This window comes from Rhyacophila brunnea, unplaced genomic scaffold (genome assembly GCF_057557595.1).
Source record: "Rhyacophila brunnea isolate RB1 unplaced genomic scaffold, BYU_Rbru_1.0 scaffold_19, whole genome shotgun sequence".
NCBI lineage: Eukaryota > Metazoa > Arthropoda > Insecta > Trichoptera > Rhyacophilidae > Rhyacophila > Rhyacophila brunnea.
The window spans coordinates 16,412,158-16,556,336 of record NW_028232848.1 but is presented as its reverse complement, the minus strand read 5'-3'; the positions used below and the strand labels follow the sequence as shown (position 1 = coordinate 16,556,336).

At 33.8% G+C, this 144,179-nt stretch overlaps 4 protein-coding genes and 1 pseudogene across 5 annotated transcripts in view; 4 read left to right on the top strand and 1 right to left on the bottom strand.

Moving 5' to 3' along the window:
* Positions 1–23,362, top strand: part of LOC147072782 (alpha-galactosidase MYORG-like) — a 26,416-nt gene extending 3,054 nt beyond the window's left edge. Inside the window, exons 2-9 of one of the 2 annotated variants that reach the window (XM_085945819.1) lie at positions 6,608–6,730; positions 7,695–7,901; positions 10,134–10,794; positions 11,837–12,029; positions 13,599–13,708; positions 21,557–21,812; positions 22,699–22,855; positions 22,935–23,362. In XM_085945819.1, coding sequence (XP_085801945.1) covers positions 6,608–6,730; positions 7,695–7,901; positions 10,134–10,794; positions 11,837–12,029; positions 13,599–13,708; positions 21,557–21,812; positions 22,699–22,855; positions 22,935–23,149 — 1,922 coding nt within the window. In that variant the 3' untranslated portion in view covers positions 23,150–23,362. The remainder of the gene's footprint in view (positions 1–6,607; positions 6,731–7,694; positions 7,902–10,133; positions 10,795–11,836; positions 12,030–13,598; positions 13,709–21,556; positions 21,813–22,698; positions 22,856–22,934) is intronic. The other variant, XM_085945820.1, reaches the window with a different exon arrangement.
* Positions 23,363–30,868: 7,506 nt separating this feature from the next.
* On the top strand, positions 30,869–41,446 carry LOC147072781 (alpha-galactosidase MYORG-like). Its single transcript, XM_085945772.1, has 9 exons — positions 30,869–30,900; positions 31,354–31,476; positions 32,305–32,511; positions 33,545–34,205; positions 34,989–35,181; positions 37,286–37,395; positions 38,643–38,898; positions 40,632–40,788; positions 40,881–41,446. The coding sequence occupies exons 1-9, from the start codon at positions 30,873–30,875 to the stop codon at positions 41,087–41,089; spliced, it is 1,944 nt and encodes a 647-aa protein (XP_085801898.1). The 5' UTR covers positions 30,869–30,872; the 3' UTR covers positions 41,090–41,446.
* A 3,475-nt stretch (positions 41,447–44,921) lies between these two features.
* On the top strand, positions 44,922–48,966 carry LOC147072780 (odorant receptor Or1-like). The gene is made up of 5 exons (XM_085945709.1): positions 44,922–45,835; positions 46,634–46,733; positions 47,070–47,174; positions 47,648–47,812; positions 48,910–48,966. The coding sequence occupies exons 1-5, from the start codon at positions 44,925–44,927 to the stop codon at positions 48,964–48,966; spliced, it is 1,338 nt and encodes a 445-aa protein (XP_085801835.1). The 5' UTR covers positions 44,922–44,924.
* A 10,261-nt stretch (positions 48,967–59,227) lies between these two features.
* LOC147072778 (uncharacterized) lies at positions 59,228–128,480 on the bottom strand. Its single transcript, XM_085945818.1, has 15 exons — positions 128,186–128,480; positions 87,525–88,251; positions 84,910–85,109; positions 81,750–81,867; positions 75,860–76,142; positions 75,299–75,425; positions 74,965–75,068; positions 69,729–69,922; positions 66,804–67,921; positions 66,352–66,573; positions 65,030–65,175; positions 64,743–64,869; positions 63,035–63,740; positions 61,659–62,390; positions 59,228–59,349 (listed from the first exon to the last, which is right to left on the bottom strand). The coding sequence occupies exons 1-14, from the start codon at positions 128,209–128,211 to the stop codon at positions 61,701–61,703; spliced, it is 4,788 nt and encodes a 1,595-aa protein (XP_085801944.1). The 5' UTR covers positions 128,212–128,480; the 3' UTR covers positions 59,228–59,349; positions 61,659–61,700.
* LOC147072779 (uncharacterized) lies at positions 110,456–111,941 on the top strand (annotated as a pseudogene).
* Positions 128,481–144,179: the final 15,699 nt, after the last annotated feature.

Sequence of the window (144,179 nt, the reverse complement as noted above, 5' to 3'; positions counted from 1 at the left end):
CTATCGATTTCTTCAGGGCGTATTTTGTCGACTAACCAAATCAAAATGTGTGCATGAGGTAATCCTCGCTTTTGCCATTCTACCGAATACATCCAGCAACGTGTGGGACCGAATACGTGTAATTTTGTAATGAAGCTCATTAAAGACTTCAATTTTTGTTTGAACACACGTGCTGTAATATCATGACGATGTATTGCATTTTGGCCTGGCAATAGCAAAGATGTAATCTCCTGCCACTTTGGATTACATGTAAACGTTATAAATAAACACGGTTGTCCGTACTCACGCACGAAAGTCATAGCATCCTGTATGTGTTCTTGGATATGACGTGGACTGCCTACGTAGGATGATGGTAGAATGATAGCCAATTTCGGTGGTGTCGGCGTCGCTCATGATAGCGTCTCGCAAGTGAATGTATTCTTCCGCAAGCAACTTCTGTTGATTGTGTCGTAGGAATTGCAGTCGTTCGCTCTCTACCTTCGCGTACATGTTGACCATGAATTGTTGGCACAGCTCACGACATCGCAGAATGACGTTGTCCTGACCACGTCGAATCATCATACGATACGCATAAAAATCCATCGAGCTCACTTTCTTGTTTGTTTCGGCTCCTGTAACAACATATTCAAAAATATTAATTCATTCATAAATATTAATTCAAAATGAATAATGATGTTTATAATGAATGAATTGCCTGTGGCGGGATCTCGTTGTTTAATGTTTATCGCATTCGCTGCTAACTATATAATGAGATTTTAATTGCCCCCTTTAAAATGCACGTTAATTACATCGATCGGCCGCCTGGCAATTACGCGCATGCGCGTCTTCAGCGTCCAAAGTATTATGCAATATCCATCTTGTCCCTTCCAGAAAATTAGCGGATATTGGAGAGCGTCGTATGAACGGTGTGTGTCAGCGATGAACTCCAGATTATTGTTTCTTCTTCGAATCACGATTTCTCGCGGCGATGTGCGGTCGCCAACCATGATTCCAGCAACGTCGTCAACAACAGGCGCATTGAATCGACGCACGTGCTCTCCAGCTGGTGTTTTATCAGAATTGATGACAATAGCGTGGTTGTCACTTTGCAATTCGTGCATATATGATTTGAAGAATTTCAATAATTCGTTGTGCTCATTCAATAGGGTGTCCAGTTCGCCGACGATGCGCCTAGCATTAGGCGAATTGAGGTTATTGTAGCCGCAACGTGCATCCACGCGATTGATGTCCTCACCACCCATGAAGTAAATTTGTAAAAAATTATGTGGTTCGTTTGGCATTGGCAGCAATGAGCCTACTTTGTGGTACACTTGGCCTTTGATTTTGAACGTTGAATGGAATTGTTTACCATTTGCCGCAGTATTGTGAACTATTGCTGTAGCTCCGAACGAAGTCATTTGAAAGCATGAATTGAATGTGCGAATGGATTTTAGGAACAGATTTGAATCTGGATCCGTGCCGATGAGCAAGCCGTTCAATGGTTCTGGTGGTGTCTCAATTTCTGGTAGTTGCACTTTTCCTGATGCGCAACACATCCCGACTGACTCATGTTTGAATTTTAGCGCATGACAATGGGGACATTCTTTGTCTATAGCACCAATCAGCACTTTCGGATGAGCGGAATATTCAATATCTGGCTCGTATTCGAATGCAAGACGAAGGAACGAAGCGGATAATGCTCGATGTACTTGTTGGCGTTGTCGGTCATTTGCTCTGCGTGTGTTAACTGCAAACCGGCGCGCTTGTCTCCGTTCCAATTGTTGTTGTTGATTTCGTTCAGCTCGTGCCTCTTGTGATTGAGATTTACGCAATCGCGACATGCTCACACGCACATTTTCGTTATCTTGTTGGATTTGTTCGTCTGTGATTTCTGCTCAAATGTTTCGCATGTTTGTTGCTTTATTCGTTTGACGGCTCAAATAGGCCCCCTTGCGTCTTGCTGGCATTGTACACTGTAACACAACACACACACACAAATAGATAAATTAAAATAAATCGTACAACATTTTGCCCACACTGCCTTGTGATATGCCGAATGAAATCTCAAAATAACGCGACGCTTCTCGTGAATTCTTCTCGGACGTAGCGCCATCTGTCATTCAAGAACATAAATAATTTCGTTCTGTTTGAAATACGAACGACGGTTCATTTGTTCATACAAAAATACTAAAATCGCGATTAAAAAATGGGAGAGTAATAGTAGGAGGGTGAAAATTTTGGGTTATAGGTATTTTTTGATGCCAAATAAAAAAAAAATACTAAAAAAAAATTGTCAAAAAAATAAAAGAAATTTTTTTCTGGATAGTGATACCCAAATCACCTAGCGGTATGAAATATACTTGTTCACCTATTCTCATACCTAACAAATATACATACAAAAAATCATAAAAATCGGTCGAGTTTTAAAGAATTTTTTTTCTGGATAGAGATACCCGAATCACCTAGCGGTATGAAATATACTTGTTGACCTATTCTCATACCTAACAATTATACATAAAAAAATTCATAAAAATTGGTCTAGCGGTTTCGGAGGAGTTCGACCACAAACATCGTGACACGAGATTTTTATATATATAGAGAAGATTATACCTAATACCGATTTTTACCCTTACATTTAAATTATTCCTGATTCCAATTTTAAATAATCTTTTGTGTTATTCGATACGTATAGTTTGGTCATAACAATTATATTATAGTATTCTGATTAGGTAGGTAATACCATCAGTCCTCTTAAAATTTTAAATAAATAACCGATAATAGACGGTTTAGGCCTTAGGGTGTTAGACATAAAAATGCTTATATTTCTGCAAATATATACACAAAGAAATACATCATATAGTTTTATTATTTAAAATAAATGTAAAAAGTGAAATATCTCGAAAGACTAAATAAAAATACGCTTTTTACAGCATTATTTGATTGATGTACTGTTATAGGCCCGCAATTACAGCCTATCTTTATATTAGTCTTATCAATTATTAATACACGGCATAATGATTGTCTGGAAATGCGTTTGATAAAGATTTGATTTATCGCACCATTGTTATATCCATATAAAACTTCCGGAATACAATGCATCTTTATCGCTCATTGCTTCAAACTTCGTCCTAACGCAACGACAATGTCATTGTCCTAACGGATATTGTTAAGTACATATATCCACTTTCATTATCAAACTAAATGTCAGAGAATGCCATGCGTAATATGTAGTTGTTTTTTATATAGAATCAAAATAGTTTTTAAATTCAGTTTCAATGCAACCTTAGAGAAAGACGCATCGACTGCATTCACTGTGTCAAACCATCATGGCCCCCACATCTTCAAGTGCCCCCCCCCCTACCTATCGCTATGCTTAAAGGGAGTCTGACGCTCTACAGTGTTGTTTTTCAAATGGTGTTCGAGGTCAAATACAACTCAGTGTATTTTTAGCGATTGGTAATAACCCCGAAGTATAATAGCGCCGCAGGTGACTTTTTTTACTCTTAGAGAAAATTTAAGTGTGTTTATCTCAATTATCTGGTCGACCGATCACGCCGGCCCCCCCTGAGCCCAGGCCTCTAGGCTAGAGCCCTGTCAGCCCCCCCCCCCTTGTGCAAACCATACTGTAACAAGTTATTGTCTAATAATCTGCTATATACATTATTTTAATTAGCTTTTAATAAAATCAGTTTAAATATAAAAGGTGTTTATATGAAAATGATTCCGCTGTTCCATAACAGTATTGAAATTGCAGAATCGACGAATATCTTTCTTATTGTAGGCCATAGATTTAATATAACTTTGTCGATGAACCATGTGTTGCGTTCCCACGTGTCGATTTTTGTTGCTCAACTTTATGCTGAATGTCAAAAAGGTTGAACAAGAAATTTAAGGTATATTATCACATATTAATTTTAATTCAATCGACAGTCGTAAACAAGATGGCTTCGAGTGAAATTGTCAGTTCGTTAATCTTACAAGAAAACGTCATACTTTATTCAGCAACTAAACCAAAGGCACTCTTATGATTCACAGAAACCAACTAATCGCATAAGAATAAGTGTATTATTTGACTAAATCTAGATTCTAGAAAGTATCTAATCTTCCTTCAATTCAATTTACGAGTTGATCAACTTTTTTAAATTGCGATTCCCATTTATCAATTTTGTTTCATCTGTTATTCAACAGACAGTTGAACGTAAAAACCCACCCGTCAAAATGCGGCATACACACTATTTGTTATGAACAAAACCACGTATGCATCTTTTTCGCCTAGTAACAAAAAAAAAACAAGTTTTGTTGTCTCTCCTGAACAGTTTTAAAAATGATTCATTTGCAGTGTAGTATGTAGGTACTTAATTCGTGACTATTCTAATATTAATATTTGTGATAAGCGGAAAGTAGGTACTTCCTCAACCATTTACTTCGTTGTCACAAAAATGTGAGTCATGTTCGTTTACGATGGGCAGAACGTTACAATGTTTTTGTCAGTGCTCGAAATGGAAAATTTCACGAACAGGAACGCTCGACAATTTTCCAAAAATGTGTGATATTAGATATAATAATATCTGTAATATAAAAATATCTTTTACTTTTACATGATGTACTTTTTTTATCATCATCTTCGCCCAATACACTATCGGCTATAACAATTAGTGGTAACATACAAATATAGAGTCATTTTAGTTTACGAAATCGTTTTCTAAAAAATACATTAATAATTATACAAATATAAATAACTAAACGTATATGAATCTAATTGGAGTGGGAAACATTATTAAAATACACGAAACAATAGACAAACTAATTACAATTTCCCATTGGTTTCGTTAGTAGTTTGAATAAAAATATGCAACTAAGAGTGGAATATGAGTGAAGATACTTCGGTTTAAACAAAATACATGCCGCTTTTTTCAAAGCTCTGATTTTTCGTAAATTCGAAATATTTTGATTATGGTAAACTATTTTTTAATCAAATCAAAATCCATCGTATACGAAAAAGCAAGGGTATGGTTTTTAATAAATTAATTAAAAAAGTATGTAATACGCAAGATTTACAAATGTAGCATTATTTATTAAATATGAATCATTTTAAACAACCTCAGAAGTGTAGGTACATATTGTTAGAAAAAATATTTACATCATGTGGACATGTAGGATAATTTATTCTAATAGGTTTCTAATGTTATAGAAATTGTTATATACAGGGAAATTTTTCATATATTTATCCTATTGGATTCTGATTGATTTGTTTAAATATTTTTATTTCGTATTGTACCTTAAACAATACAATTTTTTTTAACATGCATACGATGTTCACGAATATGTATCTATATTAATTATGGAATTATTTGATTTAAGTTATTAAATCTATTATAATATTAGTTTAACCATCAAAAACACAGTTCATTCAACCCGAAAAATATCCATATAAAATTAAAACAATAAAAATATATGATAGAAGATAAAAAACACAACTTAAAATTATTAAATTTGGAAAAATAAGGAGTCTAATTTTGTCGCTTCCTCTGATGAAAACGCTTATCATTGGCTGCATACAACTTAATATTGATAAACGACCAATGAACGACCTCGATTGCATTATGCAATACAAAAACTATGAACGCGTCAAACCCATGTAAATTTCGCTAACATAATAATATGATAAATGGACAATTCGGCCAATTATGGTTGTCTCGATACAAAATTTAAAGTTTCATTACAAAAAACAATTGCCTACCACTGCAGTAAAGATAATATATGTATTGAATGTGTTTCATTTAAAAATTTAAAAGTTCCAGTGTGCATTATAATTATTACGTTATTAACTCACTATATTTAGGCATGTATACCTGTATGTTTATGTGTACCTTAACTGTATTAAAATAATATGTTTGAATTTGCAAAAAAGTAAGTGTCTCGTTTTATAAATTAATAATACAGTAAATCTACATTCCAATGTAAAATAGCTTCCAACATTTCCTTACAATCATAAAAACCTTTTTTTTCAAAATACATTATTGTCCCATACGACAATGCAATAAATCTTACTCACCCCAGTGCATTTCTTTGTATACAATTTTATTGTTTTATCACCATTGAGGCAAAAGAGTAATAATATGTCTATTGGTGCATTCAAGGCCAAATTCGTTGAAAAAAGTATTGTCTTGAAAAAAGGTTATTTCTCAAATACGCTGTCTTACACTTACTCTATCACTATTTCAAAAAAACTTAAGTAAATTATGTACGGGTCATAGAAAATCCAGTGGTTCTAAACCAGTAAAATTATTTTTTAATAAAAAAAATATTTATGTTTTTGTACCTTTGTACATATCAATTCATTTTCGTAAATTTTAAATCTAACCCGGAACGTAATAATATTAAGTATGACGCTTGAGGATTTTACTAGACGACTCGCTGTCCGTCGGATATTTAACGAACCGGTACGCCATTTTCGAGGTTTTAACGAACAGGAACGCCATCCTTAAGAATCCCACGAACAGGAACGGCGCTCCGGGGCGTTCCGCTCCATTCCGAGCGCTGGTTTTTGTAGAAAATAATATAATCGATGCAAGTGAGTTATACAATATATATATGTACCTATTCTTCTTGTATATTCTTCTTCCAGGTACATTGCTATTGTTGGTAAATGCAGTATGCTCTGCGAATACCGTGTCTTTAGTTGTAGACAAACACTTTGCTGTACATCTAAATGAAGGTGTCCATGGATTGGAACTACTAATAACAAAAGGTAATAAACAACATTTGTTGGGGTAGGGTCCATTGCGAAAAAATGTACTTAATCCCACCTTCTATTTATTTACCGCACTTCTTCACTTCCACTGCAGACTTTATCACATTCTCACGTAAATTCCCCATGACACTCAACGTTTTGAGTACTACCTACATAGTTGCAAATCTAAAATGCACATGAGTTGGTATGGGGGCGGCGCAAATTAATTTAGACAATATACCCTAACTGTGTAAGGAATATAATATTATTTACTACACAATTACTTCACTAAAGCAGATGTTTCATATTTAACGCATTATTTTATAGCAGATATTCTTAATTTTTGTTCTCCTGGAAAGATGAATGTCAGCTGCCATTAACAGTTTAGTGTAAGGTTTTTGCCGCCCTCTAACTTTGACCGCCTTCATGCAATGCACATTTCGCACATATGGAAGCGATGGACCTGATTAAATATGTAGATGTTTTATATATTAGTAAGTAGTTGATATCGATGTCATAATACCTACAAGATATGTGTCTTAGATTGTTTTAATATTACATACGTGATAAATTAAAAAATATTTATTTTAGAAGTGACCTTTCTTTGTTTCTTGTTGGTTATAAAACATTCAACATGTTATAGAACATTGTTATTCCGTGGACATGACTGTTGTAGTATAATAATGTAAATACATTTTATAGTATTTATTTATTCTATCATTTAGATACTTTGCAGTTTGGCCTATATATATCTTGCTACAGTTATTGTATGAGAGTTGCTAAATTAGCATGTAACTGTTTTAGAAATAAAGAATGGGATGGAAAAGTCAAGTAGGTACCTACAATAATGTCATTTCGAATTATACACATTACAACCACATCAAACCAAACCAATCGTAATTTTAAAAGATGACTGGAAACCTTTTGTCAATATTCTTTTCTGTATCTGTTTGATGTTTCATGTTGGATAATATCTTTTTAGATGGAGTGCGAGAGAGTTTGGGGATAGTTGGCTCAAAATTGAACTGGAGTAATGATTACACGAAGGAAGTAAAAAATGGAGCAATCCATTTGAAATCTGACAATGTCGAGGGAACTTTTACTCCAAGAAAGGATGGTTCTGTTTATGAAGTCGATGTTGAGTGGCGGACCGAGCCATCTCGCAGACTGGAAGACTGCTTTAACCTTGGTAACGAGTTATCAATATAATTTTATTACAGCGCAAGGGCACTTATACGCAGTCATCTTTATGTACCTAAATATACGTCCAATGTGTTATGCATTACTTGGAATAATGAATCATTATGAAACGTTACTTCTCAAGATAATTAATTAGATCATTCGTCATGGTAATGGTCATGGACATGCATCATGGTAATAAATTATCTAAACTAAATAATTGAAAGATAACAAATGGAAAATTCGCTAAATGAAACTTTCCAGAGTGGAAGTTATTGGATGGAAAAGAATGAAACTTGAGATTTTATAACATATTAAATCAGCGATTAATAAACTGGGAGGCGCGGAGTGTTGCAAAGGGAGGCGCGAAAAGTTTAACACAAATGTAGCCACAGGTTTGCAGTTTACAAATGCATAGAAAATGCATACAAATGCATTATAAAGAGCCTGGGGGCCCGGGCATTACAGACATCACAAATTTACTCTAATAGTTAAAAAAAAAATGCGGCGCTACTTTCTTTCAACCCTATTAAATATTTTAAATATGTGGTTACTGGTGGCAAATTTGTAATTTGATGTGATACCTATATGATGTTTGCTATATAGTAGGTACTTAAATGATAAATCCCGTATATAATTTAGGAAACACTACTTTAGAGCACCACACTGCCCTTAACCTCACCGATAGGTAGATGGGCCCGCCAAAGATCCTAGCCTGGGGGCCCGCTTCAGGATGTGAGGCCCATGCTCGAATCTATTTTTCAATGAACGATGATGAATTTGGATTGACTACTATTGAAAAGGGAAAAAAAGATAGAATTATCATGCGATAATAAATTCATTGAAACAAAAACTTTGATTGAATCAAAGTGAAGAATAATATAATACTTTGTCAAGAAAACCAACTTAAGTAAAGTAGGTACTGCTACCATTCGTAACATGATATTTATGCGAAACGGGATTTTCTGCATTAGCTGCAATGAAATCCAAATATCGACCCCGTTTAGTAGAAAAATAGCTCTTACTGCTAATAAACAAGCACATCCATCGCATGAAATCAAATTAATTTAAAAATGAATAAGTATAATAAAAGTAGTAAAATCTTGTTTATTTTTATAAATAAGTTTTTTTTTCATTGTTGCGTATTTAAAAAGGTGTCTGTATTATTTAATGTAATACAGGGGGGGGATGCGCCAAGATTAGATATTTTTAAAAGGGAGGCGTAGTAACATAAAGTTTGGAAACCACTGTATTAAATCATAACAAATACATAAATATATATTATATCATACCAAATACAGAACGTAAAATCTTGCATTTCCCAAAAATTACGAGTCAATTGCAAACTGCAATATAAAATTTACCATATTTGACTAGGGCAGGGCCTAGGTGTATAATTTATTAAAAAAATACATATTATAATAAATAAATATAATGTATGCATGCAATATCCAACCCAATTTTAAAATTACGACGCTTTCAATAGTACTAACATACTCATCTACGGTTTTAATACAGTTTATCTGAAATGTTGATTTCTAGATTGAGAAAATAAATGGTATCATCGATATCCCTCCTACGAAGCTTACTTTTTATTCAGATTTAGGTCCTAAAGATACTAGCTATTTACTCAATCCATTGAGTCATTGTTATGGATCCAAACAAATAATATAATATATTGTGTGACGTACTGGCACCAGTAGGTACGTCACTGTGGGCACTAATTGATAAGCATAAGTGGTTAAATACAAAGTTAACGCTGAACCAATTGAAAAGGTTATTTTAATATTTATAATAATGTACATATTTTGAAGGCACCTCAAGAACATACATACAAGAAAAAAATACGACGATGGGTGGAACTCAAACCTGCATCCATCGAATTACGACCAATGTGCGTAATTACGACGAAATGAAACAGTAGTCATACAACCTAAGCGGTTCCATTAATAATATTGGCAATTGGCTTTTGTGGTTTGAATCAAAGTTATTATAATATGTACAAGTACCTTGATTCCTATATCAGGGTTTTTCAAAATTTTAGTCTTAACGTACTTGCACTTGCTAATGCCGTATCACACTCTCGCTGAAATTACCCGAGCGCGAGAATATAGTAGGCACGCTCGGCTCCCCTCGTATACGGAATAGTACCAGGGAATGTCTCGGCGGGAGTGTGTCTGGCATAATAATTTTATTCATTGAATGAAAAAATACTTATAATAATAATTTGCTTGCTTTCTAGGAATCTATCAGTGGTATGGAGGGCCACAACAAAAACATCAGTATTGGCCGATACAAAAATTAAATCTAACAGAATATTCTTACGTGACCAAGGAAGCCGATAATGCTGCCATCGCTGAACCATACTGGCTGAGTTCGAGTGGCTTATACATCTTCGTCAACAGTTCTAGTCCACTGTTCGTAGACCAGAACCATTTGAAAAACAACTCAGTGTGCTTCATTGCTGAAATAAAGCCACCATATTCCAACAAGAGACCGTTAAATCAATTAAGCTACTCGTTTGGAGTGTCGACGAATGCGCGTACTTCTCATTTACATGTCATAAAGAGGTTTTTCAAGAAGCTGACCGGAGTACCCGACAAGCTGATGGTACAGTATCCCATTTGGTCCACGTGGGCTGAATATAAGAGACCCATCAACGAAACCACAGTCATGCATTTTGCGAATAAAATATTGCAAAACGGATTCAACAATAGTCAGTTCGAAATAGACGATCTCTGGGAGACTTGCTACGGCTCCTTCAACGTTGACGTAGAGAAGTTTCCTGATCTCAAAAACCTGACAGATACACTCAAGAGAAACGGATTCAGGGTCACCATGTGGATACATCCGTTTATTAATAAAGGATGTGAACCATGGTACACTGAGGCTCTCCAAAAAGGGTGAGATTTTCTAGATTTATTTTTATACTTATAAGTCATCACTATTTTGCAGTAACTTCAATATTAATCCATATGTTTAGTAATATTGTCCTATGTGGTCACAATACTTTTTAGATATAATGTTCGGTAAAACACCGAATGAAAATCATATTATTAGAAAGTGAAACGTGCTGCATATGTAGAACTAGGTAACAAGTTCTCACATCCAAGTAACCATAATGTCTGCTAAAAATTTTGTTGTTTCAATAAATATTAAAATACTTCGCTGTGTTCAGTAACCTCTGTAGAATGAATTTGTGTACATAGATACAACGTTATACTGAAAATAGTATGGGGTGTCGTTTTGAACCTATTTAAGTGTAGCCAATTAAGAATGTATGTTCATTATCTACTGTTTTATAGATATACTTTTTATTTGTTTTCGGTACCTGGTGCCTTAATATGACGTGTCAGTCAGTTAGGGGTTCACCGAGAAATTAAAAGAAATACTTTATTTTAATGGTTCCACCAATGAAACAAATGTTGGGAATCATTGTAGGATAATACCGGTTGTATTAAAACACCTATACAGTTCAGTACCCATTATTTGGGGCATAGGGCAAGTACAACGTCGCACCACTTCCCTCGATCTATCATCAAATCTCGCGCTTCCCTTGAGGTTGTCCCATAAGGGTACGGAGCGTCGCATTCTCTGGCGGCATCCGGAACACATGTCCCAGCCATGTGAAGCGTCTCTTTGTGATTATTTCAATCACCGAGGGCTGCCGTATCCGCTCACGAACTCTAGTGTCTGTAATACGGTTGTACCAATGTACCCCTAAGATTTGGTGGGGACATCGATTCTCAAAGCTCAAAAGCCGAAACCTTAGAAGCTTACCTTACATATTACAATGATTTCAATAATGATAATGTAGCAAAAGTAATAAGACTACTATATTATGTAGGAATAACATTGTATGAAACAACAAATTAATAACTCGTTCTGCTTTTATTTATAATATTATGACAGTGGTAAGTAGTACTATATGGAAAATTATTGTAGATACTTTGTAAAGAGCGAGACCGGCAAAGTTGACACGTCATGGTGGAACAGCGAAACAGATACCGCGGCTTACATTGACTTCACTAACGCAGAAGCGAGGACTTGGTGGTACCAAAGAATTGCTGCATTGCAGACGAACTATGGAATTGACAGCTTTAAATTTGACGCCGGCGAAACCAGCTGGTCACCCCAGGTAATAAACTCATTAATACAAACTTGAAATGCTAATGCATAACTCGGTCTATAAAATTGCTTTGGTTCTGTCTCCTGTCATTCATGCCTTTCCATTTCAGTAGCAGTATAGCTGACGATGGTGGTTATATGTAGTGGCGTACCTAGTAAGTTGTGGGCGAGCTGGGCTGCCTCCTAGTTCATAATATTAGCCAGTCACTGAGTAGGTTACACATCGACTCGGTACGCGACAAATTTCAAATCATTCATAGGGAATCTAACTCCGCAGAGCTGATCACTACAATCTTGCAGCATCCTTAGCTCGCTTAGGTATAATAAGTGATCCTAAATCTCAACGGGGAAGCAACAATAAATACAAAAATCACGTTGTTTTGGCTATGTCCGCTTTATGATGAAGTCTCCTTGAAAATTTAAAAAGTCAAAATTACCAATGACCATTTACAAATATAGGGATATTTATAACTCAACCAAGCCAAACAACAAAGCGTTTTTCTGTATCCAAATGTTTCTGATACAATGTTACCTGCGAGTATAAATAATTATAGTACCATGTGGTTGAAGCTAACATGTAATATTATGTACCTACCAATTATGGAAAATATGTATTTTTGTTTTTATTTTATAGCCATTAGTCTAATATAAATTTAATTTAACCCCAGCTGAGACTTCGTAGCTAATTTATTTTTATTTTTATTTTTATTTATTTAAAAATGACACGTTGAGTACATAACAAATTATTAATTCAGGACGTTCACAACATGACATTTAGAATAAAAATTACAAGTAATCAATTAGAGAAAAAACAAGGTAGAGAAAAAAACAAAGCAAAAAATAGTTTTATACAAAAGAAATAAAATTAAACAAACAACAATAATTTAAAAAAATACAAATTAAACAATAACATAGAATTTAAAAAAACAGAATATATAATGAATCGCCAAAAATATCTACATCTCTAGGAAGTACATTGACCAGCCGCACAGCCCTCGCTATTGGTGCCTGGTGAGCATAACATGAGGAAACAGCTTTCACCCAAAATAGGTCATAATAATAAAATAATTAAATATTGTTTGTGTCAGATTCGAATCCTGGGTCTAGAAAGTACACATATTGTTTTTCAATTTGTGTGTGAGTCAGGATATGGACCTAATAGGTTGAGCAAGTGGCTGACATACAATTCTCGTAAAAAAAATCTTTCAATACAAAACTCTACTCTGTGGAGGCCCATATGATCCTATTAGGATCGGACATGGTTGAAAGAAAGTTTGTGTCATACTTCCACGTGGTAATTAATAATCCCATGGGCCTTTTTTACCTTCATAAAATGGTTTATAATTAATAATTATTATTATTTGCATGTCGCAAAATGGCATTTTTGTGCAGTTTCGGAGTTTGTATAAGTTCTGTGTCTGAATTGACTGACTGATGGTAAATGACAGAGAATCCTACAAGAAGTGTAAATACTGGCATAGCTACCTACTTAAGATTGTGCTGTGTACCGTGATTGGTGTTCAGTTATGAATATTTAATGTATATTCAATTATTACTTTATAATATGAATGTGTTCCAGGTTCCCGTTCAAAATGGAAGCGTTTACCAACACCCTCATCAGATAACGACGGAATATGTCAAACTATGCGCGAGGTTTGGACCTATGGTGGAAGTACGGGCTGGTTATAGGTAAGTACAGTGTTGAAAACCTCCCTTTATCTATAGAGATAGAGCCTAACTAAATGTATGCCATTGAAACACGAAAGGGCCACTGGTCCACAAATATGAAAATAAGCTACAATTTGACTTCGCATTGCAAGTTAATTTGAGGAGAACTTCGCACACTTCAACTATGACATTTATTTGCCAATTTCCAGGGCGTGTAAAAAGACAATCCATTACGATGAATAGATAAGTAACTAATAATACTACAAGACGGCATTATTGTTTAGTTGAAAAATCCCGTAAAATGCGAAAAATTGTTTAAATAACCGAGTAATAGTCGACAAAGTAATTACAATGAACATAAAAAATGGCAACGATTGCGTGTGTCAGGAAATCGGAATGACAATATTTCTGGAGATTACCAACTTAATCATGCTTCATGCGCTTAGTAAATTATTTCAAATGTCACAACAGAAACAATGTATAAGGCTTCTTTTGTTTTTAGTCCAACTTCTTTGGTTGCAATTTTTTGCAAAGTTTCATCACCACCGCCTTGCTCTAAAAAGAATTTTCCAGGGTTTTTGCAAGGCGGTTTCATAGGCCCTGGCCGATTTCAAATTAGCAATACCCGATGCGGGTAGAAGAATTGTTTTCAATAAGGCATATTTCTCAGCCGGCACAATCTTCATTTGACGATAGTAAATGCGAGGTATCCAAAAAGGCATCTAGAAAAAAAATGCTTTTTATATTTACATCTGATATCGTTGTTCACAGGTTTATAGCGGACAGAAAAGTGATAATGCAGTAGGGTATTTTTTTAATACTACAACAGGCCTTGAGGGCCAATGATAGTAGTGTAGTAGAAATACAAGAGTAATCTAGCTTGCTGTGAAATAATTTATACCCACGGAGGCCGCGCGGCTTAAGCGTTGGACTATAAAGCAATGGGTCCCAGGATCGAACCCTGGGTATGGCAAGTACACATATTGTTTTTCAATTTGTGTGTCAGGGTATTGACCTAATTGGTTGAGCAAGTGGCTGAAGTCCATTTCTCGTAAAAAACAAAATCTGTCAATACAAACCTCTACTCTGTGGAGGCCCATATGATCCTATTAGGATCGGACATTGTCGAAAGAAGCTGTGAAATAATCACATAAATACCCAGTTTTCATAAAATCACTTAAGATGGATTCTGATCTCATCGCTAATGGAACTTGGAACACCTGGATGTGAAGTTAGTGTCTTATGCCTTAGATTACCGAGGACCGAGATTTCACAGGGGTGTTGCCGTTATTCCAATAATTCGTGTAGCATGCCACAAACGTCTTGAGGAAATTAGTATAATACTGAATACCGAGAACGGATACTTGCAGTAGAATTATGGTCGTTTGATCTCGTCAATAACGAGGATATGAGAGATAGGACCATGGAGCCTATATTATGAATTGATTGGTAGGCCAGTAAATATGATCTAGTATGTTAAGCCTTGTAATTAAAGAGATGACTGGCTAATTACAGCAATTCCTGGTGCCATATTGTATACTCAGTTTCGGTTTAATAATGCTTCATTAAAGTTTCATAATTTGTGATAAATCTTCTTTAGTTTTGATGGATGATAACCAGCGCTCGGAATGGAGCGGAACGCACCGGTGCGCCGTTCCGGTTCGTGAATTCCTCGACAATTCCGTTCCGTCTCGTAGAATCCTCGAATCTACCGTTCCTTCTCGTGGAATTCTGAAAGCGAGATGCTCGTAAAATTCTCGACCGTCATTAGAATATTTAATATGGCGTTCAGAATGTGTTGAAATTGAGAATATAAATTGGTAAGTATATAAATATATAAAGAAATCTTTCTATTAAACAATGATTTTACTTGTTGACTACCCCTGTCAATAGTTCGTATGTCGATACAAATGAGTGCCACAGTAAGCCAAATTTCTTCTTAGAAATGCATCTAGGTATATTTTTTCCTAACAATGTATTTCTAGACAACCCATATTGTGTCTGATAATAAAAAATACAGTTTTTATTGAAGAAAGGACCCTTACCACAGAAAAGAAAAAATTCTGAGTTCCCTGACCCTTACATTTATTGCTCTCTTCCGTTTTCTTCAAGACAATATGAGATAATAGTACCTATATTATTCTATTCTATAGTGATATTTAACAAGTTTTTTTTTGCTTGAAGACTAAATCACAAGATACATCGGTACTGTTCGGTTAAAGCGGATACAGCGGGAAACGCATTTTGAAAATAGCCGATAAACTGGATTATTTGTTAGGTTAACCTAACGAAACCTAACCTAACCTAACCTAACCTAACCTAACCTAACCTAACCCAACCTAACCTAACCTAAACCAACCCAAACTAACAAATAATCCAGTTTATCGGCTATTTTCAAAATGCGTTTTCCGCTGTATCCGCTTTAACCGAACAGTACCGATACATCATTTATTTAGGGTAGGTACCTACTAATAATAACGATAATAACATAAAATTATTACGTACCTAATAATTGTAATATACACTGCTATATTTTGATTTTCAATTAAAACACATGAAATATCTACATAATATTATAGTGAAAAATAGTTAATTTGTTAATTAATTTTTTTGAATAATTAAGTTATATCAGTGTAGGTATCTATCTACCAAGGCTTGGATTTTCGACCCTTTGGTATCAACCACAGAGCTTAGCTGACTTGGATAAGATTGGTAAGAGTGTAAATCGTGGGTTCCCAATTTTTTCTATAATCTAAGGTTTTCAAATAGTTTTGATTTTGAGTACATTTGTAATCAATATGGGAGCGGAAGTCACAATATTTTATGGAATGAAACGGGAAAGAAATGAATGGGAGAAACAAAATCATAATTTTCCGATTGACGATCGCGTAAAATATAGAATATAGGATAGCTAACTTTACATAGGTAGGCTTGACGCATTAATAGTTTTGACAATACATCACAAGATAATCGAGGCCGTTCATTAGTCGACCTGTTGATATTAGATGGTATGCAACCAACGAGGTGTTTTCCCATGGGTATGGAGCGATATACATCCGAGGAGGTTTTATATCGCTATTGTGCAAGTAAATTAAAGTATCAGTGGTCTCTGTACAATTTTTGCGTCTAAGGGCATCTTCATCAGAGATAACGAACAAATTTAAACGTTCATAGACCCATGTTATGCGGAGCTACTTTTATTTTTTATTTCGATTTTAGTTCGGCAGAAATACTTCGCAGTGAAAAAATACGCGTATGTAGGTACCTACCTTCCTAAACTCTATCTATATCAATCCTTCATGTTATACAGAAAATAAAGCTAATGGAAAAAAATATATTGTTGCGGATATTAAAATAACCACAGTAAAACGGTCCTGTGAACTAAATCAATATATATTATGTAGGCTTAGGTAAGTACCTAGTTAGTTCATATTTTTTGTTTCACAAAACTTCTGCATAGAAAAGCTGTTTGCTATTGAATAATAATACAATGAATCCTATCTACTGTGCATTGAAAAAAATATTGTCGGTAAGATTTTTATTGCTCTCAAGTTCACAAAACTGTTGCGCAAGGAAGAGATTTTTTTGTCTCAAAAAAGGTTTTATAAACAATAGCTAATAAATAGCACATGTAATTTTTGATTTGAGGGCTTTGAAAGAATAAATTTAATTACAAAATATTAGTTTATTTTATTAGTATATTTATTTATAAAACCATAGTAATTATAAAGTGCATACCCATCTTAATCAAGTAGGTACCATAATAATGATTGTGTGTTGATTGTGAGTTTTTGTTGGTGTTTTGAATTGCTTGTCTTGTGATTGGGGAAACATTTATTTTCTTTTCTGTGGGGAAACATGTCGCATACTATGCAAACCACGAACATACTAAGGATTTTGATATAGGTACCTACTGTACATGCGCCCACGGTGGCCGCGCGGCATAAGCGTTGGACTATCATGCCGTGGACCGCAGGTTCGAATCCTGGGTCTGGCAAGTACACATATTGTTTTTCAATATGTGTGTGGATCAGGGTATAGACCTAATAAGTCGAGCAAGTGGCTGACATCCATTTCTCGTAAAAACAAAATCTTTTAATACAAACCTCTACTCTGTGGAGGCCCATATGATCCTATTAGGATCGGACATGGTTGAAGAAGAAGACCTACTGTACAATAATAGCAGAGTACACATGAGTAAAAATAACAAATCTGTGTAGGTATTGCCAAGTTTAGTGGTAACGACGAAATCTTAGAACAAGCTATTTTGAGTTGTTTCCCTATAGAAGTTGGGTATCGAATATATCCTTACACTCTGGTGATTTGGGTAAGTGTCTAAACCTTAGACTATAGATACATCTAAACTCTATATTATAGTAACATAAAAAGCGAATAAATATTATGTATTAGTTTTTTTTTAAATTTAATTTCATATGTAGCTATTATCGTATAGGTCTTTTTTGTTATATATTCATAGAACAGATTCCTTATGACAGAGGTATTTGAGTCGTTACAGGGAGATTTAAAATACTGTAGAAAAATTAGGGCGGCATTTAATTTAGGAACATCACTGGGTATTTTGCTACCATCTTCTGTGTTCCATGACTGAGAGTATTGCAGGTATATTTTTCTAATTTCAATTCATATAATCTCATAAAATATGTACTCATATATTATATGATATATAACATATAGATTGCTTTGAGCAAATAATAGGTAGGTACATTGCGAAAACTCACGAAATAAAATACTTACATTTAAATAAAATTATCACAATCCAATTGGAAAAATATTTACTTCTAAATACTTACATAATAATTAATAATTTCAACAACATCAGAAATCTATTAGAATAAATTATCCCACATGGTGTAAATAATTAAATATTTTTTTCTAATATCTACATGTCTGAGGTTGTTTAAAATTATGCATATTTACTAAAGAAGAATGCTACATTCGTAAACTTGTATATTCATTAAGTACTTAATTTTATTAAATTAATTTATTATGATATTAATAAGCTCTTGCTTTTTCGTACATGGTGGATTTTGATGTGATTAAAAAATAGTGTAATCAAAATATTCCCAATTTAAGTAGTAAAAATCAGAGCTTTAATAATGAAGTAGCATGTATATTAGTTTTAACAATGTACCTATCTTCTGTATGAGACTTTCATAGTTGTTTGTCATGGTAATTGATTTTTGGGTTTTCACCGTGTGTAATTCTTTCTTCTTTCCTTGACATTGTGGGCTTGTTGCAGAAGCCATTATTAAGAGATGATATTATATGATGTCGAGAAAAGAAGCAAGAAGTACGCGTGGTGAAAACCCAAAAATTCAATAATGATAAGGTATCTTCACTCATGTTTCCATCTACACTTTGTTACATGTTTTTATTCAAACAACTGACGAAACAAATGGAAAATTGTATTAGTTTGTCCATTATTTCATGTATTTTTATGTTTTCTACTCCAATTAGATTCATATACTTTCAATTAGGTATTTGTGTAATTATTATTATTATAAATGATTTTTTTTTAATTTTTTAGTAAACGATTTCGTAAATTTATATTAGATATTATATATTTTTTTATGTTACCAACAACTGATTCGGGTGAAGGTGATGATGAAAATGCTCTATAAAGTACATTATGTAAAACTAAGATTTTTTTATATTACAGATATTATATCTAATATTGCACATTTTTGAAAAATTATTAGCGTTCCTGTTCGTTAAATTGTCCATTTCGAGCACTGATGATAACATAATGGAATGATAACACAATAATGTTAAACAAAATCTACACCTACAGTAGAGGTGAGTTATAAATACTGTCTCCAGTTTGTGTACTCAAGTTTCGGATGAAACTACCCATACTCAGTATGTGTGGCCCAATAAACTTATTTCAAAAAACTGTTGTGATACGAGGGTGGGTCAATAAGTCCTTAGAAAAGCCGACAGGTGGCGCAACTAGTACTGTAAGCGGTTTGTTTTCATGCAGCGGCACTACCGATTCAGTATGCTGCGAAGTTTCAATCAGATTGGTCGGGTTGTTGTGTGTTTCTCGTACATTTAAAAAAAAAAATTGCTTGTTTACAAAAATGGAGAAAATTGAGTTTAGAGCTGTTATTAAACATTTTAATATAAAAGGGTTAACAGCAAAGGAAATAAAAAATGAGTTGGATTTAGTTCACTGCATATCTGCTCCTTCACTTGCAACTATTTATAACTGGTTAAATGAATTTAAACGTGGTCGTACATCAACAAAGGATGAACCACGCTCAGGACGTCCTGTAGAGGTGACTACACCAGAAATGATCAATAAAATCCACGATATGGTGTTAAGTGACCGAAGATTAAAGTTGAGTGAGATAATTGAGGTTACAGGGATCTCAAAAGGTAGCGTCATTTCTATTTTACATGACAAATTGGGCATGAAAAAAATTTCTGCAAGATGGGTGCCGCGTTTGCTCACAGTCGACAATAAACGCAATAGGGTGGTGGCCGCTAAAGCCCTGTTGTCGCTCATGCAACGCAATCCGGATGAATTTTTTCGTCGCTTTGTGACTGTAGATGAAACATGGATACACCACTATACTCCCGAGACGAAAGAACAGTCAAAGCAGTGGATTGCGAAAGGCGAACCATGTCCAAAGAAGGCGAAAACCGTAAAATCAGCTGGTAAGGTTATGGCTACTGTATTTTGGGATGCACGTGGAATTATTTTCGTTGACTATTTGGAAAAAGGAAAAACAATAACAGGGGATTATTATCCATCTTTATTGGACCAGCTAAAAAACAAAATTGAAGAAAAACGGCCTCATTTAAACAGGAAAAAAATCCTCTTTCATCAGGACAATGCCCGTGTTCACACATGTTTACGATCAATGGCTAAAATTGAAGAATTGAAGTTCGAATTGGTCGACCACCCACCGTATTCGCCAGATTTAGCCCCCAGTGACTTTTTTCTTTTCCCAAACTTAAAAAAATGGCTAAGTGGACAAGGTTTTTTTGCAAATGAAGAAGTCATCGATCGGACAAATGCTTATTTTGAGGACCTTCCGAAAACTTATTTTTCTGACGGTTTAAAAAAAATTGAGAAACGTCTAACCAAGTGTATTGAGCTCCAAGGAGATTATGTTGAGAAATAAAAAAAAAATACAAAAATAAAAACTGTTTTAATGCTTTTTTCTAAGGAATTATTGACCCACCTTCGTATCATCGCGAGTCACTGTTCTGTGCACTCGCCAATTGGTAGATTTTTAACACTATTGACATTATTAAATGCGCGCGAACGAGATAGCACTTGAATATAGGTATATTTTAATTTATTAGTCTATTGCGTTCGAATGTATGAATGATAGGTCATAAATTTTGTGTCGCAGCACAGTGGTGAGATGACGAACAGGCTTAGGCTTGTTATATGACCGCTCAAAACATGTTTAAATTTAAAAAAATCACTGTTATTCCTTTTCATTAAGAAGAATATTGTAACCTAACAGAAAAACAACTTATAAATTTAAAATGTGGATAAAATTTTATAATAAATGGGACTTTTCAACAAGCGGAGCCCAGCATATTTTTAGCGATTCTATTGAAGCCGATACACAGTCTGAGTTCACTGAGCCGATACTTATTTCAAATACTAATATGGAGTTGGTTTTAGTTTCAGTTGAGTATGAAACTTTTGTCGCATACACACGCCAAACGCTCTATATAGTATTCCAAATACTAGTAAGTATTTTGGAACAAGTTTCTAAACTAAGTATTTTTTTATACTGGTAGTAAGTATACTTAGTCTTCAAAATCGACCAGTATTCCCATCTCTAACCTACAGTCATAATTAAATATGCATTTATGTTTATTTAGAAGCCAAGACCTTCCGATCTTCGTACGCATGATCGACAAGGACACGGAATGGAATTTCGAGAACGGCCTGCCCACCCTCGTCACCACTCTTCTGCAGATGAATATGAACGGCTACATCTTCGTCCTACCTGACATGATCGGGGGCAACGGCTACAATGAGCCTCCCTCCAAGGAGCTCTTCATTCGCTGGCTTCAGGCAAACGTTTTCATGCCTTCTCTGCAGTATTCCTATGTACCGTGGGACTACGATAACGAGGTTCGTATGGACGTGGACATATTACGTATTATACATTACACGTTTTACATCCCGATAATACCACTTCGTGATGACATTGTCTAGCCAGGATGTATTCTAAAACAATTAAATCAATTTATTATTTATGGATTTGTTATATAATATATAAAAATATATATAGTAGCATGTAAGAATATTTGTCTGATATAACTTTTTAAAGACTGATAGGCTTCATTAATTCCTAGTATTGACGATTTTAGACCTCTTGAATCTAGTATTTATTGATTATTATTTAATGATCTATTATTAGGGTTTGACGATGCATACACCTATTGATTGTATTATTAGTGATAGGGTTTTTTTACAATCACTTCAACTATTCATAATTTGTTGACTTAATAGGTGGGTGATAAAGTTTTTACCTACTTTATTGTATAATTAAATTCATCATATAACTTAGAATTCATTGTATTCGTTGTCAGTGTGTATTTATCTTTTGGTGAGTGCACATAGTTCCTGAAGATGCCGAAAGGCGAAACCAGAGGCGCAACAAATGACAAAAATAGAATAATACAAATCCATTAGAATTTAAATTCAAATTCCATCAAGTAGGTACCTTCGGTCGATAGTATTAATATTAAATGAATTAACGGTTATTGATCGGGAAAATCTCCAACCCACACACTCCAAGAGATAAGCAGTGAAAGTTTATATATCTCACATCGACCATTAGCGGTAAAAGTGGATGTGAAGCAGAAATAAGAATGCGCATAGAGATTGCCCTAAAAATACGAATACATCGAGCGAAATTAAACTGAGTAGTCTGTCTCGAATACGGGAAACTATTATAGTATCTGATTTTAAAAGAAATTCTAAAATAATGAAATAGTTTTTTTTTAATTTTTAGACCATAGAGATAAGTCAGAAGTTCACAAACCTCCACGCCGAACACGCAGACTACATTTACCATGTTATGACACAAGCTGCAGAGAAAGGGTTGCCGGTGAACCCACCAATTTGGTGGATGGACCCTACAGACATTGAAGCACAGAAAGTATGGGATGGTAAGCCAAACTGCTTTTATTATTTTTATGCATCATACTAATATACCCTCGCAATACTAATGCTTAAAGAATTTTTCAGAATATCTTTTGGGAGACATCCTCTGCGCGCCAGTGTTGGATAAAGGCGCAACGTCCAGAGATATTTATTTACCACATGGAACATGGCTAGCCGAAGGAAACATAACGAAGAAGTTTGAAGGGAAACAGTGGATCCGCAACTATCCAGCTCGTCTTGATACGTTGCCATGGTTTAAATTAGTTAAGCCTGTTAATGGTTCAGAACATAATGAGTAATGACTTTTAAACTCCATAGATCTTTGTGGTGTAGAGCAGTGGTTCTCACGTGAAATTTAACTGTGGCCGCACATTGACATTGACAGTTATATGGAAACGTCTGGTGGCCGCACTAAATTTCACCTTTGTTGTGATAGAAAAAATTAAGCCAAAAAATGGATCAATTTATTTATTTATAGACAAGTCCATTTAATAAAAGACATTTGAGCATTTAAATACATTATTATTTATTTAAAAATAATGCAAATGGAAATTCCTCAATACTCCTTTTTTCCAATGCGAGCCGCATGGGTGCTTTTAAGTTTACATCTGTCAACTGACTTCGATATTTGTTTTTTATGAAGTGCATTACACCGAATGATCTTTCATCGAAATCGAAAATGATCGAAAAATCGACAATATTAATAAAGCAATTGTTGAAAATTATTCAAATTGACTTGATTCTTGGTGAACATGGATCATTTGAGCGTGAAAAGAAATTTAAAACAAGTCATGTGGAGATATACAACCAATTTCATAATTTTATAAATAATTTATTTAAATATTATTCTCTAAAGCCCTGGTGGCCGCAGCAAAATCATCTGGTGGCGATTATTTAAATCCTAACTTTAAGACATATAAATTTTAATAATCTAAAGACATTTCCAATGTAAAAAATATAGGATTTACATTAGACATAGATATAGGTATTGTATACAAGTCTATCGAATCTTCTACTATTGTCAAATGTTTATAGCGTGTCACTTGATAAAACGATTGTTCTATCTCTCGTTGGTGATAAGAGCGTCCGTGAATAATATAAGCAAATAATATAGCATCCTATTTTTTCAACTATAAGTTGTGTCGATCATTGTGTGGAAGGAAAGCGACAATGATATTCGTATTAGCGAAGTGACAAGCTATGTTGTGTGTACTATAACACGTGCAGACAATAATTAAGGCTTGATATAATCCAAAGTGTTTTTTGTACGAACTATGATGGTGTTTGTCTTTGAAATCGGAGGACGGTCTACTAGTAGGTGCATCATCATAATAAAATTGGTAATGCTTTCATGACAACGCCTATCTTTGCGCATTGGCCATGTTGTTTTGAGCACAGTAGGTAAATTCCGGGTGGCTTATCGGACAAGAAGTCCAACTAACGAAGCTATATTTTTTTAGCGTAAGCTCAATTCCCGGTTCGGTATGAAATATATATTTTAGTGTATGTTGTCCTTTTAGTGAAATATCTTATATACAATATTTTATATGTTCAGTAAATAATTGTATCAGTAAAATAATGAAGATTAAAAGAAGATCAAAATTCAAGTCCCGTAAATATAACTGCCCTGGAACTTTTAAGCCACAGCATATCTTCCCTAACAATCACCTTTCGCCACTGATAGATCTATTAAAGAACCATAAAGTATACGTACATATCAATATGTTAATTTAAATTTAATATCAATAAACTGTTTCCATTTATCTCTTTTTATAATATTTATTTATTCCACACTTAGCATTATTTACCTTATGTAAGATATTGAAATAAATTCGCGTCATGAGAACTAGGTACCAGCAGCGAAGGGAGGAGGTAGGCTGTTAAGATTCGCCATAAATAGTGCACATTAAACTTTGTTAATCATACGTTTTTGTTTTCATTGAACTAAGACTACAATAATTTACAGCTGATGGTACTGGTTAGTTTTTAAAATTCAATTAAACCCTGCCTAAACCAAACCATAATAGTTTTGGTATACTTTGGGCGATACTACCAAATTGTGCACACTTTTTCATTCATACGTACCTACATACTTTGTTTTCGTTGGATTTAGGATACACATATTATTTTACACATCGTCGTTGCGCCTTCAAAACCGGCTATGTGCATACATTTCACAAAATAGGTTTATTGCACCAAAAATTTTCAAATAATTCACCGCACCGTTCCCCAAAACCGGCTATGTGTACGTCAACTTCATTTATTAATGGCGTGCATTTTTAAAGCAAGTATTAATAGACAATTTTGAAAAGTTTTTAAATAACAACTGTCAGAATTTTAAATGAATGGTAAGTATTTATTTCAAAGTATCGGTATAAGCCCGCCAGTTTTAATGTTGAATGTAAAATATTGGTACAGCAAGAAATACTATTCAAAAATCAGTATTAAAAATAAATAATCATTATTTAAATGACATGGGCCAATAGATAAAATCAATATCCATTATTATTTTGATAGTATGAAAAGTAAAAAACATTCAATGGGGCGCACGGCATTTTAGGGTTACCATTATCGCATATAAAGTATATTATTCTATGCATTCATGAATATCGGTAAGAACAAACTATTTATGATTATATTATTATTAAAAGAAGACCAAATAAGAAGTTGCAGAGGTGCAGAAAAAAGAGCTAGATGGACATTTCACAAAATAAATGCGAATAACCTCAAAGATTAAATTAATAATTGATCAAAAATATAGGTTCTCTAAGTAGGTACTACAAATATTACAGAAATCATTTTTTTAAACTAAGTACCTATTATTGTCTAATTTTATAAAAAAAATGAATCTCAGTTTGGGTACAACAATAATTAAGGCGTGCATTTTTCAAGCAAGTATTAATAGACAATTTTGAAAAGTTTTTAAATAACAACTGTCAGAATTTTAAATGAATGGTAAGTATTTATTTCAAAGTATCGGTATAAGCCCGCCAGTTTTAATGTTGAATGTAAAATAATGGTACAGCAAGAAATAATATTCAAAAATCAGTAGTAAAAATAAATAATCATTATTTAAATGACATGGGCCAATAGATAAAATCAATATCCATTATTATTTTGATAGTATGAAAAGTAAAAAACATTCAATGGGGCGCACGGCATTTTAGGGTTACCATTATCGCATATAAAGTATATTAGTCTATGCATTCATGAATATCGGTAAGAACAAACTATTTATGATTATATTATTATTAAAAGAAGATCAAATAAGAAGTCGCAGAGGTGCAGAAAAAAGAGCTAGATGGACATTTCACACAATAAATGCGAATATGATTAAATTAATAATTGATCAAAAATATAGGTTCTCTAGGTAGGTACTATAAATATTACAGAAATCATTTTTTTAAACTATGTACATTTTTATTACCTATTATTGTCTAATTTTATAAAAAAATGAATCTCAGTTTGGGTACAACAATAATTAATAGTATGATATTAAGTTTATCTCAATTAAAATTGTATGCTAAATTAATTAGTTAGGGTTCGTGGATTTTTTATATTTTACATGTTTTTTACTCATCACTACAAAAAAGGTTTTTTTCAACGTCTTTTAAAATTACTAATTTAAGTAAGTATCCTAATTATTTATATAATATGTATATTATTATTTTTACTATTAGTGTAAATGCCGAATCAGATAATAATTTAATATTGTTAATTTATTACAGTATGTAATGTAAACAAGACCGTGAAACGTATTGCCATTGGCGAGCCAAAAGTCCGAGGACAATTAATAAGTCGTCCGATTTGTCTATGCTCTGATACTGATCAACGAACGAATAAAAAAATCGAGCTGTCAAAAGTTGCGATTATCGGAATGTTTTCCGATAATCCTAAAATGTTGTGTTATTTATATGTAGACTTGCATAAAATAATATAACAGTAAAAACAACACATATTTTATGTTTTCTTTTATGAATTTCATAAACGTTTTTAGTAATAGGTTGTACGTAATTGAAGGAAAAGATTTTTATGTTATCGTTTGACTGGGTGTGTAATCTAGATTATCATTTTCAATCATTCACATTGATCGACATCGGTCGTCTTTAGTAATAGGTTGTATGCAGTTGATATATCATTGAAGGAAACGTCTTATTCTGTCATATGTTTCTTACAATTGATTATTATTGTGAATTTTTGAACACAAGAAATACATTTATTGTAAACAACTGAAGTCTGTCTTATTATTTAATTCTGATACTGAAAATAATATGTAATAAGCACTATACAAGTCGTATGTCTTGTTATTATTGCAAAGTTGAAAATGTATATATTAGACACTACAATTTATTTAACTCTGCAATGAAGTAGAGATTAAGGGTTTGAATCTCATAAGGTAAGGTTACATATATCTTTGAAGTGCGCTTAGATCAAGAGTGTATGCCTAACAGCTACCTACACCTGATGGTTCGGAAGGTGCAGTTAAGTTAAGTTACAGCTGATAGTTAAAATGAAATAGTATCTTAAAGGCACTAGAAGCTTGCTCAGGAGACTCTCATTGCATCATTGAGCCATTTTATAGATACACAAATGCTGCTACACTAAATGGGCGTAAGGGATGAAATAATAGAGAAATGCCATTCTAATAGTACAATCTGTTTTGGAGAGCCAGATAGAAAGAACAATACTATCCTACTAAATTCAACATAATAAGGAAGCTACTAAATAAGTTATTTCTGTAAAAGAAAAAATCTGTCCAAAATAGATTTTATACTGACAAATTGATATTTATACTTACCATTAATTATTTAAATAATTCCCTATCATAATTTAAATACTTCCATTGTTATATTATAATACTTACCAATAATCATTTTTTACTTGCTGTTCATATTAAATAGTTCCCACCTTTTTAATAAAATACTTGCTGTTAATGCATATATATACTTACCCAATAATTTGAAGCCATATGAAAGTAACCCGATATACAAATAATTCGGCATAGTGACGTCACGTGTGGGTAGGCAGGTCATACGTTGCTTAGTGGCGGCAAAGCATGAAGGAACGTATACGAACATTACAACATTTCAAAGCTGTGACATTTTTTTTCCATGAAACAAGATGCGGTCGCTTCTTTAGAAAATATCGATATCTTAGTTTTCAATCATTACAAGGGGTTTCCATACTTGGCAGTGCTTCCGACCTCCGTGTACCCAAAACCACCGCTGTCTGACAGCTTGTTTCGTGGAAATGCTTGTTGATTATGTGCAGGTGTGAATTTTTCAAATATATTCGTAGCATTAATTTTGTCTGTTTAGTTGGAGATGATAAAATAGTTAAGTATGTTTGCTAACTATTTCGCATAAAATTTGAGACCACAAGTAAAAGGTGGCGGCATTCTTTAGTTTGCGTAAGGACGTCGCTGATTCGGCAAATATTATTGTAATGTGTAATTTAAAGATACTTGACCAACCCGAGGCCAATGCTATTACACTTGAACTCTAAGAAGTATTTTTCTTTTGTTCAAATTAGCAGGTATTGTTGTTAGATTATTAACATTACAGTTATCATTTTTTTAAATACATAAATAATTAATCAAACGTACGTTCCTACACATTGATTTTTTATCAACTGATAATCATTCAATTAGAGATAAAAATAAATTATGAATTATCAATTTTGAATGATTTTTTGCGATGAAAAAATATAATACTTAATTCAAAAATTGAGCTATTTCCATTTTGTAGATAAAACTATACTTATTATAATTAATTAATCTATGGATGAAGTGTAAACAAAATAATTTAAAAAATAAATTTTGTTGGCTTTAGTTTTAAGTATTTGTAAATAGCGTCACATCCAGTGGCTCATTTGTAATCAATTATATTTATATACATATATAAAATTATGATGTACCTGCTTATTATTAATTAGAATATTCTTCAATATTGAGCGTTCTATGGTCTAATACACAATTTACAGTTCGATGTGAATGCCATTTTTATAAGAAGGTATAAAAATAATATAAAATATTGTCTCTCATTTGAGAGTTAGTATGAAAATTAGTGATCGTAGTGGCCACTTTTTGGTTCCATATCTATACAAGAAAAGCTTCTCCAATATTTTGTTTCTCAATTAATTAATCGGCCGGAATACTGCAATAGCGCATTCCGATGGTAGTGCTGTATATTTAGAGGATTTTTTCATTGCTAACTTCGAATGCAACCCGGGATACAGTTCACCGTGGTGAAATGAAAATTTGAAGCGTTTTTTATATAAATAAACACTTCTCGTTCATAGTAAATTAAATTTAATTTATTTAAATGTGGTGTCATTCGAAGTTAGCAAACGAAACTTCCCGCGAAATACTTTGGCCGGTATATAGTATGGCTTTGAGGTATAATTTACCTTCTGGTTCTGTCTCATATAAGGTATGCATTATAGATCAAGCAACGATAGAAAAATAGCTTTAATGGCAACCACCTCTTCTTCTTCTTTTGCAACCTTATCGAAGATCAATCACCGCCAGGGCGATATTAATTTGCTATTTATCTGCGACCCGGAAGAGTTAGTGGAGCTGCTGTATCATCCTCAGGTACGTTTGCCATTGATTTTTCTCTGACAATCAGTTAGGGAATTTTATAGTTTTTATACTGCGCAGAACGGTTAAATATAAATTTTACGTGTTAAATTTCGCAGTAGCACAGTTCACCGTGAACTGTCTAACCGAAAAGAGATGACGAATAGTATTGATATCAAAAAACGACGCGTTAACACTATCAGATTCAATAAGAACATTAATTCTATATCGATTGTTATTGATATTTTTGATATCTGATAATAACGCTGTTTATTATTATTATCACTATCAGATATTTACTTAAAAAGAATAACATGACAATAATTACGACCATCTACCATAATTTTACATAAATGTATTGATATAATATGATCGAGCGCTCGAAATGGAGAATTTTACGAACCGGAGCGCTCAATTATTTTCCGAAATTGTTAACATACCAAGTTATCTAATTTTATAAAAATAAGTTGGTACTTATGTCAGATTTTTAATTAATTTATTTTCAATTTAAATTTATTTATTTTTAGCATATTGTGGACAAGACAAATTATAAGTTTAAGACGTTCACAACATGACATGAAACATTATTATAAAGAAGAGAAAAAAAATTATTAAAAGCGATAAAAATGAAAATATAAAAAGAGAAGATAATATAAACATACAAAAGTAGTGACAATACAATTATACATCTATAGAAGTTCAAAGAAGTACACCAAGTTTGTTAAGGAGGCCCATTTTAAGAATTTATAAAATAGCGTCCACCTAAACTCACCCTCAAGTGGAATATATCAACACCCGAAGCAATTTGATTGAACATAGTTATCGCCCTCCCAATTGGCATTACCAGTGACAGGTTGGTTCTACACCTTGGAAGAATAAACAACTGATGGTCTCTATTTCTAAGATAGTTATCAGGGACATACAGGTCAACACTGCCCAGAATGGCCATTAATGGGCTATCTAGCTCAGATGGTCAAATATTTTTTTCCACGAGACGGAGCGATAATTTTGGGATTTCATGAACAGAATGGCGCCCCGGTGCGCTCTGGTCCACTTCGAGCTCTGAGTATTTCTAATTTACATACCTACGTGGCTACATATTTTCGTCTGTCTTTCTCTTGCATTCTGGTAGTTTTTATTACGTATTTTTAAGTGTTTTATTTAGACATGATTATGATCTCAATACTATAATATTCCATCTATTTCCGATAGAATGTCTCACGGACCACGGTCAACTATGATACGGCCAACTGCATACTGACACGGCGCAAAACATTCTAAAACACCTACTTAACATTGTTTCCCCAAATATATTACAATATAAAATTGTTAAACAAAAAATAATATACCTACCTGTTTACATTTTATGCACTGTAAACTACTCACGAGGAGTATAAAAACAAAAACGTAGCTACAATTAAATAATAGGACAGAGTTCTACGATGTCATTGTCAGAACTCACTTGCTTGGGTATGTAAAAATGTATAAATAATAATGTTATATACATATAAAATTTAATGTAGGTACTATGTATCTATTTTAAATTAAAGAAATTATTTCATACACCAACATTTATTATTATAATGTGTTTTTTAGCTTGCTACGTATTAATTATGAAACCGTTCGGATGATTATAGAAATATTGAGAAATCCTTTCGTGTAATTCGATAAAACGTTATACCTAGTCTGGGTTTGATTGAAAAGATTGTTTTCGATATATTTTTTATGTTTCTCGTTCCTGTGGGAGGGGGGGGGGGAGGTCCGGACCTAAACTCTAATATTCAGTAGGTTGTGTGTATGTAATTTTTGATAATTAATAAAATAGACATGAAGGTACCTAACAAATTATGCTTCTGCTTATGCGCGGCACTTTGCCTAAGAACGTCACTATATGTGAGTAAATTGTGTACACTTTTCTTTCAGGTGTATTACTGTTGTTTGTGAATGGAGTGTTTTCTGGAAGTGACATAGCTTTAACTGTAGACGAGCACTTTACAGTTTATGTCAATAATGGACACGGTGGATTGGAATTAGTGATAATACAAGGTAAAAACAAACACTAATTTAATATTTATATGAATACATTTATTACACTATATATTAATTTACTAATTGGATTATTAATCTATTACATATACCTACCAGAGAGAGAACATTTAAATTGTTAAGATTAAAAAAAACTATCTAGGTATAACGATGAGTGTCATACTGAACAGTCATTTTATATAAAGTTAAAAATTTTAGTACCCGTCGGTATGTAATTTTGTCAAATGTATATTTTAACATGGAACATGATTTACTCATGATCTCCGACGCATAATCGTTACGAAAAATAGATGTAGAATAACTATAGACGCGCAGCCCGCTCGCCCGCCCGCGGCCCACGCCCTGCCCCGATTACATACGCGCGCCGATTATTTTCATTTTACGTTCAGTAGCCTACATTCTGTGCGACGTATTGTTCATCTGTTATTATTACTTCTTTAGTTTTATTATTGTAATTACATAATTTTCAGAAAAAGTAAAATTGTTTGAATCCTTTGGATTCGGTTACTTTGACAAATAAATTTTCTTTCGAATTTGGACAACCAGCATTCAGAGAATCAGTAGGGAAAGAATCTTCCATGTTTAATAATTTTAGCCGTCAGGGTTTAAGTAACCATCATCTGAGGGGCCCAGTTTTTCGCTCCATTTTGTCGAAACTATAATTCCGTTCAGAGTCAAACGGTATTAATACCGGTATTGGTATTGTCATTCGGTATTGCAAATCCCTATTCTCTCGTAGTGATTGTAACAAAAGTGCCAGTGTCTTGAGGTGAAACGGGTTCTACGTTAAAAATTATTCTGTATTTATTATTATATCTGTTTTTTTAGATGGCGTGCAAGAAAGCTTGGGGACAATCGGCTCAACTGTGGACTATAGTGAAGACTACACGGAATCAGTGAAAAATGGAGCAATTCATTTGGAATTTGGCAATGTGGAAGGGACGATTACTCTGAAGAAGTATGATTCCGTTTATGAAATGACTGTCGATTGGCGGACGGTGCCATCTCATAGACTCGAAGACTGCTTTTCCCTCGGTAACAAGTCTTTAATATATTCTTATTTCACGTTGTGAAGTGTTTGTGGTATTTGTTAGTAAAGGATAACTCACCACTGTTTTTTTAGTAAGCCTAAATCGGCATTCTTTCAATCAAACATAATATAGCTGATATAGAGTAGGCACGTTCAACTTCAAGTAGGTTGTGATTGTTGATGACCCAGTATTAAGATCTCCCACACTCTCACTTTGTTATTCTTTAACTTGAATAAACATATTAGATTTGGCTTTGGACTATCAAAATCAGAAAGAAATATTTAATTTTCAATAATTCGTCATGAAAATGATAAGTTTTTGGTCTTCTTTTGGGCACTCATCGTCTACTTTCTCATTATGCAAACAGACTACTGCGTGACGGTAAGAGGAATTTTCGCCGCTGTTTAAAGCGAGGGATTTGCGTCTTCTGTTTCTCTTCTTATGAGTGACATATAAAATAAGTAATGCGACGAGTTCACATGGACTTCCTCATGGTTAATTTAAAAAAGACTTTCAACTAGGCCGTTTAGGGAAATATAAATTCTTCAAAATGTCAACCAAACCATATTATTATCTTACAATAATGAATGTATACGCCTTTAAAATTTTCATTTATTAAATATGTATCAATACCGACATTTTAAAAAACTATTTCCGCCCAGAATGATAGATAATTCCATCCAGAAACCGAAGTCAACAATTTTTAACACCTTGCTCTAATCTCAAAATAAATATATTGTAGATTTTTTGTAATTGCTTCACTTATGTCGAATGATTTAGTCATTTTGGAAATAGTCTATTGCAATTTCTCTGCTTTCTGAAAATATCGGTATTTTTAAGTTGGTTTTACGATATCGATAAATACCGGAATACCGGTATTGCAATCTCTATTTGGACATGCCCGCATGTCATTGTGCCAGACGTGGGATTCGAACTCGCAATCAACATTGGTAAACCGGGAATCTCTCACTGCTCCGTCGTGGAAACTTCTTCTTTACGGTTCTTTTAATATAATTAGTGGCATACTTTCTTTCTAGGCAACAATCAATGGTATGGAGGGCCACAACAAAAACGTCAATCTTGGCCTATACAAAAACTGAATTTAAAAGAATATTCTTACGTGACCAAGGAAGCCGATAATGCTGCCATCGCTGAACCATACTGGCTCAGTTCGAGTGGCTTGTTTATCTTCATCAACAGTTCCACCCCACTGTTCGTTGACCAGAATAACTTGAAAGACAACTCGGTGTGCTTCATTGCTGAAATAAAACCACCATATTCCAGCAAGAGACAGATAAATCAATTGACCTACACATTTGGAATATCACCGAACGCGCGTACTTCGCATCTGCACGTCAGCAAGAGATTTTTCAAGACACCGAGTGGAGTGCCAGACAAGCGAATGGTCCAGCATCCTATTTGGTCCACGTGGGCCGAATATAAGAAATCGATCAACGAAACTATCGTCACGGATTTTGCGAACAAAATAATGCAACACGGGTTTAATTACAGCCAAATTGCAATAGATGACTTCTGGGAGACTTGTTATGGCTCTTTCAACGTAGACACGAAGAAGTTTCCTGATTTCAAAAGTATGATAGACACGCTCAAGAAAAAAGATTTCAGGGTCACCTTGTGGATACATCCATTTATTAACAAAGGGTGTGAACCATGGTATACTGAAGCTCTTCAAAAAGGGTAAGTTATTTCCACAGTACAGATTAATAAGATAGACATGCGACACCCAGTCACCATACACCAAGACTTTGAAGCCAATTTTGGTTTACGAATAATTAATGACGGTCACGCCATAAAAAGTAAGAAATACAAAGTCCGCTCAGTTTCCTTAAATTTTATTAATATGTGATACAATTTTCGTTGACGTTACAAACTTTAATGCGATAGACTTAAAAATAGAAAATAACATAATTCTTTAAATGTATCCTATAATTATTCTACACACTCAAAAATTGTACCTTCTTACCATACCAGTGGCAAAGTGTGGAAGTAGGCTGTTAAGATCCGACATAAATAAGTTCACATTAAACTTTGTCAGTCATACGTACTTGCTTTTATTGAACTAAAACTACAATTTTGCAAATAGTATTGGTTAGTTTTTAAAAATCAACTAAACTCTGCCTAAACCAAACCATAATAGTTTAGGTATGCTATAGCCGATCTGACAAAAATGTGCACACTCTTTCAGTCATACTTATTATTTGTTATCGTTGAATTAAGAATGCATACCTATTACACACAGTCTTTTTTAATTCGTTAAGCCCTGCCTAAACCAAATCATAAGGGATAAAAAATATTCTTCTATCTATAAAATATAATATATTATAACTATGAATGATTTAATGGCATAATTTTAGATATTAATAGATATTAGACAACTATTTTTTTGGTTATTATCTATTATGGCATGGTTTTTTTTACTGGACGTATGAGTAGTACCTACTTTATTGAAGATTGTTGTAGATACTTTGTGAAAAGTGAAACCGGCAAAGTGGACACTTCATGGTGGGACAGTGAAGGAGAAACGGCTGCTTATATTGACTTCACTAATTCAGCAGCGAGGACTTGGTGGTACGATAGAGTTGCCGCCCTGCAGACCAAATATGGAATCGACAGCTTTAAATGTGACGCCGGCGAGACCAGCTGGTCACCACAGGTAATAAATTATTCACTTACCCAAATAAAAAAGGTTTGACCTTTCACCTGTCATTCATTTTTACCTTATAACTTATGCACACTCTCGCTGGGCTACCCGAGAATGCCCGGGCGCGAGAGTGCAGTAAGCTCGCACCCTCTCGTGTACCAAATAGTGTCAGGGAAAGTCTCGACAAGAGTGTGGATCCTGCATTAGAAATGTAGAAACTTCTAGGGTAACTTGTAATTCCTAAAAAGTCTGCCAATGCAAGACTGTATATTGTGAACATCAGTGGCGAAGGGTAATTTTTTAAAAGAGGTAGGCTGTGTAGATCATAGAAAAAGAGCTCACTTACCAGGTATAGGTACTTACGGGAAATAACAAGCTAATACAATATTACTATTGTTTATTTGGCACACACTAATGACAACGACATTAAATAAATGAAATTTCTATAGCTCACTGTTGATATAAAAATGAGTGATGAGTTTAAAATTATGTATTTTCCTAAACATTTATACACATCAAAAATCATTGCATAAAATATTATTTATTTTCAAAAACAATCTAAATATATTTAATAATTAATTATTTTGAATAAAGTTGCAGCCATAGACAATTACAATAAATGCACAAAGGTTTTAGGCTTCGCATTTTGAGCCTACCGCATTGCATTCATTTCGGTAGACGTGTCTGAGGTCACGTGACCTGGCGGTTATACAAAATAAATCTGAATTCCAAACAAAATAATCATATAAATACAATAGCTGGCGACAGATGACGCTGTCGCATATTTTTTACCTTTGATATGAATTCTAAATTCAACACTTCAAGATTCCGACGACAGATGGGTCTGTTTATTTTCTAACTATATAATGTCGTTATCATTAGAAGGCAGGCTTTAAATAATCGCCTAGTTCTAGTATGTACTCTTCACCACGCATACAGAATACTTTTTCAACCATAGTACAAAGTTACAATATCAAATCCGGGAACTTTATTAGTCATCGGTCCCATTATGTTTTAATAGTATCTCTGAGATACAAACAAATATACAACTATGATTGTAACAATACTCTCGCAATAAAGTTAGTTAACCACCCCATTAAATAACTAAAATCAATGAAAACATTATAGTAAGTGGATAATTAAAATAATCTTACTACTAGACACATTCATACATACAAAACCAATATCGGATTCCATTATGCGATGGATCGACTCGGTATAAAACTATGAATCGTCATAATGATCGAGTGGAACAATTTTTTTCTCTTGCCTCTTTCAACATAAGTTACATACATAATGTTAATTGTATTTGTTTTATTTTATTTACTTTAATTTTCTGGTTAAGGGCGGACGTGCTCAGCGTGGGTCAAAATGGAGTTTTTTTCTATTTTCAAAGCATGATCCTGGACATACCTTAAACGTTATAATAAAATGCCTAATTCTTGTCAAATTTGGGATCACAGAGATTAACAATATAATTTTTTATCGTAAATATTTCACTATAATAATGTCGATATAAATTATACTAATGATTTTATAAATGCGTTTAAAAATTAATAAATGTAAAAAATCTTAACACCACTGCACATTTATGTACTGAAATATGACTATATTCTAAAACATTAGAGTGAGAGTTTTAAAAGAATACTAGTTTATGTAATAGAAATACTTTATGCAGTCATCAAATGTTTAAAATAAATATAACGGATAATAAGGCTTCAAATTATATAAATAGATTATCTACAACGTTTAAGGTATATCCAGGATCATGCTTTGAAAATAGAACAAAAGATCCATTTTGACCTACGCTGAGCATGTACCCCCTTAACTTCCTACTTCTTATGTTAGCGATTTTTAATAATTGTAATGTTTGATTTAATACTACTTTCAGTGTCCCCTGTTATTAGGACCATCATTTTTATTCATTATTTTTTATCTCATACTTATTAATGTTGCGTACTTCAGTGATTGGTCCTAAACATAATTCGGTTAGCAGGATTTTATCGAACTCTTTGTATCCTACTATACTTTAAAGCAATTCCAATTTAAAAAATCTTTGTATTGATCATGAAGAATATATTTTAATGAATTCATATTCATTATTAATATTTTCTAGATTCCTGTACAAAAAGGAGACATTAACCACCATCCTCATCATGTCATGAAGGATTATGTTGAATTATGCGCGAAATTTGGACCAATGGTGGACGTACGGGCTGGCTATGGGTAAGCATACCCCAACACAATACCTACTAACTAGCGGAAATCATTGTCAAAAATATATGCTTGTACCAGCAGTGACCAAACAGGTCATGAATTGATAGGGCGGCAAATGAATTACAACATTTGAAAGAAGTGGCAGTTTTCTACCAAGCGGCCGATGTGGTCGCTTGGTAGAAAGTACCGACATCTTAGTCAGTTTGTCAGACCTTCACGTACCTGAAACCACCATTGCTTGAGAGTAGCTTTAGTGGAAAAAATGCTCCTTTTTATGGTTTTTAAGATTTTCCTCAGTTAAATTAATGATTTAGTTTTTAAACAAGATTTTTTTTTGAATTTGTCTTGTTACTGTCATATCTAGATAATAAAATAAGTTTGTATGTACTTAACAAATTTGAAACTAATGATAGAAGATGGCTTTTTAAGTCTGCCTTAAGGCAATGTCTTTACCTACCAGAGGCACCTAGCGATAGAATATGAAGCTTGTAATTTGAGACATTTTTTTGATAATTTACAGTTTCAACTGTAGTAATAAATATGTAAGTATCTGAAAACATTAAAAAGAAAAATATTTTTTATTTTAAGTCAAAGATAAACTTACAATTGTAAAAAATGTAATAAAATGTGAATTTGTTGAATTGGACCCCATCTTATTATTTAGGACATATATTTTATGGTCGCATTTATTATTAAAATTTAGTTTATTAAGTTTTCTAATCATCGCCCAAGAGTTTTTGACTAATTCATTGTTTTATTATTTTTATATATTTATTATAAAAATATAAATGCGTATAACTTGAAATCCTTTTTTATTTATATCAAATTTTATTTAAGTATGATCCCAATATTGAAGCTCATAATATATCTATGTCTGTACTAATATATTATAATTATCTACTAATTTTTACACAAATTCAGCACTTTTTGTGAATGCTGAAGTACTGAATTTGTATTATGGCTATGTACTATGGCTATTTAATAGCCACTAACATTCTTCGTAAATTTACTTACCCGCTATATGACTATTATTATGTATGGATACTGTAGGCGACGCAAACTAAGTGCATGATACTGGCCTCTTAAAGGTAGGCGCGTATCTTAGAGATTAACTCACCAAGTATAGCTCGCATCACACTCACAAACTGCAAGGTTGATCATATTGTATAGGGCAGTAATTATCTATTTGTGACGGTGTATCTACGGCTCTTATTTCAATTTGCGATATACAGTACCTATTGTATTATCGTTTTCAGAACCCAAGACCTTCCTATCTTTATGCAAATGCTTGACAAGGATACGGATTGGACCGTCAACAATGGACTGCCCACCCTCGTCACCACTCTCCTGCAGATGAATATGAACGGTTACATATTTGTGTTGCCCGATATGATCGGAGGCAGCAGCTACAACGTGACCCCTTCCAAAGAACTCTTCATTCGATGGCTTCAGGCAAATGTTTTCATGCCCACTATGCAGTATTCATTTGCACCATGGGGCTATGATAAAGAGGTTCGTATCCATAATGTAAATTAAAGGTATATTTAAAAAAAAAACAGAAAATCCACATATGGTAGAAATCAGCGGCGTGTGGTGACTTGTTTATTGGGATGCTGTTGATAAACATGTTCACTTCATTATATTATTATTTTATTACGGTTTTTTAACTAATTTTATCATGGCGGGCAGTAGATGAAGTAGTATTTATTGCGTTGCAGTGTGCTATCTCTGATATTTATAGAAGTAAAGTAAAAAAACATTTAGTAGACATAATGTTGTTAAATAAATATTTTAATATTGCTAAAAAGATACCAACATAATAGCACCTGTACGCATGCATGGATTTACTTGCAGCAATAGTGTGTATGTTAAACTATCGAGATAATAACTGTTTACATGTCATAAAAGTGCAGAGTGTCTCGCCAATCTCATTCTTCAGGAGTAAGCGAAACGTGATGTTGTCATTTTATAGTACTATTTGACAGGTAGTGAACATCGGTTAACCTCACAATGAGTCTCTGCGCGGTGTAGTTGGTTTTTTTACCGGCAGGTTCACCACTATCGTTCTACTGCGCAGGCGCAGATATCGAACAAATCCAGCTTGTGCATAAAAATTCAGAAGCTTCCGAACTCTTTTGATTCATGCATGCAATCTTGCAGGATAATATATATTTATACATGAATTAATGTTATAATAATTATAGTACTTTATAGATTATTTCTGAGAATGTGGAACAAATATGAACTGCTGAACCGCACACCACTCGTCTAAAACTTAAAAAAGATGTACATACTCTATAATATAATATGTAATTTTATATTATAATCCATAACTTCCAAACCCCATCAAAAGTATACATTTTTTTTAACTTCATGATAAATCCCACAATATGTCTATAGTAAGTATTTTAATCTTATTGACAACTAACTTTATTGACAGTTAAACGGGTAATAAAATGAAGCAGATTTTAATAGAATGTAATATTATCATTGTATAAGCCTCGTCATTATATATCTACCGAATTTCAAGTTACCTACTATCATTTCCCTCCATTTTGACTGTGAAAACCAACTGTCACTTTGTGTTTTGTTATGGTTTTTTTTTCGTCTGGGTTCGGGATGTGGATATGATAATTAAGACACCGGAATTGTGATCAGAAACGGCGAGTTTATTTAACGTTAATATTATAATCGTTACATTTTTATAATTTAATTTTGCGGAGGACGCAATCGGCGTGTTCGCGATTTGCCCAGCAGGAAGCTTCTCCCGCTCAAACAAAAACGGTTACCCTTTCTGAGCCGTGCCAAATGCGACGTTGCCATTCGTATTTTTTTTTGACAATGTTGCCGGTCAGATATTTATTAGTGGTATTAAACATTGTTCAATTATTTTCGCAATCAGCCGTTATTATTTGTTGGCTTCGATACCGATTCGGGCCTCTCAAGATACACAAAGACATCCCCAAATGGGGACCATACGGGGTTGTCACACTACCTACTTAAAGAAAAGCAGATGAACATTGAGAGTGACAAAAAACGTTGTAGGTTTTGGCAAATCTTGTTATATTATAAATGCTTGATAATATGGGGATGCAATGTTAAATGATTGACTTGAAAGAAGTGGGTGTAATTTTCTCATAGATAACCATAACGTGTATGTACAATTATAATGAATTGAATGATAAATTTATCAATATTTATGAATGTATTGGCAAGTTGAAAGAACGATTTTTGTCCATTTGCAGACGATAGCAATCACCCAAAAGTTCACAAATCTCCATGCAGGCCATTCAGACCTCATTTACCATGTAATGACAGAGGCTGCAGCTAAAGGTTTACCAGTTAATCCACCCATTTGGTGGATGGACCCTACAGACCCTGAAGCACAAAAAGTATGGGATGGTAAGTCAAAACAAAACCACCGTCATTCGTTCTTTCCATACTACTTATCCGCTTGCAACAGTATAACCTCTAACCGGCTAATTCATTTTCAGAATATCTTTTGGGAGATGGCGACATCCTCTGCGCACCAGTAATGAATGAAGGCGCTACGTCCAGAGATGTCTACCTACCACAAGGAACGTGGTTAGCCGAAGGGAATCCTGAAAAGAAGTTTGAAGGGAAAAGATGGATCCGCGACTACCCAGCTCCTCTCGATACTTTGCCATGGTTTAAATTAGTTAGGACTGATAACAGCTCATAAGATAATGGCTTTTAAAGCAAAAAAAATCTTACACGTGTACTTACATAAACTATTGAATTTGTACTCATTATGCAAATATTGTCGTGTAAATAAAATTTTATTTCAAAACTTGCCGAATTGTTTCATGTTTTATTCATAGGTGCCACTGTTAATTATTTAAGTAGGTACATAATATAAAATATTTTTACATCTTGATCGATTACTATCCTAATTGATGTCTTTCCACCGAAAATTCACAGTTATGGCAGCCATTATTATTATAATAGGCACTATTAAAGTGATTGTAATTTTTATTACTCACTTCCAATTGTTTTAAATGTTTTATTTTTAATAAAAGTCAATAAGCTGTACCTGTCAAAGATGGTCTTTTTTGTTTCCTTATACCAGACGTAGCATATAGATCACACCACAGTGTGGAGAGATATTGTGATAGCTATATATATGCCAATCTCTCCTTTTATGTCGCCAATGCAATGATGTCATCTTCGTTGCGAAGGATGTGTCGCGATGGATGATGACACGCAAGACGACATTATGGGAAAACTATCTAGATGCCTAAGATATATTATTGTTAAGTTGAAAGTAAGTGTCCAGTGGTGCGTTTCTTTGACGCAGATGATGCAATCAATTCATCAGAAAATTTAAAGGGGGGCCTTGAAACGGTTCAAACCGTTATTAAATTATACTGAATTCTTAAAAACATGCGTTATACAAATTGTGTATAAAATAATACTCAGACCATAAAAAATCATGCAACTTACGTAAAAAACCTATAACATGACCACTCAATACATAATTGTGTGTAAAAAATAAACCACTAATATTATTATATTGTATTATTGTGTCACTAGGGAAGAGGTAGTTAGAATTTAGGTATGGTTTTATTTAAAATCAATCAGTGCCTCGAGCTTCCAAGTCTCTAAGCCCGCCACTGTAAGTGTCCCTTTTACAACCCAGTGTATGAGGCTAACGCGCTTTGTACCAAGAATCACAGCTCTGCAGGTATCAAATAAATAAAAAATGAGGTATCAGTGGGTCTATTCTATACACAAGGAGGCTATCGGCGACTATCGACGGTAGTTTATCATATTTATGTATTGAGGCAGTTAATTGTTACAATAAGTTAACCGTCTAAACTGTCAAAAATTTCTATGCTTTACCAGGCCCTCTCTTGGCTGTGTTAACTTTTAGAGCAAGATGGATAGCTGACTTATTGTAACAATTATAAAACCTCAATACAAAAATATGACAAACTACCATCGATAGCTGCCGATAGTCGCCTTGTGTATAGAATAGACCCACAGTTGTTATTACTATAGATTATAAAATGTCACTGTTATTTTGTTTCTGTCAAAGCTGTTAAAATTTGCACGTTAACGTTACAGGCGTATTTAACATTGGAGTGCGTATTGCTTTCTTATTTAAGCACATTAGTTTTGGACATTGATTTACTATATTTATATATACCTAGCCAATAAGGTATTGCCTGATTAATGGTTTTCGGCCAATAAGATTTTATATCAGGTTTTTCCAAACTGAATGTGGACAATGTACCTACCTTTTTCGTTTGTAAAAACGTCCCCATGAGCGTCACGAAAAATTTAATTGATTTTGGAAAATGTGGAAATATGTCAATATAAATCGTGTATCAGAAGTTTAGGCAATAAATGAATACTCTTTTAATATTCATTTTCAAAATTGATGATTTAGGGCTGCACCTACTGAAATTGAAGAAAATGTTGCAGAACTGTTGAGTGTAGAACGAAAACACATTTTTTAAAACGTTTACCACTGGTAGAGTACCAAAACTGACAGTATTGAAATTCAGAAGAAAAGTCCTACAGTACACCCTTAATTGTAGATATGTACCTTGATAAACTAGAACCTTTATAACGCCGGTGTAAATATTTTATTAGGTGTCGAAGTAACAAGAATTTTTATCACTTTATTAAAACATTGAATGATACGACAATAATAATATGTGAAAAAGATTTGGAATACTAAATGACATTTTTACACCATCATTATATTCACTTCGTTTGAATATTTAATGTTATGGGACAGTACACATTGCCGCTAATTTACTTTCAGATACCTAGTGATACATGTTATTATTTCTCTCTGTGTATTAAAATGTTGTTAGTTACACGCCTTTTTAACATACATATCTTCATGTTAAACTATTAAGGACTGAATTAGGATTTTTTGGAATTATCTTAGGTTGAACAGAAAAGATAAGTTTTAACACATTTTATAGATATTTATTTTGTCTAGCTATGTTTAAGGGTCGTGGTTAATTAATTCTTCCACAATCTGCCTCTACGTTTCCCGGTCCTGTGGGTCTATTCTATACTTATCGACTGCTAAAGTGATAAATATTATCAGACTTAGGGTAGGTTTGTATCAAAATATTAGCACTTATTGTAACAATTACAATAAGTTGGTTTTTATTGTTGCAATAAGTGCTATATTTTAACAGCACCTATCTTGCTGCTGTTCTCTTAAATAAATATTAATTCATTGATAAATATGGTGTTTAATTTATAGAACTCCATATTATTAGATAATAATGCACATTTCTGTGATTTTCAGGGTTATATCAAGATTTTAAGTTCTATTCTATTCTAACATATTACTGTGGGAATTTGGTCAGTTAATAACTTACTTATTGATTCATGTATTATATTTAATAATCTAATATATAAAAAATAATATTTATTTGTTTGTTCGTATTGTATGCGCTGCCATACCGTTCATCCGATTGCGATAAAACTTATTGCTTGCACTTGCGTGAAGGTTATAGGCTATATCTTATACATAAAATGTTATATATAAGAATGTCTGTCTGTCTGTCTCATATGCGTTCCTATACCATTTATCCGATTGCGATGAAACTTTGGTGAGTTGCTGTGTGCACACCCGCGAAGGTTTCTGAATTAGAAAAACCATCTTTTTCTTCTATTCGTATGCGTTCCTATACCATTCATCCGATTGCAATGAAACTTTTGTCAGTTGTTGTGCGCACATCCGCAAAGGTTTCTAAATTGGTATTATATAAAATATAAAGTTTGTTGTTTGTTTGTTCCACCCAATTTTGAATTTTTTACTACATATTAATAATATTAATAACGTTTGCATATTTTGGATTAGATTTTAATTTAGTGTTCTTTTGTTTGACCTTTTATTAGAATTATTTTCATATTGCCATATTGCCGTACGTATCACAAAGATATTTTAATATTAAAAAGATAATTACTTATTATTATTTTTTAAATATCCAAGATAAATGTATCCACGAAGCGACCCTGTGCGAAGCCGGGTACTTCAGCTTGTATTTTATAACAAATAACATAGATCTAATTAAATTAAATTTGTAACCTTTTTTCAGATTCATTTTCATTTTGAAGTAAATTTAAGTTACATGTAGATGAGAATTTCTGTAACGTTTTTTGGATGAAACATTGCATAAAACTCATTCAGTCATTCAGTCACACCATAAAGCGTGTATCGCCAATTCAAATCCCATCTGTGCTTCAAATTCACAAGCTACTTTTGTGTAAAGGTCTGTACCATTGTATTGAAGCGAAATAATAATTTGCTTTGATTTTTTGCCATAATACCATAATAATTTGATATTTAGGTAAATCTCCTAATACATCACTGTTGTTTCAAAAACAAAGGTTTTCTTGACGTACAAAAGTAATATGTAGCTAAAAAATAATGCCATTTGACTTCAGTTACTTGAATTCAAAAGTTTCACTTGCTTTCTAGGTACCTATATAAAAAAAATAACAATCAAGAAATATCATATTGAATAATATATTGTATTATTGAAATGGCCGTTGAAAAGAGAATGAAATACTTTAATTTTCATTATCGACTTCTTCGATTTATAGGACTTGGATTATTCCATGACCCAGAACTACAAAATTACCAAAACTTTTCAAACCCATTCTACCTTTGCTATTCAATAATCCAGCTTGGATTTTGGGTGTTTTTGTTCACAATAGCTTTATGGATGCAAGTGCCATATATCTACAAAGATCTGGACCGGCTAATGTTGAATTTATCATTCAGTGTCACATTTACATTTTCATTTATTAAACTGTACATTGTCATATTTAAGAGCAAATCAATACAAGAAATTGTTTACGCTATAGAGAACGAAATGTGTCAGTTTTATCAGAATGATAAAATAATCAATAAAACCGTACAGATCAGCAGAAAGCTGACAATATCTGTGCTTAGTTTTGCCAATTTGACAGTCGTGGGTCTTATAGTAGGTGGAGCAGCGCGGGCATACTGGTCTCCACATATTCACATGGCCAAAACAAATTCGACAGAATTTAAACCATCAGACAGAATACTTCCGATGCCTGTATATTTACCATTTGAGATTACATCAGATTTGGTATATTCCGTGGCGTTTGTGTATCAAATATTGGGTATTCAATGGTATGGAAATCTAGTCGTTCTAATCAATACTTTTATGAACACAATTATGGTTCATTTTAGCGGAAGATTTGCCAATTTACGATACGTTCTAGAGAATATGAAATACATTGCAGTTATTCGTCTCAGAATGAAAAGAGCTGGATTAAAAGACGACGATGTCATAGAATATGATAAAATAATGGAGACATTGCAACTTAATGAAATTAAATTGGAAGATGGACAAACGCAGATGAAGTATCCTTTGTTGGAGAAAAATTCAAGATTTTCTGAAGAAGAATTAAATAACCAGATGTATGCATGTTTGAAGGAGTGTATAGAGCATCACAATTTTATAATAACGTAAGAGACAACATATTACATTCGTTAGGTTATAATATAATGCTAAACCAAACGCGTAAGGGACGTTTTGGGGAATATTAGTTATTAATTGCAGGATTAGTTTGTTTATAATTTTAGAATGCCATTTATAGTGTCCTAAAGGTGCGTCAGCAAAATTTATTCCATGATAAAGTAATAGTTATTTTTTTTAGTGGAGTACCAAAGTATTGAAAAATCAATGACATTATTATGTCATTGTGAAAAATATATTATGATGAAACTAATAAAATTATTTTTTTTAAATTGCTCTTCTGTAAAATTGTCACGTACGCTTAATTGATCGATACGTAACTAATTGTTATGATATCAATAACACTTCGTAGGTAATTAAAATGAATAAAATTGCATATTAATATTTTATAATACCTCACCCATTCACTGCGTCCAACACAACGGGTTCGTTGCAAATCAGGTGGCCATTAGATATAATTAGCATGTTATTTAAATGTGGTAATTAAATATTAATTAAAAGGTCGGCAGTGAATGGGTTAAAATACACCAAAGCTAAACATTCTTCATTATTAACATAAAACAAAAATATAAAGCAATAGACACACACATGGTACATAAAATGTACCATGGCAGTACTGCCATTGAAACATCATATAAATTACTTAGGTTTATTATATTATAAGTAATGATTTTAGGTTATCAATAAATTTTGAGAGAACTGCACACAATAATTATTGTTTCTTGTATTTTGATTTTCAGATATGTTGAAAAGTTTGAATACGTTTATAACATTGCATTTTTGAGTCATGTAATCAACAATCTTAATGTTATATGTCATGTCATGCTGCAAATATCAGAGGTAAACTAGAAAGAATACATTTTTTATCTGTGAATATTAAATTTATAATGCGAGTGCAAACCCACCACCGTTATTTAATTTCAGTAGCGATCATGAAAATACACTTCACATTGTTTATTCATATGAAAAAGAAAAGTACTTACCTTTTAGTTTACTAAGAATTTCCATCTTTAGTTTGCTGTTGGTAAACATAAAGTATAAAATTATTATTTAATGATTTAGGTAGTGGGTAAATATATATTTGTTTCTTTAAAATGGACATTCTTGGAGAGTCAATTTTTATTAGTACATCGTATTTTAACACTTTCATATGAAAATATTTGTTTTTGGTTTCAGAATGATGTATTTTCAATACGTTTTGGAACTGCAATAGCATTATTTTTCACAGTGGTGAGTGAACTTTTAGTGCAGTGTTATGCGGGTAACGAGATGACATTACAGGTACGTATTATAATGGTATAGGTATAGATAATCTACTTGTACAGTTTTCCAGTATTTCAAATTGTTAATTAATAAAACTTCTGGAAATTTCAGGAAACCATATTTTCCTATTTGGTATTAAAAAAAAGTAAGGAATTCCTGCTGGGTCTGTGGTAGAATAGTTGATAACCATGACTTCAGTATTGCTTCGGAGAGACAAAACGCTGTATTGACATCTATTCAGTTTCTCTGTTTCAGTTTTATTAGTAGATAAAAATGAGTAAGATAATTTAATATACATATTCTTAATTAAAATTGTTGTATGTCAGGATACAACAATGTTAATTAAGGAAGATTTACTTAGAATTTGTGGCATTATATAATGGCATTTCTGAGAATCGGCGGTTAGGAGACACTGGACTGTATACCATATTATAATTATTATTGAACTATAGCTAGAAAAGGCTATCTTAATTAATTTGTCATGACATCTTCTTGACCAGGCAACAGGGGTGGCGGACAGCGCATATAACTGTCAGTGGTACTCAACAGACAACAAATTTAAGCGGCTTCTGATGATTCTCATAATGCGAGCTCAAAAACCTGTGAATGTGACTGCTGGAAAATTTGCTGCCATATCCAATTCCACATTTGTAGCGGTAATTATTTATTAAATTATTATAAAATAAACATAATAAAATACAAATAACATGAAAATAAAATTTGAATAACCCATTCGTGACGCCATCTATACATCATGTTAATAACATTCACCGTTTAATTATATATTTTTATTATTCACTCTCTTTTTAATAAAATGAAATCTCAAATATTGGCAACTATCTAGGTATATTAAAAATATAATTTAAGTACTTAATAATAATGAAACACTGTTCAGCTTCTATATATTATTAACATCTACATCATGGCGCTGTTTGCATGCTGGTGGTATTGCAACGGTTTTAGTTCCAGAAATGGCTGCAGTGACGTGTACGTCTCAATATAGAGTCAAAGTCTAGTACTTATTAACCTTATCACTGCCAGCCAATATTTACTAGGTGGACACTAAATTGTAGGCCAGCTATTTTTGGAATAAAATAAAGCCCTTAAAAAATATGAGATAGGCACAGATTGATAAATATTTGTGAAAACTTACCAAATCAACATGTTTCTCGAGTTTATCGTGAATATTTTCACACTAAAATGATAAATATGGTTTAGAAAATATACGCAAATAGTTTATTCAGAAATTATGTTGTTTACTAAAACCCGCGAGTTAACTCGTCCGTGGCCTGACGCGACATACATGCTTTGGCGAGTTAACTCGTCCATGGCACTGATCAGGTGATTCCCTTGTAAAAAGCAATACAATTATTGCCTTGCCATAGACTTCTCCATTTTTAACTTCCTTATATTATATTTTCCACCAAACTACTTTATTTCATGACAAATTTATCTAAAAATAGTCTAGAAGGCTTATAAATCAACTAGATACCAGATTACTAATATATTTAATAACTATGATTCCAATCATGACCCTTTCCTTAATACTTTGGACGCTGAAGACGCACATACACGTAATGACCAGGCGGCCGATCGATGTAATTAACGTGCATTTTAAAGGTGCTAATTAAAAAATCATTATATAGTCAGCAGCGAATGAGTTAACAAGAAGTAGCGATAGGTAGGTACTCTACTAAATAAACTAGGTCACTAAGATAATTAATTAAAATCATATTATCTATTTTATTTGCAGATAATGAGAGGCGCCTATTCATATTTTGCTGTGATTCGTAGTACAAGTAGTGATTAAATTTAATGAAATACATAACCAGCTTCTTTATGGAAGATAATGTTATATTTTAGGTTACCTACCAAAATTAATTTTTCAATGCTCGTTGATCACATATATTGTAAATATTATTACTCAACAAATGCCTTCAAATTGTAATTTATAGATCTCTAGCAATATGATAGCATAGATAAGCAATATGTATTTTTAAATTTATGTATACATAATTCTTATAAATAATTATTTATAATGGTTATATGAGAGTAAGAGAGAAGACAAAAATGATGAAATTGAGAAGGCCAAAATGCATAACAGCACCAGTTTCCACTACATCGGAAGCAATGTTCAGCATTGAGACTGTTCATTATTTCCTTCAGTCACAGAATACTCCATTCAATAAACTAGCATTATATACATGGAATTATATGTCAATATAATAAATGTTGTTCAAACAAAACAAATTAAAATTTATTAATTTTGTTATACATATTTTATGTATTCGTATATATGAATGTATTGGTATTCATAAGTCACTAAAAGTTTTCTGTGTTTTGTAGATAAATGAGTTTTGTTAATTTGTTTATTGAAAACTAGAAAAAATTAGCAGTAGACCAAGGCCTGAACAAAAACGATGCATGAGTGCGAGTGAGAAAGTATTCGGCACCCTTATAATCTCTGCGACACGCGCTAGAGTAAGATAAAAGGTCTACATATTTTTAAGTTGGTTTCCAAAAATATCGCCGGCAAATTGTGCTGAATCGCTTCACGTAGCGTGTTGTTCGTGTTGCTAAATTTGCTATTTTTTGTGTTAAACATAAAGTCAGTGGTAAATATTTTTAGTTAATTAAGTAGGAAAGGGGGTTCTGCATGTTGTATTAAAATATGGTAGCCGTACTGATAAGCAAGAAGATGGTATTACGTTTCATAGGTAAGTTGATACATGTTCGTGACAATTTATTTGTATATTATTATTTATTTTAATATCAGTGACCTAGTGTTTCTAATAACTTAAATTATGGATATATTTACCTAATTGGTTGCATTTTGACCGCTTAAAAATACTATATAACGTAAAAAAACAGAAAATTATATTTTAATTCTGAGCGTCTAGTGCGAGCACTTTGGGCGAGCACTAGCGAAATGGTCTATGGTCTCGAACATTTAAAGGCGAATGTGTTCGCTCGCCCACAAACCAAACGCACGGCACGTAGCTTCATTTAGCAATGCAACGGGTGGCGTCTATATGTATCTATAGTCTATGCAGTAGACAGTGTCACCTATCAACATTCTTTGTCATCTGTCAAACTACTATGACAGTATCCAATCATTTGTTCTTTTTCACGACCCAGTTAAATAAACGATTCCTTTATTTGCGAATCATTTTTTTTAAAATCAGAATTAGAAGAAAATATTAAAACAGAATTTTTCAAATTAAAAATTTGCGTTTAGACTTTAGATGTATGTATTTTTTCTCTCACCTTACACCCTTTAATATGTATTCTTCCAGTCTCTCTCTCTCCTACACATTATCATGTTTTTTCTCATGCGTTACAGAAAATTCAATACACATTTATATTGTAATTTAATAAAAAATGGTTTAACCGAAGGCAGAGGGTTTTTTTTCACTGATCACTTATAACAAACCATTTATCCTGGTCCCTTGGGTTGCATGTTTGTAGTTTTTTTTTAAAATGTCACCCCAAGTTAGAAACTTCATATTCTGCTTCGATATATCACATATATACTTCGATATATCACAAAATCAAAAATTTACTGAATACATATTAGGAAATTAATATCATCCAGATATTGATAACTATAACACGATGCACGGCAGTTTGAAAAACTGATAGCTTGTATATCTCCAACAATACTTATATCATCGTGCTTCTTGTTAAAGTTTTTGCTGTCTATTTTTGCACCTCGTCATAATAGGTAACTTAATTTCCCTCTCTGGATTAATATTTCATATCATTGCGCAAAAAAATGACAAGTTTCTTACAACACTATAATTGTGTCGCTGAGTTTCAAAACCCGCTATAACACCTTTTTGAAATAATTGAGATATATATATCAATGGATTCGTAATTAAAATCTATACATGAAAATTTTATTGTCTCTTTCAAAGTCCAATATGATTGACTGTCATTTATGAAAGAAAATCAATGTGTCAATCAATTCACGCTATAACACTATGTGTTACTTTCAAAATCCCCTATAACACAACTGACCAATAAGAAGCGAGAATCAGACGAAATGCAACATGGCCGCCAGTACATTTATGTCATGAGTTGCGGTAAGAGTGCTGTTTTGTTGATTTGTTATTCTTACGATTTATAGTCTTAAAATGTGTGACGAACTTATAAATATGGTTATATCTCCAGTTAATAAAGCTAGGAAGAGATTGAGCCATCCAAAATCTTGGAAATTCAACGAAATACGCCGTAAACGGTAAGTTAAATTATACATAAATGTGTTAAAAATGCGCGAGTCATCATCTGAATTTCCAGTGGCGTGTAACTCAATTATGAACTGGTTAAAACTGTTCTTTTCTCTAATATATTTTTATAATTTATAATAATAATTTTATTTTTATAATCATTTTTCAATGGCACCATTCACAAACTGCACTTATATATTATCAATGTGTAGGTACTGTGAAATGTTTTATAATTTATCATTATTATTATTACATATTATAATAACTTAGTTACTTCTTATAAGTATAACAAATTCCTTTCACATTCAAGTTCAAGTGATGATGCTCTGGCTCAGCGCGGTGACAGATTATTTGACTCACTTATTTACATGTATCGTCTTATAAAAAATGTTATGAAAAATAAAAAAGGTAAACAATTAATTTACTCAAGTGAAATATAAAATAAATGAATGAAACATGTTTGCAGTCAAATTATGAGAGTACCGCGTCACTCATATTTTTTAAAACCAATGTACTATATATTTTATTTTATATTGTTTTTGTGAGAACGATAAAATATGCTATACATACAGTGTTTTTATGTAAATTGCATTGTATTTTTAAGAATTCTTTTTACTGAACAATGAAAAATTGTAACATTTTTTAATAATTTTTAATGATTCCTAATTTTTATTTACCTATGTCTTTATATTAAAGATTTCCTTAAACTTTTGTTTATGTAATATAGGAACAAAATGACAATGTTTTTTTTCATTTTAAACTGCTATTTTAGAATACGTACCTACTTATAATACTAATTTTAAATAAATAAAACGTTTATTAAATAAAAATATATAACTCTTTTTCATCCTACCACGCGCCACCAATGGAAGATTCCGACTTTAAGTTGTCAAAAGTTTTCCTAACAAAATACGCTATAACCTTCAATGGGTATTTCAAAAACCGCTATAACACTATGTTACTTACAAAACCCGCTATAACCAAACATTTAAGTCTTTTATTTAATCAGTGGACTAGAATACATATATGTATGCAAAATATTTACAAAAATGATCTATCTTTGGGCAAAAAAAGAAAAACATCGATAATCCCTTTATCCATAAACTGAGAAGTTTTTATTAATTTTCTCAACAAAATGAAAAGGTGTTATAGGGGGTTTTGAAACTCAGCGACACAATTATTATTTTATCATGTCCTTGTAAACTTTACTCCTGCAGTTGTGATAAAAGTTTTCAACGCTGAATTTTGTTACCTACCTTTTGTTAACCACCTTGTTAAAAAGAAAACGGACACCTACATGATTTGTAAATCAAAATTAATTAACAGTTTCAAGAATTACCATCTCCTATATGCAGCCTAATACCCCGTTTACAAGTGCATGGATTTACAGTAAAATATAACGATATATACTAAATATACCTAATAAAAACAACAGTGGCGAACCTGGCAGTAAAATAAAAACTACGCACTCATTTTGAGGTTAACCAATTTTCACAACCTGTCGAATAGATAAAATGACAACATCGTATCTTGCTTACTCTTGAAGAATGAGATTGGCTAGACAGTCAGCACTTTTACGTATAAACATTTATTATCACGATTGTTTAAAATACACACTAATGCTGCAAATAAATCCATGCATGTGTACAGGCACTATTAGTTTACAAGCGAAATTCCATTAGTTCGCAGAACGGGACAGAAAGAAAAGAATATATATGTTTTATAAGATCTATTGATTAATTTTTCTAATCCTTCATAAAAATACTTTTACGATTTGCCTTCAAAATGTTCGTTTACGGCTGCCTGCAGGGACTCATCATCAAAATGTTTTCCTCATAAGTTTTTGATGGATTATGATGGCGTGTATGATGGATTAAACTTTGTGAGATTTTTGAGTTGATAGTTGAATTAATTTGAGCCTTGTGAACAGGTACGTTGTCATGAATTGAGAACACGCTACTTGTTAATTTTCCCCTCCTTTTTACTTTAATAGATTCTTTTAACCGGTTCTATGCCTTCAGCGAGTTTTCTCGCTCTATGAGGCCGTGATCGACAGGCCACACATACACATTTCAAGAGGTATTTCGTCTGACTTTAAACCCAAATAACTGTCGATTGATTTGCATAATCTCAAAAATTAAACACACAGTGACATCTGTTTGAATAATTATGAAATACAAAGCGACAAATTATTGGTAGTACAGCGATTTTAGGAAAGCTTCACTCTATATTCAGTCTCCTGCCATAGTAATATCGTGGGGAGAAAAGGTTAAGCGACATAGAATATTAGCATAGTACTGTCCTGTGATGTTGGTGCTTTTTGGTTTATCATGTATTAACAGGTTTCTTTAGGAACCCCAAAACACTGTTGCCGTCACCTTCCTAGCCGATGGTACGACCTTAAACTTCTTAGTGGCTGAACCACCCTTTTTATGCAACTTCATGGACTCCTGTTTTGATTCAATGTCCCACATTTCATTCCTTGTAACAATTTTGTTGATAAGTTTCTCTTGATTGACGCCAAACAGTTTTAAAAACTGCTTAGAATATTCCACACGGTAACTTTTTGATGTGACATAAGCATTCGTGGCACCCATCTCGTGTTACTTTTGGCATCCCAAGATTTTCATGTATAATTATGGAAATTGTAATTTTGGATAGATTGAACCTTTCTGCGATCTCAATTAGTTTTAGCCGACCATTTTCCATAAGGACATCTTCAATTTTTAATACCATTTCATGTGTAGTGAGTTCATTTGGCATTTCACAACGATCATCTTCTAACGACTCTCTACCTTGTTTAAATAAATGTGACTATTTGTAAATCATGGTTTTATCAAAACAAAGAGTGCCATAAACCAATTTCATTTCATTTTGCATAGTTTCCACACTTTTTCCATGTTTTGTGAGTAATTTAATTACTACTGTACAGCACTCAATATTTGACATTTTTGAAATTATCAGACTTTCATTTGTTATTTTGAATATTAGAAATGATTTAATGGAACAATCAATTTGAAATTGCACAAGTATACCTAAAAAGGATTACATACCTACCTACCAATAAATAATAATTTTAACCCCAATACTTACTACTTTCACCACCATTTCGCGAACTTATGGAACTCTCATTGTAATTTGATGTCTTCCACTTTCGTTTAAATGTACATAATAATATTAACCAGACTGGTTTTTTAAAACCATTCTCGACGTTTAAATCAATCAATGTATTTAATAATTTTCATTCATAAACTCATGGTGACTGGGGATTCCCAAATTAGGCGCTACTGGATCGTAGACAACTGTGGTGGGTAACGAAGTATGGGAGTAGTAAGCGCTTTGGGAAGTGAGTCTCAATTCGCGCAAAATAACTAACATTTATTTGCATTGAGAGGATATTACACCATGTATGTTTAATTTTAGGCATTTTTAAGTTTTTCAATCTTCATGTAGATGATGACGTATGTGGTCTAAAAGTAGTTTGAATTGTTCAGAAAACTTTACTGCAGAAACATAATGATATTTCACAGTTGCATTACAAAACTGGGGTTTTAGGGCAATGCATTAGGGTCAGCCTGGGTGATGGCCGGTATTCCCTCAGGAAAGGTAAACTTACTTTACTTATTCACCTGTGTACAAAAAATATTTGAAGCAATGTAAAACTAGTTAACACTAATATGTCAGATAGCTGCTACACACGGAGTAGAGGAAGAGAGTTGTAAATACAGCCTCCTTATTGATAGGAATAAGACCAAGTTAATGGTTATTTATCGGGCTAACCTTCTACCCAGGGGCGGCTTTACCTTAAGGGTTCATAGGGACCATCCCCACATCGTTATCATGGGGAGAGTGTGTAAAAAACGTCCGAAATTTTTATCATTGTCATAATATACCTACTTATTTAAATGATTAAATGAATTATTTAATTTATTTCATCTATCTACACCCATCGCAATTTTAGAGAGATGTTTATTATTATTATATAAATAAATAAAGCAATAATTGCATATTATGTAATAACATAATAATAATAATCTATTAAATTAAATACGCTATATTTCACGGTGACACCTATGTACAAGTTAAGAAAGCTATGGCGTCTATTTTTCGCTGATCGGGGGTCACTCAGTCCCATCCCGTTGCTGCGATACAAATCTCCTTCTACAAAGTATGTGAATGCATTAGCGTTATTATACGCATACTAGGGACCACATCGAAGGACCCCATGTGTGAGTAAAAACGCTCGTTGTATGTTGTTGTTCAAAACTGATGATGGTAAATCAATAATAATTATTATTATTAATTAAGTTTGTATTTATTAGCATGATTTTTAGATGTGATTAAGTAACGACTCTGAAAAATTACTCATTTCCTCATTAATAAAATCATATTATTATAACTAGCTTCGTTTATAATGTAAATACCTATAATAATATGATAATTTAGGTAGGTACATACTTGTACATATATTTGATAATTAATGACTAAACCCCACCACTTAGAAAGTCGACGAGCCGCCACTGCCTCTACCTATAAAAAGTGGAAGAGTTTCTAAAAAGCGGATGTGAGGCAGAAATAAGAAGACATACGATTGCGAAAAATCCGAAGACACGGCTTACCACTATGGAACGATCAAGAATTTTCAATTCCCACAAAAATTATAGTTGTGCAAACATTAGGGTTCTTCAAATTTTTGCAACAGAGAGAAAGACGATTGATGCCTTCGAAATGTGGTGTTGCCGCCATATGCTCAGTGTTTCTTGGTCAGAGCATGGGACAAACCAGTCAATTATCTATAGACTCCCGATAAAGGAATTTGTCAGAGATGCCTTCTGCAGTTTTTCGGACATATCATTCAGTGTGGACCGGATAATTTGGAGAGGCGGTTTTGGATAGCCTCCAGGAAATGCAAAGCAGAGATCAGTGCGCTGGAGCGACCAAGTGAATGAGCTTACTGAAGAAATGCAGACTACCGTGAGGGGTGAAGAGTCTTGGTCATTCAGAAGATGACTGCATTTCAGGGTGGTCACAATCCACAGTTATGACGGAATGACCTAGATGAATATGTCAATCTTTTAGATGTACCTATTTCGATACAGTGCAAATACACTCTTTTTACGTTATCTAGCAATTCCGTAACTAAAATATGTAAATAAATTTAAAAAGACACATTATTATTATTATTACAAGAGTTATTTTTATTAAGAGTATCACAAAATCAACCTCAAATGTAGTTTTTATATTTTACCCATAACATTTAAATTATCACTTCTTTTTCAAAGGCATCATTTGGGAATCACTTTTTAAATCTAATACAACAATTGTGTTAATATTACGTGAAATAGTAACTAATAAATTAATAAATTTATCACCAAAAAGTAACCCAGCATACTGTTTCCATTTCGTAACTATGATAGAAGATATAGTATTATATTATGAGAGTTTGCGATGTCTCTTTCACACAATTGTCGTGTTTATTTATAAAACATAGGTATTACAGGTATATAACTTATGGAAAAGGTTACGTTGGGATACTTACAATAATAAATTGAGAGCCGAGAACAACAGGAAGGCAAGTGAAAGTTTTAAAGACATTCATTTTAAGTACATGTTAGAATTTAATACAGTTGTGATATTTAGGGAAAAATACTATCAACAAATAAAACATTTTACCATTTATAGCAAACTTGTATGTATATGGACTTAATTACTACAACGAGTTAGAATAGACATATTTTTTAAATATTATTTACTTAAGAGATGATAATTTTTTATTTTTATACTTGAAAAAGTGTAAAGGTCGAAATAACTATTGACTTAAAACAAAATTATGATATTAGCGTATTTATTATAATTACTTACTACATAATAATATAATCGAATTTCAAATTAAGTCTACATTCTAAACATGTTGTATAAAAGGATGTTTTATCAGTTGAATATCACTTTTAAGTCCAGTAGAATGGTTTCAGATTCTTCTGGCAGTGTAGGCGACTCATTTAGGTGTTGGCATCGAAACTTTAAAAAGATACTAACACCGTTCCAAAGTAATTTCGTCGTGGCCTCAATACCAAAAGAATCTGTCTTTCCTCTACCTACTAAGACTTTTATAACAATATACATATTGTATAAATAATGTACTTATGTTGTATTTTATTTGAATGCATTTTCCCAATATTTTTTCTTCATGTCACTTGCCATTCTTTTGCCAACAGCCTATCAAAAAATAAATTAAAAATATAAATTTTAGATACTTAGGTACATTTTAAGCTCAGTGTTTATTTGGTGCAGCTCCAACAAATTAGTTTGTGACGTTAATAAATATAATATAATCACTTCGACTAAAATTATTTATAATTAATATACATAAAGACTTTGGATTAAAATGCTGTCAGTTATAGGTCAATCTGCTGACACGTAACAGATTTGTATCAGTTGAATTAACAAATGTTTAATTACAACAGTGGCGCTTTTGAGAATCTAATTATCTACCTCTACCTTATGTTTTCATTATAATATGTACTTAATTTATTGTTGTCTGACAAAAGGCCTGTTTCAATGTTTCATAATATCGAAGTTGAAGGTACATAATATTCCCAACAGATGACAGTCATCGTTCATTTTTTTAAAACATATTTGATCTGTTCACATTAGTTTTAGACTATGACAAGTCAAAAAATAGCATTCGAGATTATATGATCCAAAGAAGCAAACTTGTACTAAATTAATTTTCTATCTTATGTGTATAGAGATTTGCATTTTTGAAAATCAGTAAAAAAATAATTAAGTCACTTTTGAGTCATTCTGAGATAACCCATCATGCACATTAGTATTATAAGTTTCTAATTTAGATTTGTGATAGTCTTTGACCAGGTAAATAATGGTATCTTCAACCTTTCTGCATTATTAACTCAAAATGTCAATTTTTTGACTTGTCATAGTCTATATCTACCTAGGAATGCGTGTTAATGCCATGATTTTGGTTAGGATTCTTTTAAAATATCCAGCTGTATCGGAAAAAAATTTGGCATCAATTGCACTTTTCAGCTTTGTGTGTTGTGTTAAATAAGATTCTCTGCATTATTATGAAATGAAACAAAAAAATATAATTATTGACTTTCGACGGAAGATCATAAATATCAAACCAGACATGTATCGCTGCGTTAACATATTATAATCACAAAGATGTCCATCCCAGCTATTAAGCCGTTTAAATTATATGTATATTATGTATTTGAATACGTAACTATATAAATTTTTTTTCTGTACTTATAAAATATAAAATACTTTTAAATCTGTTAATGCAATAAAATTTTTGGCCAAGATAGGTAACAGAAACAGAAACAGTTATATAATCAATATATTCCTAATTTAAAAAAAATGATTTTAATCTAGCACGGTACGAGCATGTTGTAAATTTGGGAAACACTGTTGTTGTAATAAATATTTTGTTTAAAAAAAACTAACTATTCTTAATAAACAGGCAAAATAAATATAAAATAATAAATGTTAACCGAAAGGTACAGTTTGTCTATCTTTGTGACTCTATTCAAGAAGAATTGACAATACAAAAAAAATGTCATATTCAGTCAGATGAATAGTAAAGCTATTTTATAGACACAATCCAAACAGCTCATGACGATAGAGAATGAGTATTTAAATTTGAAATTTAGTGTTTATGTATTACAATTGGCCAGTCAATATATACCTATAATTATAATTGTACTGTTCGGAACAAGTGCATCTGAGATTATATTATAATAGATGCTATAAGAATAAAATTACAATAACTAGTTATATTATATATATATCACTGTAAGGAAATATAATATTAAATTAATGAAAATAAAAAAACTACGTATATAATAATAAATGTATTACGATAATAGTCCTCCACGAAGAGTTGTCATATTGGAAGGTATATCAAAGCGGAATGACTTTCTTTAAACATCTAAGGCAGGAACCTGGAACAAAATAAATGTGAGATTCAACAAACATCATGATAGGCTTGACAACCCAACATCGGGTTCTAGCTTACTCCGACACTGTCCATTCTTGCTACATGGCCTGCCCATCAGAATTAATAAGTTTAACGAATACAGAGATATGTACATTCTTCTTGGAAAAAGTTGTAGAGCTCAAGTTTATGTTGTATATCGACTGGTTAATCTGCAAACCGGCCAACTGCATTTGGGAAATTTTTTCAGGAAATAGAAAAAACCTAATATTTAACTATCAAGCGGAATTTAACAATTCCATAAATACACTTAGAAATTATTTTTTTTTACAAATAAGTTGCACTATGAATTACTACTATATTATTTTAGGCCGGGAATATACGGGCAACTTCGTGTTGCTGCTGCCGGCAGTGGCAACTCGGAGAACCCCAATTTTTGCCGAGTTGCGGCAGTTAATTTGTCGCCGTGTCAAACATACACTCGGCAGCGCTGGCTGCCCAGTATAGCAACTCACCCCCTCCTACCTCTCTCACCGCCTGGCGCCTAGTCATGCGCACCATCATTCCAGTCCGAGTTTTTGCCAAAGATGGACGACAATAATTTTGACACGGACGCTTTTATGATATAAAAAACTATGAGTGCATTTGGAATCTAAAATGTGATTTATCTGTAAAATGTGCCGTAGTTGCATAAATAGAGTATGAAATTCACCATGTCTAGCCCTTTGAGACATGATAGGGTGTATCCAAAATCTGCGAGTTTTTCTACGTCTTCTTTTACGTACTAAAAGCATAAGGAATAACACTTTCATAAACAACACAGCTTCTCCTTCAACATTCATTTTGGATATGAGTCGACATTCGTTCGTAAACTCCAGCTCCCGCTGGCACATTTGCTACCAAGCACAGCAACATGAGTTGCCTTGGTCGGCAGCTCGTTTGCTGCCAGCAGCAGTAACACGAAGTTGCCCGTATATTCCCGGCCTTAGCTTCCCTTTTATATATAAAAAAAAAATTACATTACCGTTACAAAATTACCGTTTATTTATAGGTTTAGGAGTTTTTGTGTGAGCATTGAAAACATGCTTTATAACAAAATGCAAACAAAATGTAATTTTTGGTGAAAAGTGGAGTTAGCTGGTTTGCAGATTAAGCAGTCGATATGCCATTCTTCTCCTTCTGGTATGGGCCCATACATCCATCGTACACAGTACCTTTCGCTCAAATAATCCGACCCATCAGTCAATGATGGTCGGATCAATGCTTTTGTACATCAGAATTTTTGTATAGCGGGAGAGGATTCTAGACCGATTGATTTTGTAGACTAAAATAGCACCCGTTTGGTAATAATGACTCTCCGTTTTATTTCTTCACTGATGAAATTTTCGTTGGTTACCAGGGAACGGAGGTACCTACACAAAACTATCGATAAGCAAGATTCAACAATAACAAAACCATTAATTAAATTATCATCAATTTGACATTGAATATTCAAATCAGTTCCATATGGTTGCCATACTAAAGATGGGGTGTTACGAAATTAGGGGGATGTTGAGTTAATCAACAGATAGCAGTGGCGAAAGGTGGAGCCGGTGGATGTAGGCTGCGGTGATCTGATAAAAATAGTGCTTTTCATTATTAAACTAAGAATACAAATTGCAGGTGGTGTAGGTTAGCATTTAACATTCAAACATTTAACATTAAATGTTTGAATGTAAAAATTTTTAGCCCTGCCTAAACCAAACCATAATGGCATAATAAATAAAAAATATTCTTCTATCTATCTAAAATTATGTATCATTTAATGGCAATAACAGAATACCTACTTTCAAAGATTTCAAATATTTTTTTTTGTATTATAAAAAACAATAAAAATCATTCAGTTTTCAATGTTTTATATCATTTTACATAACACTATCTTATTATTTTTGTCTCTTGATTTAGAGTTGAATGTCAAACGAAGCTCTCATTTAAATTACTGTGATGTCAATAATAATTGTTATAATCGGTCATGGTTTAATCATAATCTCTCTTTACAATCTCCATTTTACATTATTTTTACTGGAGTTAAGCATATGCTTGCCACTTGTTTCCGTCAATTCCCTTTCTGCACCTCGTTTCTTCCGCAGTGGGACACCCGCATTTCTCCACATCCATTTCTTATGTCCAGACACTCCGAGTAATGAATCTAACGATCTGTCATTATCGTATGCAAGCAAGTATTATTGAAAAAACATATTTGAAGAATCGATCCCAAGAATTATATATCTCTAATAAGGCAGGATACCTAATAATTACATTTTTAAAAATACTCACTTTAATAATGTGTTAAATCTCCGAGGTCTATACATCCAATTGTCATACGTGGATGATATCATCTATAGCGCTGCTGTTAATAATAATGTCATTAGTCTTTCCGATGGACTGCTCCGAATGATAATCAAAATCCTCTCCATCGTCCAGAATAAAAATGCTAATCTCCTCTTTGGGCACGTCATCGGTCACATCGTCAGACAGTTTTTTATAAGTGTTAAATTTATTGTCAATCGTGGAATTCCTGAGAGTCTCCCCCTCGTATAAGTGTATCAAGTCTTGGATGCTTCTCATACTGTCCAGGGGATTATCTCCACACGGCGAATCTTTACCGCTTTCTTCTTCACTTGACCTTTCTTCGATGACATCCAATCCGAGACTGGGCGGCTGCAGTTCAATAAGATCTACGCTCGGCAATGTTTCGATTTTTAAATTGGAGAAGTTATGCTTTACTTCTTTCGCATTGTCTATTTCATCGTCTGATGAAAACGATTCGCCGAGATTGCGTAGATTCTGCGTATTGTTTTGGTTTGAATTGTCGCATATAATGAACACGCGGTCGCAGCGAGCCTCTTCTTGTATCTTGATGAGGCAGCAGTCTTGTTCTTTGTCACAGAGTGCTTCGTGGAGGCTGCCGTGCAGTGGAATCAATTGCATGTTGTCACTGAGCGCATGCATGTCTACATGCGCTGACAGCTCGTCGTCTATATACATGTCTTCCGTGCTGCGTGCATCCTGAAAGTAAAACAAGATGCTTATTTATTTCAGTATCATTTGACCTAAGAATTAAGGTACCACAAAAATATACAAAGATGTTGGAAAAAACCTTCTTTTATAAGAACATTTATTTCAAGAATATTTATTTTAATAATATTTATATTTTATTTATATTTTTAATAATATTAATATATACTTATTTCAAGAATATTTATTTTAAAGAACCACTGGTCTACAATTTTCATACAAAAGAGAAGAAACTCATTGTTTATTGCATAAATAAAAATGGCACTTATAGCAAACTGAAAGATCAGTGATTTTGACACTGATTATTATATAAAATCTTTAGTAGGTCTTACAACATCGACAGTAATATTATAGAACGTTTTAAGTATGGTTGAAGTGGTATTTGTAATGTTATTTTCTGCATTGGTAGCATTGAATATATTGTTTGTAAATTTAAAATAAAAATGAGGGCCTATTTTGACACTTTGCTAATTGTTTTGCGATCGTCCATGCGCACTTCTATCATATATAACTTAGCAGTCATTCGTGACTACCCCAGCATGCGATGTGAGTTCGAATCACACTCGGTCCAAGATTTTCTCTAATATTTCTGAAGCTGTACTAACTTATGCAAAATAGTTGTTATTAAACAATACCTGCAAGGCAGAAAAGGCCTGACATCTCTTGAGTGATTTATGCATCACATCGTCGCTGTTCACACTGTACGGTAGTGACGAACAGTCCTCTTCCGGATCCACGGCTCGGAAATCTTTACAATTAATCCTGGAAAAGTCTTCATTCACCATATCACTGCTGTTCTTATTGAATGAACTTAAATAAAAATTCTTCTCTATCTCCGACAAAAGCAGTTTATTGAGAGGCTTAGGACTTTCGACAATATTCTTTTTATTATTTACTGTCACAGTATCTAATGGGACATCTTTAACCACCGATTTAATTGCGCTGGCAGATACTGAGTTGATTTTATTTTTTTCTTCGACAATCTGATCGTTATTTTTTATTGAATTCGATTTCTCTATTCTTTGAAAAACTTCTGTCAGTTCGTCAATAATCGGATCGGACAGTCTAACATTTTTAACACTCTTTTCTTTGATGAATGTACTATTATTAATACTTCTCAAGGTTTCTGATGGTAAAACAGAGACCGCTTGTACAACGGAATTGCTCGTGTCATCGCGTCTATTTTTGAATTGGTCAATTATTCTGTCGGAGAGTTCTTGGAATGTTTCAGTGTTAGTGGACTGCTCCATGGTAGACGGTGAAGAGAATTGGCTGATGGTTTTCGTTCTATATGGTGTACTACTGCATTGTGGGTCACCATCGTTTTTCATAAATGATATACTAAAAAATAAAAATTAATGCATCGTTATATTATGGATCAGAGATATTTATGACGAATTTGGTGAATTCGGCATAATTTAAAGAGTCAAAATTTACTAAAATAGGCTGGTGGTCATGTCTAAAAAATTTAGGTACTTGGTTCGATCAAGCTGGAAAGTTTTTGATGCGTAACCGTCTGGTCAGAAGAGTATTGGAAAACTTAAGTTGCAGTGATGAAACCGAGGATGAACCAGTAATCAGCGCCTCGGATTGGAAGAAAATAGATTGAAATGGAAATCACTAGAAGATGCCAGGGCTCAACCGGTCTGTTGTACCATGACTGATGATGATGTTCTCTTATTCAAAAGAACCTATCTACTTAACAATTTCTTCAATTTAGGTTATGAATACGCCATGTCTCAACAGAAAACACCAAACTAATCAAGAGTCTTTTCTTCAATAAATTGAGGTTTAAAGAAAGGGCTGAGAGATTTGAAATGACTTAATTGGACTGTGTAATTGATAACACTACAACCCTGACACAGGTGTGGAGAAAGAGGGGAATGACGATGTTTCCTGGAGACATTCACAATAGATTGCAGTTATATGTGTATGTAGTACATAATACTTTGATTAACTATGCCATGGATTTAAATTTAAAGATACATATAGTTCACTTGGCAAAAAACATGTAAATTTGATCCAGTCGGTGGGTGTGCTAGCCACTGCTCAACGGTGGGCACTTGAAGACGAAATATTTCATTTGACCATCAACTTATGGGATTGATAGATGATACGCCTTATGTGTGTAAAATAGTGGAAATGTCAGTTATAAACCTTTTCTGCAACTGACAACTTGGGGTATTCCAAGGCAGATAGACTATTGTTCAGGTTACGGGCACTTAATGCAAAATGTATATACAATTTTTTTTCTATCAATATTTGACACTAAGACCGTATAAAAATAAAATAAATCGATAAGGTGATACTGGCTTGTTGTAAGATAAGAGTAGAAAGTGTAACCATTTGTCTTTCTCCTTCTTCCACAATGAGTTCTCGAAGAAGTCTGGCGGTTTGGAGTGACACTTCAATATCTGACTTTTTGTCACCGCCACTCGCATAGCTGACGGAGTGTCCGGTAATAATTGATCTGAAATATAATAACACAACATAATAATATTTCTCAATCAAGAAATAACGAAAGAAAACACCTCAGATAGCATAGAGTCCAAATTTCAAGATATATTCCAAGATAATAAGATATTATTTTATGTATTTATTGCAATATTAAACTGAATCTGGTTTCATACGTTTCTTTGGCGATTTATGCTTTCCTAGCTGTGGACTCAGCATCTTCTTTTTGGCAGGTATGAACGACTGAGATGGAGTTGCGCTCTTTACGTTGAGGACAGAGTCAACGCGATGTGACGCAGGTTTTATAGCATGCGGAGAACCCCTGGAAGTATGAGACAACTGTGTTATAAAAATTGACTTTGAATGCTTAGTTTATAATATCTGATGATTTTAAACTTTGACCTTTATAAAAGTTTTAGGATATAGATTGACTGCTATGATAAAATGACATCCCATGTAGTGATATAAACGAATCATGTAATATATCCATGGTGAATTTTTAGTTACAAAAACCACTTTAAGGGATATTTCATCCATCCGTCGCGATCATACGTTTAATTAATTTTAATGTAGTAAAACATTTTTGTTAAAACTTTCTTATGGAGTTTTCAATTGATGTTGATATTACAACATTTTGAGATCAGTATTATATAACATACCTATCATATTATTTTATGATGATTTAATGTTTTAGTAGTGTCCCTTCTATTCTTTTTTCCATTCAATAAATGCTAAAAATTATTTTAGAATATAAAATACAATTTTATATAGAATGTGAACATTAAATTAAGTCTATAATGTACCTGTTGAGAAAACAATAATTTGAAAGAGTTAATTTAAAAATCACAATATTGTCACAAAACCAATATTTATGATAATGGCCTCTAGGTGGTTTGCAACCTAAGAAAGGTTATAAGAAAATGTAGGATTTGGTCCAAAGATTTATGGGGAAGGTTTGTGAATAAGCCTAAGCCTGGTCGGGTCATACATCTAAACTCGTCTCGACTGCAACACGTCAAATATGTCGATGAGATTTTATTGGTATTCACAAAACACATGCAAACTAATGTACCTCAGCACACTGCTCGAATGTAACATTTTAGTTTGAAAAAAACAGCTAGTGTCGCAAGCAACAAATTTCATTCATCACGGACCGCATATCGCATGTCGTTGGTGTTGCAGTTACGCATGTACAGATGCTAGAGTCGGTTACTTCAAATCAAACCGTAAAACCCTAGTCGCCATATTATCTCCTACTTCTACCGGCTTGAATTTTTATCGATGTTTCGAGTCACTGTCCCGACTAGGTTTGATTTATGGCTGTGTCGCAGACGAGACGATTTTGTATATGCAAAGCGCTTAAAGCTTGGATGAAATTTCGACAGGTATGGGATTCTGTTGATTTTAGTCGGCGTTACGTGAATAATATTAATTTATTCCATGTTTCTATTTAAAACAACAAAACAATGTTAGTTAATATAATAAAGAAACATAGTACCTGTAGGTGTTTGGAAGTGAATGTGACCGGCCAAACTTTTGCCTGGCTTCCTGTATCCATCTTTCGTGAATGGCCACCAGGGGTTTGATATCCACACCAGTCACCTCTTCAGGGTTTTGTGAGTCATCCACCTCTGTCAGCTTACTGCTCCACGACTGGCTTCGGCTTCTGAACCTGTTCAGGTTTGTTTGTGGTTTGCTTGTATGATTACTCTTGTTTGACCTGTGAAGAGATTTTACTTTTTAATTTAGAACTTTTTGTATTGGAAAGGTAGTTCTTGAATACTTTTAGTGTGGTTGAATTGGTAGCCAAAAAAAAAAAAACTCTCCTGGGCAGATGCAAGAAAACTGGAGAGCGACAGGGATTCTTGGAGGCGCCGCATGGTTTCCATATGATTCGACTAAAGGGCGAACATGGACTAAGTAAATAAGTAGTAAATATATAACACTTACCCCCAAGACTTAGATGTGCCATCTCTGTCGGAAGAAAGCTGCGATAAATCTCCACAAAAAGTAATATTCCTTTTGTGACCGGTTATACTATTATTAACCGAAACTTTATTCTCTACACGGAAATCATTTTTGTCATTCGATGCATTTAGCGTAATACCTGGCGTAACATTATTTGATATGTTACTTATTTCCTTAGAACGATCTGAGAGATCAATACCTTGCGTATCATTTATCTCACTATTATTAAAGTCAATGCGACTCGTCTCATTAAATTTAGCTCTGGTTTCATTATATCGGAGATCATCATCATCTTCCCCCGCGCCCGAAAGCCAGGCATTCTTCCTGATTTTAGTACTCCGCGCGATCGGCGTATTAGGCAGACTAGAATTCTTTATTTCGAAACTGTATTTGGATTTCTTTATATCGTTGATTCTCTTACTAAAAGTTCTCGTCAACGTGCGTATCGATTCGATATCTTCAGCGGGTGGCGATTTAATGTGCAGAGATTTGTAAGACTTTGGCGTAAGGCTGGCGTTTAGTCTGACGACTTTTTCTCTGGTCATCGGCGATGGTTCGTTGGATTCTTCATTGAAAGACAGCTTGGAAATGAGATCGGACGAATCTAAATTATTCAAACGAGAAGTGTAGCGTGTAACATCAGGCGTTAATAGACCGTGGTATTCTGTGGAGTCAGTCTTATTCATAGTGGTATTTTGTGCAGATGAAAAGTTAAGTAATGAATTGGAATAGCCCATAATGTCACTTGTAGATTGATTTCGATGAGGTGTTACATCACCATACGATGATTTAAGATCGGAAGTATCATCAACTCGGGATTCATTGCCGCAGTACAGTGAATTTTCATTATCACTCTGCTTGGTGTCGTCGATATTTGTAACTTGGTATTTTTTGATATCTTTTATCACAACCGAGGCGTGTTCGACAGCATTTTCTAAGCTTTCATTTGTTTTAGATTTTTCACTGGAGTGTGTGCGATTTCTCGAGGGCGGTTTTTTGGGCGGAGCACTGCTTTCTTCCGACTCCTTTCTTAAAGTTTTGAATCTGTTTTCCAAATTTTTCCTCAGTAGCATTTCTTCATCTAAATCCTCAAGATATTTCTGAAACAGACAAGGGTTAGATATTAGGATTGTTTTTCACTTTTCAAAAATCTTGTATTACGGAAGATATACAACAGTCTAATAGTAGTTGGCAACCCACCATTAAGTGGAAGATAGATCTAGATTCTAGGGCAATAGTGCGCACAAAGGGTTTGGACTCAGCCTTATTAATATATTATATTAGAACACTTCATGGCAATTCCTCAAAGTTTTTAATGTGTTTGAATTGGTAATCAAAGCAATATTAATAATATGGGTACTGTAAATTGACACATTGAAAACGAGTGTCAATAATACTGTCTACATTGACGTTTCATTATTATATTTTGATACATGCAATTTTTCATGTTTATTCTAAATAATGATTATTTATTGTGTTTGGTTGCCGATTTATGAACAATAATTGACTGGTCTGTCCTTTCACAGGCAGTTATGCTACATCACTTTTTTTAGCTCTTTAGATAAAAAAAATTTGTGTAGAATTGTCAAAATTTCTTCAAATACAGTTTGATCCACCTTTTTTTAGCTCAGTACAAAAAGCGAACATGTTTCGTGTACGAACTGGTCAATATAATAATAATTATGTAGTAATTATTATTAAAACAATACCATCCATTCGTGACAAATTTCAATTTCTAGGTATATGTGCAGGTACCTACATTTATGTTTATGGAACAGAATGATTTAGAGAATCGCATTATTTCACAATTTGTGATTCTCGACAGATGGTGCTGAACGATAATAACCTTAAGTTTTTTACATTTGAATCTACAATGCAATGACTTGCAGCTAATGTAATTGTTAGTCTTTAGTGGTAATTTTTGCAATCCTTTGCAAACTTTGCAGTAATCCGCCACCCCAAAAACCAGACAAGTGTCCAATTAGTGAAAGCGGCGGATTATAGTGCATACATACAAAATATGGTAAAAATTAAAACAGGTATTTCGTAAAAATAGTTTTTTTGAGAAATTTGTACTAGCAAATTACAGTTTTATTTATAATCAAAATCAAATATTTACTAAATTAAACATATTTATAAACTAAATATTAAACAGTAAATCACTTGACACAACCAGTTGTTCAGTGAGGCAGATATTCTTGAACGGCTTAGGATTCCTGGCTTTCCCTATGACCAAAAGCTTCATTTTGTGTGTCCCCGTTGCATTGGAGCACTGCATAATTGTGATGCGGTCCTTGGGCATTTTCCTCCCTGGTACATTACTTTCTTCGCGATGAATGTACGTTTTACGAAGGAGAAGTTTCCAAAATAAACCAGTCTCATCTACGTTGTATACTTTTACACGGCGGACTACTGAATTTGGCAATCGGATACTGGCGAATTATAGAGTTTGATTTTGTGCTAGTAAAAATAACGACAGATTATAGTAGTTGTCGGATAATTGACCGGCGGATTACTGAGAGTGTACTGTATATCGTCTCTGTTCTGGCAGAACACACTAACTGAAGAATACTAGTTTTGAGTAATTTGACTTTGAAGCTGTTAAAATCTTTGAAATAATGGTCTATCATGTGAGTTTATTAAGTAATCGTAAAAAGGGTGACTAAAATAGAGACTGTTTATTTATTAAGAAGGTTTCCAGACGGTAAAGTTTGAAATAAGGAACATTTTGGTACAACTCAATATGTCATTTTTTTCGAATTAGTGTCTTCTGCCAGAACAGTGACGATATGCTACTTACGTCTTCTGTGTTATTATTTAATGTCTTTGGTAATATCTCTTTTTTTTCTAGTAAGTTCATATGACCGCCAGTAGCTACGGAAAAGGCACTCAACGAACTAAACTGACCTTAGCAATTTCCAACTTCTCGCAGAGCACGTCAATAGTGATTCGGTCGAGGATATTGAGAGCTAGACCTCCGCTCAATATATCGTAGACGGTTTGAGGATATCTTCCGTCTTGCGGTAATCGAATGCCCGTTTGCCATAACAAGTAGAGATCGCGCAGTTGCTGGTAGGAGAGTGTCGACCATGGTACTGCGTCTGGCAATCAAGTAATTAGTATTTATTATAATAAATGAACATGAGTTACAGATATCCTGTAACTATATATATGTATTATTTTTGTTGATATGATGGAGGAATTAGCTATAAGATATTATCAAGTAGTATGTTTTATTCATAATATAAATTATTGAATAGCCTCGGGAACATAATTGTTAGAAATATTCTTGAATAAATAATGAACTGAGAACAATTTGTAATATGATTTTTTTGAATGATAAGATATATTTAGATAGAATATGAAGTAACTAAATATTTTTTTAAAATTTCATGTAGTTATTCTTTATCTTCAGAGGTTTTTTAAATGCAATGTCAAATAAAATATCAAGTTTGGATCCAAATATCGAAGAAATAAAAGTGCAAATCGTCTGTTTTTCAAAACCTACGACATATTTCGCAATAATATTATTTAACTAAGTATTTACATAGCAATTTCGGTATTTGCTTCACTTACAAATTAGATCCTTAATTATTTAATCATACGATGCGAAAAGTCTGTCAGATTCTTCAGATGTGCTGCGCATACCATGTTATATGTAGGACAACTCCGAATCAATTTTTTTCATGCGCTTGTAATTATAATAGTAAAATTACAAAAACATGACTTGAAACATTCCGATGAACATTATTTAATCCAGTACAAAATAATGATAAAAAAACACTGATTATTTAAAATTTATTACTTAGATGAAAAATTAAGATTGAAGAAACCATATGATATCGTGTATTTTACAGTCATATCGACGGCCCCAGGAAAAACTACGATAAGTCTGAAAATAGCGTTTTAAGTTTTATTAGCTTTTTATAATATCATATTTTTTGTGCATGTCCTGTAAAAATTTCAGGTCTCTAGCATAAAAATTGACAAAGTTAGGTTTTTGACAATGGTGCTCTATATCTACATATCGCATCGACCAAATTTGTGTTCACATAAATATGCGAGGAGTATAGTCATATATCAATAAAAAAAGTGTACTGCGTTTTATTTTATGAGTAAGAGGGTTGTTATACTTGCTATAACAGTCTTTAACGGAGATCCTAATATACGGCATGGTTTATATTGACGTATCACATTAGTTTCGAAAAATATATTGGTTTATCTTCGGAAAATATTGGAATTTGCAGTAGGTAAATGCAGTTTTAGTTAAAAAGCTACTCACGAGTCACTAGTACTAGTGTTTTATTATCAAAATATTATATTATTGAATATAAAACAAACAAAATAGAAAAGAATTATTTTGTACTAATATAGGTAGGTACTTATACTATACTAGGACACAGTAATAATGTTTAAATATTAATTTTGATTCATCAGCCAATTTCAATCCACCGCAAAATAAAGACCTCCACAAGCTTTCTTCGACTATTTTCGGTTAATTACTCTTCTACTTAGATACCCAAAAAACAATGTTGTAGGTAATGTTTAAGTTTGAAATTGTTATATTATTTGATATTAAACAAATATCCAATAGAAAACGATATGGATATATCATTATAATAATTCACTGTTTCAATTATTTAGATGAGTAAAAAAAGTATGTAATTATAAATAAACTTAATTTAAATAAATACCCAGCAAAAAACGACATATTTTAATTAAATATTTATTACCTATCACTAGAAAACAAATTGTTTTGCAATTAAAAATGTACCCACCTAAAATATCCGATCATGTCCGATCCTAATGAGGCCCCCCACAGATTGGAGAACAGGTTTTGTTTTTACGAGAAATGGATGTCAGCCACTTGCTCAACCTATTAGGACTCCGAGCACAAATTGAAAAACAATTATTTGTATCTATTTTTCAGATCCATGATTCGAACTCGGAACCCACGATGTTATAGGCCGATGCTTATACCTATAATATTATGTTTTAACTTCAAAACATTATTTTATTTTCGGTACAGTATGACACATTTTGATTAAATTAGTCTTGTACATCGATAATAACAACTAGGCAGTATTTTCATGTTTAAATTACAAAATATTTTATTATTTAAAAGGAAGGACTTACCTAGCTAGCAAATACAAGAGAGTTTATTTTATTATTCTTTTAGCTAAATTCTTACTAATTACGGAATAATATTTATGACTGAAGAAAGTGAAAAAAATCATTTTTATTACCTACACTTTGAAATGGTGAGAATTTCCGAAAGGCTTACTAGTTGATTGGGACCGACTTAAGCTCATTGTAATAATAATATTATGAGTTCGGCTAAAAATAAAAAAATACGTCCTACGTGTTAATAGTATTTTTGCAATAGTATTTTTGCAATAATATAAAAGGGTATATATTATTATTACTTTGTACATTGAATATTTTTCGAAAACGAGCTCTGTGGATTATAAATTATTATTGCATCGTCACCTAAAAGGGAGATTAGCCGGGTTTTTTGAAAACTTATTTTATGTATTATTTTCAATAGAATTTTACCGAAAACCGTGTATGAAAATAGTCAGTTTATGAAGCATTTATTGTTGTCTAGAATCTAGGTAAGTAATGTATATAAGATGAGATTAAAATTTGGTATCTGGTAGGTACCTATACTATTAAACAAAATATCAATTGGTTTTAAATCTAGTAAATTATTGAATATGATTGTTTTAAAATATGAAAACTAGCAAAAATAGTAATTATTATTTTATCTAAGTTAAATCGGTCGGAGTTAAACAATTTTTAGATCGATCAAAATAAGTTAAATAAAGTGATATGAATGACAACGGATATTAAACGATGTTTTGTTGATAAATAAAAAAAACTCTACGTAATCGATTGGATTAGATAACATAATGTATCATTTAAAGAAAATAGTACTTGAAAGTCAACCGTTTAGAAAAATGCAGATTCGTACCACGATTATTTAAATTTTAAACTAAATATTACAATGTTGCGGAGGTACATACTTATTTTAACTTTCCAATTATATTAATGCAATCATGACACCTCGTATTAATTAACATAACTGAGTTCAGTTAAGACGTACTTATACTGATGTTTCATGATTTATGTTGACAATTAAATATAATCCATCTATGTTTACTAATCGATAATTAAACTCATATCGACAATAAACATTAGAAAAACACAACGATAGTTAATATGATCACTGGATCAGTATTTATAAGCTTATAATTACAATTTTACAAGATCAATTACCTACAGAAAGATAATATCTTAATGATATTATCATGTTGCAAAAATTGAATTGAAAAAAGAGAATATAAGGTAGGTACTGAAAAGGTTATCACTCTTGTTACATAAGAACTACATAATGTTGTATCAATGTTATTTTAGATAGGTAATTACCTAATCGTGATTATAGAATGTGTATGTTAAAGTGTGGCCACACCGGCAACAAGTCGCGCGACAACTCGTTAAATTTTACGATAATTATCATAATTGCTTAAGAAATTTTACGATAATTATCATGCTTATCGTAAAATTTAACGAGTTGTCGCGCGACTTGTTGCCGGTGTGGACCCGGCATTATACAAGCCTAGTATAAATTTTATATGAATTTAACTTCTGCTGATGAACATTTTAATAATGCTATCTCATTTGATAACGAAAGTGAATTCAGCTGTCTTTAAATAATAATTATTAAGTTATAAATAACACTTTCCTTAGGTTTATTAGTATTAAAATTTTTGAAACTAATAAACCTACTTAAATATATTTTTCCAACATTTCGATGCTTTGGTAGGTACATTTGTGCCAAATTGTTATGTATAATATTATATTCCACTAGTTATTTAATATTTTTGTATTTTTATATTGAACAATAATAATTATGTGTGTTCTAAAGTGATAATTACTAATTTAATTCACTCAGTATATCCTTTATGTAAACTTTTAACGAACTTACAATGATTTATTTAATGAAATATATTATCTCTCTGGTTTCGATAATTGTACTGAATATTAATTAAATTAAAATTGTTCTACTGATATACATGACCATTAACATTATATTGTTTTTTTTCTATCTATTCTATATTTTTAATGAAAAATTTGTTACGAAGTAGGTATAAAAAATAGAAATTTTATTGATGGTGTAGTAAGTAGTGTTATGTACTAATTTCCTCATAACTTCTTTATTATTCCATTATAAACATTTTTCCTGAATGTTTATTATTTCGTAATGGACATATTCTGATTATTTATAAAAATATCAATAATAATTTGCAAAAAAACATAAAAAGTCATACTTAAATACATTTAAATTATAAAAACTCCGTATAAAAATATATATATATCAATATGTCCCTATATCCCTTGTTAAGATTTTATAGACACGCTGTACTATTTCGAGTTAAATATTGCGCAATGTCAATTTTTCCGTAAAAGAGCGTTATAACTATAGTTGTAATTCATAAAATCGTATAGAGTAAGAAAAATGCGACGTAAAATAAGGTTTCTATCTCAGAATATGAATGTGTTATGCGGAGTCAGTAATCTATTTCGTCCGCGCAAAAGCATGTTGAATCGAGTCGAAATATAAAGTGCGTAATATTATTCCAAATAAAAACGATTTTTGGACATTATCTCAGCTGTTAATTAATTAATCACCATTAAATTTTGATAGGAATATAGACCATAAAATGGTCTATCTGATTTCCTTAAATAAGATAAGAAAAAACTTACTCATTTTATATGATGAATTTAATAGCGTAAATATTTTAGTTTTTTCGCTCTCCTGAACATTTATGATTTTAGACTTATCATGGTTTTTCCTGGGGCCGTCGATATGTTGTAGGTGGATTACGGATTATTTTTTCATGGCTAGTGGATAGTCTCTCAAATTTAAAGTAATACTTCTTTGAAAATACGTAACATGGAACGGCTCAGAAATATTAGAAAAATTCTTGGAAAATAGTAATTTTAATTTATGTATTTTATATGAATTAAGTTTTAAAATGAATGGCTAACTCATGATCATTTTTCGGATTCATCAGTTTTAAGAAACCATTATTATCATGGTTATGGGAAAGATATCAATTAAAAAATAATTGCTACTTACTATTACAACATTCCCAGAGAATGATACAGATTGAATATACGTCACTTCGTCTGGAAGGATACACAAGTCCATTTATGTCATCAAATAATTCTGGAGCTTGAAACCTGTGTAAAAAACATTGAAACATTATTAGAGAAACATATTTTTTTTTATTTAAAATAGTATGTGCCATCTAGTGTCAGAAAATACAATTTGCTAAAAAGCTTTGAATCTTATATCTGAGATGGTGTGATTTAAAAACTTATTAATATTAGATTAAAAAAATATTGTTAATTTTTAACAATCATAATAACATTAGGACCTACTCACAAAAATATCAGTATACCATTTTTACCTATAGTTGGCGTTAGTCTCTCTATATGAATTGTCTTGAGGAAAGCACTCTCGGTTGACGTTATTTGGGATCGACCTAGCAGACAGGAGTGGCTCCTGTTCTGACAGCACATCGTCACTAGAAAGATCTGTAAGGAGCAAAGAATTTTTTATTGTCCTATGTAGACTCTGTAGTCAAAAGGATCAAAGGGAAATATATGGAATTGGGTATCTACAACGCATTTTAATCATAACCTGATCCTTGCCACGGACGAATTAACTCACGGGTTCTTGTAAACGTCATAACTTCTGAATAAACATTATGTGTATATTTTCTAAACAATATTTATCATTTTAGTGTGAAAATATTCACGATAAACTCGATAAACACATTGTGTTGGTAAGTTTTCACAAATATTTATCATTCCGTTCCTATTTCATTTTTTTTAAAGGATTTATTTTATTCCGAAAATAGCTGGCCTACAAGTGTCCACCTAGTAAAAATTGGCTGGCAGTGAGTGATAAGGTTAAGTTAGTCAAATGAATTTTTCACACTGACATCTTTGACAAAAGATTCTGTTACCATTGATGTTAACGTAATCAGGCTCCGTGGAGGGATCTCTATTCCTGGGTGGATTAGAGCTGGCGGTGCGAGCAGATGAAGTGGTCGAAGACGCACATGCGCCCGGTGGTGATGTCTTGGAAGAGAAGTCAAAGCCGCTCAGTTTGGCGATGTCCTTTGAGGTGATGAGGATGCAGTGACTGGAGATAGACGTGTGTACAAAGTGGTGAGTCTGCAGGTACGACACGGCTTTGGAGATGTCGTTGAGGTAGCCCACTGACACTGGTAGGGGGAGGATTGGACCCTGAAACAAGAAAATCGGAGAGTATTATAAATTTACATGTCGCTGGTGTTGCGAGTATCCAAAATTGAATAAGCATACCCAGATGCACATTGATGGCCTGGGAAATTCTCTAATGAATCAACCCAAAATGAAATTATACCTATGTTATTATTAGCGCCCACGGCTGAGTCGGTCGGCTGAGACATGTCGGTTTTAAAGTAGTAGGTCAAGTTCGTATCCTCGGTCTAGCAAAATCACATGTTGTTTTTTTAATGTGTCAAGACCCAGACCATGGACCAAGATCCACATTGGATTGTATAGCCAATTAAAAAAATACTTAAACGCTGATGGCAAAAATTATTAAACATGGAACATGCTTTGCCTACTGATTCTCTGAATGCTGGTTGTCCAAATTAGTAAGAAAATAAAATAAATTGCGGGGCGCGGGTTTACACGTCATTCCCGAAGCGCCGTTCGCGGGCGACTGGAGTCTCTCGAGGCCGCGCTACTTTTGTGACTTTATTTTTCATTGTGCCTGTGCGATTTTCTGTAACGAATCCCCCCGGGAGGTCAAGACAAAAGCATGTATCCATGCTAAAAACTATATATAAAATATTATAATAGTAAAAAAATGCACAAAGTGTTGGCATGAAATGAATAAATCATAATATTGTCAAATATTGAAAGGCTTTGAGGGCGATAAAATGTAATAAATACAATATGACAAAGTGCCATGAATTATTGCATAATAATTATGAGTTATTATGACCTTATTTTTCAACAGTTTCATTTTTATAACTATTTATAGTAAACTTGTCCTGTCCTATCCAATTAATTTCATAATTAAGATTGGGCTAAGTATATTATATAATTAGAGGCCTTCCACCTGAACTTCTTATATAAGGTACAACATTTGATGGTGAATCAATGATCAAACAAAAATAACATTAACATTAGCATATCGAAAAAGTTTTCCCATTTTTTTTTATTTTGTACATATGACAGGTACCTACCTACATTTTTTTTGTGATTGTTCATCTAAATATGTATAGTTTACGACTGTGAAATGTAGATATAACAAAATGAGATCATTAGCCTTTCTAACTCTATTCACTTTTATATATGTTTAGACTTCGTAGGTATATAGGAATATAATCAACCGCTTTCTTTCACATAACTAGTGGTCAAATGCCGTCGAACTTTGGTAGGGGCATTAAACAACCACAGGTAGTAGTGAAATAGAAACTAGTTAGATCGATGGATTGATTAAATTCGGCAGAAATACGTTTTGACATAAAAAATGGAATCCAGCAGTGGATAGACTAGACCGCAGCTGATGATATAATTTACGTTGGCAAATAAAAATATTGATATTTTATTACATACATTTTTAACAGTATTTATTATTCATTGAATGCATTATGCAGGTTTTCACTAGCCACCGTATCATTACGGACATACTAATAAATAAGTATTACATTTCGTATAACCTGCTTTTAATTCGTGTAACTAACTAACAAGGTATTGAAGAATGCAGGTTAATTGGAGAATTCCACGATTAACGATTATTATGCAAAACCAGCGACGGTTTCTGTAAGTAATCTACTCAATTACGATGGGCAAGAACTGTAGGTAGGTAGTTATTAATGGCAGTGATGTCGAATTAATATGACGTAATTGGATTAAAAATTAATAAAACTGCCGTAATAACAAACATTTTTTAATGTTCAATGAACAGGGCAAGAATTATGTAATCCAGCCGTAGAGAACCATTTGAAACCCCAGTAGAAATTCGATTAGGTATACAGTATCTAGTTGGGCACATAAGTATTGTATTTTATTTAGTTAGGTACCTAATAATTTCTGGCTAATTAAACAGAGAATATTTCAAAAGGTTTCAAAATAATTTTAAGATAGACTTTTTACTTAAATCGCAGGTAAGTAAAATAAAATAATTATGAAATTACGTTACGCAGGTAATAAAATAAATAAGTTAGTTTCCAATCTATTGGTAAGGTAAATTACCATGAGCCTAAATTGCCATCTCATAGAGTGGATGTTGATTTAACAGATTGCTTAAAATGAGGAACAGCTTATTAGTTAGTTATTTGTTTTATTGTGTATCAATTCGTTTTAAACGTACTTGCCATTTCCACGTTTCCAAGAAGACAGGAAAAAAACTGGTCCAATGGCCTTAAACGGTTCCATATTGGATCAAATTTAATATTATTCCTTGGTTGTTCCCTCATGGCTGAGGATCGTGACCACCTTGAATTACCTTTTGAGCGACCGTGACTTTCCACCTCTCTAGATCCTCTGCTTCTTTCAAGGCAAAGTGAATGCTGTCCCCAGTCAGAGCCTTCACACACGCTCTAGCGCGCCGATGCTCTTCCTCTGCTTCGCCTTCCCAAGAGGTTCGGTCCGAACAATATGTCAAAAAAACTGTAGAATCCGTCTCAGACATATTGTCGAGAACCGTTCCTTTATCTGCTGTATATAGATGATTGACTGGTTGGTCCTGTGCTCTGTCTAAGAAATACGAAGCATTCTGCGCCAACACCACATTTCAAAGGCATCAATTGCCTTCCGCTCCCTTGCCTTCAAGATGCATGACTCAACAAAAATATGGAGAACACTAATGCTTGTACGGGCATCATTTTCGCGGCGATTGAAATTCCTCGATCCTTCCACAAAATGGTAAGACGTATCATTGCATTTTTCGCATTCTGTGTGAGCCTTTTTATCTCTGCTTCACATCCGCCTTTTCCACTAATGGTTGATCCCAGATAATACAAACGCGTCTACTCTTTCTAGATTTTGTAGTATACTTGCTACTGGTAGACGGTATAATAAGAAATTTGAAAAATTTAATATAAGTACCTACATTGAAAAAACAAGAGTTATTTTTTGACCAGCTACAATTGCCTAAAATCTAGATAGACAAAGACAAGAGTCAAAATTTCGCATGTGTGCAGTTTACGTAAAGCCTAATCCAGATCTAGATAGCAAACTGTTTGAAAGTTGTATTAAATATCGTCGCCCCAAAAGCAAAAGGGCACTTGTGCATAAATTGAGTTTTGAGAAAAACGCATTTTAAGTGTTTTTGGAGTGAAAAAAAATCGTGGAGAGGTTATTACTTAATATTTTGAAATGAAATTTGGAACACATGTGACCTAATTACTCATGATTGAAATGAATTTAATTTTTTTTATAATTCGTCAATTATTTGATTTTTAAGAGGTTTTAAGTCACATAGTCCTATAGACATGTATGAATAGCTTTATCTTCATCTTCTGATTTGCTAGCGTCCACTTTACGCGTATTGTGATCTTCCAAAATATTTATTTGGGCCTCTTTGTCCGCTGCCAACATGTTTTTAAATTTTTCACAAATTTCACAAGTGCCCTTTTTCTACAAAGAAATTATTTTCTTTGCACAAAGGCCCTTACTCACTTTTAAATAATTACACTTGTTACCTTTTTCCTATACTATTTTTGTAAACATTGCACATAGTTCCTAAAACCGTGTACATGTTACCTTTTTCCTGTACATTAAATGAAGATCAGTTTACAAATACACAAGTAACCTTTATTTTCTTTGCTCAATTGTGAATTCATGGGTTTTGCTTTAGAAATGCCGTTTTGCCCATAATGTAGAGAAAAAAATTACGAAGAAAACTGCATTCATAACTCAAAACCGTCAAAATTGCACATGTGCCCTTTTGCTTCTGGGGCGACGATATTTGACCAGCAAAATAATGTTTATTCCTATCGACAAATTGTCGGTGGTTTAATATGCATCAAAGGGCGCCAATATTCGCCTTGCTTGGGCCACTGTGAAGGGGGCATAAGAAATGTAGTTTTAAAATGAATTTAATCAGTACACGTGTGAGGTCATGGAAAATGAATAATTTTTAAGTTTTCAAGTGACCAGTGTAAAATAGAAAAAAAATATTAGTAGGTGTGTAAATAAATCAACAAAAACAAAAACAAACAAAAAATATTAGCCGGATTTTATAAAGTTGTATGTGAGTAATTAGTTATCTCCAGGATGTTAATCAATCAAGATGTAATAGAACTGTGTTCATATAATATGTGTTATTCTTAATTCAATGAAAACAAATAAGTATGAATGAAAAAGTGTGTATTAATTTTGTACGATCGCCCATGTATATGGATTTTTTTTACCATGTCCGATCATAATAAGATCATAAATGGGCCTCCACAGAGTAGAGGTTTTGTATCAACAGATTTTGTTGTTACGAGAAATGGATGTTAGCCACTTGCTCAACCTATTAGGTCCATAGTCTGACTCACACACAAATTGAAAAACAATATGTGTACTTGCCAGAGCCAGGATTCGAACCTGGGACCCACGACGTCATAGGCCGTCGCTTAATCCGCGCGGCCATCGTGGGCGGTTGAATTGAATTTTTAAAACTAACAAACACTATCTGCAAATTATATTCTTAGTTCAATGAACACGAATAAGAATGATTGACAAAGTTTAGTGTGCACTATTTATGTCGAATCTTAACAGCCCACATCCACCCTTCGCCACTGATATAAGGTACCTTATATATATGCTTGTATATAAACTTCCATTAAAAACTGCATCAAACAAACAAACAAAATCAAAAAAATATATAATATTATATAAGACACGAGGTTTGTTTGTAGATAATTTTGGATTAAGTATATTATTATGATTTATGATTCATCCTGCGCGCGACCACTAAGCACAGTCACCAGTTGTGACCACACGTAAGTCACACGGAGTCCAGAAAGTCCATTTAAGACTGTTCGTACCATGTGTATTACCTTAAAACGCCTCGTTGTTTCAACAGCGGATTTTCATGTTTACATTTCCTTTACCCCAATATACCGCGCTTTGATTTTAGCATCGAACACCAAGCCACTATTAGAGCTACCGCACATGACGACGGTCGGTCGGTGAAACTCGAGGCGACAGCCGATAGGTGAGCATAACCATATGCATTCTGTGTAGATTGAGATTGAGGCTATCCGGAGGTAGAGGGGATGTCAAGAACGTCTGATGAGCTGACCGACCGGCCGTTTATGGGCTATTGCATCGCGTTACACTTACCGACCGTCATGGGCGGTGGCTCTCACTATAACCACTGGTGGGATACTCAACAAAGAGTCGTTGATACCTGTCGCACCTACAAGTAGTTGTCGTGTGAATGTGACTCTAGTATATGGACTGTTTCTATTATTTTATTTCTGAGAGTCATATACGGCTCCAGCGCATCTATTATATACACAAGGCTGCTATCGGCGGCTATCGAGGGTAGTTTATCTTATTTATGTATTGAAGTATTATACTTGTTACAATAAGTTACAAACTGTCTATCTCGCTCTAAAACTTAACACACCCAAGAGAGGTGCTGTTAAAACAGCACTTTTTGACAGTTCAGACGGTTAACCTATTGTAACAATTAACCATCTCAATACATAAATATGAAAAACTGTCCTCGATAGCAGCCTTGTGTATGGAATAGATCCGCATTAATTGGTTACTGCACCTTGAAGTTATCATGCAGTGACGTGCTAAAGTTGACATAATATTGTTAGAATAATGCAAACAAAAGCTTTATCAGTTAGTTACCTGAATGTGTATCAAGTCATACAGTGACAGGTTGGTCTCTTCACAGATTGAGTGAACTTTTTGGTCGGAATCGTAGCATAGTCCCATCATCAGAAGAATGTTTGGATGCCGGATTGTGCTGTAGAAGATATAATATAATTTAACACAAACAGGGACAAAATGGATTAAAAAAAATATTGTGGCAATATTTACACACACAAAAAATGGACTAGGCTCGTGATCAAGAAATTATCAAGAAATGTTTTACGAGATTTTTTTTTTTGAAATTTCGAAATTCTGATTTTCTTGAGAAATCAAGATTTTCACCAGGAATATTAGATATTTAAACCGTGAGCCCGGATTCCGTGATTGAATTTGGATATATAGCTAAGGCTGCGCGCACACGGCAAAGCGACTGCGCGCAGACGGCAAAGCGAAGTTTCGGATTCATCCGCCAAACGTCGTTTGCGTTTTGTTTCCGGGCCGATTACGTTTCAAATGCGTCGATATTTCGACGATGCTGTCCAAGAGAAAACACAGTTTTCAAGGGGATTCATAAACGCCTTTTTTTGAAACTGCACCCTGCTGCGAGAGTATTTATCTTTCATTACAGTGGCGTACAAGGGTAAATAAATCAATATAAAATCGCATTATACTTACATTTATTTTCCCACTATTGCTTCTTTTGGAGCTGGACTGTTTTATATCGAAAGCGTTTTGAAAATTACCTATTGTTATCTAGTAGGTATCTAGGTAATAAGGTTTTTACCCTTTCTTCGTGTATTAAGTTATAATCTTTTTTTATTGTAGCTAGAATTTGATGTCAATGTGTATTTGCCATTGGCGAGTGCGCAAAATGCTGAATGGCAAAAGCCTGATCGCAAAAAAATACTCAAGTGGAATAGTACAAAACTTAAATTAATTAGAATTTAAATTCAAACTCCATCAAGTACTCTCGGTTGATAGTATTAATCAGACAAAGTTTATGATGATACATACAAGGCTCAATAATAGGTAATTTTCAAAACGCTTTCGATATAAAATAGTCCAGTTCCAAAAGAAGCAATAGTGGGAAAATAAATGTAGGTACCAGTGGCGAAGAGTGCAGGTAAGCTGTTAAGGTCCGCCATAAATAGTGCACATTAACCTTTTTCAGTCAAATGTATATGTTTTTATTGAAATACGACTACAATTTACAGATGGTATTGGTTGGATTTTAACAATCAATTAAGCCCTGTCTTACCAAACCATAATAGTATTGGTATATTTTAGGCGATATGACAAAATTGTACACATTTTTTTATTCTTACTTATTTTTTTAACTTTAGATTAAGAATACGTATTACACATATTGTTAGCTATTTTTTTTAATTCATCAATCTATGCCTAAACCAAACTATAATAGATAAATTGTATTATCCTATCTATAAAATATCCAAATTTATGTTAGATTTCGTATTTTTTTACTATTATATATTATGGCTTGGTTTTCGCAGGGTTTAATTGAATTTTAAAAACTAACCAACACCATCTGTAAAATGTAGTCTTATTTCAACGAAAACAAGTATGTATGACTGACAAAGTTTTGTGTGCAATATTTATGGCGGATCTTAACAGCCTACCTCCACCACTGGTAGGTACATACGTTAAAGTGCCCACCACCACCCGTCATATATGTTGGTTATTATATTCTATGTCAGTGTGCAGTTGTCATTAATGAGTGTAAAATCCATCATAGTACAAAACTTAAGATATTAAAATAGTAAGTCAAATTTTGTCAACAATACAATATTTATGTAGGTAGGTACTGATATTTTTATATTTTTTTTACCCTTGTACGCCACTGTAATGAAAGATAAATACTCTCGCAGCAGGGTGCAGTTTAAAAAAAAAAGGCGTTTATGAATCCCCTTGAAAACTGTGTTTTCTCTTGGACAGCATCGTCGAAATATCGACGCATTTGAAACGCAATCGGCCCGGAAACAAAACGCAAACGACGTTTGGCGGATGAATCCGAAACTTCGCTTTGCCGTGTGCGCGCAGCCTAAGAAAAGTTACCTTAGATTTTGAACAGAAAGTTAGATAAAGCTCTTGACTTTCATTTCCATGGGAAAAAATGTTCTATGGAGGCTTTAAATAAAAAATCTCGAGAATTCTCAAATCTTGAGAGTCGAAAAAAGACATCACCGCACTTTCTTTACTATTTATGTCGATATAATATAACACTGTGAGACATGAATTCCCAACCCTTTATATGCCTCGCACTCATAGGAAATATTTGATTAATGCTCGCACCCCCGCAATCTTATCCTGCCATCAGTTTTCCACACAAAAACGTCGAGAATAAGATTTTTTAGGATTTTTTCCGATTTTTTTTCGACAAATTCTTTCATTCAAAGAACCGGTATCCAACAGGTTGGGAACTCCTAGTTTAGTGATAATAAATTCGTCAACATCGTTTTAACTTATATGTGGGATTTATTAGTTTTTAGTTCATCTATAATGACAAATGAATCTTAATAATAAAATATGACGTAATATTGTTAGGTAGATCTACACATGGTTACTCCGATTGATAAAATATTTCAATGTCAACTGAGAAGACAACAAAACTACGAATATGTATGAGTTTGTTGTAAATTTATAGGAATTGAAACCAGAGCATTGGAGCGGAGCTCGGAAAAGGAGCACAGAGCCGTGGAGCAATGGGGTTTTACCCGGAGCACCGAAAATACGTGGTGCTCCACTGCTCCAGACGTTTTTTTTTATTATTATTAAATTTTCGTCCTAAAATCCAATGAAAATATTATATTGGACACTTTGCAACACTGGAATTATTTTAAATATGGCGACACAAATATAATAACATAAATAACATCACGTTTTTGACAGAAGAGGTATAATGAAAGACAATTTGCTGTTGGAAATAATCAAAATGACGATATTTTAAAACTACTTACTTTTTTTTTTTTTTTAATTGTATACATATAATACCTATTCAAACTTTTTATCCGGAGCGGAGCAGACCCTGGAGGGGAGCTGGAGCAAGTATTGGGTCACGGAGCGAAGCAACTCAAAAAAGGGTCCGCTCCAACCCTTTGATTCAAACAGTAATTTTTCCCTTACAACAAATATGTATGTAGGCAGTTAGAAACGAGGTGATCAATTGTTGAAAACTTACGTGAGTAGATCAATTTCATTGCTCGTGACAGGTTTGAGAGTGACGTTCGCGTTGCCCCAGTTCGCGCCCTGGGAACATTTACCACCTGATTGGAGGATTTCTTCCCGAGGTTCTATTTCGGCGCCGGAGGCAGTCTTCAGGTCGCTGCGCCGGACCAGAGGCACTCCACGGAAGCGTCCGCCAACGGTTCCGCGGCACATCTGCAGTCACAAAATTATTAACCATCTGAACAACACATGAAATAATCCGCATAAATACATTTATTACCCATTGCAATATATATGACGAATTCCTCTTCAAGCTGGTAAATAGCTATTGAAAGTTTACATCAGTGACAAAATGACCTATAGTGTCCTACAGCAACAATTCTTAGATTGATTTAAAAATAATTACAAGATAAAAAGAACTTTTTATATACACGTTTTTAAATTTTCTGTTGAACCATATAACTTGACTTGACTAGCTTAAACGATCAAAAAAAAATGTACTTGGCATGTCATATTGATTTCCATAGTAACGCACGTATATATTAATAATTTAGTTTCTAGGAGCCCAGACTAGCAACCAATAATGGTGTCCAAATAACTTTTCATACAAAACAGAATTAACTGAAAATGAATTCAATTCTACTTAAAGATCGATAAAAGTATTAAAAAAATGCATTGACATCGTGTTCTGATATATTCTAAAAGTTTCAAATGTCTAGCCAGTCGGGAAGTTAGTTAAAAATCGATTGCAAGATTTGTACCGGACAAAGAACCACCGGATAAATAAGAATACGAGCTAAGAAAAACGTTGTAATATACATTTACTGACTGATGATGTATAAATTTTCCCATACAATATTTGGACATGGAAAAAACATGGACGTAAAACTGTAATATTAATCAAAATGGATACACTACGCCTCGATATGTACCTATTTTAACATTCATACGTGACTCAAATAATTATCAAAAAAATGATAAATTGGCACTACTGACAAACAAAAGTTGTGTATCACTGTTGTCGGCTGAAAAATATCGTTTTTTTTTATATTCGAGGACGTGTAATAAGCTGCTATTTATTTTTAGGAATGGATTATGCCCCACGCCTTTATGAAAAAAGGAAAATACAATTTACGCTCCTAAGCGGATAATAATATGAACCTTCACACAGTGGAGGTCGTAATAATGTTATATCAACGTATTTTTTACGGGAAAAGATCGGTAGCCATTCGTACAACCCAGTATGTCCTTGCTCTGGGTGAAAAACAAAATGTATATTTTTTAAGCCGCTTATTTTTTTTATACTTATGAAATAATCTTGATGTATCTGAAGCGGAATTCTTTTAAGAAATAATAAAAATATTAACTACGTACCAGTAGGTGTTTTATTTATAGTATCTATTACTTCACTAGTCTTCAGAAGGATATTCCGTTATACCTAACCATCAGTGGCGTGCGGTGACTTTCGATTGTAAGGATGCTTTTAAAGGCATGTTTATAAGAATATTAATGTAAGTACTTACCACCTACCAAGTTCGTAACTATTTGAATTTTGGCGGGTTGTTGGTGTTCTCCTATATTCTTAGGTATGGGACGCATTAGGAATGGGACAGTACCTATAACTTTGAATTCGGTGCCTTTTACAACCTCTTATATTCGTCAAAAGATGTCGTTGTTGTCCGCATGGTGAAAAATAAAGTTATAGTCAGGGCTCGAAATGGACCGGAGCGCACCGGAACGCCGTCCAGGCTCGTGAAATTGGTAAAATGATCGCTCCGTCTCGTGGAAAAAATATGTTGACCGTCTGAGCTAGATGGGCCATATAATAGAAAATCTAACACACTTATTTTTATAAAATACACATACAATTTGATAACTATGTAAATATCTTTATTACGGTTCGTAAACTTTTCCATTTCGAGCACTGGTTATAGTAGACGTTTTGTAAGTGTTGCCGAAATAAACGTTACTCATCGTTTTTGTGCATAAAAAGAAAAAAATGACGTGAATAATTATTTATACTAAATCGATAATTTCTGGGGATGCTGCGCATTTACAGTATCTATCGACCACACGCCACTGTATAATCATATTGTATCTAACACTAATAGAAAAAATAATCCGCACGAAATTATAAAATATTTTTTTCTGTGAAGGTACAGGTTTGTGATGAGACACATGAGATAATATTATAATGATGTAGAAAATAAATAATGAATGTTAAATATCTGCGATGACAGGTCATTAACCGTGTCGCCGGGAATTAGTAAAAAACGGACGAGTGTTGAAAGCTCATTTACAACATCGATCAAAAAAATAAAATAACTACATTACTATGATCGATCCGCGTCCGAGCCGATGCGAATTTTATCAAAAACATCGAACAATAAATAACAACAGTGTCACAATCGAAACCGATTGACAATAGAGCGCTCCGTTCAGCGGAATAACCATCAATGACACAATTTATTTATTCGACCAATCGGAAAACGAATTACTTAAATATAAAAAAAATAATCATACCCGACAATAAAGAGCGTCCCCGCCGGCCGACATTGTGCGAAATTTAATTAAAAAAATAAATAAACGAGAAAAAATACACAATGGCAATGTAATGCCTGACCCCACCTCTTCCAATTTCCGCGCTATCGAATCCGACGAGATTTCCGCTGCTTCGTTAGCGGCCATTTTATTATCTCCCTTTTCGTCATCATTGTTTTCTAATAGATCTTCAAGTGATCTGTCACACGTGAGTCTTGATCGATTGGTCGTGTTAGCCATGTAGCTGTTTCTGTCTTCGTAAGGCAAGGAATTGTCTTTGTAAAATTCGGGTGGAGGCGACGACTGAGGTTCGCAATCTTCCGCAATGTCAAAATCGACCTGACGATCTCTTCCGTTTGTACGACAAGGCAGAAGATCAGGGGAATTGGAGATATCGCGAGGTTTTCTTCTTCTTTTTGTTGCATCACTATTCGTTTCAGCGCTATTCGGAAGATATATTCTGTTACTAAATAGGAAGTTGATCTGCGGAGGACCTTGCGTTATTAGTTCAGGGTAATTCGTTCGTCTGCCGTCCGGCAATGATCTTCTTTTGGGGGTCGAGCGTGGTTTTTTTGGAAAATCGGTCGCGTTTTTTCCTCTCTCCGTTATTATGGAGTTCGGAGGAGTGTACGCGCCGAGTGATCTCCTCGCGAAGAACTCAGCCAGGGCTCGCTTGTATTCGTCTGTCCTGATCGGGTCGTCGGTTTTGTTGATGGAGTCTATCGAGGAGTAGCTCTCTGGCGGCAGGGACGAGTCGTCCGCGTCTCGGATGCCGATGGCTTGCGTATCACTACTTCGGCGGCCGTTTCGATCCCTGGAAATAAAAAAGCACAGTTTTATACGTCAGGTACATAAAATTATTAACGGAATTGTGGAGGAGGTATGCAAAATAGGTACCTAAGTTTAAATAAAATTGAACGTAAAATTGTTAATTTATTACCGGGTATATTTAAAACACTATTTTAATTGACTGTAAGTATATTATTATGGGTAATAAATTAAACAAAATTTAAAAATAGTAAATTTAGAGTAAAATAAAACCATTATTAATGCGCTCAGAAGTTTTGTTTGAATCTGCAACATGGCGTTTTCGTAAATGTTCATTATTATTTCTACTACTGGATAAAGGCCTTTTTTTAGCTTATATTATCTATCTGTGTTTTTAGCTTTAGAAAATATTAAAATGTGTTTTTTTACACCGATATTAGACGGACAAATACAACAAATAATGATTATGTAAACTTTTAGCATCATCAACGTCTGAAGATTACGACAAGCAAACATTTTCAGCGTCGTAGGCAAAAAAACTCACTTTGACAAAATCTACCCTGGGAAACAGTTAATAATAACTAATAATACTAATGACTCTGACAATTTCGATATAAAAAAGAATTTGACTGAGTTTGACTCAAACTCACGTATTTCACTTTACGGGTGAATGCTTTCACCTCGGAGCTATTGCTCCGTCATGATTTATGCGAAGTTTTACTAATTATAACTACGTTTTAAATGAGGTACGTACCTACTTTAAATTACATTGATGCCTTATTTAAGTTGCAGTTCTTTGGTTGATAAAAGTATGTTATCTTTGATAAAAAAAATACAGGGAATGGGACAACTGGGCGCCGCAATGTCGAATGAAATAAATGGACGTTCGTTACGATTGTATACAGAAATTAGACGAGGAGTTTTAATCAATTTCTATATACCTACTACTTAGTAGTTTTAATTTAATTCATTTTTCTCTGAACATAATGTTTTTTATTACGGATTGAGAATTATCTTGCCTAAGGCTTTATTTAAAAATAAAAGAACTCTCTTCTCGTTGGAACCTAAACATTTATTGTTTTCGGGTAAACAATTCTCACCAAATATTAAATAAGTACTAATATAATTATGTAAATATAAATAATAATATTAAATACATATTTTTAAAGTACCTACATATAATTCACGAACGTCTATTTATTTTCGAATTTCATTTGATTGCGTGGCGCCGAATTATCCTAGACCCAAAATATAAACACGGGTTTCAAAGATTTTCATCGGTACCCAAGATTGCAAACCATAGGTTATACCCCGTTTACACGTGCATGGATTTACTGCTGACAGTACGTATTATCGCGACCATAATAAGAAAATGTACGTGTGAACAATTGTATTATCCTGCAATTGCAAGATTGCATGCATGAATCAAAAAAGTTTTGAAGCTTCTGAATTTTCATACGACAGTTGAGAATTTTTCAATCTGCGCCTGCGCAGTAGAACGATAAAGGCGAACCTGCCGGCAAAAAAATGAACTACGAACGAATTTTGAGGTTAACCGATTTTCACTACCTGCCAAATAGTACCATAAAATGACAACATCGCGCGTCTCGCTTACTCCTGAAGAATGAAATTGGCGAGACATTCAGCACTTGTATGTGTCAACGGTTATTGTCGCGATAGTTTAGAATACACACTATTGCTGCCAGTAAATCAATGCACGTGTACATGAAGCTATTAATTATACTCCCCATATTAATAAAGTTTATAAAACTTTCAACTACCTGGTCATTTTTATTAGAGTTATTTATTATACCTATGTAGTAACCATTTCTTTCTTACACGGGTCTACCCAATTAACGCTAATTGCTCCAATTAATTATTGATACAGACAGCATTATAATTTATAAAATACAATGGCCGTGATTTTCAATACAACAGTGGGTCAACAGTGTGTTCTCACGCCACTTTATAAATTTAATAAACACATAAATTGAATAATTTATTAATTGCACTGCCGTTATTCGAACAGATCCGTTTCTCGTGAGAACGATAAAGCGGCCCAAGTTAAATTGTAACATTAATCTTATAGGTATGTTACAGAATGCATAAATCATTCGCAGTTTCCATTTTACGTTAAAACCATCGATTGTACTTCTGTAACTAATAAAATAAAATAAAAAAACGTATAAAAGTCGATCGATTTCAGATTCTTCTGCTAATCGACAGTATTATTACCTTAATTTAATAAAACGCAATTTTTATCGTACTTACGGACGGAACCGGTTCAGATATTAAAAATACAAGTGGAATAAGTACGATACAAATTTGCATTTTATTAAATTAAATTAAAAATACAAGGCATTTCCACCATGAATAATTGACAGTTAACACAATAAAATAAATTAACAGTATTATGATGATTTAATAGTAGATATTTCAGAGGCTCACAATATGTTTGTTTACACGAGTTTTGTCTTATCACGACATGTTTCCTTACTATTAGGGGTAGTCTAAATCACTAGTAGGTAGCTACCTAGTGTAGTATTTTATCGCGGCTCGTTGCTTCCACCACGGACCCCCACATTTTCCCGTGTACATTACCCATGTCCAGATACTGTGTCTTGATTATAGTGAAGAATAAACTAAGTGTAACTAACTTTACTATAACCACTGGTGGTTATGCGTTATCAACATATGCGTCGCTGCGACTTGTCGCACCCACACGTCATAATAAGCTAATAGGTTATTGTCATTAATCGCGGAAACAGTATTTTTTATTGACATAACAACAAAACTTAATATGTTATTAATTACTTATCACTTATCAACATGGCGTCTGTTTACATTTTAGATTTTTTCAGTCACGGTGAGAATAATATACTAATACCTACGTAGTTATTAGGTACTACTAGTCTTTCGTGTTTGTGTATATAATCTATTGTCAAAATTATTTTCCTCTCTATTATAAATACCATGTAAATGACGTTAAAAATATTTATTCAATTTCTGGTATAAAAAAAATACAGCTGTCATATTTGCAGGTTTTCCGTATAATTACCCGAAAATCTGCAAATAATTAGTGACATTCTATGCATCTCGGCCTTATGTATGGTCAAAATACGATTCATTAAAAGGCTATACCTCAGTTGAGGCACGGTCTAAAAAGATCGTGGCTAGGCGATGCGCGGATTGCGGGTCGCGGGTGCAAATGACGCATGCCAAACGAAATATAATTTGTCATATAAATCCAACATGCGTCCATTTAATGTTCTATTAGTTACAATAATAATATATTCATTAACATGTTTTATTTTTCAAGTAAATGGGTAACGTTTTTAGTCATCTTTACACGATTTAAGAATTAATACCCCCGTCGCCATCACGAAACAAATTGACGTGTTCCCAGCTCGACGTTCTCTCTCCGAATGCCAGCGAGTCCAAAATTTCGTCGCGCCTATAGTTGAAAATTATTTGCCGTTTCACTGATGTATCGTCTTAATGGCCTGAAAATACAGAATGCATCATACTTGAACCTATCTTGTAATATCTACTACCGATATATTTGCATTAAGGCCACGCACAGTAATATTGATGTTTGTTTAGCCAATGATCTATAGACATTTTGAGCAAAACGAAACGCAATTCGGTGTGAAATAGGAAAATATGATAATACTTATAGCGACCTCTCTATTTCAAATTACGACAAATTGCTATCCTATAAAACGAGTGGAAATGGTGCCGGCCCTACCGTAATAAAAAAATAAAAAATCTACCGGGACAACCAACAAACTTAATGCCCTCAAAACCGCGCACACATAAATCCGACGAAAATATCGGTATAGGTTTTGCCTCCCAAAAAAAGGGCTACGCCATAGACGTCCGATAGTAGTTTATTCAATATTTTAAAAAGTCCTATAAAATATATACTTATATAATATTACAAATGTATACCGTGGCATAGAAAAATAATGTTGGGCATAGCGATGAAAAACAATAAGAGAAATAAATGGAAAATGAAGTAGACAAACGTAGGCTATGTAATAGATATCGCCGAAAAAGTTTTGCAAGTTATTTTTTTTTAGAATTTTCCACTTAGAGACGGAACATAACCTCACAGTCAGGGAACACAAAATTAATGGGAACTGGCTTACCTTACTGGGTGTGGTATAACAGGCTAAATAGCTCGAATGTGGAAAAATATGGGATAAACTTGAACACGTGTTACAGAATAATATGCTATTTTAAATAGTTAATTAACATCGTGCTTTCAATCTTTGGGAACAGTCGATGCGGTTTTTTTACTTGGGTTTTATGGCGGTCAGGCTATGAACTACCCTGCTTTAGAACTTTGGTCATTGGCGATGGCTTTTACATTTATATTTATTAGTATGTTCTGTGCGAATGAAGTGTTATCTCGATACAGAAGATTAACCTACCCTCACGATACCTCAAAATCGTTGCGTTTGACCCGCCCGCACGCCAGTTCACCTTTCCACCGTAGCAATAATAATTGTAGGCGTAATACGGTAGGAGTGTTGTGCGTAGAGTTGGGTATTTCCCGAGAAAATCTCAATCTCGAGATTCGGGATTTCCAGAAAATAATTCTCGATATCGGGAAATTTAAAAAAAAAACCTGCAAAAATCCTAAAATCAGTGTGAAAACAAGCAAATTCCAAAAAAATATGATTTTTTTTATTTATGTACTCGTAAGAAGACAAACAAAATAGAAGTAGGAAAACAAAAATAATTCAAAACATTACTTATTAAAATAGGATTTCAAAAAACAAAGACTGTCAATCGCTGCGTCTGACAATCGCGTACGCTTTTGAGACACACAATTCCCTGATATTGCAAAAATTGCGCTCATTTTGAGTCTCCATTGGCTTAATTGTGTTTGAATGGTTTGTGTTTCCTGTCCACTTTTTTTATATATAGAAAATCGTTTTTTCACTTAATATTTGATAATAAAGAAATCCCAAATCCCGAGAAAAGATTCTCGAGATTTGGGATTTCTCGAAATGTTAAAAATTTCTCGAGAATTCCCTTCGGGAAATTCCCGAAACCCCACGTTGTGCGGTGTACATTTATGGGGAAAAGCGGGCAGCCTTATCAATAACAAATAAACTTATAAATAATAAGTATGTAAATAGTATTACACGTGAACAATAATTAAAAAAAATAGTGACATCAATTTTTTACTACAGATAATTTGATGAGAAAACTTACTCTTTCCAACCGTAAGTACGACTTTAGTTCCTGGCATCGTTCGCCGTACAAAGAATTACATTTTTCGCGAAAACATTTCATACCTACCATTATTTTGCCAGGATTCATCCATTCTATTGGGATTTTGAAAGAATGCTTTTCGGTATTTTGTATACAATAAATTGTGATCCATTAGTTACACATTCGAGATTGCATAAAATTAATAATTCAATATTATGTATTTAAAAATAATTCTTCGATTAGCCGCCGTATATACTTGTGACGTCATAATTATTTCAATGCAATTGAGATCATTTAATACGTAACATCAGAGGCCACGCCCGCGGCGGAGAAGTGAAAAGAACGCCTGTGATCTGTAGATTGGGGATTCGAATCAAGCGACTGGATGAAAGTCTCTGGTTGTTTTGTTAAGCACGGGTGTGATTGGCGAATAACTATTCCGTGTAAAATACATATTAAAAAACCTCCACGATATTCACAATTGTAGAGGCAAGGGATTAATTTACTGATTCCGGACGCTTCCTCGAGTTTAAATTCAACGCGCACGTCAATGGGGGTGGTCGGCGTGAAAAAGGGCAATCTCGAACCTCGAAATGAGACACAGCCCACTTTGCACGTGAATGAGAGGCGCGAGCCGTGACGGGAATTTCTCCTAACTCACAGTTACACCATAATGTTCTCTCTCTTAATGCTTCTAAATGGAATTAGAACGGTTTCACACGGATGATTCATACGTCCGATACAAGTATGACGGATACTGAATTTACTAACGTTGTTTTCACACGAGAATACACAAGTATACGATATCAGGGCCTTTCCTTATGTCAGAGCAATTTGGATGCTACTTTAGGATGTTCACAATGAAAGGTTGTTACAAAAGACAGCAGCATCTTTGTCGTTTCAGCATCCGAATTTTGACTGGACCAGGATGGGGAGGTGTACTAGAAGTTAGTTGCCAACCTCCGATAGATGACGATAGAAAAGAGGAAAGAAGATAACAGCAGGAAACCTTTGAAATTATCAGTATTAAGCCATATTATCTCATTTCTAGAATGTTTTTAGTGTGACTGTGCAGCCAGATTGAACTTAAAACATGCGGCTTCTTTATAATCTCAATATTTGTATGTTTTAACTACGGAATGCTAAAAAGGGAAGTCGGTTATTGTCTGGGTATGGTGTGTTGTATACCTAGTGGAAGAAGGCACAACTATCGAGTATGGAGAACTATGGAATAAACTTAAACACGCCGTGTTAAAGAATAATATGTTATTTTCAATATTTACGTCAGTATCATAATATGCATTAAAGTTTTTCAAGTAAACGACACGGCGGGTTTTGGGATTGCTTGTCTTTCGCATTTTCCTAATCACGCGGATCATTAATCCCGCTCAACTTGGATACAGCCTGACATATACCTGCCATACAGGACATTGTGGTATTCGGCGTCTAATTAACTAGGCATCTACTCACGTTTTGATTGGACAAACGGTACCGAAAGACAGATAACAATCATAGTCGGTGCAGTCGAAGATAATCCTCAATCTCTGATGCGTATCGGTATATTATACAATTAAAAATTAAAATTTCATGGAAACGGTAAATTCATGAATCGGGCGTGAGAATTATTACACGCAATGTTGTCAAAAGGCTTGTTATTGGTTATTATAGGTATATTATTTTTTGAATCTACAGAATATACCAGTGTTTTCTTTGTTGATATTTTGTTGCGGGTAAACTCGGAAGGTTGGGCTAGCAATACTATAATAATATGATATCAACCTGTGCAGTGAGACAAAACTTTGGTCTGCGGCTAGGCCAGGACATGGTCTATGAGCAAGGTTTCTGTTCCAACATTTTTTTTGTTTAAATTATTTAAAATATTAAATTGTAACTAAAACACTACGTTGTCTCGACATTAGATGAGTAAACTTACAACCTGTGTGGGAACGTTTTTACGTAATGATTCCGATCAAAACCTTAGTTATCAATGAAGCTATGTATCAGATATAATTTGGTTTGTGAGATCATATTTTTTAATAATATATTGGTTCGATCCTAATTTTTAACCTTTGTCCTTTTGATTATTGATGTTTGTAATTTATGATTGGTAAGAGTGGTTTGCAATGCGGCCACTAGGAAAAGTATCTTGAAAACTATCCTACAAGCTGCGCCAGCGTTTTCCAGCCATGTTATTCGGGGTACTGGCTTCCATAGCATATTATGATTTGGCTTCTTACCGCTCTATGGATGAAAAAATTATTTATGAAATATGGTAATAAAATATAATCATATTTTATTGATGTAACTAAAACTCTAGAATATTGTATCAAATACAATCAAGTACGTTGAAAACGACCTTTAATTTTTATTCACTATCAAAAAAATGTTTAAATTAGACTAAATAACGAAATTATTTTTAATTTAATCAATAGTCAAACTGTTATAATGTACTTATAACGCCTGATTTACTGTCGGCAGTAGTGTTTTTTTTTTTAAACTATCGTAACAATAACTGTTCACACGTAAAAGTGCTCTCCGTCTCTCCAATCTCATTATTCAAGAGTAAGCGAGGCGCGATGTTGTCATTTTATAGTACTATTTGACAGGACGTATTGAAAATCGGTTAACCTCAAAATGAGTAGTTAGTTTTTTTACCGGCAGGTTCGCCATTATCGTTTTACTGCGCAGGCGCAGATCTTACTTGCGCATTAAAATTCAGAAGCTTCCAAACTTACTTGATTCATGTACGCAATCTTGCCAAATGCAGGATAATACATGTTTACCCAAGTGTGGAGATAAATGAGGTACTTATTTTTTTTACGAATAATGAGATACTTATAGCTCTTTGCATTTTTTTCAAATCCGCTACTCATGGCTTTTTAAGAGGGCGTTTTGCCACTAATCAACCACGATTCGGGCGTGAACTATTTATTATATAATGTTGCTATTAATATCACAAGACTTTGTTTAATGCAGTAAAAATGCAGTTTATCATCACATCAGCTGCAGTCGATAGATTTCGCTGTCAGGTGTTCCGCCGATCTAGTTGTCCAATAGTATTCAAAAACAATAAATTTATCCCATTTCTTTAAAGTTTAGAAGAACAATATCCGCCACCGGAATCACTGCGTACAGTGCAGTGTACCCGAAATTCGGTCGCATGACCCACTTCGGTCCGTCTCTATCCGACCGTGACCGAATAAATTCTGTATCGAGACGAAAAATCATTTTTATTCCGTCGACCAAGACACATTCGTCTATTATTATTTATTGTGCGACATTTTCCGTGGATATTCGCTCAGAATCCAATATCACAGCGGTTAAATACGCGCATTATTATTTAGGAAATTATTATTTATTGGGTTGAATAACGGAAATAGCTGACGTGGAAAATAAATAATCGCGTCTAGACTCGCCAGTGTTACAATAACAAAGTTTATTCAAATTTTTCCACATATCAATATTATACATACCTTTATATTGCAGGCAATATCCTCTATAGTAGGGATTTCTAAGTCCGTATTTTATTTTCCTGTACACAGTGACGTTCCGTGGGGGTGGGCAGATTGAGCGCCGATTGGGGGCGGCAGTTACTCGAAGGGCGGCAAATCGAGGAGAATCATTTGCTATATTATAAAGACATAGCTACCCACCTAAACTTAGTAATAACGAAAATATCTTTCGATTAAAAAATTCAGCTCACTGGTTGGAAACAAAATGTATTAATTTACATAAAAGGTTTAAAGCTTCAGCTGAGACACGGTCTAAAACGATCATGACTACGCGACGCTCAGATTGTGCAAACGACGCGTGACGAACAAAACATAATCTGTTATAAAAATTCAACATGCGTCTATTTAATGTTATGGTTATTGTTATTTAAGTTATAATAATAATAATATATTCATTGACATGTTTTGTTTTTTTTGAGTAAATACGTAACATTTTTTAGTCATCTTTATACGATTTAAGAATTAATTCCTCCGACGCCATCACAAAACAAATTGACGTGCTAACATGTCTAACTAGTTTACTTCCGTTTCCCTTCGACGTCTACGGTGACCAGAAACGACACGTGCACGAATGATAAAAAATACTACCCATATAAAAATGGGGCGGAATTTTGGCGCTGCCCAGGGCGGCATTTTGTCTAGGGACGTCACTGCCTGTACATACCGTATTTTTATATTTACCGACTGAACATGGAGAGTCTCAACAGCTTTAGATTACATCTGGAGGCACACATCAGTAGGGATGATACTAGCGGCAATTTTCTTTGACGAAATCGATTCGTCAGAATATTTATAATACACCTACAGAAACAGTGCTTTACAGTGACGTCCCTAGACAACATTCCGCTCCTGGGCAGGGCCATAATGCCGCCCCATTTTTTATACAATTTTTTTTATCACCCGTGCTCGTGTCGTTTTTGGTCACCAAGGACGTCGAAGGACAACAGAACTAAACTAGACATCGCGAACCCGACAAAAAATTAAAGTCCTGTTGAACCTTTTGTGCTAATTAATACATTTTTTTCGAACCAGTGAGCTGAATTTTTGAAAGGAAAGATATTTTCGTTAAGTATTCACTTTAGGTAGTTATTTATATAATATACCAAATAATTCTCCTCTGTTTGCCGCCCTTCAAGTAACTGCCGCCCCCAAGCGACGCTCAATCTGCCTACCCCCACGGGACGTCACTGGTGCTTTAATATAATTCCGATTGGCTATACCCCACACACTACATTTTTACGCAAGGTTTTGAATGTGTGAGTGTCCTACGAAAATGAACCACACATTATAGACGTGCAATAGTGTGTCAAATACGCCAATATTGAATAAGCGTCAGTGAATAAACCGAGAGCAGTTGTCAGAACGAAGGACAAGCGTATTCTTGATTCTATATTATTCACACTCGAGATAGGTTGCCTGTTACTCCAGTGTCCACACCCGTTATGTATTTCAGTTCCCACTATTTCTGAGTTCCCTGGTACCGACTTCGAAACTGACAGCCTCACTTTACGGGGTTATTAATTATTATATAATGAATATTAAATTGTGTTAATATTAATACAATCAAATCAACATACCTAATAATTACATATTATATATTTGGGTTCTGCATTTTTTGTTTGTATCTGTCTAAACCACCCTATCTCCAACCAACCTAAACCCCTATCCCCAATTCATCACTGTCCCGTATTCTTGTTCGACACATATGGCAACCCCATCTATAGTCAGGACACGGCGCGAAATTGAGACAAGTATTTACGAATTCACCCCAAACGTTGATATAACAAACTATGTTGTTATAAACTTTTAAACATTGATCGAGGTATCAATTTAGTACATATAGGAAGTGTGTTATAACGTTATGTTATAAGTTATAACAAATGGCAAACATTAATAAACCTTCATGTATTTCACAATTTTTTGTGGAAGGCATGTTGAACGTAATTAAATTCAAACACAGATTTTAGAGACTAGTAGGAACCTACAGTGACGGGAGTGTTTTGAGAAACATCATAATTTAAATTATTTATATACTTACACAGTTATGCATAATTATTTTCAAAAATACTCATAGGTAGGTACTAACGTAATAAATATGATTAGGGATTCCAATCCCGGGATCCCGGGATCCAGAGCTATTTTCGATACCTATGAATCCCGGGATTGATAAACATAATCCCGAAACTTTCGGGATTGATTTTTTTATCAATTTTTATGGAAAATAAAATAAAAACGAAAATATAACAGAAAAAATACTTTTAATAACAAATAACTTTATTAGAAATAAACTGAGTTTGAATGAAGTTTGATTTATACCCATGTGTAAGTTGAATCTCGCTAACCCATTCATTAAGTCTTTACTATCAGAAACAGCAATCACATATTAAAATCACATTATTATTTATATTATAATATTATTTACTCTATTAAACATATGTATTTCCAAGATTGAACGTATACAATATTAACAATAAATGTTTTAAATAGTATAAATTATACTGGATTTATTTTTGACTGATTTTATCAATGTTATTTGTAAATATAAAATTTTTATATTAACAATGGAAAAAATGACAATCCCGGGACTGGTCCCGGGATCCCGGGATTGTCAAATTGTAATCCCGACATCCCGGGATCAGAATTTTGGCTCGGGATTTGATTCCCTATATAATGATGTACACATTTATCTGTATGCAAGTAATAAAAGTAGGTTGCTTCATAGCACTCCCTTCTAAAATATTTCAAATATGAGTTAGAATAGTTCTGCGTTCAGCTGACGATTTGTTTACTGTGACTGGTTTAGGGACTTGGAAGCCTAGAGAACTGACTGATTATGAGACACCCACGATAAAAAAACAAAATAACCATAAATTAAAATCAGCAACATACCTAGTAAAAAATCAATGTACTTGTGTACTTATATCTTTTCTAAAAGTTTCCTGTAATTAAAAATAATAATAATGATTGAAGACAATACTGATTTACTGAATACACATACTATATCAGTGGCGTAGGGTTAAGATTCGACAAAAAATAATAGTGCAGACTAAACTTTCATACTTCATAAACAATCATACTTATTTGTTTTCATTTAACCAATAATTCAATTTGCAGACGATGCTTGTTTTTTTTAAAATCAAGTGAACCCTGCTTGAACCAAACCATAATAGTTTAAGTATGCTATGAGCGATCCGACAAAAATAGTGCACAGTTTTTCAGTCATACCTATTTGTTTTCGTTGAATTAAGAATAAAACTAAAACTACAATGTGTCCTATTGTACGAGGGTGGGTCAATAATTCCTTAGAAAAAAGCATTAAAACAGTTTTTATTTTTGTAATTTTTTTTTATTTCTCAACATAATTTCCTTGGAGCTCAATACACTTGGTTAGACGTTTCTCAATTTTTTTTAAACCGTCAGAAAAATAAGTTTTCGGAAGGTCCTCAAAATAAGCATTTGTCCGATCGATGACTTCTTCATTTGAAAAAAAAACGTTGTCCACTTAGCCATTTTTTTAAGTTTGGGAAAAGGAAAAAGTCACTGGGGGCTAAATCTGGCGAATACGGTGGGTGGTCGACCAATTCGAACTTCAATTCTTCAATTTTAGCCATTGATCGTAAACATGTGTGAACACGGGCATTGTCCTGATGAAAGAGGATTTTTTTCCTGTTTAAATGAGGCCGTTTTTCTTCAATTTTGTTTTTTAGCTGGTCCAATAAAGATGCATAATAATCCCCTGTTATTGTTTTTCCTTTTTCCAAATAGTCAACGAAAATAATTCCACGTGCATCCCAAAATACAGTAGCCATAACCTTACTAGCTGATTTTACGGTTTTCGCCTTCTTTGGACATGGTTCGCCTTTCGCAATCCACTGCTTTGACTGTTCTTTCGTCTCGGGAGTATAGTGGTGTATCCATGTTTCATCTACAGTCACAAAGCGACGAAAAAATTCATCCGGATTGCGTTGCATGAGCGACAACAGGGCTTTAGAGGCCACCACCCTATTGCGTTTATTGTCGACTGTGAGCAAACGCGGCACCCATCTTGCAGAAACTTTTTTCATGCCCAATTTGTCATGTAAAATAGAAATGACGCTAACTTTTGAGATCCCTGTAACCTCAATTATCTCACTCAACTTTAATCTTCGGTCACTTAACACCATATCGTGGATTTTATTGATCATTTCTGGTGTAGTCACCTCTACAGGACGTCCTGAGCGTGGTTCATCCTTTGTTGATGTACGACCACGTTTAAATTCATTTAACCAGTTATAAATAGTTGCAAGTGAAGGAGCAGATATGCCGTGAACTAAATCCAACTCATTTTTTATTTCCTTTGCTGTTAACCCTTTTATATTAAAATGTTTAATAACAGCTCTAAACTCAATTTTCTCCATTTTCCATTTTTCCATTTTCCACAAGCAAATTTTTTTTTTAAATGTACGAGAAACACACAACAACCCGACCAATCTGATTGAAACTTCGCAGCATACTGAATCGGTAGTGCCGCTGCATGAAAACAAACCGCTTACAGTACTAGTCGCGCCACCTGCCGGCTTTTCTAAGGACTTATTGACCCACCCTCGTATGTTTGTTTTTTTTTAAATTCATTAAGGGGGGACATGCTCGTCGAGGGTCAAAATTAGGTTTTTATTGTATTTTCAAACCATGATACTAGACACTCCTTAAACGTTGTAGATAATCTATTTATATAATTTTGAAGCCTTATTATCCTTTATAGTTATTTTAAACATTTGATGACTGCATAAAGTATTTTTGTTACATAAAATAATATTCTTTTAAACCTCTCGCTCTAATGTTTTAGAATATAGTCATATTTCGGTACATAACTGTGCAGTGGTGTTAAGATTTTTTACGTTTATTAATTTTTAAACGCATTTATGAAACCATTAGTATAATTTATTAAGAGATAATTTTTGTATAATATTCACGATAAAAAATTATATTGATAATCTCTGTGATCCCAAATTTGACAAGAATTAGGCATTTTATTATTCAAAAAATCGGCAAGATTAACACATTTGAAGATGATTCTAAAGATATTTATTATAAGTTATGTCTTTGACCATTCAAGTGTGATAAACATTTTATGAATAATGATTGCTTTATAATAATTATTTACCTAAGAATAAGGTAGTGTTTTTTTGAAATACGACATTTCTTTTGTCATTCCCTGTCAAGCCCTGGATAAAAAAATATTTTTCTCTCTATAAAATATTTTTTGGCTATTATTAGGCAGGGTTTAATTGAATTTTAAAAACAAACAAACACTACCTACACATTCTAGTTTTAGTTCAATGAACACCAATACGTCTGACTGATCAAGTTTAGTTTGGTTTATTTATGTCGGATCTTAACAGGCTACCCCCACCCTTCGCCACTGACATATTGTATAATATTATTTAATGGCAAATTTTTTGTGTACAACCGTTTACTATCTGTTCGAATGGTTATATTATTTTATTACAAATCCGTTTGATGTTAGTTGCCGGAATTTTGTTACATATCTTGGGTAATTAATATTTTACACGAAAATTGTGAGAAAAACGTATCTTTTAAAAATTTTGGTGTAATTAAATAATTCTATGACCGGTTTGTACAGTTTAGAGGCCCCTTTTAAATCTTCAGACGAATCGAAAAGAAAATCGCAACTGACAATTATTAGCTTGTCGCCAGTGGACGTATTGATAGACTGTACAAATTAATCTAAAATGAATAAATTGAATAATTTCTCGGTTGAATAAAACACGGCAGTTTGCCGAAACACTCTGGTCACTGTGGTGTATAAAAACAAATAAGGAAATTGCACAACGGCGTCTTCCGCCAATGTAACAAGAAATGCATGCAATATTTTTAATTTCTGTGTAAGAAAACTTTCTTATTTAATTGTCGCTAAAACACAACCGTTTAGTTGACAATAGATATTTTCGAAGCGTATAATATAACCAACTATGAATCAATTAATATTGCTCATAATGGATTTAAATTCAAATTCCATCAAGTACCCTCGGTCGATGGTATTAATATTATTATTATATTGCTTCGTTGAAAGACGTAAGAAAGAATCGACAATTGTACAACGTTTTTCTTAGCTCGTATTCTTATTTGTCCGGTGGTTCTTTGTCCGGTACAAATCTTGCAATCGATTTTTAACTAACTTCCCGACTAGCTAGACATTTGAAACTTTTAGAATATATCATAACACGATGCCAATGCATTTTTTAAATACTTTTAGCCATCTTTAAGTAGAATTGAAATATTTTTCAGTTAAATCTGTTTTGTATGGAAAGTTATTTCGACACCATTATTGGTTGCTAGGGGTCTAGGGTTCAAGCAACTAAATTATTAATATATACTTGCGTTACTATGGATATCAATATGATATGTCAAGAATCAAGATGACATTTCAGTATTATTTCTATCAAGTACAGTTTTTTTTGATCGTTGAAGCTAGTCAAGTCAAGTTTATATGATTCAACAGAATATTTAAAAACGTTGTATATAAAAAGTTATTTTTTATCTTGTAATCATTATGTTGTGTAAGCGTGGAACTTATGAGTAGTAAAGTTTCCGCTTACGATGTTGTGGGTGCCGAGTTCAGATCATATTATTTTTAATGTGTACCTATTTGCAGCGGCGATTTTCTTTGACGCAATCGATTTACCAGAAGATTTAGAAGGGGCCTCGAAACATTTCGAACAAGTCATATAATTATTAAATTATGCCTAAACTTTAAATAGTCAGTGTGTCTGGCCGCTGCACTCAATGGTGGTTTGTCGGATAGGCAAATTGTCGAAAGGGGTGGGGGTTTTCAAACCGGTTAGTGTCACAGGTCTCCACGTAATTAAACCCGCCATTGTGTATTTGGACTTTTAGAGCACGGACCTAATAGGTTGAGTACAATACCCATTTCTCGAAAAAATAGTTAATAAACCTTTTCGTGAGGCGGCCAAGACCCACATTAGTAGGCACAGATATTTTTCAAAAAGATAGGTAATGTTTCTGAGATTATGTATATTTAATATAATAATCACAGAACAGATTAATAAATATAAATCAGATAGGTTATACCCAAATAGACTACATTTTGAAGTAGGATTTCGAATGTGTGAGTGTTCTACGAAAACGAAACACATATTACAGACGTACAATAGTGTATGTTGCAATCTTCAAATATACCAATATTGAATGAGCGTCAGTGGATAAGCTGAAAGCAGTTGTCAGAACAAAGGACAAGCTTAGAATGACGTATTTTTGACACGTGTTTTAGTTTTTCCATATTCTTTCACACTCGTGATCGGTTGCCTGTTACTCCACACCCGTTAGGTATTTCAGTTCACTGGTAATAATCACCAATTGCTTCACTGCTGGATGAAAACTTTCCTTAGTTCCTTCCACTCTAAAAGGTCCCCAATTCTTCGCTGCCACATACCTACGTCCGCCGAGCTTGGGAGAGTTTTGTCGATTCAACAGGTTTCATGGTTGCCCCGTAGTCGTTTAGTGTCTTTTAGATACGTGTCCAGCAGCTTGGCGATGGTCTATGCCACCGCGTATCTTATCTTGCCTGTCTCCTTATCCATTGGTTTCTATTGTTGTATTTTATCGCTATGACCAACATTGACATAATCATGCCACGGTGACCTACTCGTAGTTAGAGTTGGGTTTCGGGAATTTCCCGACAGGAATTCTCGAGAAATTTTCGAGATTTTCCATCCCGAATCTCGGACGAACATTTCGGAAAATCCTGAAGCTCGAAATTGAGATTTTCTCGGGAAATACCCATCTCTACCCGTAGTGTTGTTTTATAAATAATCCATATTTCGTATACATTATAAGTATTATGTGAATACTGAACACTAGTAGTACGCATTGGTGTTTTATATTAATACGTTATTAATGTAATAAATTCATGAAAAAGCCTGAAAGTACGTAGAGTCCGTATTCTTTATGCTGGCGTTCACGTCACGTCGCTCGCGGACGTAAAGCAGTGTGTCATCGCGTTCGACTGTTGCAAGTTTTCGATGAGAGGGAACGAGAGGAAATGCAGTGTTAAGATGCTGAAGTGGGGGGGGGGACCGCACGCCATCATAAAGAATACGGACTCTAGGTACCTACAATATATAATAAAAAAAAACACATTACTACGATGACCGGTCCTCGTAAATCTGACTTGATTATAATGTATGTAAATTTTCGGACATAACAATCATGCACAGGATGAAAAACAGGAAGTCATTATTAATTATTATAATGCCGGCAAGATAATCTTCCGCAGATGAGATCACAAGAAGCCCACCGACGCAATCTTTCACAAGTGACGGACTATTTCGATAGGGCTCCTCCCCTTGTATGCTTTGTTTATAATAAGTAATTATAATTAAGTGTTATATTAATTAATTATAATTAATTATAATTAAGTTAACCGCAGATCAGTGATTCGGATCTACTCCTGATGAGAGCTCATCGCCAGATAGATAAATAACGTATACGGCACACGAAGAAGAAGTTGAAGAATATCACAAAGCGAACGCGACAGTGGGCTTGCATTCCAGTAAATGACAACGCTTCGTCAAGTTACACCAGTGCAATGTGGGTATTCATGTATAGACCAAGCGACCGTTTCCCGAAATTCCTTTTAAGTCCAAAGTACACTACGAGTGGCCGTGCGCCACGCGCGCATCGCACGGCTACTCGTAGTGTGCTCCGCGACTTAAGTTGCCATTTTCTTAAATATTGCGTACAAGCAATCAGCAGCGCAATGGTACATAATTCAAAACACTCATATAACATGAATTTATATTTCCATCAGATTGATATAATATAATACTACATACATACCTATTATTACAGGTATGTATGCCTAATGCGGTCTGATCGTTATATTTTCTTATTATTACATATTTTATAGTTAAAATTCTGGCGATGGCGTTTTCTACCAATAAATATTTTTTTTATTTTTGGTACCTATAATATTATTAGTTTTTTTTTTAAATCTATTTTAGACAACATATAAATGTAAAATGGGTCGCTTGACATATTATATGTCGCGGAACATTTTTAACTTTCATCAAAACAAAATTTTTGAGGTCATACTTTAGAGTTTAGGAGACTACTTCGAATTAAAATTCTTTCTCGGGTTACATGAAACTAAATTATTACTTTAAAATGGGTCAAGCCGGTAGCGGCTGACAAAGGTTAAGACATCATGGGTTTCAATACAAATTGTGGGAGTAGTAGATACTTAAAATGAATAATTAACATATAATTAAGAAAAGGTACACACAATTTAGTATTTTGGGATATTCTTCAAAAAGCTAAAATCACAATTACGAATAGTATTTCTCTTGCTATGCTATGGTGGTGAAAATAATGTGTACGTGTAATTATATTTCATCTATGGTGTACGTTAATGTCTTTTAAAATACGTTTTGAGAAAATCCTGTATCTCTTATTCTGTACGGAGGCTTTATTCCTAGATATTTTATTTCTATTCCACCCCATGCACTACGCATTCTAATTAAAATTAATAGAAGTTGTCCAATTCCAGTAGAATCAAACAAGTCGACATCTGTTGTATTAAAATAATTACCACTAAAAGGTTAATCTTTAGCTGGGGCACGGTCTAAAACGATCGTGACTACGCGACGCGAAGATTGTGCAAATGACGCGTGCAGAACAAAACATAATTTGTCATAAAAAGTCAACATGCGTCCATTTAATGTTATGTTTATTATTCTATTACTAATAATATTAATTAATATATTCATTGTTTAAGAATTATTTCCACCGTCGCCATCACAAAACAAATTGACGTGTTCACATGTCTACTTTTGCTCTCCGATTGCCAGCCAGTCCGAAATTTCGTCGCACCTATCGTTGAAAATTATTTGCCGTTTCACTGAAGTACCGTCTAAACAATAAATTTCAGAAACACGTGCTCGCAGTTTTTAAATGAATGTAATCAGTCTAATCCATTATTACCGGCGACGTTTTGAAAACATATTTAATTCAGCCGTAGAAATTCTATCTTACTCTAATGCATAGTGCTTACTCACTCCCACGTATGGTTCGTCTTTGTTCAGGCCTTGCATGCGCCGCATCCACGGCGTCTATGGATCGCACGGCACTGGTAGTCAGTATAGGTATATTATATAATACATTATACAATGTTTATTAAGATACGTATGTGTGTATAGCCCATATAATATAGAAATTTGCAAATAATATCCATGTGCTCTTCTCATGACCGCAACTGTACTACGCATTACCGTCCTCCGTTTATACGACAGGTTGCAAGAAAACTATCGACGTTTTGATAATATGTAGGTATACATTTGGGCTGCCACAGATGTATACAAAAACAGAGAGAAACTTGGTTACCCAACGAACCAAATAACAATGCAAAGAGCTAAATGGCAGAAGACATGCGACAAATGGGAGCGTATTGGCTGTGACAGTTAAGTAGGAAGATCGTGAACAGACCATTATTGACTTAACTGAATGTAACACAACACGACATTTCGACAAAATGACGACACCGAAAAACAACATAATTTTTGATAAGATAAACACAACTATGGAATCGGCGTGGAAGAGTTTATTTTAATCTTCCTAGCAAAATTAATGTTAAGAAGCACGCTTCAAAAATTACGGTATTATGTTAGATACATACTTCTATTTACGTCGTATGTAATTTAAATGTTTTCAATACATAAGAAAACCTATTAATTAAATCGGGAACTGTTACTAGACAAGCCACACAGAAGGTGATCGCATTAAGGCCAAATTACACTGGCAGATTCTCACGCTGTTCGTCTACCACGATCCTCCCGATTACTTACGATTACTCACTTTGGATCGTTGACTGGAGTCGTGGTCAAAATAGAATAATTCCTATTTTCAGTTCACAAACTCAATCAGACGCCGACTCGACTGTTACCGATCATCGATTGACTCGTGGGCGAAAAATAGGAACATGAGCGATTATTTAAAACACACAGTAATCGCCGATTCATTATATTACCGATGGTTGATTGAGTTGATGAGAATATGAATCACTCTATTTTGGCCACGGCTCTAAGGAACGATCCAAAATGACGTTTTATAATATGAAGCAATCTTCGCAGACGATCAGCACGAGAATCTGCTAGTGAAATTTGGTCTTTATTTCACTGAACTTAAAAGGTCATCTTAATCAATCAATCACTAATTAACTTCACGTGTACTTTCCAAAAATATGGTTAATATTAATTATAATATTTGTTGATCAAACTACTTGTCAATAGCAAATAATTATATAATCTTATATGACTGTTCTATGCAAAGTTTTGGATTGCAAAAGCATGTCGTAGGAACCCAAGTTTATGCACACACAAAGCTACTGAAGGCTATTCCTCATACAGTGATTTTACATTTATACCGGTATAAAAGTATTTTGATGAGATCAGCGATCAATGAGGTCACATTTAGGGCATCCAATCCCAAGCCAAAATTCTGATCCCGGGATTGGCATTTTTTTCCATTGTTAATATAATTTTTTTATATTTACAAATAACATTGATAAAATCGGTCAAAAATAAATCTAGTATAATTTATACTATTTAAGACATTTATTGTTAATATTGTATACGTTCGATCTTGGAAATACATAAGTTTAATGGAGTAAATAATATTGTAATATAAATAATAATGTGAATTTAATATAAGATTGCTGTTTCTGATAGTAAAGACTTAATGAAAGGGTTAGCGAGATTTAAAATAGTAAAGCAAATCATGGTGTACTTATGACCTTTCCGCTTCATAAATCTAATTAGTCAGCCAAATATGAAACAGCCGTAAAACGTCTGAGATCATGGTGAAATTACTTATCTCTCTCATTTTTATTAATTTATGTGAAAAATAAAATGAATCAGCAACTTACACATGGGTATAAATCAAGCTTCATTCAAACTCAGTTTATTTCTAATGTATTTATTTGTTATTAAAATTATTTTTTCTTGTTATATTTTCGTTTTATTTTATTTTCCATAAAAATTGATAAAAAAAAATCGATCCCGAAAGTTTCGGCATTATGTTTATCAATCCCGGGATTGGAATCCTTCCTAGTCACGTTTAAAGCATTTTTATATCTGTGAAATAAATGTAAATATAATCTACCCATAATCACCAATGTCATATTATTGACCATATTTTTGAGCGTGCTTTGTTTGACACGAATGACGCTAGTGTCACACATTACTAAATATTTGCGAAATAAACATCTTTTTCGTATCAGGCAATACGTGTATCAGAGACAATTTCAGTATATATTCCAACTGCTGTCATGATAATGTACTTAGAATGTATTTAAACAAATATATTAGTAGGTAGGTGTGTAGTTGTGAATATTATGTAGGTATCTATTTGCGTTAAACATGGACCCTCATGGGTCCGATCCCTCCCCCTGGGGATCTCGCTCAATGTAGTCCCATCACTGATGGAGGTACGTCGCAGACAATAATAGATTCACACAATAATGAAAACTTTACACAGACGTTCTATACAAAAACATGACAACAATATAATAGTAAAAAATATATTAATCAATTATTAGTTCTAGGAAACAGTAACAATGTTTAGGAAATTTCCGATTGTTTCACCGACTTGTACCTAAGTTTGTAGGCATTGTTTATGATGACATCAAATTAATAATTTCCAGCCATTATGAAATAATTGTAGTACCAACGTAATCTCAAAGTTTGATATTTGAAATCAAAGTTACATTATTTCATTGATGGTAGCTTATTCGACAAAAGTTCTAATTGAAACTACTGGAAAAGCAAATAAAAACTACGATGGCAAAAGCAGGGCTTTGAATCGGAGCTAAACTGAAAACGGGAAAAAACTTTTACTTTTGGCGGAACGAAAAACGGAACCGAACCGAAAAAAATATCGGTTATTTTCAATTATGTACATGTTCAAACACGCGCGATAACATGATCTTACTCCACACTTATTTATAATCTCTATATATATATAAAAATCTCGTGTCACGATGTTTGTGGTCGAACTCCTCCGAAATGGCTTGACCGATTTTTATGAATTTTTTTATGTATATTTTTTAGGTATGAGAATAGGTCAACAAGTATATTTCATACCGCTAGGTGATAAGGGTATCTCTATCCAGAAAAATTTTCTTTTATTTTTTTGACAATTTTTTTTTGTATTTATATACATATAACCCCAAATTTTCACCCTCCTACTCCCACCCTCCCATTTTTAATCTCGATTTTATTATTTTTGTATGAACAAATTTAACCGTCGTTCGTATTTCAAACAGAATGAAATTGTTTATGTTGTTGAATGACAGATGGTGCTACGTCCGAGAAGAATTCAAGAGAAGCGTCGCGTCATTTTGACATTTCATTCGGCATATCACAACGCAGTGCGTGCAAAATTTTGTACGATTTATTTTAATTTATCTATTTTTATGTGCGTGTATTACAGTGCATAATGCCAGCAAGACGCAAGGGGGGCCATTTGGGCCATCGAACGAATAAAGCAACAAACATGCGAAATAGCAGAAAGAGCAGAAAAAACAGACGAACCAATCCAACAAGATAACAAGAACGTGGGTGTAAGCATGTCGCAATTGCGTGCATCTCAATCACAAGAGGCATGAGCTGAACAAAATCAACAACGACAATTGGAACGGAGCCAAGCGCGCCGGTTCGTAGTTAACACACGGAGAGCAAATGACCGACAACGCCAACAAGTACATCGAATATTTAAATCCGCTTCGTTCCTTCGTCTCACATTCGAGTACGAGCCAGATATTGAATATTCCGCTCATCCGAAAGTGCTGATTGGTGCTATGGACAAAGAATGTCCCCATTGTCATGCGCTCAAATTCAAACATGAGTCAGCCGGGGTGTGTTGCGCATCAGGAAAAGTGCAACTACCAGAAATTGAGATACCACCAGAACCATTGAACGGCTTGCTCATCGGCACGGTTCCAGATTCAAACCTGTTCCTGTGGGTCTATTCTATACTTATCGAACACAAAAGTGATAAATGGTATCAAACTTAGGGTAGGTTTGTATCAAAATATTAGCACTTATTGTAACAATTACACGAAGTTGGTTTTTATTGTTGCAATAAGTGCGATATTTTAACAGCAGCAAGATTGGCGCTGTTAAAACATAGCACTTATTGCAACAATAAAAACCAACTTCGTGTAATTGTTACAATAAGTGCTAATATTTTGATACAAACCTACCCTAAGTTTGATAATATTTATCACTTTAGCGGTCGATAAGTATAGAATAGACCCACTGAAGTCCATTCGCACATTCAATTCATGCTTCCAAATGACTTCGTTCGGAGCAACATAAATAGTTCACAATACTGCGGCAAATGGTCAACAATTCCATTCTACGTTCAAAATCAAAGGCCAAGTATACCACAAAGTAGGCTCATTGCTGCCAATGCCAAACGAACCACATACATTTTTACAAATCTACTTCATGGGCGGTGAGGACATCAATCATGTGGATGCACGTTACGGCTACAATAGCCTCAATTCGCCTAATGCCAGGCGCATCGTCGGCGAACTGGACGCCCTGTTGAATGAGCACAATGAATTATTGAAATTCTTCAAAGCACACATGCACGAATTGCAAAGTGACAATCACGCTATTGTCATTAATTCTGATAAAACATCAGCTAGAGAGCACGTGCGTCAATTCAATGCGCCTGTTGTTGACGACATTGCTGGAATCATGGTTGGCGACCGCACATCGACGCGAGAAATCGTGATTCGAAGAAGAAACAATAATCTGGAGTTCATCGCTGACACACACCGTTCATACGACGCTCTACAATATCCGATAATTTTCTGGAAGGGACAAGACGGATATTGCATAAACAACAACCAGAACCTGTCACAGGTAATTCATTCATTATGAAGATCATTACTCATTTTGAATTGAGAAAGTGAATGGTTGATGTTTTTTTGTTTTTATCGGCGGTCATCGTCTACAGCGCTCTATTCCTCTTTCTGTCATAGATCCCATCCCCACACTTACGATACATTCGTTATTTTTTATTTAATAACCAAAATATTCACTAGAAATAATTTATATGGCAGAACAACGTTTGCCGGGTCAGCTAGTATATTATATATTATTTATAAACATAATATTGTTACGGCCGTGAGGTGTAGCATAACCATTGGTTTAGGAGCGTGGCGCCGGGCTATCATAAAAGTACTATACAACGTATTAAATTAAGGTAGAAAATAAAATTTTAATACAAATAAAATTTAAAAATTAATCACTCGGAGCTGAACCGAAAACCCAAAGAGCTAGCCGTAAAACACAGTTGAGCTAAAAACTTATGGTTCACAATAAAAACCTAAAAAAAGCTCTAATCTTTTTTTACGTTTTTTCCACAAAAATTAGCTCGCACAGCAGCAATTAATTTTTAAAAAAATAGAGATTTCGAGAAATAAATAAACCAATCTCGAATTCTTGAGAATCAAATATTCTTGAACACGAGAATTCTCGAGACTCGAGAAATCACAAGCTGTAATCGTGACATTGGCGTTGCATGGTATTTTTATCTTGATGATCAATGTACACCAATAGTATAAAACCTATCCAGGCGGATTCAGACCATGTGTAGAAACGTGGCATTTTTAAATTTAAATAATTAGGTATATCGTGAGCATTTTGTGCGCATATTGCCAAATGGCGCACTTTTTATCGGCCATATAAGTCGAACTAGGACTCCCTACGCCAGCGATGGCAAATACGTGGCACGCGTGCTCAACTTGGCACGCTAAAAGTTTTCGACAGCACGCCAAAAAAAATAATTCCTTTTATTTTTTATTATTCAAAACGTTTATGCACAAAAAAAAATCTTAAAATGTATTGAAAAATTGGAATGTCATCGGCTTTCTCAAATTGATGAATCAGAATACCAAATTGAAAACATAATATTAAAAACATGGAAAAGCACGCCTGATACTTTTATATCAGCTGTTTAAAAACTACCAATCTCGTTGTTGACCATTTTTTCTTCCACGTACTCATGTGAAAGTATTTTTTATATACCTATTAAATCGTGTACATTCGAAGACTTGAAATGGGTTGACAAAGTAAGCTTCAGCAGCATGTATCAATTTGCAATCAACGACATATTATCAGCATGATATAAAAAGTCTCGCAAATAACATGTAACAAAAAGTCTCAAACAAAAATTAGTGTGTTATTAAATGTTTTTATTTTTACTTATTTTCTATCATTTTATGTGTATCATTTTTTTATTTATTCAATAAACGATATAGTTACCAATGTACTCAATTGATTTTTTTTATATTCAGTAAGTATGATTTAATATTCAATATATTTGGTTTATCACGTGTACAACTAAAAAGGAATAGCACGCGCCACGAATTAAAAAAATCGGCTTATTTTGGCACGCCGATCAAATCACATTTGCTATCCCTGCCCTACGCTATTTCCCAGCAAAGTAAGTTCTTCCTTAGGCGTACCCAGCGAAGCTCTAAGTCTAAAGGACGCTTTTTGTTCTTATACGCTAGAAAAGATGTTATATTATGTGGTGGATGGAAAGCATGCTTATTACTTAACTATCTTCATGATCTTCTAGGAATGACATTATCGACAGGTGCGATTTTTTATAATATTGAAAATTTAATACCTTTTGATAATACGTAATTACTCTTGTTTTACATAGCAGTATAATATCCAAATTACCTATTTTATTGTATCGTATAATTTATCCGTTGAAAGTTGGGAGGTAGTTATACGTAACTAAAAACAGAGGAGAGGCAATGTACGGAGGGAGAGGTTCACTGACTAAACCGGCAGGTGTTGGATGCCCTCTGCGGCGACAGGTGTAGAGAAATAAATTGAACCGAGTATCGTAGTCACAGTGCGTGACAATGACAATGAAAATCGCTAAGTAGTTAATCTCCTTATAGGTTAACTTATTGCTTTATTTTTTGAGTTAGCGCATACAAGAATTCTACATAACAATAGATATTTTTTTAGTTGGCGCTGCAACGCAATGTCTTTTTTACGAGAAATGATTCTTAGCCATTCGCTCAGATTCGATTCATGCACTCGATCCAAATATAGATTGAAAATACATGTGCCATGTGAAACTTTTTGCGTTGCTCTCCGTTCTAGAACATAGAAAATTGCATATAATTTTCGACCTATTTTAATCCAGATGGAATTTTTGTTCGAAAAAATACTTATTTAAAATTGGAATATTATTATACTGTCAAATTATATATTGTTAATACTAACACCGACTAATACTTTTAAAATCAGTAATTTATTGGTGGTTTGCGTCTAAAATAATATGTAGTTATCTTCTATACCATCAAAGAAGGAAACTCATATTTATCACACTAACATAATTCAGAAACACCTCATAAGTAATCTTGAAAAAAGATATGGTAACGGGCGGGACTCGAGTCTGCATCCACCAGATTCCGACAAATGTGTTTTAAGAATTTAGCCACCGGCACCCTACGTCATTTCGATTAAATTAATTAATAGTCATACGAATGAAACGTTTTTCAAATTTCATGCATATTGGCTACCGGGTTTTGTGGTTGGTACCAACCAGTAAATATGTGGCTAACTTTATCCCTAACCGGCGTCAGGATCTCTTGTAATTTAGTCTTAACGTACTTGCGCATGCCAATACTTAAAAAAACACTATCTCTTATTCCACGAATAATTGTATGCGCATACATAACTAAAAAAAATGTCACTTATATGAAGCTCGGAAAAGCGCTACCGCGGTGTGCGCGCTTGCTAATCTGGTGGTGCTTGGATTTAAATACGACTCGTTGCCTTCGGTTTTTATTTCGTTTATCGATTAAGTCATGGCGGTTTTTCATCAGACTCGATCAGAGGAGAATTATAGGGCATAAAAAAGTTTCACTAGAAAAAAACAAAACAATCCATGAATTAGAATTCGAACCCACGACTCGCGCACTTAGAGGCGAACGTTGTGGCATTAGTGAAAGTATTATTTCTAGTTTATAGATATTTCGATTTATAAAAAATATTTTTTTTTTGTCATGCAGTTTATGACATAATTTTTGCAGACATCTTTGGAATTGGTGCACGTATTCATATACATATCCGTTATATGGATGTGCACGGAGATATGCGCTAGAAGTCCAATAAACTAGTAACCCACCATATTCGTCATATGATATGCAAAATTAATTAACTTTATAGCATGCATATGCATATCAGGTACCAACAATAGGGCCAAATATATATAATATGACATAATATTGCAAATAAAATGTACAATTATTTAAAAAAAAACTATTTTAAAAACTTTGATAAAACGGCGATGTCTGCGAGAATAATAGTAAAATAAACACAGAATGATGTAAAAACGACAATGTTGACTTTGAAAGACCGAAAAGACGTCCAGGATAGGATGCAGGAGCTTGCAAATGAAAGCTACGAAGTAGGTTTATGTCTCGAAACGAGGGTAATAATAAGCTGCTTTGATGACCCAAAAAATGATCAAATACGTATATCTTGGATATTTAATGTCAATTGACGGAGATAAATTCATACTTCCTCGTCATCGAGCTTGCTCGCAGCACCAAACTGACATGGAGCGCATTTGGACGCCTGAATAGTATCTTCAAATTGACCTCCCATTGTGCCTAACCGTCTGCGCCAACATAAACCACCGAACGGTATGTACGACCCCCACTCGCCTGTTGACCTTTCCGCCGTAGTAAATGTAGAAAAGTTAGTCGGCGCGATATGCCTGCGCGGGGAATGAAGGGGTATCCTTATATAAAAACGCAATCATGGACGGTATTATTGGGCGCGCAGACTAAAGCGTAAAATGTTCCATCAGTTTGTGCGATCAGTGATCAGGTATGCATGTGAAATATGGACTCTCAATATAAGAGAGATCCAAAACCCACGTGTATAATACTACTATAAATAGGTCGGACATATTGTACGATAAGTGGACAGCAGACATACAGTGGTGGTACTGGGGCACTAAACTACCCCAGTGATTCCCTAAAACTCACTGGATCGACGAACTCCAAAACCGAGTAGAGTGGAATGAGCAACGGGAGACCTTCATCCATCAGTAGATCAACCCTAGCCGATGATGATGATGAATTTAAGCAAGTCCGAGTATCAGAAAAGCTAGCATAATTAATTGTTTTCGATGAATGGGTTACATAATACTATACAATGGTATGAATACACGTAGGTAAATTAATTAATATTAACAATACGTACTGGAATAGGAAATTTCGTAAGGAAAAATTTACATAGTGTTTCTTAAAACAATGTATATTTGTATACAGGGCTGAACCCAAGAGTTGAGTGACGACAAAGTAATCTTCGTAAAAAGTCTGCTAAGATACCTCCGACCTCCGCACTGTACAGGTCCGTACGAGAGTTTTTGTTTCTAAGTCTTGTTGTTTAAGTACTTTTCAACCATGTGTTGTGTTCACCAACTATCACAACGAAATCCTTCCGCTAGTAGTTGACCAGTTAAATAGGATTATCTAATAAATTAAAATGTATTTTAAGTCATTCGATTTTGCTATTCTAAAGCGGTGTACCTATAAACAGAAAAAAATTGGCAACCTCATAAAATATACCTACTGTCTCATAATTTATTTTAATAAGTAGGTACATAATATATTATATTGTTTTAAGGATTGTTACGTTAGCTATATAGAATTTCATTTTTACAACGTTTTTCTTAGCTCGTATTCTTAATTGTCCGGTGGTTCTTTGTCCGGTACAAATCTTGTAATCGATTTTTAACTAACTTCCCGACCAGCTAGACATTTGAAACTAGAATATATCAGAACACGATGCCAATGCATTTTTTAAATACTTTTAGCCATCTTTAAGTAGAATTGAATTCATTTTCAGTTAATTCTGTTTTGTATGAAAAGTTATTACGACACCATTATTGGTTGCTGTTTCTGGGGTCCTAGCAACTAAATTATTAATATATACGTGCGTTACTATTAAAATCAATACGACATGTCAAAATGACATTTCAGTATTATTTCTATCAAGTACAATTTTTTTTGATCGTTTAAGCTACTCAAGCCAAATTTATATGATTCAACAGAAAATTTAAAAACGTTGTATATAAAGAGTTATTTTTATCTTATAATTATATTGCTTTAATCCGAGTTTCAATGGGTGGGTGATGTTGCAGTCTTCAGTATTTAATAAATTTAATGAATACCTTAGAAAAGTCCTCATCTATAACGATGGGTGTATCATTATTAAGCATAAAATTTAGCTTAATAATGCTGTCGATTTAATGAGAAATCCTTAGGTTCAATGAAAATTGATCGTAGACAATATATTATTTTAATTCAAGTTATTTCCCATTTCTATGTTTACTTAATTATTGCTGCATTAATGAGGTATGAAAAAATATAAAAATCACATGGTGCTATAGGCATCTACTCATTAATTAGATACATGGTACAGTGTTTATTAATTTTCTTTAAAATCAATGTTAAGTTTAGTAATGGTTTTTTAAAGAAGCTCCTGTAAATATATCCGCGCGCACTATTGTCCGCACGGCAACCCTATACCGACGCCGTTTTCTAAGTGAATTATTCGTTGAATAAAAAAGTTTATTAAATTATTAGAAAGTTAACACTTAAATGTGGAGAGGTCCTGATGGAGGCTAGTAGGTAGGTACTTTTTATTGGCACCTTGATTCAAACCACAAAAACAGTCGCCAATATTAGCGAAATTTGAGAAGCGCTTAAGCTGCGTAACTGTTAGTTAATATCCTCGTAATTATTAGATAAGGTGACAAAGTTGGGAAAGCACATTGGTCGGAATCCGATAGATGCAGGTTGGTGTCCTGTCCATGGCCCCCACAAAGGGGGGGCTGACAGAGCTTTAGCCTGGGGGCCCGGCGTAGCAGGTCAACCAGTTAAGTGAGATAAACATATCGTACATTTATAAGCTCTAATAGTAAAAAAAAGTCGCCTGCGGGGCCAGATAGAATTGCATTTTATAATTATATTTAGTGTGTTTCCTGACTATTAAAAATGATTATTTATCCAACATGGCGAAGGGTCCCATGTAACTTGGCTATCACAAAAAAGGGTCACGATCAATCAGTGATTCATAATATGATGCTGAGTGCCGACAATATTCAAGTTGATTTATTTAAAATACCAAAAATCGCTAAAAATACACGGCATACCCTTTATTTTCATTTTCACATAAAAAAATACACGGAATTCCACGGAATATCTATTGGAAAACACTACTATAGAACATTACACTGCCCTTAACCTTAGCGATACGTTGGGGGGCCGTCAAATATCGTGGCCTGAGGGCCCGCTTCAGGATGTGGGGGCCGTGGTCCTGTCCGGCATTATATTTTTAACAATATTAAAAAATATATATATTAAGTAGTATGTATATTTCTGATTTATTTATATTATCAAACGCTGGACGACTGTCAAAAACATCGTCTTCAATCAATTGGGGGATAAACATTGGTTTTTTCAATATTAGCGTTAGTAAACAATTAAGTACATTTTTTTGTTCATTTTCGAAACATCAAGTGTCATACGAAAATGCAGAGACCGCGCCTCATCGGCCACGTGCAAAGAATGCCGGAGGAGTTTCTAGCAGGGTGGGCTATGTACGCAACCCCTGAGAACGAGAGAAGACCCAGAGGTCAAACTGAGATGGCTGGACTGTGCTACGGAAAAATTGAAGAATTAACGGCCAATGCAACTGAATCGTTCTGGACGATGGAAGTTTTTGAAGGAGGCCAAAACCAGCCAAGAGTGGTAGTGCCATAAATGATGATTAGGTACGGCCGAAAAATATATTTTATTTCGATTAACGATTCCGTGATTGTTGCTCTCGATTTATTATCCGAGTGCGACATTACGCTTTGACAGGCCCTAGTGAATTCTTGAGTTGTGCACAGGTGTACTGTTCGGAGAGCTGAGCGGGAGGTAGCGCGTACACGAGAGCAGAATGATGTGCAGGCGAGCGTGCTTCCGGCGACATGCAATAAGTACTCGCAGGCGACCCGACAATCGCCGGCAAACCGATTCGAACAGATACAACCTCCTCGACCCGTCTCTCCCCGATCGTTGCGGTCTTCTGCGGCTCCGATTCAATCAACGCCCATCCCATGGACTGTTTTGATCAAGATTGGGCACGGTTTTGGTACATCGCCATGCCATGCTCATTAGTCAATTCATTACCTGCGCATCTATAGTCAGGCAGAGTGCAGAACCTAACTATATCAGTACACCAAAATATTTAACTCATTTGGTACATATACACGACATTGCCGTTTAATTGAGATATTGTCTTTTAATAAGTACATATTATGTTTTTTACATTGATCAATTTGAAACTGTACCAACGACAGAAAAGCACAGCAAGATATAGTTATCTCTTTTACGAATATCATCTTATATAATATTCCCTTGTATGTATAATGCGTTATTACGAGTTCCCGAATATCACCCGTATTGCAAAGGATGTAAAATTTAATTTCCATGCATGGTATTGTCACTTCTAAGGGTGTCAGAAAAACACTGTTTATCGCATTTGAAAAGATCAATGGTTTTTTATAAAGATGTATGGAATCGGTGCGATGGCGTTTATTTCAAATCTGTCACAAAGCAATATTGATATAATTTTCCTTCATTTAAATATTTTAATTTTACGTTCATTTTACTTTCATTTAACGATTTATGTAGGTAGGTACTAACGATTATCAACATTCATTAGCGATGTGTTGATTGATTAGCAGTGTTTTCCAAACTGTACGCGAAAACTAATAAGTAAATAATATATAATTTATTAAAACACTTTCTGAGAGAGTATATTATAACCAAATAGAAAAAATCTTTTTTGAAAAAAGTAAGCCACCCCGGCCGGGAATCGAACCCTGCATCTCCCGGGTATACGCCCCATCCGTCGCATTTAACCAATATGCTACGGCATGACATCCTAATTATGTGGAGGTATGTCGAATCTCCACAGCCTACCTCCACCCTTCGACACTGCTATCTTCAAATGTCACCTTACATTTTGTCTTAAACGTAAAGTGTTCAACTAATGAATATTACCAGTGAGTGGTCGTATATGCATGTGAAACATGGACCTTTATGTGAGAGAAATCAAAAAATTATGAGTGACGCAACGTAGCACGGAAAGGTGTATATTGGGTGAAACGCGGAAAGTCCACAAAATAAGCCAATGGATAAGGAAGCAGATAATATAGTATGTACGCGATGTGATAGAGGTCACCAATTACAGGACAAATGCAGTCAGTCAGTGGCACCCACTAAAAGGGTACTAATCGACCACAGGGATGCCCTCAACACATAAGCTTCGGTGGTTGTACGCAGCAGTTAAGAAGTATGAATCAATAAGATTGGAAGTAGCCAAGGGAGTCTTTTACCCAACAGTGGATCGCCCCTGGCTCATGATGATAATATCACTCCAAGGTAAGAAAGATGCGAAGCGAGAAAAGGGTTAAATTTAACAAAGTAACGGTTTAAAAATGTGCACAAGGCACGCATGATAGAAGTAAACCTTCATTTAGAAAACGAACAAATTGTTTTCTTAAGTTTGATAAATACATTAAGTATAGTTGATGGGTTGTACATATTTCTATAATCTCATTTCAGAAACAAATTTTATAACCTAATTAAAATTTTAATACTATCAACGCTATTTAAAATCTATACAATATTCCAACCACTAAAGTTATTTTATTATTATTTCCAACCTATAACATAGGTACTTATTAAATTTGATAAACGAATTCATGGCTTTAAAACAAAATATCATCGATTTCTCAATCACAAAAAATACACGCAAACATTTTAACAGCTTCTGGGTACTTACTTACTGTAATTTCTGAGTGGTCATGATTTTGGTCCATGTCAGTCGAACATATTTATTTATATTGGCACATTTACATGTGTAATAAATTAAATTAAGATAATCCACAAATACAGTAAGAGCATTCAAACGTTTTCAAAGCCATAAATTGTTGTTATGAATACCGTAATAATTAAAATAATGGGAAGAAAACTATGTGTAGGTACTTGCCGTATGGACGTTTGAATGAGAAGTTATCGAGTTTGTTTCAAACAACTAATGCACGGAATCCCAACCCATGACTCGCGAACCCCAGAGGGGTATCGCAGTGATTTCTAGCGAGCCGTCAGATGAGCTGAACTAAACTAAAAGTATTAAATTTGGCATGAATAGGCACACCATAAATCTCATTTTTAAGATCTTTTTAAGAAGCCGCTTCAAAATTTACCCAGGAGTCCCTAAATTTCAGAATGGCGGAGAAAAATTAAATTTCATATTTTTACCGTCTGATTTTATAAACTTTCATTTTGGGTATGTATTTTATAGTGCCGACTCCTGAATACAAATTTGATGTTTATTTTAGCAATGTCATTATTGATTATCAGGTATTGCATAGAATGTTTTATGGTACAAAATTTCGTTTAACTTCAAATTAGTTTTTAATACCATAAAACATGTGTCCAAATCAATGACATTAATATGGACGAATCACCTGAAAAAGAAAATGACACTCACTTTATTGTCGGGTCTACCGAATGGCATAATCTATTCTAACGCCATTACAATAAAGGTGATATTGCTATAAATTCCTGATGCTTTTTGTTGGGTCTACCGAATGGTTCGGTTCGAACGGGTTCGCTCAAATGAACATTGACATTAGAAACACTGCTCTAACGCCATTACAATAAAGGTCATATTGCTATAAATTCCCGATGCGTGATATCGCATAATGAAGATTGCGTGACGTCTACCTATACATGCGAATTTACTTGCTAGCGAGTGCGTCGTCCATTAATAATGTCATTGGTCCAAATTCAAAATTAATAAAATCAGAAGGCAATTATGAAAAATTAAATTTACTTCCTCCATTTAGGATATGCCGATTCATTATTTCGAGGTTCATGCTTTTATGCAATGGCCACAAATCGTTCGATTTTTCGATCACTGACGCTGTACTATATAGAAAGCCTCATTTTACAAAGTCACTTTAAAAAAATACAAATGATTCTTAAGTAGAGGTGAAAAGTCTGATGTAGGTACTGATACAATTTTGCTACTTATACATAGCGTAGAACTTCCCTACGTCCCCTTGCCTACCAACGCCCCCAAAGGCAATTGCCAACGTTTTTGGGAGGGTGTGTGTGCTGTATATAAATGAATACATACAAGCGATTGAATTAGGTATATTGTGATATTATTATAGAACGCAATGAGAAAAATTGTTGCAATTCTATCGAAATGTCAAAACGTGTAATATTTCCTCTTGTTGGAATAACTAATTGATTAATAATTTATTTATTTAGTCCTCATAGAAAATTTTACAAGCGACTGAATTTTTGCTTTATGTAATTCATTTTTTTATATTATAGAAACAGCGCCTAAGTAGGGTACCCACTGGGGTAGATCGAACTAATCGGAACAATAGGTCGCGACAAAATAACATTTTTTTTTACTCGAAAACCGGAAACTTGCGATTTCACTTCATGGAACTCGGTTCGAGGAAACAAACTAACTTGCCATTTCTAACTGACAAAAACATTTCAAAAAAAGAAGCGGCAAAATAAAATTCCAACTTCGAAAAAACAGTTCAAGACTTTATTTAAGTTCCAAACGTAGAAACTGACCGCGGACATCTCTTTTTTCACAGAACAAAACGCGAGACGGAACATTTTCCAGCAAAAGCGTTAAATGTGAACAAATGGCACATCGTTCACACCAGGGCCGAATTAATACATTACGCACATTTTCACACGACCTATATACATAATATTATCAATAATTTTCTTTAGTGTTATCTTTCTTGGTGGTAAGACATTATTATTATTATCTTTATTAAATTTATTATGATTATTATACACATTTATAATATACTATTTGGCGTATGCATATATATGTAACAGCAAACTGCATTCAAGCTATTTACTGCAAATTTGCATGCATAAACCTAATTTAAATCTGTCGAATAGTGACGTCACGTCGCTGACGTAATACGCGTCATGATGTGGCTAATGTTACCAACTTTTAAATTTAAATTTCCCGATAATTAATTTAAAATTTTGAAATTGTGAATAGGTGTAAAAATGTGCAAACGGTACCATATAAATTTAATAATTATAAATAAATAATTATCATGAACTTTAAATAATTTATTTGTTATAAAATCATATTTGTTTTATACTTCTAAATGCACAAAATGATAAAGTATACCCAGTAAATATTTCCATAATATGGCAATACAGCTTCGCGGACTCATTGACAATATTACGATCTGTATACATTTTTACAAGCATTTAGCATCATTTAGCATCATCATGAATAGCACAACGGCATGTTTCAAGTCTCCTACTAAACGCTTGTTGTGATGAACTCATTTTAGACGTATATTAAAGTATTCCGCATTCCTGTACGCATCTTCGTGACGTATGCATTTTTTATAGTTTTCTTATTTGGCCGATAAACCGCTTACTGCGTTGAATGCGGTTCAAAAGTGTATGAATACGGCAGTAAGACTGGTTTCGTCAATCAACGTTAATTGACATGTAATACACAACACATACATACATAGATCATAGATTTCACTTCTCGAAGTCTATTAACATTATTTTCGGAGGATGTTAAGGAATTGTTTAGCAATAAACTCTCTTAAAAATATTTTGAAAATAATAAGTTTGGTCAATTTACCCACTAGAATGCATAGCACGGAAATAATTTTTAAAATATTTGGCAGTAAGTAGGACTATTTTTTTTTCAAAACGTGTTTTCGCTGCCCTGTAAGAAAATACAATATCATGATCTCGCTCCCCCCCATCTACAATTTTGGCCATGATTATCAATATCATATTGTATTGTTGCGATATTGCAAAATGATTCTATTTATTTCAACCTGTGCTTAGGATTTAATATTACTATTCATACTATCGACCGAAGGTACTTGATGGAATTTGACTTTAAATCCATTATAATATAATTTTACATTAGAGATTTTGATCACTCACATTTCTGATAGCTACTTTTGATTATACGGGAGAGGAGTTGGATTAAAAATTAATATAATTAATTATTAATTAAGAACTGACAGTAATAAATAAAATTCCCTGCCGGACTCTGTAAATACAGAAGCGAATATTTTCATACCGTGTTCAATAAAAGAAGCAAATAGATGATTATTTAAAATTCGGACCTGGCTCAATACCCAGCCTTTATTTTTACAATGAATTTTATCGCCAAAATAACTGGACTGGAAAAGTGACAACGGCAGGTGGCGCTGTGTGAGTAAGTAATCACTCACAAATAATAATATTATCATTCGCAATAAACATAAATTAAAATAAATATAAGCAGGCAGCTAATAATTAATTCAGTTATACTACCTACTGTGGACAATAATTACATGAAAGGAGAAAAAATAAAAAAATAAAAATACTTTGATATATTGACGATCAATCATAAATCATTTTTGTAAAATTTAATTTTAACTTCATTTAAAATCATAAGAAACAATATTTAATAATTGACAGAGGTATGTGACCATGGTCCCCAAAAGAGGGGCGCTGACATGGCTCTAGCCATGGGGCCCGGCGTGGCGGATCGACCAAATACATGAGGATAACACACATCACAAATTTCTATAGTAAAAAAAGTCGCCTCCGGTACAATTTTATTTAAAATATATTAACATTTTAAAATAATATGCCCTTGTACGATGCAATTTTTACTTGGATTAAAAATACAAGTTAGGCTAGAGCCCTGTCAACCCCCCCCACTTGTGTGGGGGCCATGATGAAAGCCTGTTTATTATGTCCGTAAATGAACCACAACAATTTGTGGCATATCTTACATTTACTGAAATAAGTAAACAATAGTTTCTTTCAATGCGCCAGCGTACACAATAATATTTTCATATTAATTCGAACACGCCACAACGTCTAAAAGTTAAAACTTAATCCGAGCGCCTACTCAGGCGAAAATCATGTGTAGGTATGTCATAAACAATGTTTTCCAACCGGTCGGAATACACAAATACATGAACATTGGTAGTATTATTCAATGTTAATAAGAAGTTTTGATACAACTTTCGAACAGTTTGTATACAATGTTCATTTGCTCACGATTTGATGTACCTTGGTCTGGACTAGGAATTAGTATGATAATATCAGTGAACTGAGATTGATTGATGGCGATGATGCGAGTTTAATAACTTAGCTAAGCAAGTCGGACCAACGAAGATTCCGAAGAAGTAACTTATTTGTAAGTAAGCAGTGATGGTCTAAAAGGAAAGGTTATGTGACAATTTAGTCAATAACTTTTTGATGAAGATGGGTTGACACATTATGAGCAACACTAGTCAAGTTGTATGTAGCTACTTATCTACATTCAATTTGGGTAGTGGGTTTGTAAATGCATATGAAACGTGGTGAAACCTTTACTCAGTCACTGTCACTAGGTATTTGCAATCGGTAAGTAGGTACCTACGTGTTTTTAATCAAAACACCTGTGACCGCATTAAATAGATGCTCAGCTAAATAAGATGATACAAATGCATAAAAAATCTAACCAAAACACATAATTCAGGATAACGTGCGCGTGGATACTTATCTGCTTTTGCAACCAGAACTTTTGATACGTATCCGTTTTTGAATTTGAAATCGTCGATTAATTCATCTCACTAATCAAAAGTTTGCTGATTAATGTTAATGCAATTATTTTTTTATATATTTTAATTATCCACTTGCTCGTTAATGCCCCTTACTGCCTACACAGAAACAGAAATGCCTCTCCAGATTCGTTCATCTCCTACCTAGAGGGAGGCTATATCGTCAACTCTGGCAAACTGTGCTTTAAAACAGAGCGTTGGAGCGGAGCTCAGAGCAAGAGCACGAAGCAGTGGAACAATGGGGTTTTACCCGGAGCACCGAAAATTTGTAGTGCTCCACTACTCCGGATGTTTTTTATTATTATTAGTTTTTCGTCTTAAAATCTAATGAAAATATTATATTTGACACTAAGACGAATTCAAGTGGCATGTCGAGTTGTATCCAGTATGCCCACTACCCAAGCAATTGTCGAGTGGTTATTTTCAGTGCCTATTAAAATTAATTCTAAGTGAAAAGAGGCAGATAATGAAAAACTATTTGCTGTAGGAAATTTTGTTAAATAGAATTAATAATAATGAAAATGTTGAATAATAAACCTTGTTTTAAAACTACCTACTTATTTTGTTTAACATTTACCTAACACCTATTGAAACTTTTTACCCGGAGCAGAGCTGGAGCAAGTATTAGGTCCCGGAGCGGACCGACTCAAGAGTCCGCTCCAACCCTCTAAATAAAACCGGTGGAGTGTCTGGGTCATGTCATGAGTCACGATAAGTGACAGCCCATGAGTAGTCAGCTGGGCAACCAGCGCGCCAAATAGTCTAGGGCCGGCCCCGACAAGTACCAGAAAGTTTTTACTAGCAAGATTTTCTGAAGAGGATATAAGTTTGAGATGGCGGCCACAAACTTTTAAATGTCTAGGGACCGTGAAGTATGCAGTGATATGGAATCCAGCTTTCAGTGATTGGAATAATTTCCATGAGGGACAGTTTGATGAAAAAGTAGACTACCTATCATTGTAAAACATTCCGCAGTGTGAAGAGGATTTAATCCAGTAAATAATAATAAGAAAAAGCGATATCTTAGCAAGTAGTAGATAATTAGCATTCGTATGATCTGTATTCTGTATTATAATGACGAGAGAAGATCAATAAAAATAATAAAACACTTCGGTCTATTATTTATTGTTGGCCGACACGCACCATCAACTAAATATAACAAGTCACGACATAAAAAAGCCTGTGGAGCCTCCACAGATCTAGTTATCAGATAAATATAAATATTCGAATAAGTAGAATTTGTATTCGATATCGTAACTCCTCGATTCCTTGTAACCTGTTTATAAGTTCGCGAAATATTGTTTTGGAATGAGTTGGTAGTTTCATACTCGACAATTTGGAAAAGTACAGTGACAGGTGAATAAATCCTTACGCCACCCCTTTATTTAAGTGTCATGGCCGCTGCGTAACAAACCGTAAAATATGTATTCAAAAAATATTACATTATGAATACCTACAATGTACATGATTATCAAGAGGTAAATCGTAAAACTGACGTTTGTCATTGTTCTAATAAATTTAAAAAAAAAAACGTTTTGGAAGCCAATTTTTATGTATCATGTAAAATTAGATTACTAACTAAATTTAGTTTGATCTAAAAAAAATTGTCGCCTTATATTTTTACAAAATTATTTAGGTAAGTACCTACTTAAATTTATTCCAACATCACGTAGTCGGAAGATGGCAACCTGGGTAACCAGTAATCACAATCACTAATCAGCCTTACTATTAGAATACTAATAGCTAATAGGTATAACAGATTTGAAAATCTAAATTATTCGAAAATAAAAATATTAGTAGGTACTTATCTATAGCAAGATAATATGACATAATGGCCAGGTCACGTAAAGGTAGAAGTAGTGTATGTTCCTATTGTTATGTTGTTTTTTATACGCACAATTAATTGTTTGAAGATTAACAATATAAAATAATGTTTTATTGTGCAGAATAATATATTATAAACCCCGTTATCCTAACGATGTAGACATTTAGATCACAGATAACGAAAACAATACAAGAAAAAGCGATAAAGTTTATTGTTGCTACTTACTGGAGGGAGAAAATGCACGATTACCTACTAAAAAATTAGCACATCACTGTTTTTATCCATTGGTTTGATAATATTATAAATCACAAAAATAACACGCGTACAGACAACATTGCAAATAATATGTCTTTATAGTATTGAGTATTAATCAATCGGCAGCATGTTACGATTTTATTTCAAACTAACAATACATTTTTATAGCGGCTTAATTATGACATTTTACAACAACAATGGGGGTCTCGATTGAGCATTGTCACAATTATAAATTAATGCGATGTACGTATCACAGACAATATTTTGCACAAGTTAAATAATAATAAGCAAAATCGTATTGTGTGCGCGTTTTGTAAATACGCATTGGATATTTAATTACTAACCTTTTTAGCCATTTGAAAACTCTCATTTTGCCGGTTGACGTTTTTTGCTGTCAAGAGGTTATGTTGAATAAAACAAATCACCGATCATTATTGTTATAATGTAGAATGACAATCGAAATAAAAAGCGTTCACGAACTAAATATCACTTGTGCGGTATTGTCACACACTAAGAAAAGTGTATGAGGCTGTATTTTGTGCAGTATTGACAGAGATCATCTTATTTGATACATAACTAACTTATTCGTGCAACAGGCGGCAAGCACCAACCGCTCGCGATAACCGTCAATCGAAAACTGAAGTAAACGTAATAAAATAAACACACTCCGGAAGTAGGAGAACCACCGCCATTAATTTGAAATAACAGACTATAAAAAATAATTATTTTGATAGGTAAATCAATTATAATAAACGTCACGGATGTGTTTTTTGTCTCATTTATAAAGGAAAGATAATAATATGAGGTAAGAGACAATAAATTTTGTTCTATATTTTATGGTCTTTGGGAAAACATAAATTTTTAATGGATTTTTAAAGGTAAGTACTACCTATGATATCTATGGTACCCTACTACCTTGTATCAACCTATAATAACTGAATTATATTAACCTATTTTTAGCACTGTCACGCTAGACTTTGATTTTATGGCTGTTTGAGGTAGTACGTCGGTTCCTAATAAAATAGAAGACAGATAAAATTATTTGATTATAACATTAGGTACCTACCTATTATTATATTTTATAGTCAAATAAATTTCTACTAGAAAATGACTAACATCGCATCAAAATAACGAGTTTACGATGTGGATAATATGTGATTATTTATTGTGGAATATTATGCAAATATGTCTGCAGAATGTGATATTATTGGTTCAGCAGAATAACTACTGTTTTTTTTCTATCGGCCTAAGTTTTTTGTCCAGAATATATTTAGGAATTATTAAAATCTAACAAAATTATGTGGAGTGGGCAAGCTAAACATTACGAACTTATTTATTAATATACTTACCTACATATAATTAATTATTCTATTTTTATACAATATTAAAACCAAAATTAGAATTTTCCACTATAGGTACCAATTTTATTTTTTATTAGCAGCAAATCTCACACCACAGTATATTTGCTCACATAGGCAGTTAGTTGTTGTTCCGGGCAGTTAGTATGCATATTAAAAATATACATAGGTACCTACATTAAGTATTGTGCATACAATTGAGGACCTTGCATTAAAAGGGGGCAGATCCAATTTTTGGCCGTTACTCTTTTTTCACCTACAATAATATAACAAAAAAAATATGCTATTGTTTGATGTATCACAGACAATTCCGTCAAAAAACAAGCATGTTATTGCGAAATTTGGATCTGTCACCTAGGTCCGTTTGGTAACAAGGGAGCAGGTGAGAACCTGCCCCCATATTGCAACGAACAAAATAATTTTGCTATAGGTACATATTGCTTTGTAATGCATTGTTAGTTGTTTAAGAGTTGATTAATAGTGTTTGAAATACAATTTTTTTAATATTATTGTGTTTTATTATACATAACAATAAACATTATAGTAAAATTTAAACATTTTGCTGCAAAATGGGTTGCAGATCGAAACTTTCAAAATTCGCCAAAATTCTAAAACTTATTTATTTACCTTAAAAACTATATTATAACGTGTGAATATACCGTATTTTATGAAAATGTATATTTTTAAGAATTATTATAAAGATTAATTTATTAACCAGTTTTTTTTTAATTTACCAAACTTTTTAAAAGTTGGATCTGCTCCCCTTTTCATGCAAGATCCTCAATTAAATAAAATTGACGATTATGTATTATGAACTATGGTGTTGTTATGCTAAGTCATAATTAATGTAGGTATTTTGTGTGAGATATTATTATACTTTTGAATGTAAACATGTAAACAATAATCACACGATGGCTAAAATAGCACAATCGGCAGCATGCTATCATGTTATCAATCTCGTCCGCTATCTTTAATTTTTCGTTTGTCGAGTAAAAATCATAACTGTTTTTTGTTTCAGATCAGTGGGATTGCAGGGATATGTTTGCGTGCCAGACGTAAAAACGTTTCATTTCAATAAAAAAAACTAACATGCCTTGGGTACGTCCCGGATTTGAACCCGGAAACTCTAACATCTCAAGTGGAAATTAAATTAAATCATATTTTTTGGTTTCATTTTATTTTTAATCAAAAACAATAAAACTTAATATAAAAAGTTAATATTTTACTTCTGCCATGCGTGCACAGTACACACACACACACACACACACACGTGCGCTGTATTTTTATTTAAATGGCGTCCACGCTATTTATAAGCCAATAATAATTAATAACAATATGGTAGATAGGTACATAGGTACGAGTAGTTACTTACAAATCAATCTGCATTTGTTACAGTTAAAAGGATCATTGAAATTTAAACAATTATTTATTAAATTTAGTGGCTAATTTGTCACTAATTTCATTAACAAATATTATGAATTTGCGCACTAATTGGTGATCATTGGCCTAAATAAATATTACCTACTCAACATAACACATTCAGTAAAAGTTTCATTAATAATTTTATTTATATATTCAAAATTTATGTTTCATAAATTTGACCATGAAAGTTATTATAACTAAGCATTAGGTGATTATTTAATTAAATCGTTTGTATGTTTCTGCCTATAATATTATGCCGGATCATCATTGCGGTGACCATAATCTGTTGATGAAAATAGTGAATATCATATAGGAGTTTTTCTCAAAGTGCAACGAATTAATCAATGAGCCATGTTTTGAACAGCAAATTAAAATATTTCTTCCGAATAACGTAAGTTTCGAGAGAATATTTTGTAGCTTTTCTGAAAAATTCTCCCTTCAGAAATAATTTCAGAGCTTTTTATACAACTTGCCAGTTTTCAATTGTAAATTTTCTCTTCTATATCACAAAATGAACACATATTATGTTAGTGCTTTTTTGCTTTCATGAGCTGTATAATTGTATTCTTTCTTTTTGGAATCATTTGTGTTACCCTTTTAAGCTTTTGTGCAATGCTTTTTTGTAAAGCTTTCTTTTGGGATCATTCATGGGGTATTTTTCCAATCCAAACAGGATCATTATTTTATATGTAAGATGATTTTTTTTCTCCCAGTTAATTTATATATAGTATCTTTTACGTTTCCAGTTTGAAAATAACAATTTCTAATTATTCTTGAATTCTGACAAAAATGTTTTTTGGATGAATTGCCGGTCGTAAGGTACAAAAAATCTTCTGAAGAAAAGCTAAAAAAAGATTTGTCACAGGAGTAAACCTCTTAATATAAAATTTATATGGGACGTGGGGGTGTACTGTACTGATTGTAGGTGTAGGGTACTGATTATACATTTCTGTAATATTGATTTATTTATATTATTCCCTACCCATTTAAATTTTTACTTTTTTTGGTATGTGGGCATAAAACGATTTGCCATCCAGTGGGTTATTGATGATACGAGGGTGGGTCAATAATTCCTTAGAAAAAAGCATTAAAACAGTTTTTATTTTTGTATTTTTTTTTTATTTCTCAACATAATCTCCTTGGAGCTCAATACACTTGGTTAGACGTTTCTCAATTTTTTTTTAAACCGTCAGAAAAATAAGTTTTCGGAAGGTCCTCAAAATAAGCATTTGTCCGATCGATGACTTCTTCATTTGAAAAAAAACGTTGTCCACTTAGCCATTTTTTTAAGTTTGGGAAAAGGAAAATGTCACTGGGGGCTAAATCTGGCGAATACGGTGGGTGGTCGACCAATTCGAACTTCAATTCTTCAATTTTAGCCATTGATCGTAAACATGTGTGAACACGGGCATTGTCCTGATGAAAGAGGATTTTTTTCCTGTTTAAATGAGGCCGTTTTTCTTCAATTTTGTTTTTTAGCTGGTCCAATAAAGATGCATAATAATCCCCTGTTATTGTTTTTCCTTTTTCCAAATAGTCAACGAAAATAATTTCACGTGCATCCCAAAATACAGTAGCCATAACCTTACCAGCTGATTTTACGGTTTTCGCCTTCTTTGGACATGGTTTGCCTTCGCAATCCACTGCTTTGACTGTTCTTTCGTCTCGGGAGTATAGTGGTGTATCCATGTTTCATCTACAGTCACAAAGCGACGAAAAAATTCATCCGGATTGCGTTGCATGAGCGACAACAGGGCTTTAGAGGCCACCACCCTATTGCGTTTATTGTCGACTGTGAGCAAACGCGGCACCCATCTTGCAGAAATATTTTTCATGCCCAATTTGTCATGTAAAATAGAAATGACGCTACCTTTTGAGATCCCTGTAACCTCAATTATCTCACTCAACTTTAATCTTCGGTCACTTAACCCTTTACTGCATGATTTTTTTTTTTTGAAAATTTTTATTTTTTCTTGGTGTCAAAATGCCTTGTGAATGAAGGAAAAATAATGAAAAAAATATTTTTCGAAAATTTCATTAAATTTTGTATGCTACTGCGTGGTGTCGCAGATTTATGACATTTGGAAATCTTACATTTTAGTATGACAAAATACAAAACCAAATGAAAACAATTATAAAAAACTAATGTACACACCTTATTTGATGTGTAGATATTTTTATTCAACCAATTTCAATCTTCTGTATATTTTAGAGACTATAATGCAGAAATGCTTTATTTCTTGAAATTTCCAAACAAAATCGGTAAAGTAAGATGTTTATGGTAAAACAGTTTTCTAGGCATCGAAAAAGGATATTATTTGATAATTTACACAGATGGCATTGGCTATATCGAAATAGTTTGAAATGTCGCAAATTTGCGACACTATGCAGTAAAGGGTTAACACCATATCGTGGATTTTATTGATCATTTCTGGTGTAGTCACCTCTACAGGACGTCCTGAGCGTGGTTCATCCTTTGTTGATGTACGACCACGTTTAAATTCATTTAACCAGTTATAAATAGTTGCAAGTGAAGGAGCAGATATGCCGTGAACTAAATCCAACTCATTTTTTATTTCCTTTGCTGTTAACCCTTTTATATTAAAATGTTTAATAACAGCTCTAAACTCAATTTTCTCCATTTTCCATTTTTCCATTTTCCACAAGCAAATTTTTTTTTAAATGTACGAGAAACACACAACAACCCGACCAATCTGATTGAAACTTCGCAGCATACTGAATCGGTAGTGCCGCTGCATGAAAACAAACCGCTTACAGTACTAGTCGCGCCACCTGTCGGCTTTTCTAAGGACTTATTGACCCACCCTCGTATTATAGGCATGCCCCCCACAAGGGGTGGGTTGACAGGGCCCTAGTCTAGGGGCCCGGGGTCAGGGGGGGGGCGGCGTGGCGGGATCAGATATGTGAGATAAACGCACATCACAAATTTGCTCTAATAGTAAAAAAGTCGCCTGCTGCGCTATTTCACGGAAGGGGCATTAACATTTAAAACATGAGGTTGTAAGATGCAATTTGAGTGTTTTGTGTTGATACTCGACAATTCCATAATTAAAGTAGATGTATTAAAACTACATAAAATCGCTAAAAATAAAACGAAGGCCATTAATTTTACTTTTAACACAATTTTGAAAACGCTTATGTTGTGCGTCGCACATGCCATTAAATTTAGCGATAGGTAGGAGGCCGCCAAAGATCTTAGCCGGGGGGGCCGTTTTAGGATGCGGGGGCCATGATTATAGGTATAATTGACGACCACCGTGTTGAGTCATTCAGAACCTTAGAATCGCCATTTAACTTGCTGTTTCAATCAATATGGGGACATACTATTATTATGTCCCCAGAGAATGGGCTAAATAGGTTTGTTGGATGTGGAGTGTGAGAACGGTTTGTTGACGTTTGACGAAAGTACAATATTCCGTACCCGTCTTTACCTTCATAGGTAGCAACACCTCAACGCTGACCAAACGGCTGAAAATGATTAACTGAGGTCAGTTCATACTCAGGCTTCATATGATTACTGATGACTCGGAATGTTGCCAACCATCGTTCAAAGTGACAGATGACATAAAAAATCTTTATGGTAGAGTGTAAACGATGTGAAATGATTGGACTTAATTTTTTTGTAAGTAATCATAAAATTACATGTTACCGTCAGTAATTTTCAAACGGTTCAAACTGAATTGGATTCACGCATACGCACAAAAACTTGGTTATTAATAGAGTTGACGATTTAAAGTTCATAACAACATTTTCTAATTCATTTTTGCAGTGACTTGAATAGATACATATTATAAAGATTTAATATCTATGTAAGTATCTAGGGTAGTGTAAGGTTATAAACCCGTGTCTGACAAAGGTAAAATTATATGTTGTTGATTCAATATTTTAAGTTGGGCGAATTACTAATAACCATTTTTCGTAAAAATTCTGTTGATTTAATCTCCTCATTTTGTAGTTTTATAATATGTTCCGCTTCGATCGAAAATGGCCACTTACCCTTTATTAAACATTTTCAAGAGATTTATCACACGCTTCACACCCTACTGTCAAAGAAGATGGGATGTAGAGAATCAGGTGTAGTTGTAATGACGAGTTCTACTGTATCAAGGTTTCCTTCACTAAGAACTGGACCGGTTGGAGGAGGAACATAGAACCATTGCATCAAAGAATTTGGACTCGTAACTAGCTAGAAGGTGGCTTATACTTAGGTACTCTGTATTAGGAATTTTGAAAGCCTTTTGATTTTCGAATCAAACGATTGTACATGTGGCTGAATGATAGGACGACATCATTTATTTTTTCTTCTATTTGCACCCCCAAAAACAAAATGGCGGATCGCGTTTTGGTTTGAAGTATGTTGTTTTTTTTTATATAAACCCACGTATAAATTTCTCAGTATGTAACGTAATTATTCATTTAAAAAATAATAGACATTGTGTTGCGATTTAGTTTCATCATGTGAAATAATTGACGACGAAGTGTCTTTCTGTGGTAATTTTGTTAAATACCTATTTAAATGTTTGCTTTGATGCGGAAATATAAAGGATGCCTGATTGAAGTAGAAATTAGTTATATTCTATCCAATCTGATGAATTTTAGTATTTAAGGTTTATTTTGGTCGTTATCTGCAAATATACTCGAGTACTTATATCATGGCCCCCACATCCTGAACCGGGCCCCCATGCTAGGATCTTTGGCGGCCCCCCTACTTATCTCTAAGGATAAAGGCAATGTGATGCTATACAGTAGCGTTTTCCAAATGGTGTATGCGGTAAAATTAATGTGTATATTTAGTGTTTTTTGTTGTATACTTTAATACATCCATTTGAATTAAGGGGTTGTCGAGTGTCGATTCACAATTAAAGTTTTTATCGTACAACCATATAATTTTATGTAATAACATTATTGAAGGAAAATAGTGCCTCGGGCGACTTTTTTACTATTAAAGCAAATTTGTGTTGTGTGTTTATCTCATTTATCTGGTCGACTGGCCTCGCCGGGCCCCTCCTGAGCCCGGCCCCCCAGGCTAGAGCCCTGTAAGCCCGCCCCTTGTGGGGGCCATGACTTATATAATTCACTAATAGTTGTGTCTGAATTTATGGTGGAATATCATAGTAAAAGTATGAAGTTCTCTTCTAATGAACCTATAATACGACGTCTTTTATTGCTAACTACATCAGTAGACCAGTGGGTCTATTCTATACTTATCGAACACTAAATTGATAAATAGTATCAAACTTAGGGTAGGTTTGTATCAAAATATTAGCACTTATTGTAACAATTACACGAAGCCGGTTTTTATTGTTGCAATAAGTGCGATATTTTAACAGCAGCAAGATAGGTGCTGTTAAAATATAGCACTTATTGCAACAATAAAAACCGGCTTCGTGTAATTGTTACAATAAGTGCTAATATTTTGATACAAACCTACCCTAAGTTTGATAATATTTTTCACTTTATCACTTTAGCGGTCGATAAGCATAGAATAGACCCACTGGTGTACTTTTTTGCTTCGATTTCATTCATTTAAGCTCCATCTCTATCGAAGAAGACCTTTTCAACATGTTTGCGTAACGCAGTCAGACGGTACAGAAATGAAGTACGACTAGAATAGTTTGGAATCGTTTTTTATAATCATATTTCACATAATATTAAAGTGGAATCATTTTAAACGCATTAAAATAATTCACAAAAATCCAATTTATTTTGTATGTAAGAAGATTTCAAATATTATTTTCCGAGAAACCGAAAGTTTAAAACGCGATAAACATTATTTTATTACATAAATGAACTGAGCCGTTTTCTCATACAAAGTGAGTGTAGCTAAGCAAATATAAAAACGGTAAGTATCAATCTTTCGTTTCTTTGGCGAAATTCGATCACAATTTCTTTTAAGAAACACAGCAATAAAAGCAACCAGCTTCCACGTCTAGACGCTTTGAGCATTTTTGAAGAAAACACGAACACTTACCGTTTAGAGATTTTCTTTGACATGTCTAAAAACCAATGAATATACTCAGAATGAAACGTGCAGACATCAATAAAATAATAATATGTAACTTAATACTAAAATATACGTGCCTTCCAAAGTGTCTAATATTGTGTAGGGTAGACGATCTCAAGATTTTTCAAAATTTCTGTTATGCAGAAGTACTTCGAGCGGAGGACCTGTTATTGCCGAATCAATTGTCTATGACAGAAAGGCTAAGCTGATCGTCTTCGCTTGATATAATATTATTGACATGGCGTTGTTCATAGTTTTATACGTACACGATTCGCGCCAATTAGGCAGCCAGTTACTGCAACTCGACGCAACGGACGGTCGGTGGGCTAATCACCAGATAGTTTCGACGCTCAGTCATCATATCCAGACAATACCTACACAACAACCTATTGTTCGGCTTCTATATATTGACATCTACCCTCGTGCTGGAGGTATTGCAACGGTTTTATTTCCAGAAACGACTGCAGTGACGTGTACGTCTCGATATAGAAGTCGAAGTCTTCTACACAGTGTGGTTATTTTCACATATAGACCGTTGCGTCGAGTTTCCCCGGCTGACCGTCGTAATAGGCGGTGGCTCTAATTCCCGCTTAGTTTTTGTTTTTGTTTTGACACTACCTAAACATTCACGATGAATGTCTTTTGTTTTGAGGTAAGGTAGAAGCAGTACGTTAGATGTCGACAGTGTGTGCTCGTTGGGATAGTCAAATAGTTAAGGAAGGCATTAGATCTTTGACAAAGATATTTTATCAAATGTTTAACGAATCGTCCGTGTCGTCCGCTTCATTGAAAACCGTCACTAATTTCAAAACTTGTAATTAAAATATTCGTTCCTTCGTTTACCGCCCAAATTTGCCGCCCCTAAGCAACGCATGATCTGCCTTCCCAAACGGGACGTGGACGTTGAACCTTGTCTGAGCCCACGTTCTATAGTAGAATTTTTATAAACTGTAACCATAGATTAAAATAGAGCGTACATAAGTGAAACGGCAAATAATTTTCAACAATATGTGGAACGAAATTTCGGCCGCGTTGAGGCGCGTTGCCAGTGTTGCCATGTCTACTGAAATTTCAGTAGATCAACTGATATTTTTTGCCAATATACTGAATTTTTGATTTTTTTTCGAAATTCAAGAAATCTACTGATATTTGTGTTTCTCCATAATTGTAAATTAAGTGATGATTCTTTTAATAATAAAATTGAAATGATTTACGCATTACCTTTTTTGATGTTATACACTTCTAAATTGACATAAAAAGCATTGTAACTCTACGCAAGAGCGCCATTTTACCCATTAATATCATCATTGTTTACAATAAATTAATATTATTAGTTATTGTTATTCTTATTAGTTTTAAATCATATCTAATAAACCACATTTTTCAAAATCTACTGATATTTTATGAAATCTACTGATTTTTTTGTCAAAATCTACTGAAATTTTAAATTTTGACTTGGCAGCACTGCGCGTTGCCATTCGGAGAGCCGGAGACTTCGGAGACCTGGGGCTCTATGTTAGAACTTGCGAGTGCAAGCTTCCCGGTCGAGATGACGTCATATGACATCATTTTGACGTACTACCGGAGTGATAATAGCATTCGAGAAAATAGCGAGTGGTCAGACAGCGGCGCTATTCATTGTCACCATACACATATAGGTGTATCATAATAAAATTTTCTATGGTTATTCTGTGCGCGGTCGGCATGCCTCGAGCGTGACGTCACAATTACGTCATCTCGTCTGGTGCCACACGAGACGAGAGTTAGGAAATCGCGGTGCTGTTCGCACGTCAATTTCTTTTGTGATGGAGTCGTCTGAATATATTCTTAAATCGTGTAAAGATGACTTAAAAACATTCCGCATGTACTTGAAAAAGAAAACATGTCAATGAATATACTATTATTATTACGAATATAATAATAAACATAACATAAAAAGGATGCATGTTGAATTTTTATGACAAATTACATGTCGTTCGGTTCGCGTCATTTGCACCCGCGACCCGCAATCCGCGCATCGCCTAGTCACGATCTTTTAAACCATGCCTCAGCTGAGGTATAGCCTTAAAAAAAGGAATGCAATAATTATCTTTTTAATATTTTTAGATACCTACACATTAAATGTTTAAAACACTTTAAATGTAAATAATCAGAACATTTGATTAAATTGCATTATGCATTCATATTCTTTTGTTAGATTTCTTTAGTAGTACCACACTTCCTCTTAATTCAGTATAACGCAGTTCAATAAACCATATAGAGGTTGAATAATAAACGGATACCTACTAACTGATATTGAACAGTGCGTGAAAAGCCTTATCAGAAAGTTTATTTTTCAGCAGCAATTAGGTATTGTAGGTAGCTAAGAATTGGGTTACAACAATATCATGCAGGTGCGCACCCAATGTGAGGGGGGGGGGGGGGGGTTTGGTTCGAACCCCCCTGGAACAAAAAAAAAATATTAAGATAATATAATATTACTTCTTCTTCTCCTTCGACACGATCTATTATTGTCGTGATTCGAATGATCGGTGTCAAAGCCGTCTCAACGGGTTGACTCCTCTCCTCTTGGCATTCTATGACACTCCAAACCTGTGTCAGTGGAAGTCCCGTGGCACTCATGAATAGGTGCAACCATCTGAGCCATATAATATATATGAACAATATATATTATTGAGAGATTATTTGTGAACTGCTTGATTGAAAGGTTTGATATTGACTAATCATTATATATATTATACTGCAATATAAGTTGGAGTGACGGGCACTTAATTGGTCTGAGATCGTTAGATCTATTTTATGTTGATAGATGTTACTACACCTACATTATTTAGTTATTGCTGCAGGCCAGGTGTTTATCACTGGAGTGACTTTATCATATGGAGTGTCTGGGTATGATGAATGTACCTGGAAAAGTGTGAGGGAGGTCCACAGTTGAAGCTAGTAGGTAGGGTAAATTCGTAAGTCACTGGCACCTTAGATTTTGTTAATCCCGCCCTTTCTTGCCGCATTAAAAAAACAAATCATTAGGTACGTACGGATATTTTGTCGAAATGGACCCTTCCAAACCATTTTTCTGTGTACGTGCCTGATATCATGAATGAATGCATTACATCTACCTACCTACCTAGTTAAAGTTATCGAAATCAGATATTAGCGAATCTTATGTAAGCGAAACATTCTTGCCGTGGCTACCAGTTAGTAGGTACCTACTATCAGAATTCCACCAAAACTGGGGGACATGTCAACCCCAGGCGCGCACGCAGAAAATGATATGCATTCTCCATATCCAGACAATCCGCATTTTGAGTCTCGCGTTGAATATCTGGGCTGCAGAATAAAGTGCAAGAGTGCATATTGTATATATCGAGTGCACGTGGCCTAACGGTCATAATTAGGGTCTAGGACGATTTGGCACCGGGACAACTGGACGCCACGGAATCCGAAAATAAATAGACGTTAGGTACTTATAGGTACTTAAAAAAAATATTTGATATTATTATTTATATTTAAATGATTATATTATGATTTAATAGTTGGTGAGAATGTAAATATGCAGACGTAAACAATGATTTAATCGTGCATATGTTTAAGTTCCAACGAAAAAAGAGTTTTTTATTTTATAGGCATGGTAATTCTCAATCCGCAATAAAGAATACATTATGTAAAGAGTAAAATGAATTAAAACTACTAAGTAGTAGATAGAAACTGATTAAAATACTTCTTCTACGTTCTGTATACGTGTTTACGACAGTGCGGCGTCCAATTGTCCGGAGGCCAGTCGTCCCATTTCCCGTGTCGTCCACGCTGTCTTCGGCAGTCTTCGACATTTCGGCGTCACAAAGCTGCGTTTGGGGACAACGGGATAGGCTACCTAAAAACGGGACGTACTATGTTCACATTAGGCAGATCATTTGAGACGACAACCAAATCATCCAGGCCACGATTCAGTTGTCAGGTCCTGACGAAAAATAAGAAAAAGTAACGTTTTGGTCAACTAAATAATTTGTATTAATTTTTCGTTCCTGTGAGGGGGGGGGGGGGTCTGGAGCCAAAACTCCCCCCTCTAAAAAATTTCAATTCACGTCTCACATTGATAATATGATTTCTCCACCCATATACCGATACAAAATTAAATGAGCATTTCTGGATGGCGGAAGACGAGCTGCTTCAAAGGAACGATGATCCTGGGAAAGTCTGGTGTCGTGAATGATAGGCATCTGGGATACGGAACTTCGTATTGGTGTCAACCTTTTGCTTGTCATGGCGTACTAGGTACGTACTACCGCGTCTAAACGTTAGTTTTAAATTATTGCAAATATAAATTTGTATCAATGATCTACGTACCTTATTACACTTCTACGTATTACATCTTGCGGTACGTATCTAAATACAATTATGTATTAAAAATAAATAAATTTTATTGTCCATTATAAAATAATATATTCTCATACTTACATAAATAAACATACGAGCATTAAAATTTAAAATAATAGTTTTTGATAAAATTCGAGTCTGGTGTCGACATCTCTTGGAACACTATGCCAATGTAGCACAGAAATGCACCATTTAATGAATCATAAAAATTATGATAGTTTTGCTAATAGTAAATAATTGTTGACGTTTAGTTAGTATGTCTTCAGGATCGCTGTAATATTAAAATATGGCATTTACATTAAAGTACTTACTATAAAATTATTTGGCCAAACGTATTTACGAATTTATGTAATTATAATTATTTAAAATATGTTGCCCGTTTATTTGAATAAACGCCTAATTGATTGATTATAGGCAATCTCTTATACTTTTACTGCGTATATTTTTTATTATGTTTATTTAGTTTATTTCGAATAATTTTAATAATATTGTATATTGCCAGGTTCCTAATAATATTCTGTGTATAAACTTGTATTATTTATGAAAAACCATATTTAGGAAATTCGTTAAAAAATGAAAATTTACTAATTATATGGAAATTTCTTCACAACTACATATTATGCATTTAGCGTGTTATTTAAATTTACGATTTTAATAAAGGTATTATTAATAACATTCATTTATAGACGACTTCCGGATGTCTACAAATTTTAGTTTTGATATATTTTTGCGCACGTTTCATTATTTTTAAATCAATGAATCATAAACAAGTATTAAGAATGCAACATTCTTCACTGAATATATATAATTCCAAGAAAACAATTTATACCTAATGAGACTTGAAACCACATTCACCACATTACAGTCGGCGTGATTTACAGATTAATGGATTAAGCTATAGAGTATAGAAGCAATTACTAAAATTACGTGAAAAAATTCTGTTTATAGATATTATTGTTAAAATTAACGCTTAGTACAGACTGACATTCGAGCAAACGATTTACACAAATGTTTGCCTATCAAAAAGCTAATGCGCAGACATGATGTGTTTGCAACTCAAAACATGTGCACATCTGCAAAACATTGCTATAAACATAAATGCTTTTTGGACAGTCCACATCGTAAAAAATACGACTTTTAATTTTATTACAACCAGCGACTTACAAAGAAAGCATAGCCATATTAAAAAAATCCCGCAAACATGTCCTTTCCTGCTTGTTTATCAGTGATTACACGTGTCTTCTATCCGCTGCGGAAACAAAAAAATAAATGGGTATATTGTATAAAAAAACATTTTTAATATTGGTTATTAGTTTCTATAAAACTTTGAGACAGTTTTGTACATTGTTTATTTGTTTTCAGGAAAAACGTATTTATTTACACAATTATTTTTTTATGACTGATTTGGAATTACGTAGTATGTACGTACAGTGATAGCAACCCTCAGCCCACGGACCGAATGAGCCGCGTCGCGTGATCGGACCAAAAATTATTTTGGAAAATACTCGGTCTGAAGAATATCTACTTACTTGAAAAAAACCAAGTTCACCAGTCATTTTTATTATTCAACAGAAATTACAGGGAATTTCGATTTATCCACGTGTAGTGACATCGATTGGCGAAAATAATAAATGAAATCTCGATCGGTAATGCAGTTTACTGCATTTTCATTAGTTTACAAAAAAAAACAAAGAATCATGCTTTTACTTGTTCGTTTTGATTTTGTCATTTAACATGACAGTTCTGTGTTTTTATTATTTGCGAATATTCTTCCACACAATAAAAGTTTTAATTAGTAGTAGGTAACTAAAGAACACCACACACTCCCGAAATCTCTTCAATTTGAACCCAGTACATTCTTATAGAAATTGCCAGTTTCAGAGATAGGTGCCTACCTATATCTTTTTCAAATCGTGTTTCCTATCTGAGACCATACTTCTTTATACCTTTCCGTCAACGTGTCATAAATCAATTATAATGTCGTTTAATTATTGTCTATATAATATACTCGACATGCTAGTACTGCTGCACTGTAAGCATCTGTCACACTGTTATGAAAGTATCTTACCATTTGAAGGGTACAAGGCAAAAACAGGCTCATCGACAAAATGATAATTGTACAGGACTGAAAAAAGAAGAATGACATCGTTATTGGTTGGAAAATGGGAATGGATGGAAAAAGTAAAAGAATTTATATTGAATGTGCCGCAGATGCCCGCATGAGTTTTTATAACTATCTTGTTAGACCAAACCCACCTAACCTAACCTACCCAAAAAAAACCTAACCAAACCTACCCCAATCTTATATAATCTTAGTGTGTGATAATGATGTATCGAAAAAGAGTAATAAAAACATATCCTACGTTTTTCTGCAGTTTTATACAGAACGAACTGATTTTTTCCTTGACTACACGTTCATTCAATATTATTATAATAATTCAATATTCATATTTCTGATAATACTAAAACAAGTAGGTAAGTCATCAATCCATATACACCAAGCAGGGGATAAATCTCACATTGTGTTTCCCCGAAAGTGTTATTTTTGAACAATGTATAATTGATTCACTGGCCCTCAGTTACAGATGTACCCATATAAATGCTGTCCCCAAAAAGTGGTTGGTATGTGATTTGGTTTCAGGAAATTATTTTGTACTATGCAGCCTGTCATAATTTTGAAATTGAAGAAACGACGGATACCTCAAGAGAATTTCAACAGTAATTTTTTACAAGCCATCGAGATTCGTACCATAAGTTCATTAAATACCATCCATAGAGTGTATATGGCGGAGCTTTAGGATACTGGAATAAGTGGGATGACTTGGGAAGACGAAATATAAGACAAGCGAGTTATAAGGATTTTCGGAGGCGCTGCGTGGTGTTTACATGGTCAAACTAAGGAGCAGAAGTGGATTAAGAAATTAGATAAGTATCAAAATTCTTTTTATGCAGCTTGAAGCACATATTTATGTACAACATTACATTATAATTTTGTAAAGTAACCTATGTACCTAAATTATTTATCTGTCTCATTTTTGGTCATCGATGTTTATAGAATGTTGTATTAAATTTGAAGGCGCATAAATAGGATATCGACTGTTTAATTTGCAAACCAGCTAACTCCATTTGGGAAAATTATTCAGGAAGGAGAAAAAC

Bases quoted from the DNA above. Each gene is read 5' to 3' on its own strand.
- LOC147072781 (XM_085945772.1), top strand. From the start codon at position 30,873: ATGTCATTGTCAGAACTCACTTGCTTGG. The intron at 31,477-32,304 runs GTAAAAACAAAC...CTGTTTTTTTAG, and splicing joins GGAATTAGTGATAATACAAG to ATGGCGTGCAAGAAAGCTTG. The intron at 34,206-34,988 runs GTAAGTTATTTC...AGATTGTTGTAG, and splicing joins ACTGAAGCTCTTCAAAAAGG to ATACTTTGTGAAAAGTGAAA.
- LOC147072780 (XM_085945709.1), top strand. From the start codon at position 44,925: ATGGCCGTTGAAAAGAGAATGAAATACTTTAATTTTCATTATCGACTT. The intron at 45,836-46,633 runs GTATGCATGTTT...TTTGATTTTCAG, and splicing joins GAAGAATTAAATAACCAGAT to ATATGTTGAAAAGTTTGAAT. The intron at 47,813-48,909 runs GTAATTATTTAT...TTTTATTTGCAG, and splicing joins CCAATTCCACATTTGTAGCG to ATAATGAGAGGCGCCTATTC.
- LOC147072778 (XM_085945818.1), bottom strand. From the start codon at position 128,211: ATGAGAGTTTTCAAATGGCTAAAAAG. The intron at 66,574-66,803 runs GTAAGTGTTATA...ATCTCTTCACAG, and splicing joins GGCACATCTAAGTCTTGGGG to GTCAAACAAGAGTAATCATA. The intron at 62,391-63,034 runs GTATTGTTTAAT...TTTTACTTTCAG, and splicing joins AGGCCTTTTCTGCCTTGCAG to GATGCACGCAGCACGGAAGA.